The sequence below is a fragment of the Sorex araneus genome, chromosome 10 (assembly GCF_027595985.1).
Source record: "Sorex araneus isolate mSorAra2 chromosome 10, mSorAra2.pri, whole genome shotgun sequence".
Lineage (NCBI taxonomy): Eukaryota > Metazoa > Chordata > Mammalia > Eulipotyphla > Soricidae > Sorex > Sorex araneus.
In genome coordinates this window covers 30,186,779-30,330,957 of record NC_073311.1, presented here as the reverse complement: position 1 = coordinate 30,330,957, position 144,179 = coordinate 30,186,779, and the positions used below count along the sequence as shown (strand labels likewise).

At 38.0% G+C, this 144,179-nt stretch overlaps 1 protein-coding gene across 2 annotated transcripts; it reads left to right on the top strand.

The window, feature by feature from the left end:
- The first annotated feature begins 35,415 nt into the window (after positions 1–35,415).
- On the top strand, positions 35,416–122,127 carry KITLG (KIT ligand). 2 transcript variants are annotated; one of them, XM_004602721.2, is made up of 10 exons: positions 35,417–35,849; positions 73,604–73,717; positions 84,523–84,585; positions 97,557–97,727; positions 100,203–100,362; positions 101,083–101,166; positions 109,561–109,670; positions 110,508–110,575; positions 111,797–111,873; positions 119,733–122,127. In XM_004602721.2, exons 1-9 carry the CDS (start codon positions 35,835–35,837, stop codon positions 111,834–111,836), a joined length of 825 nt encoding a protein of 274 aa, XP_004602778.1. In that variant the 5' UTR covers positions 35,417–35,834; the 3' UTR covers positions 111,837–111,873; positions 119,733–122,127. The 2 variants fall into 2 exon arrangements, with proteins under 2 accessions (XP_004602781.1, XP_004602778.1); XM_004602724.2 differs by lacking the exon at positions 101,083–101,166 and having other exon boundaries at positions 35,416–35,849.
- The last annotated feature ends 22,052 nt before the right edge of the window (positions 122,128–144,179 follow it).

Sequence of the window (144,179 nt, the reverse complement as noted above, 5' to 3'; positions counted from 1 at the left end):
CACTGCAACTGAGAGTGGCTTTTTAGTTTTTTTAATCTGAAGAGAATTTTGAATAACAAAGCAGTGACTAAGAAAAAATGGCTTTGCAAAGCAGGCATTGTATCAATAGGAGAATTTCAGGAACAATTCACTAAGACTGACTACAAAGTTAGACTATTTTTTCATCATAATTCCCTTTAATTGGCTTGCTTGGCAGTCCCTGTTCTCCCTTGAATCAGTATCTTTATGTCTCTTTGCTTTCTCTCAAAAAACCCACATTCTATCATGAACAAACACATACCCTTTCTCTCCCCTCACATATTTCTAAATAAGGTTCAATAAAAACTATCTTGCTTCACACACCCACACCCACACCCACACCTAAAGATACACACAAAATCCTTTATTATTCATCCATCAATCGAACTCCACTTATTTCAAATAATCTTCAATAAGTGTTTAAGCTCTTATCCAAATAGTGGTCTTCTATATATGAATAAAATTTAACCCCCATACATTACACATGGTATAATTATAATGTTACATGAAATATCTTTTAATAGAATTTCTCTGCACTGAGGATATTTTAAACATGCTATCATGAGGAATATGCAAGTATGACATAAAATGGTCAATCTTAAAGCATTTTTTTAAAAAAACCAAATAGAACTAATCTGAGAGCTCCCAAGTTTTCAAGATTTGGTGATCCAGTTCCTTTAATATTCAAGTGAAAATAATTGCTTTTGTTTATCTTGCATGATTATAGACATCCATATTCCACTTAAATTCTCCCTTTTTAATTTTATGAAGAAACCTAGTGAATACTTGCAGTTTCCCAACCAATTTTGGGTGTTAGTAGTCTGTTTCTTTTCTCTCTTTCCAAAACCACTTTCTTTGTTGCTGTAAAATTAATAAAATTTGGACTCAGACTTCCCTTAGAAGGACTTTACTTCACATTGATTTCAGAAGAAAAAGCAGCTACACTTTGATAAGCCAAATATATTCATCAAATTACCCACTTTGGAATTTTTTGCTCTAAATTTTGATGCAGGTTTCAGTAATGTCTGAGCTTAATTAAACATTTAAGTATAAATGAATCAGAATGATAAAAAATTAAAATCATATAATATTACCATTTGTACAGTTTATAAAGCTCCAAGGCTGATGATACCCAGAGTTGATTTTTAGGCTTGAAAAGTCAGGACCATTAACTTTGCATCTTATCATGCTCCAAGAACCATTGTCTCCGATTCCTATCATCACCACCCAGAACAAGCAAAGATCCAGTTAGCCTAACCATGTCTCAAAATTGCCTTGCTTATTTAAAAAACTGTCTTTTGCATATTTATTTATGCTTTATACAAGCCCCTTCCATCATACTTACTCTGGATTTTGCCTTTTCACAACAAAGTCATATTAAGATAATTTTTCCAAATAAAAGGAGAATTATTGCTCAAACCAAATCCTCTTTTATTCCATCTTCCCATTATTCCACCACTGAATCAATAAATAATTGCTGAATTTTGCCTTTATCCAGTCACTTATCCTATATCCAGTCATGCTGGGTCTAGGGGATACATGTAGCTCCATGGATGAACTCAGGGTCTTGCACATGAGAGGCATGTGCTCTACACTTGTGTCACATACATAGCCCAGTAGCTGTTGTTTGTAAAATATTGTCTCTGCATATGTATGAAATAACCAGTCTGTGCAAAAGTGTTACTGGGACTCAAACATGTTATAAATGGTCCATAAAGAAAGGAAGTAAGGAAGGAAAATATAGCTAGAAGGAGAGAGAAGGGAGAAGCAATAATTTTAGGACTGGTAAACAAAACAAAACATTCCAAAGAAGGGACACCATGTCTTTCAAAATACAACTGGAATTGATATCCTATATACCATTAGGAAATATCATGGTCGTCTGTGTGTGTTTATTTTCATTGTGGTTATGATATATCAAATTATGCTTAATTCTGAAGAACATTATGTATAACAGTGAAACCACATTTTTACATGCCTACTAACTATAAACAAATGTGAAGATTTCTCATGAATTTCTGTATAGTGAAATTCCAAAGTACAACAAATTTCCTTTTTTTTTTCTTTCTGAGGTTAAAGCAGAGAAAAGGTCAACCAAGGAAAGTGTCCCTCCCCTGATACTTCTAATAACTTGCTTTAAATTTCTCAGATCAGAGTGTACCTCCAAGGCCCTTTCACTAGGTTCACCCTTGACCACTGTGCTAACAGATAACAAATGTGGTCCAAAGTGCTACAAGAAAGCCAGACTATATGAGCCCCAACTGTCCAGTTACTCAATGGAAAAAGGAGTTGAGAGTAAAGTATCACCCTCACCCATAGGAAACACAATTTAGCATTTCAATGACTTCCACGGTTAGGAACTGAACTTTATGTTTACACATCCTCTCTCTAATCCCCTTTCCTCCTCCACCAACCCCATGTCTTGTCCAGCCCTTGACAGAAACTTTACATATAAATATTTACAAATTGGGGGAAACGGGAGTAATTTTAATGATTACTGGATTATCACACTGTCAAGGGATGACTGACACCAGTGACCATTAGAGCAGGAAATCCTGTCAGAGATAAGCACCTGAGGAGTTAACAAACTCAGATTTTAAAAGTCTGAAAAGATAAACATGATTTCGTCATTAAATGCTTCTTCTTTACTTGTTAGGACTAGATGCAAATATAAACATGAAAACAAATTTATGTGAAGAAGAATTTTTTTATCACAGTGCTATATCACATTTATTGTATATAAATCACAGAATCCCAGACCTGCAAGGGAGGAGTACTCCCTTTTCATATGAGAAATGATGCTTGGAGATATTCAGCCAATCTGCATAATGCCACACAGTCAGTGTGAAGGTCTAGACCCTAGGCTCTCAGATTCCCACGTTAACATACTTTAAGCTTCTCTGAAAAAAAAACATCTTTCTTGATTTTTTATTTTTGTTAATTATGAAAACAAAAATTACGCCCAAAGCAGTGATGATGAGTAATTTTGCACAACTATCAGTCATCTGTATGTTCTCTTCAGAGAAGTATGTATTTAACTATGACCCACTCTAATTGGCTTTTGTTGTTGTCTTTGCTAAGTTGGATGATGCTGTATATGCCTTTGATATTAACCCTTATTAGATTTACGAGGTGTAATTGTTGTCATCCATTCAGTAGGCTGCTTTTTGATTCTGTTTTTATTTTCTTCTGCTGTACCTGTTCCAATTGAATATAGTCCCAATTGTTTATCTTCGAGTTTATTTTCCGTATTGTGGTGCTAGAGTCTCCAGAAGTATGTCCAATGCTGTCTCATGCTAACGTCATAGAAAAGTATCACCTATGGGATTTACTAAACATTTTGGGGTCTTTAATCCACTCGAAATGCAAGTTTTGTGATGGGGTTAAAGAGTGGTTCAGTCTCATTCTTTTGCATATGCTGTCCAGTTTTTCCAAAGCCATATGTTGAACAGATTAGTCCTTCCGTAATGTATGCCTGAGATCCTTTAGTTTTATAGACTACTATGCCTTAACCGTAAATTAAGTACTGATAAGTGTGTGAGATTATTTCTGAACTTTTTATTATATTTCACTGATTGGTATTTCTATTTTCATTGTGATACCATACTATTTCTATTGCATTTCTTTGCAGTGCAGTTTTAAGTCAGTAAACATGATGTCTACATTTTAATTTTTCTCCCCCAAGACAATCATACTCAAGGTTTTATTATTTTGTACAATCGATATTAGTTTTTTGTTCTGTTTACTTTTTTGTCACTCTGATTTTTATTAGGACTACATTAAATCTGTGTATTGATTTTGGTACAATAAATATTTTCACTATATTAATATTAATAATTTCTCCTGCTCTATATACAGGGGTTGTCTTCCCATTCCTTAACGTCTGATCTTGTTATATCTTTTAACAAAGTCATATAGCTTTTATTATACAATTCTTTCATCTTCTATGTTATACTTATCTCTAGGTATTTCATTCCTCTGTATGCAATTGTAAATGGTATTGCATCCGTAATTTTTCTTTTCATTCATTAACTGCAAAGAGGAGTGCAAGAGATTTTTCTGTATTGTATTATAATCATCTACTTTGCTATATTGTTTCTAATAGTGTCTTAATAGAGTGTTTGGTGTTTTCTATGTATATTTTTAAACTTCAAATAGGGAGGATTCATTTTTTTGTGGTGCAATTCCTTTTATTCCGTGTCAAATTTTTCTAAGATTTTAAGTATTAAATTAAATAAAAGTAGTGATAAAACACTGCCTATGTAGTTACTGAGTTTAAAGAAAAGCTTTTTAGTTTTTTACCTTTGAGTATTAACTGTAGGTTTTAAAACACGAACTTTGTTATGCTGAGATGTATTCTATAAAACTCCTTAGTTTCATTCACTGAGTCCTTTTTGGTAGATTAAAAGAGAAATTTGGGAATATATTTCTACTGAGTGCTGCCTGGTGATTCAAATACAAGTGGACAATATTAGACTTAGGAACGTGTATTATAGTAAGTGACACTAAAGAGAGAAACAAATTTTGCTCACAATATTTGTACACATTTTTGTTCTATCTTTATTTAGCCTGTCTCACACATTTATTCTTTTGCCAAAAGGCTCAAAATGAAAACTAACTTGTCAACAAGTAGAAATTATTTAAAATTGAATACATTATAAACTCTGTAATATTTGGAGGGGGGAGCTGTTTTAAGTAAAAATGATCATCTCCTTCATAGAAAGATACTACAGCTTTTAAATCATTATAAAAACAATGGAAGAACACATGCACCTTAAAAAACTTTTAGCATTGTAGAAAAACATAAATAAAAAGTGAAGTTGTATCTTTATCATTCCCCTGATCTAACATCTAACATCTAACTCCTCTTCATAAAGATATTCATTGCTGACTGTTGTTTATTTATCTTTCAGAATTTTCCACTTATATTTACAGATGTATAGAAGGGTGTGTGTGTGTGTGTGTGTGTGTGTGTGTGTGTGTGTGTACGTGCGTGCACACGCGCTTGTATGCACAGTGCACACACATATTGTTCTTTTGCTTTGAAAATTTTTGTTGATAAAATAACATTGGCTATTTTTTTTTTCATCATATAGGTCACACAGTATACTGCCACCAGCACAGTAGCTATCAGATTTAAATCAGGAGCATCGCAGGATGTGTGACTGCTACTTGTAATTACGGCATCAGCTCTTGATCTTTTTAGAAATGAGGACTTCCTGGACCTCACTCACCTCCTCAAATACATTTTGATCATTAAATGGTGTTCCGCAGTCATATAAAAAAGAGCTGTGAGGCTGCTAAAGGAAGAGGAAAGGGCTGGCGGTCACAACGTGTAAACGTGTGAACACTATTATAGAATTCTCACGAGAACACAAGGTGCTAAATTAATTCAACTCATAAGCCCTGCATGACTGAGAATCTGTTACTGTGAGCAGGGTGGCAGAGAGGGAGAGCTGAGGAGCAACAGGGGGTGCCGCTCTGCATTCACATAAAATGGACCTCATTCATTCCATTTTCTCACCTACCCAACCTCACAATCTGGCTGTCACCTGCAACACACAATCAAAATGGCTCCAGTTAAGGTCACCCAAGAGTCTCAATTGCTGCACTTTATCTTCTCGACTTATGCAGAATTTTCTGGTGGACATTTCCTCCTCTAAAGATTTGCCCTCATTTATCTCTCCTTTGTTTCTGATGAAACTGAGTATTCATGTCTCATCTGTGCCAGATTCTCTTAAGTAATCATATACTACTGGATTTCACTTTGGGAGATCTTCCAATTCTTTCTCTCTAGCGGTATCCTTCTTCCTATACAACTCATCAAATTTGAAAACCTCAGGGCTGGAGAGATAATACAGTGGGCAGGGTGCTTCCTTACACACACCTGATCCAGGTTTAATTCCTAAGACCATTATGATCCCATGAGCCTGGCCAGTAGTGATCTTTAAGTGCAGAGCCCAGAGTAATTCCTGGGCACCACCAGATATGTCCCCACCCCACTCCACCCCACCTACCCGCTGCCAATAACAGATACCATCAGCAATGATACCCAAATCTTTTTCTACAAACCATTCCACACTGAACACCAAATTCACCTTCTGAACATCTAACTACTCAAACACAGGAGACACAAACCGGATTACAAAGCAAGTTCGCATGTAAAGGAAGATGGCTAGAAGGATGGGAGCACATTCTTTGCATGCTGAAGCCCCAAATATGATCCCCAGCTCTGGATGGTACCCCAAGGACTGTGCCAAGAGTAGCACCTTAGCACCATCAGGTGTGGCCCCAAACCAAAGATTTTAAATAAAAAAGAGGCAGCTGGTGGCCAGCTGTAAATGTAGCTCAGTGACACATGTTTGAGGCCCTCTGGTCTATCCCAACATTGCAAACTAATATATATGTATATATATTTATATATATAAATATATGTACATACATATTTATTATGCATATGTATATACTTATACATATACATATATGTATAAATATGTATATTTACACATATGTATATGTATGTGTAAGATTGAGGGTGACATATTTCTTACTGATACCTCAGAGAGAGATTCTTACAAAATCCAGGGGATTTAGGGTTCTAAACCTGTTTTCCCCATACCCACTCAGAAAAAGAAAATGCAGGCGTAAATAAACAGTACATGATGTTGTAAGTCTCAAGCTGACAGAGGTATCACCACCACATTCTATGGAAGGAGCAGGACAGAAATGTCAGCCAGTATTACATTCACTATTCTCTTGAGAGAGGCTCTGGACTTTATAGAAAGAGAAAGCTTGAAGCCCTAGAGGCTTAGGGGCAACTTAGGAAAAGAGGCTTGGGTATGTTCTAAGACAGGCTTGAACCTGAACTCTGCAGTCAGGTCGAGGCAGGTGTGGTAGCATGAAAAAAAAAGGAACAGTGAGGAGTTATGCAAAGAGAAATTGAAATGGCAGTGAGTTTGCTCAAAGCTGGCTTTTAAGTTTCCATTTATCTTTTCTTGTTTGTCTCCTTTTCGTCTTCACAGGATGCACAAAACCAAACTACAAATCATTTTCATTTCCAGGATGCTGATGCTTTGACATAATTAATTTTATAGGTTCCATCTTTGAAAAGTCTGCCAACGATTTCCATGGTGTAAGGTTGATGGGTATCTTTAGAAAAACATTATTTGCAGACAATTTGGATTACTGCATTTGATTCAATGATTGACAGAAATAATTTGAAGGGAAAGGGAAGAGCTTAATAAAATGTATTTTTATTCTCTACCAAAATTTGGATTTTTTAAATATTTATTTGTTGTTTATCTGTCAGAATTAATTGTTCGTATGGATATTCTGGGCTTCTTTTAGCATGTGATTAATTGAAAAATCTTTCATAAAAGTATCAAACCATTACTGAAGTAATGTTCAAAGGATAGACCCAAAATAGAATTTCCATTGTCAGGGTAATCATTATCAAAGATGTGTTCTGGAAATAAAGTTATATAAAATCACATATGTAAACATGGAAACATCCAGACCTATAGGAACTGTAGAATATTCCTTTAGTATCATATTTGTAAATGAAATCATTAAGAATGATTGATTGCTTTCATCAAAGCAGAAAATATATAAAGGAAAAAGGGTGGGGAGATTTTTTCCCCCATAAATTATCTCATTCCTAAAGCTACTTAGAGTAGAAGACTCACTACCATACCGATAGATAAACACTCTTCTTCAAAGATAACTTGACTCATTCTTATGCCTGCAGCTTGTCAATCAAGCTGCAGGCATAAGAATGAAGCAACTAATCAAAGCAGGGGTGCCAAGTTCCAACCAATGACTCTAAACTAAGTTTATTGAAAAAGAAAAAAGACAAGAACTACCAAAAATTAAAAAAAGAACTGCTACGTGATGCTTCTTAAGTCTTGTGCTCCTTACTCTGACAAATACTCCAGTTTGTCAATGCTTCTGACCTACTGCTCCAGAGAGAAATAGAGGGAGGCCTCGGTTCAGATAATTTGCAACAACTTGGATAACCTTTCCTTATTGATGGTACTTGTATAACACCCAGTTGTTTTGCTTGGAGTCAAACTACTTCTACCCTTGCCAAAGTTCTTGATCCATGTTCATTATCCCATTCTGAGTGCTAAGTATCCAGAGAAATCTGGTAAGTGGGTAAAGGGACCTAACTGGCTCATAGGAATGGATTGCTAAAATTTTTTAAACAAACAAACAAATGCATTTATATCACTTTGGTATCTTGAAATTAAACATGGTAGGAGTATTTACCCTAGGGAAATTAATGCACCATAGAAATTAATGGTTTCTTCTTTTTTTCCCCAATGCCTTGCTTTCTCTTACTACCACTGCTTCTAACCCATATCTTGGTTTAATTTGGAGACCTTCCATGTTGATCTCTCTGCCTTAGCTAAGTTCCACTGGTGAATTATAATGCCTACCTATCTTTCTGTTTGCCAACATTTTAGTCCTGCTTCGTTGAATTTTCCCTATCGCCCTATCCATGTCTTAGAATAGTAGTTTATAACCCAAGAGTAACCAAAGCAGGAAATATAAATAAACCTCAGGTTCAGAGTAAATTCTGCTGTTGAAGTATATGTAAACATGGGTTTACAGGAGACAGTACAGTCACTTTCTCTTCAAACACCCATCTCATTTTTGACAGCTCATGTTAATCTTGACACCCCAATAAAAACAATATGTTCTCTGCCAAAGAAAAAGTATCCTCTTACCGCATCTGTGTCAAAACACATCAAAGAGAAAATCCTATTTGGGAATTAAAATATATGTATGTACTCATATATGTATATATTATACAAGTGTATGCAAATATAGAATATATTGAATATATAATATGGAGTTTATATTATAATATATACGATTTTTGTTTTGATTTCTTCTATATCCTGCTTCCACTTATAGTTTCAAAAAACACAGACGTTATCATAATGTGAGTGTGATATTTATGCTCAATTTCTTCGATGTCCTCGCCATAGCATATGAACTCAAGTCTAACACAATAAAAACTATTTCAGATCAACTATGATTCCAATTTACCTTTCCAATTATATTTCAAATACTGGTTTTTATAGCATAATATTCAAGATGGACTGAAGCGATAGCAAAGCAGGTAGAGCATTTGCCTTGCATGCGGCCGACCCGGGTTCAATTTCTCCATCCCTCTTGGAGAGCCTGGAAAGCTACCGAAAGTTTCCCACCCACACAGCAGAGCCTGGCAAGCTACCCGTGGCATATTTGATGTATAGGGATGGGGCAGGTGGAATGATAGGGTGGGGATGGTGGAAGGGATACTGGGATTTTTACTGCTGGAAAATGGACACTGGTGGAGGGATGGGTACTCAATCATTGTGTGAATGAAACACAAGCACAAAAGTTTAAAACTCTGTAATTGTACCTCACGGTGATCCACTAATAATAATAATAAAAAAATTTAAAAATCTTGACTACTGTTAAGTGTGCTACACTCAGTAATACTCAGAATTTATAGTGCCAAGGATTATAAAAAGGGGTCCCTTGCACTTAAACCAAATTTATACCCCTAAAATAATTATTTTGGGAGAATTTCAAAAACTATCTTATGGTTTATGCTAAGAAATTAATAGGATACCTTCCTCATACTGTACAGTTTCTTAAAAGTCATAAAGATTTGGGCACTGGAGTAATAGTAGAGTGGGTAGGGCATTTTCCTTCTAGGAGTCCAACCCAGATTTGATCCTCGGCATCCCATGTGGTTCTTTGAGCACACCAGGAGTGATTCCTGAGTGCTCAGGGGTAATCCCTGAGTACCTCCAGATATGGTCCACCTCCCACCCCATATTTATTAATATGTGCACATATTCAGGAATCCATTAGATTCTCAAGGTATTGAACATTATTTATCATGCCTAAATTCCCATATACCTTAGTATTTCTCTGTCTCTTCCCTATGTCCTCAAGCAAAAAGTGACATGGTTTTCTGACTACAAATTATTTTTCATTTGCTAGAACTTTGAATAAATTAAATCATAAAGCATATACTCTTTTGTCTGACAGGTTTCATTCCACATATTTTTATATTTATTCATGGTTGTATATTTATCTTTAGTTGGTATCAATTGCTCATTTTGATCATTGAATAGCAATCCATTATATAATCCATTCTATAAAATTTATATAAAAATTTAGTGCTTTATGTATCCATGTATCTTGGGGTTGTTTAATTTTGGGGCTGCAGCAAATAAAGAATCTGTGATCATTTGTGTACAAGCCTTTTGTACTAAGAGAAAAGACTTCAATTATTGAAGTACAAACTCTGTCCTTCATTTAGTATTGATAGATCATTGAATAGCAATCCATTATAGATTCCATTATATGAAATTAATATAAAAATTTAGTTCTTTTTGTGGCAGAGTCTCTTGCCCCTGTGTCTGCCTGTCTTCACTGGGGCCCCTCAGAGGGAGTGGGTTGAATTTCCCTCCCTGCCCTGAGCAGAGCCCCAGCAGCTGAATACCTCCACAACCCAGCCACAGCCGTGCTCAAGGCCCCTCTCCACATGTTCGGAGGACCCTCATGCATGAAGGAACCAGCAGAGGAACCCAGGTGTTCAGGACACAGGGCTGAGATCTCCAAGCCTGCTCGATCAGGACTGGGCCTCTTCCGCCCAGATCCTCCATCTTCCAGTAGCTAGGCAGTCACACCCAGAAACTGCCCCCCGCGCTGTGTGATCCCATCAATGGCCAACATCCAGAGACTATAAAACCAAGCTCCTGGAAGTGCACAGCTCTTATAGCCTAGTTCTCCCTTTCGGAGAACCTGGCAAGCTACCAAGAATTTTCTGCCCGCATGGGAGAGCCTGACAGGCTCCCCGGGGCGTATTCATATGCCAAAACCAGTAACAATGATGGGTCTCATTCCCCTGACCCTGAAAGAGCCTCCAATGCGGCACTGTTAAGAAGGACAAGTAAAGTGAGGCTTCTAAAATCTCAGGGCTAGAATGAATGGAGACGTTTCTGAGACCGCTCAATTAAATCAACGATCAACGGGATGATGATGATGAGTTCTTTTTGTATCCATTTATCTTGTAGTTTTGGGTTGTTTTATTTTGGAGCTGTGGCAAATAAAGAAGCTGTGATCATTTGTGAACAAGGCTTTTGTATTAAGAGAGGAGAAGACTTCAATTACTGAAGTACATGCTCTACATACAGAAGTCATTTGACTTTTGGAACTATATGTTTCTCAGCACCACTAGAGGAGACCCCTGAGTATCATGGTAGAAAAAGTCCCATACCACAGCCAGATATAGGTACAAAAGCAAACTGCAGCAAAAATAAATCTTTGTGTGGATGTGTGCCTTCAAATTTTTGAAAAGCGATGATTAATCATATGAAAGTGTATACTTGCATTTGATACTAAATTGCATATCTCAGGAGTAAATGCAAAACTCATTTGGAATCCCAAAGTACAAAAGCTGGGAATTATTCACACCTCTGAATTATTAACATCCTGCTCTCATTATTGATGATGATTAAGAATTAAATGTAATTCTACTTAGTTTTAAATGGCCCTGTATTAAAGAATTACACAACTACAAATTATACTAAAACTTGCTTAACCATAAGAGTCATAATAGAGTCTTGTTAAAAAAAAATGGTTCAGGAACACTCTTCCACACCTACTACATCTTCACAAAAATTTAATTAAAACTCACTTTTTAATAAATGAGGAAAATTATGAATTAGAACAGTAAGACCATGAAAACTAATGACAACCAACATACTACTGGTGAACTTTTCCTATGTTATGTTGTTTTATATAAGAGTTGAAAATAAAAAATAATTCAAAATATGTAAGGTATTGTCACAACAAATAGATGACTATGTTTTAATAAATGGCAAATTCACTACAAAAATATTGCAAAATCACTTTAAGATAAAGTAAAAATTTTAACTATTTGACACATAATAACATTTGAAGAACATGTCGATAAAGGGTTAACTAAGGAAATGAAAATAACAAAATATTTTCTTGTCAATAAGTTCATCTTTGAAGTTATCATGCAATATACTACTGTAATAAGGCTATCTAATGAGGTTAATTATAAGTAGTAAATGTTTTTTATCCTCATATAACTATATTGGCACCCACATCAACTACCTATTGCTTCCACACCAAAAGACTTAGAGGTCCATCATGCAATAGAAACATCTATTCATTTTACTCAGTATACTTATTCCTGGTTCACATAACTTCTCTTTATTTAGATCAGCTTTTACTCTAGGATGGTTCCACACTGACTCCTCTACTGAAAGAATTGTATAACACTGATTTATTTCTCTGATTATTTTTCTTTTAATTCTCTTAAATATTAAGTTCACGTTTGTTCTAAAATACTTAAAAGAAAAAAGATGCTTCTTTTAGGAGACAATAAAATGATGATTTTTAAAAAATTCTCCTAGGAACCAAAGAGATATTACAGGGGGTGAAGGCATTTGCCTTACATGCAGTTGATCCTTGTTTAATTCCTGCACTTCATGTGGTTCCCTGAGCCCCAGCAGGACTGATCCCTGCTCACAGAACTAGGACCTGAGTACTGCTGAGTGTGGCCCCAAACACAAGCTTTCCAATTCTCCTAAATGGCTAGAAATTTTAAGAAGAATGAAGGGTTGAAACAGCAATTAGCTGGACCAGAGAGATTGTACAGCAGGTAGGGCATTTGCCTTTCACTCATAGAGCCTGGGCTGTATGCCTGGCACTCCATATGGTTCCTCAAGCCAGCCAGGAGTGATCCCTGAGTGCAGAGCTAAGAGTAAACCCTGAGCACTTTCAAGTATGGCCCAAGAACTAGGGGGAGAAAAGCAAGTATTAGATTGAGAAGCAATTATATTTGTTTATCAAGATCTATAGGATTTCACCAAAGCAGAACATGGAGGTAAATTCATAGTGACCATATTTTGTCATAAAGAAACCATAGAAAAGAAAGTGTAAAAAAGGAAAGAAAGAAAGAAAGAAAGAAAGAAAGAAAGAAAGAAAGAAAGAAAGAAAGAAAGAAAGAAAGAAAGAAAGAAAGAAAGAAAGAAAGAAAGAAGGAAGGAAAGAAGGAAAGAAAGAGGGAGAGACAGAGGGAAAGAGAAAGAGAGAAAGAGAATGAGAGAAAGAGAGAAAGAGAATGAGAGAAAGAGAATGAGAAGAAATAGGAAGGGTCCTGGGATAGCTTGGTAGTAGAGCCTTCCTGATAGTCAAGAATGTGCAACTTCAAAGCATGAATCTAGAAGCCAAGTGGGATACAGATACAGCAATGCCATCTGTAGGACCCAATGCCAAAACAAAGTACAAGATTGCTGAATATGAGCAGTGCAACTTAAGATGTAAACCTCAATATCACAACACTAACAAAGGAAAAGGGGGATAAATAGTTCAAATAAGTGAATTAACTATCATAAGACAATCAAGTAAAAATTACTGTTTAAACAAAATAATTTATTAAAAGATGAAATTAGGATAATATTGCTAAGATAACGTTCTATCATTAGGTAAAAAAAACTGAAAAGTAAATTTTTGGAAAATGAAAGTATAAAAAGTAATAGAAGAGAAAAAGTGACAAAAAATTTAACATAAATTGGATATGTATATATAAGGATGTTGAAAAGGTTATATAACTAAGGGCCAGGGAGACCATTCAAAGGGTTGAAGTAGGAGAACCTGGATTTGATCGCTGTCACCATATGACATAGCCCCTGTATTAATTGTCCTTAGCCTCTAAGCACTGCTGGAGAAATCAATAAAACAACGCTTTATGAATTGCACAATAAACTACTAACACACATGAATATCCATTTTAAAATAGTTAGTTTGGGGGATTACTTTCAAGTTGTGTATTCCTTTGAGCACATGTCTCAACTGCTTGTCTCTGCATCTCTTTGCTTCTCTACTTCCACTCTGGAGAACTATGTGTACTCTTTTGAACACATTCTTCTTTCTTTCTCTCCCCTCACATCTTTCTCAACCAGTTTCAATAAAAAGTATCTTGCTTATCTAAAAAAAATTTAAAGAATTAAAAATAGTTGATTTTTATGAAATAATTTTAATTAGAAAAAAAGGAAGAAGGAAAAACTAAAACTCACAACAAGATAAAACAAGAAAATAATATTAATGAATTTTTTAGAAAGTGTAAGCTAGATGGCTTTAATAGGTCATCTGCTTTACAATATAAAGGACTGAAAACATGTAATTCCTTTTGTGAAACTATCATTACCTCATAGAGGAACCTTGAAGAAACTGCAACAAAGACAAAAAAAGAACCAAACTATAGTTTAGTTGGTGAAGGGATGCACTTTGGGTGGTAGGAGCTTGAATTCTGAAATTACTTGTGTACAATTCCATGCTTAACTGGATTAGTCACTTGACCTTAGGAAAGGTATGTAATCTAATCTAAATCTTGATTTCTTTAGCTATGATAGAGTGAAAATAGTACACCAGAGTGCTATTGTGAAGTTAAAATAATTGAGAATGGCTATTTTATATTCATGAAAAGCACAATTTGCCATAAAGTACCAAAAGCATAGTGTCAAAAAAATATGGAAACAATCCAAATGTTTATCAACTTGTAGATGGATAGAAAATAAAACTGTGGCACATCAATATAATGGAATATCATTGGACAATTTAAATGAATTCATTACTGGTGCAGGAAGTAACTTAAATAAATCTAGACATTATGCAAAATGAAGACAGGTACATCATACTGTATAGTAGTAACACTGTAGCACTGTCCTTCCATTATTCATTGATTTGCTTGAGCGGGCACCAGTGACGTCTCCATTGTGAGACTTGTTACTATTTTTGGCATGTTGAATATGCCACGGGGAGCTTGCCAGACTCTACTGTGTGGGTGGGATACTCTCGGAAGCTTGCCAGGTTCTCCGAGAGGGACAGAGGAATCGAACCCAGGTTGGCTGCATACAAGGCAAATGCCCTACTCTCTGTGCTATCACTCCAGTCCATATTATACATACTGTATGGTATATGGCTTTATTTATATGAAACTCTAGATAAGCAGTAACCACTGGAAGTCATGCCTCCTAGAAGAAGGCATGCATTTGGTTAGTGGGGATTCAGGAGAAGGAATGCACCAGAGACAGCAACAAATTTCAGCATGGCTGAATTGCTGGGATTCCTAGAGGAACTGACATTGACTTCAGCCAGTTTAATTTATGCATGGCAAAAACAGTACCAAGTTTTCCCAAATGCTTTTACAAAGTTTCCTTCAGATCTTGGTGTACATGCTATTCCTTCCCTCCTTTTGCAGATAGTTTGTGTTTCATTTGGAATTCAAGATTCCAATCTCAAGGAATTTGAGGACACTCTTGGAATGTGAGGACAATCTCTTCCATTTGTAGGACATCAAAGGTTCTGGACATTATGAACATTTCCCTTTAACTTACTCTGGATGGTCACTCTTAGGTAGCATGAGAGGGCAGGGATATTTTTTTAATCAAGAAAATCATTATATTTGCAAATGAGCCTATGGATCATTTATGCACAGTTGAATTTTGAAGAAAATAAATGACATTCTAAATCTGAAAGGTCTCATGTGTTGGCAATTAAGGGCTGAATTATGTTTTCTGAAAAATTGTACACCGAGGCTCATTTCCCCAGTACTTTGAATGTTACTGAATTTGGAAAGAGAACCTTTGGTGAGGTAATTACGTTACTATGCAGTCAGTAAGGAAGCCCTAATGCTATCTGACCACTTTTCTCTATAAGGATTTTTTTTAACACACAAAGGTATGTGAGCATTAAAATGACCATGTGAGGATGCAGGAAGAAGGCAACAAGAAGGGAAGCCTCAGAAGAAACTAACCTGCTCACACTATGATCTTGGACTCCAGCCTTTAGAACTGTGAGGACTTATTTCTATTGTTAAAAATATCAGTAGTGGTAGGGCTGGAGAGATAGTATGGAGTTTAAGATATTTTCCTAAACTGCAGCAGTGGCCGTGACAAAGGTTCAAATCCCAGCACCACCAAGAGTGATGGTGAGTTCTGAACTAAAAATGGCCTCTGAGCACTACGGAATATGTCCACAACACACACACACACACACACACACACACACACACACACACACACGCACACGCACACGCACACGCACACGATGATTTTTTATGGCAACCTTGTTATAAACTAATTCAGTCACTCAATCTACCACTTCAATGCATAAATGAAGGAATAAAGGACAGGAAGGTGTAACTCAGCAAAAACGCCTTATTGCCTTATTGCCTTGAATGTGGCGGGTTCTACCTCGCATTACAGAAATAGCTAGAAAGATAAATACGTGAATAGAATTAGATATCTCTGATATTTTTCAAAATATTTAATCAAGAATTTTTAATTCCAAATTTTAAAACATTGTTTTGTTTGTTTGTTGTTGCTGTTGTTGGTTTTAACCCTCATGTTTCCTGAATTTCCCTCATATACATAAACATTTAAGGGGCCCATAAATGTTTAAGGCCACAAGCATTGAGCATTGTAAAATTGGGATTTTTTTTATAAATTACAATTTTGAGTATATCCAAAGAGTATTTCTCTTGGGTGGGCAGGAAGGTAATGGACCACATTCAATATGTTTAGGACGTACTCAGGGTTCTATGCTCAGTGATCATTCCTGGAAATACTCAGATTATCATATGAGGTACTGGGAATAGAAACCATGTTGGCCACAAGCGAAGGCTAAGCACATTAACCTTTAAACTATCTAACCACTCCCTTAAAGAAAATTTTTATCACAATCAACTAGAAAAACACAAATATAGTTTAAAGTCAGGAGACTTTATGAAATAAAACTAACTTTAATACTATTTGGCTATAATTTATATTTTAAAGAATAAGCTAAATAGAATGTTAGGGTCAGAGCATTTTAGATTTGAGCCAAAAAAATATTGCACTTTGATTATAATACTTTGCCTTTTCTGTACAAAAAATAGATAATTCAACCACATTCTCATTGTTCGATCATAAATTGGCAGGAACAAAAATATTTCAAATACCTTTGTTTTAGTTAAAGAAGTAAGTATATTTATGTCTGGAAACAAAGCTTCAACTATAGTTTTACATGTTGGGTTTTATGTTTATATTTGTGGTAGTTTATCGAGTAAAAGAACCTATTAAACCATTTATAAGCTCTCTGTCTCTGGATAAATTCCTTAATCTAAGCATTATTCCCTCATCTATAAAGAGGGACTAATAAAATGCTAATTTCAAAGGATTTAGATGGTGCAAAATAGAAAAACATACACAAAACTCTTGGCAGAGTAGTCTATACATAACCAGAGATCAATTAATGCTAGCAACTATAAACTTTTATTACTGTGAAACTCAAACACTGAATTTTTCTGAGTGAGACATCTTAGTCATTTCAGGGCCAGCATCATACCCTAATGCCCAAGGAAGAAAGAACCCTATAAGTATTGTAGATCAAATTAAATTGCACTGAATGTTATGTAACATGATGCTTTCTTTATGTCTATTACTTTCTATACATACTCGAATCTTGCAAAGAAACAAATTAGCAAATATTAAAGTATAATATACCAGAACCTAAGTCAATCTGGTTTGATTCTTACATTCATATTTATAAAAATACATGTTCAGTGACGTAATAATTTTATGGCTATTCCAATTTGGGTTCTTGATCAAAATATCTGTTCCTAGGGCTATAGACAGAACAGTGGGTAAGGCGTGTGTCTTGCACATAGCTGACCTGGCAGTAACACAATAATTTTATGGCTATTTTAATTTGGGTTCTTGATCAAAATATTTGTTCCTAGGATGTAGCCAGACAGTGGTAGGGCACTTGTCTTGCATGCTGCTGTCCTCGGTTAGATCCCTGGTGCTCCATATAGTCCCTCAAGTCCAGCCAGGAAAGTACCTTGAGCATAGAGACAGGAGTAAGCCTGACAACTGGACGTGACCCCAAAACAAAAAGAAACATATTTGCTCCTTAGCTATTCAGTTGATGGTTTGATTTGTGATCTTAAAAACTTCCATTTTAGGGGTTGGAGTGATAGCTCAGTGGGTAGGGCGTTTGCCTTGACCCAGTCAACCCGTGTTCGATTTCCAGCATCCTATATGGTCCCCTGAGCACTGCCAGGAGTAACTCCTGAGTGCAGAGCCAGAAGTAACCCCTGTGCACTGTCAGGTGTGACCCAAGAAAGCAAAAAAATGAAAAACAAAAAAAAACTTCCATTTTGTTTTTGAAACAATGGTAAAGTGTTCAGCTGTGTTTCAGCTTTCGGGAGTCTGAAATCAGTAGAAAGCTAGAAACTGATAATGGCACGAGTCCACTTAAAAAATAAGATAAGTGTGTTCTCTGTGTTCCTCTCTAAATGTTACAGAGAATTCATTATCTTATTTTTTACACTTGGAAAAGCTGAAACAATAAGCCAAGGATATTAAAACACTGGAAAAGCATCAGAGGAAAGTCTAACTTGATTGCTTATTTCTTGCACTTACAGTTTGCCTCACATGGATTTTCAGAAAGGTGTGATAGAATCATAACGCAGGGGAAAAGTGTTGTAATGAAGAGATCATTAGGATAGCATTCAGGAATCCAGATTATATCCATGATTCCCTGCTAAAAGTTATATTATTTCTGCTAAATATCACTAAATTTCTCTGACTCTGAGACTTCTTTACTAGGAAATAGAGAATTTGATAGAAGTGTATCCTTTATGAGATAAATATATGCATGCTTGGAATGTGGAGATCACAATTTAAGTTTGTGAGACATCTTTATTTCACATAATGTCTCTTATACCATGTTTTTCTCTATAAAAGAATTTATTGAATAAGCCAATACCACCAAGAGACAGTGTGTAAATTTAATTATATCTTTTAATATTCACTGCATGTCTACTGTGTATGCTTATTATAATCTGTCAATTATAAACTAGGGACCTGAAATACATTAATTACTATTTTTTTAAATGCCACTATGGGGTAGCTATTATTGTACTGGTTTGATAAAATTAAAACACTATGCACATGGTCCTGCATGTTTTGTTGAGTTTACAGGAGAAAAGCTGTAAATATTATTATTATTCCCAGTTTACAGATGGGAGTTTCTGAAGCCAGAGGAGTTCAGTGACCAAAGTTAAACACAGCATTAGTGATAGATAAAGGCCCCGACTGACAGAGATAGAATGACTGCACTCATTTGTGGAATAAAAAGTAACATAACGGGAGACTAATACCCAAGGATAATAAAGATAAGGGCCAGAAAGATCGCTCCACGACTTGGAAGATGGCCTCACATGCTGGGGAAAACGGTAGCTGGGCAAGAGAAGGGACCACTAAGTGAATAATACTTGGAGGGCTGGCTCTGAATGAGAGATGCAAGCTGAAGGTAGACTATGGACCAAACATGATGGACACTTAGTACCTGTATTGCAAACCATGACATCCAAAAGGAGAGAGAGAGAGTTAAAGGGAATGTTCCCACTACAGAAACAGAGAGGATGGTGTGAGGGTGGCGGGAGGGATACTGGGAACATTAGTGGTAGAGAATGGGCACTGGTGGAGAGATGGGTACTCGATCACTATATGACTGAAACGTAATCATGAAAATTCATAAGTCTGTAACTGAATCTCAGAGTGATTCATTAAAAGAAAAAAGATACAGGTCTCAACATTTTTGAGAGACAGAAAATGGGATCATTTCATTCTAGAAAACTGAGGTTTAGTGAGTTTAAAGAACCTAGCCTAGGGGCTGGAGTGATGGCACAGTGGGTAGGGGATTTGCCTTGCACGAGGCCAACCTGGGTTTGATTCTCAGCATCCCATATTGTTCCCTGAGCACTGCCAGAGCCAGGAGTAACCCCTGTTCATTGTCAACTGTGACCTCCCCCTGAAAAAAAAAAAGAACCTACCTTAAATTGCTCAGAACAAAAAGAACGTTGAAACAGGATTTAAACCTGTGGCCTACAAAGATAATATTCTTCTCACTTCAACACAGTGCAAAAGAAATACTGTTAGATAAGAGAAATGTACCTCTGACTTTCATTCAATAAACAGTTGTAAAATAAATCATTTTGTGTTTATAACTTCCTTATTTACTTTTTCCTATCTCCCTTTCTAGGTATCCTCTTTCTTTTTTTCCCACCTGATTTAACTGATTTCAGAAGACAGATCTGTTATATTTTTCTTCACAGAAGGTTTATGTACATTACACATTTTTAAAAAAATTTTTTTAGTCAGCTCTGCTTATATTGCTAAGAGTTCAAGGATTATCGTCCTTAACAATAACAGAACTTTGATGCATTACATTTAGGGGACCAGCTTCAGCATAAGGATAAATTGACAAAACCTCTTTATTGAAGTTCAAATAGGAAACTTTCTACCACTGCAAATAATCAAGATTTTAGCCAACCCTCTTTGTTCACAACGTCCCATGGTGTCGATATTCTTTGGTGAACCATCTCACTAGGAAGCCTTCCTTCTTCAAATACCTTCTTTAGGTTCACCGTCGGTGCTTTAATACCTTGACTATTTTATTTCTGCTCAATGCAAACTTTTTAGTTTCTCTTTTTCTAGTTAGCACCATTGGAAACCAGATGAAAGGCAGCCTCTCACTTTGCACTGATAGTTGATCATGATAAACCGACCAACACAAAGGTTACAGAGATGATATTGTACAAGCTATACTAAGGTCGGGTAACCAGAAACCCAATAACGGGGATTAGGGAGAAAATCAGCTCAGATAATCTTCAGCTTCCAATGTTTGCCTTGAAAAGGCTCAGTGCTAGCCTAACTATTTCCTTCGCTCTACATAAAAGAACCTTGTTCCGCTTTAGAACTTCATTGTCACAAAATCACTCATTTGAATCAAAGTCTTTAAGGACTTTTTCCACACTGAGAGCACTGCTTTGAAAGGTGTCTAATTATCCTATATTCCTGTTAGCCACAGAGCATGCTCAAGGACTTGACAAGTTATTTTCTACCCTTTGACCACATGAGAAACCTGCAATTCAAATACCATATATTATTGGAAATATTTAACTAAGTCGCAGCCCACAAAAACTTTCACTTATCCAAGGAATGTGGTAAAACACTAAAGTTGGAAGGATGGTATTTTATAGTCACTCATACATAAGTTAAATCCAAGAGTGGCCATTTTTTAGCTCTGTCACATATATGTTCTGGCTTATTTTTATCTGTCAAACAGGTATATATCTCATAGGTGAATTTGATTCTCTGTTTTTCTCTAAATTATCATTAGCATTAAGATGTGCAGAGATAATTCACAGCAAGCAAAGAAGTTGCAGTTGTGTTAGAAGCATTAGGTAAATTGTTATATAAAGTAGAAGGAAGATAAATGAATATTATGTTAAAACTCCTTAGGACTGGTAAGTCTCCATGAACAACTACAAACTGGCTTCAGGACCATTTATCTTGTGAGACTCTTAGATCCCGTGCAAGGCAAACTCCCTACCCGCTGTGCTATCACTCCAGCCCCTATAGACTCTTAGATTCTTTATGGTAGTATAGGTGCTCACCAGGTAATAATAAAGTGAAATCATTAACAAATTCTGTCAAATACAGAGGCCTATATATTAATAAGACACAACTAGGTGCCACACAATATTGTTTAAAGCTTGAAAGAATCCAAGTACTTAGTACAGCTAAGGGCTACTACAAATATCTTGCATGAAATATTCATTCAAGGCAAACATAGAATTAGAACTCTCCCTAAAATAAATCTGGAAACAGGGCTTGAGTCTTAAGATCATTTTTGTTGCTTTGCTAAAAGAATTTAAATATCCTGGAATTCTTTTCTTCTACTCATGTCTCTGTCTCAAAAATAATTTTAGGTGGTCCATATAGCCTAAGAGATTTAGGTTTACAGAGAGAGCTATCTTATTAGATATTGAACACTAATATAGCATTTTTACCTCTGAAAAATTATGTTGTCATCTACTATATTATTGTGAATATTATTGAATATTCTTGTGTTAACATGTCTTCTTTATGAATATAAGCTATTTTTGGATAGTATAGATTGAATAATAGAAATGCTAGCAACAGCATACTACACAGTATAAAACTTCTATGAAAAAAAAATCTCACCAACCAATAAACTGGAATTGTCGAATAGAATGCTTACAATACAAGATGTACCTTCAATTAAACATCATATACCAAATACACAATACCACAGTATATACTTTAAGATAAATGAAAGTGATCACGATTTTAATCAATCCAATTTAAGCATTTACTTTAAATAGAAAATATATCTTCAAAAAAATTAATGGCTATGACAATGGTCCTTTTATTTTCACTGAATATCTCACTTGGAGTCGAAAAAGAAATCTGGTATGTGACATTTTGGGTGGGAGTCTCCACAGAGTGAAATAATGGCTTTGAATGGAAACAGAACAAAGAAATGAAGGTGGTGACAGTTGATTATGTGGCCAATGCACTATAGCACTGTCATCCCCTTGTTCATCATTCTCTTGAGGGGGCACTGGTAATGTCTCCACTGTGAGACTTGTTGTTACTGTTTTTGGCATACACCATGGGTAGCTTGCCAGGATCTGCCATGCGGGTGGGATACTCTAGGTAGCCTGCCAGGCTCTTCGAGAGGTATGTGGCCAACAATAATGTATAATTTAGACAATAATTTACAAACTATTTGAATTTGGATCTTTAAATTACAAAAGCCATCTCACTTCTCAAATTCTCTGGAGAATAGTTGGAAAACTGGTCAAGATCCTTGTAGCCTTTAAAATAGGGATCACTGCAAATTTTCTGTTTCTAGCTGAGGGAAAACACAGACAATGAGGTATATTGTTAACAAATTGTATTTTATCCAAATTTGATGACACCTAAGGGAGACAAATAAAATCTGGTACTTGTCTAAGCAAGTTGCACATAGCTAAACAATAGAAAACAAACAACAACTTTATATATGTATGTATATATATATACATACATATATAAAGTTGTTTGTGTGTATACATATGTGTACATAAAATACATATATGTATACACACAGAGCATCTTTCAGACTGTGGAACCCACAATCATAAAAGTTATCTGTTACCTAGCTTCCTTTATGTCAAATTTACTGTATTACCCATCATCTCCCTAAAGACAAAAAACAGAAGACAGTCGCAAATATATAACTTCTCTGCTTTTTAATCTATAATTTTGAGAGAGAGGGAGAGAGATAAAGAGAATAACCAAAGGAATTACTTAGTCTTGTGATAGAGTTTCTCAAAATAGTATGACTGCCTATAGCCCTACAGGTTTTATTAACTTTTCCATTCAAGATTCACACAGAATAAACTTGTCAATTAGGAAACAAGTCGTGCTCTAGAAACTTCACATTTAAACAATTCATTAGTAAACACACATTTCAAAAGTAGAATCTAAAAAACAACACTGCCAAAGTTGGAGCCACACAAATCTCTTTTTAAAATCAGGTGAGTGGGGGACTGGAGGGACAGTACAGCACTTACCTGGCCTGAGTTCAATCCCTGGCACCCCATAACGGTTCCTTGAGCCCCTCCAGGAGGAAACCCTGAAAGCAGAATCAGGAGTAAGCAGGTATGCTTACTCATCAGCAGGTACGCTCCCTCACAAAAAAAGTTGGGTAAATAAAGAGGATAACATTATTGCCGAAAAACACCAAGCTAAAACCAATGTATAAACTAATACATGCTTACTAAATGTAGAAGTATGATACATACATAAAATTATAACCACAAAATAATGCACAAAAGAATAATTAGATGGCATCATTAATGTCACCAAGAAGGAACCATGGCTCACAAGAATGCTTCCCACCTAGGGATCAGAGAGATCCCTTCCCATCCACCCCCTCTGTCCCCACACTGTGGGGAAAAATAAGTAGAAATGCAAATGGGGACTATAACATGAGACCAGGGGGCCTAACACAAGACAAAGGAGGTTAAGAAAGAAAACAAGGTCAGAAAGAGGCCACAGTGGAAAAAATTTAGGAAACCCTGATTTAGAGCATATATAGACAATGGTTCCCTGTACACTGGAAATATATAAAATAGAAAAGTCTACTTTAATAATAGCATGTCATTTAGAAAACCAATTATACTTTTTCTATAGAAAGTATATGAAGGATTATGATATTGTCACCTTATAGACAGTAAGTCATCCTTTCCTATAAACTAGAATGAAATGTTTACTCTTGGATCTTGATTCTCTGGAAGGAGTGGTGCTGAAATAGCAGAAAAGTGTCTCAAATTAAAGTTCTGTTTTTTTTTTGTTTGTTTGTTTGTTTGTTTTTGCTTTTTGGGTCACACCTGGCGATGCACAGGGGTTACTCCTGGCTCTGCACTCAGGAATTACTCCTGGCGGTGCTCAGGGTACCATATGGGATGCTGGGAATCAAACCCGGGTCGGCCGCATGCAAGGCAAACACCCTACCCGCTGTGCTATCACTCCAGCCCCACAGAATTTAAGTTCTGGATTATGGGGTTCAAATCCCTTTTTCAAGTCAGGCCCTTTATGGCTATTTTATTGATTGGTCGATTAACTTTGTAAACTACACTTAACCAAACTCTCTTCTAGTTTTCAAAACAACATTGTCATGAAATAACTTCATTTCTAAAATCTGTACAGATTGGAAAGCACATAAACTACAATGCTTTTATAAACTAAATAAAATAATTGTACTGGTTAAAAATAAAATTTGAGTCAGAACACCTAAGTACAAAAGAATATGAAAATAAAGATATATTTTACAAAACCTACATGCATATGCCTTCTCTAAAATATTTCCATCATGTGACTGGAACTCATTTTAGTTCTTCACACACATATTGTGAGAAACATCTTCCTCCCCTCCTTCAGCCGAGGACTCAGGTACCAAAATTAATTTTCCCATTACTTATAAACCTAATTAAGTTTGGTAAGGAATAAGTAACCACTGTGCTCCTAAGAGGAAGTGTTATTTGAACCAGGATTTAAATGATGAAAAGGAGATTTCAGGCAGAAAATAGAAGAGAAGAAAGGCTACTCATTGCTGAAGAACAATGTGAGCATGGGAACAAAGGTGTCGCGGAGAAAATGCTGAGTAGTCCAATATGGCCAGGTAAAAGGAAGCAGTGAGTGCGACAGGTGATTACAACGAACTATAAAAATTCTGGCAAACTTGTAAATAGATCTGGACTTTAATCCTAAATAAAAAATACATTTTGGTAGTTAAAATTAACTTATGGACAAGGAAATAGTCTGACCTAGATTTTAGCAAATGCTCCTGTGACATTGGCAGTGATGCTTAACTGGAGTGAAGGGGAAAGGTCAGAGACAGGACCTTGATAAGTCTGTGGAGACAGTACAGGTGATAGTCGAAACTCTGAATTAGGGCAGCGATAAAAGATATTCACATGTTTGAGATTAATATATGAAAGTCATGAAGAATGGTAAGATATTTACTAGACAAGAAGGTTTAGCACATTGATCAAAGCAGAGGAAGAAGGAGATGTATATGCAAAAGTTCTGAAACTGGAGGGAGTAATGAGAAACTGGAAGTTCTCTGCCTCTAAAGAGTAGAGGAGTCCAATATAAGTTCACCTGGGGGAACTTAATAGGAGATCATGAAGTCCTTACTAAGGCATTTGCTTCTTTATCCTCAAAAGAAATGACAAGCCATCAGAGTTTTTGTGAGAGGAAATTCCACTATCAAAGAGTGCTTCTTAGACTTCTTTTGGATCCTCTTCCCCAAATATAGGAATAATGAGCATCCCAATGATCTGACCTTGTCAGACAACATCTGTTTCAATTTGGGGCATTGGGTTTTGTTTAATATTATTATTATAATTTGGGGCACAGTAGAGCCTGGCAAGCTACCTATGGCATATTGAATATGCCAAATATAGTAACAAGTCTCACAATGAAGACGTTACTGGTGCCCGCTCGAGCAAATCGATGCACAGTGGGACAACAGTGCTACAGTGCTATAATTTGGGGTCACACCTGGCAGTATTCTGGGTTGCTCAGGGGACGCTGTAGTGTGGATCAAACCCTGGTATAAGCCCAGCCTTTGCATGATCTTTGCCATCCTTGTTTTCTTCAACATGTTGATACCATTAAACCACATTCAAGTGTGAGCTACTGGCTGTAGGTGCTGGCATCAGTGGTTCAAGAAGGGCACTGTAAACAATGTGCGGTCTATCAGAGGGCATCCACAAAATCTTATAAGGAAAAGAAGTCACAAAACAGTAAGAAACAACTTACCAAGTAAGTCTCTGTCTCAATGTGCAGAAATAGCCTTTTATAAACAGCCTTTTGATAAATAAATTAATCAAAACCAAGATAGAATCAAGTAGCATTGAGAGAGTTATTTCTTCTCAATGATCACATGTTGAACTCACTGCAGCCTATAATAAGAGCCTAATATTTCTTCGGGGAAAAATGCTTCCCTTGTATTTTCAACTTGGGCTTTAGTCCTGCCTCTTATTCCTGATTTTCTTCTCTAAGGGTCTAATTGCTTATTTGTGTCTTGTCTCAAAATCTACTCTAGAGGGAGAGAGTTCAAGATTTCTGATTCATGCTTGATTGCTTATAATCTCTGAATTTTATACTATCTTCCAAATCTTTGGCATATGTTTTTATATTCTCTTGATTTGATTTCAAGTAACATAATTGTACAGCAAAACTAGGTTAGAAGTAGGAAGGAAACAAGATACACATAGAGACAAGAAAGCTATGATATTAATATATATGGAGCCATTGAACTGTGGGGGTGGGGAAGGAGGGATAGAGAACTGGAAAGGCAGGGAGGAAGGGATGGGAGAAGGAAAGGAGAGAAGGGACTTCATCATGAGAGATAACTACATTAAACTTTGAGATAAATGAACTTAAATGAAGAGAAATGGAACTGAATTTCTAACAAGCACAACCCCTGATTTCTTTAAATTTGGTATACCTTTATGAAGCTATTCCTTGTTAATGATTTTACAAAAATTAGCATGGATAAATTATTGTTTACCCAACTGGTAATTCTACCAATTTTATTATTTTTATTAGTTGAATCTATTTGTTACTATGAATTATTTATGACCCACCCTACCAGCACCAGATAAATAACTCATCGGCCAACCTCGACTACCTCCACTGCCCAGCCACCGCCACATTCCAGGCCACTTTCTGGACCGTGCAGCCGCAAAGCATAAGACACTTAATACCCATTTTCCATAATTATGGCACCATATTTGATGGGGTTCAAATTATGGTGTGAACCATGGGAAAACCTGGAAGGGAGATTAGAGTCCGCCCTAAAAGCTTCCATCCCTCTCTGAGAGCCTGGCAAGCTACCAAGAGTATGCTGCCTGCACGGCAGTGCCTGACAAGCTACCCATAGTATATTCAATATGCCAAAAACAGTAAGAACAATGGGCCTAATTCCTCTGACACTGAAAGAGCCCTCAATACAAAAGCGTTAAGAAAGATGAGCAAGGAGAGGCTGATAAAACCTCAGGGACAAACTAGAGTACCAAAATGAAGGACTAAAATGACTGTCTGTACTTTCAATGCACATATACTGGCATTGGAAGCATCCATTGAGAACCTCATAGTGCAAGCACAGAAGATCAAGTACGACATCATTGGTCTGACCAAGATGAGAAGGCATCAATCACATCATGCCATTTTCAACACGGAAGAAGAACTGTTCCTCAGAACATGCGGCAATAGAGGCATTGGTTGTGTTGGTGTCCTTGTCAACAAGAACTTGGCCATGAGCAGTGGTTCATTCAAATGCCTAACAACCCAAATCAGATGATTATGCTTAAATAGATGAGGCTCACCGCTGCCAGTTTCTATCTTCATTGTCTATGCACCAATATCCAACTACCATGAAGAAGAAATTGAGAAGCTCTACATGGAGCTGGAGAAGTTCTATAAAGAAGACCACACCTTTTACAAGATTATTTTCAGTAATTTTAATGCCAAGATAGGACCGAGAAGGTAGCCCAAAGAACTCCACATCGGGACCCATGGCTTAGAATGGAACGGACAGGGTGAGAGACTGTCTGAGTTCATCATATCGACCAAGACCATCCATGGTAACTCACAGTTCCAGAAGGCCAAATCTAAACATAGGACATGGGAGTATCCTAGTGCACACTTCCACAATGAAATCGACCACATCATATTCAATAGACGCTTTTGCCTGACCAATGTCACTGTTGTCCCAAAATTCCAAACAGGATCAGACTACCATCTCCTTCGTGCAAATTTCTACTTCACAGAACGGGGAGAAAGGACTGCAAAGTTTAAGTTTAAGAAGAAATCTCCCAGAATGACCACCAACTGGGAACTCTTTGGCACTATTGTGGCAATGTGTGAAGATGCAGTCATTGACAACATGGAGAAGGAATATGATTGACTGGTTAAGCACCTCCATGACTGCTCGAGGAATGCCGAGAGTTGGAAAGCCACAAGCAGACACTTGTCTTCAGAAACCCTGAACTCATTCACCAACGTGGTTTGGCACAAGCCTCAGGCAATCACAAGCTAACATCCGAGCACGCAAAGTTGTGCAGAGAAGTGATAAAGGAAGACCTCAAAGAGAGAAGAGCAGCAGTGTTGGCCAATGCGGCAGAAGCTAGGAAAAGTATTCACAACTCCCACCTGTCCTTCGCCAACTACAAGACCAAGATGACTGCCCTCCGATGTCCTGATGGATCTATCACATCTTCCAGAAGGGCGATGGAGAGGATTATTCACAACTTCTACTTGGATCTCTATGATAACAACATCCATCTGCTCATATACCAAATTCTGCAGAATGGATATATCATTCCCAAAGTCCTCCTTCAGAAATCCAACATGCCATTTCGTTGGTAAAGACGCGTACATTACCTGGTTCAAACAAGGTCAGACCCGAACACCTGAAGAATCTGCCGCCAGTACTTGTCAATACACTGGCTCGGCTCTTTGCACACTACCTGTCCAAATGCAAGGTTCTGTCCCAATGGAAAACCAGCAGGACCTTTCTATTGTACAAGAAGGGAGACATCCACGACATTGGCAACTATCGCCCAATCTGCCTATTGTCCACCGTCTACAAGTTGTTCACTTGAATCATCCTGAATAGAATAGGCATAACACTAGATAAAGGACAACCATGTGAGCAAGCCAGGTTCCGAAAAGGATTCAGAATGAAGGACCATATTCACACAGTGACCAACCTCATTGAAGTTTCTCGACATAAAGAGAGGGGTTCGACAGGGTGATACCATTTCACCAAAACACTTCAGTGCCACCCTCAAGAACATCATGCAATGACTGGAATAAAAAGGAATGGGAGTGAAGATAGACAGTCGGCAACTACACCACCTTCACTTTTCTGATGACATCGTTCTAACAACACCAAACATTAGCAAAGCGGCACAAATGCTGGCCAACCTCGACCATGAGTGTGGAAGGTTGGACTGCAGCTGAATCTCACCAAGATAATGTTCATTAAAAAAGAACTAGTCCCTGACATTCCATTTGCTCTCAATGAAATGAACATCTCTGAATGTAGCAGCTTTGTGTACCTGGGTCAAGAACTCAACATGAGGAACAACTTGGCATCAGAACTGAACAAGAGGAAGAGAGCAGTGTAGAATCCCTTCAAGGGCATCGAAGAAGATGTTAAGAGGATGAAGAACCTCCAGCTCTGGGCACATCTTTTAGACTCCACCGTTCTTCCTGCACTAACATATTCCTTAGAGACCTGGGCCCTATGGAAACAGGATGAGAACGCTATTCGGGTATCCCAAAGAGGAACTGAAAGAGCTATGCTTGGAATATCACATTTCACTCAAGTGAGAGAAAGAATTCTTAGTTCCAAATTCCGTCGATGATCAAGAATCAGGGACGATGCTGTCTCATTTGTCAGACATAGAAAATCAGATGGGCCGGACACATAATGTGATTTAGTAAGGACCACTAGACTATAGCTGTTACCAACTGGATTCCATGGGACGTCAAAAGACCACGTGGCTGCCCACCTGCAAGATGGTCAGACTTCTTTGTCAAAACCCTGAAGGAACAGTTTGAGGCTCTTCGTGTTCCTGAACTGAGCAGATACCATTGGGCTACACTGGCATGCAACAGGGACGAATGGAGACGTTACTGGTGCTGGCTCGAGCAAATCAAAGATCAAAAGGATGACAAGTGATACAAGTGAATATTTATTTAAGTTATACACTAAATTGATTTTAACTTCATGCTTTATACTGTTACCTCAATAATCAACTCAGATTCATCAATTTGCTATGAAATATGCTATATATACCATACATTTTAAATATATATCATCATCATCATCATCATACTATTTATCGTCGATTTTCTCAAGCGGTCTTTGTAATGTCTCCATTCATCCTAGCCCTGAGATTTTAGAAGCCTCTCTTTACTTGTCCTTCCCAATGGTGCCACATTGGAGGCTCTTTCAGGGTCAGGGGAATGAGACCCATCAATGTTAATGGTTTTGGCATATGAATATGCCCCAGGGAGCTTGCCAAGGTCTCCCATGCAGGCAGGAAACTCTTGGTAGGTTTCCAGGTTCTCCGAGAGGGAGAACTAGGCTATAAGATGTTGCTTCTGGGAACTTGGTTTTATAGTCTCTGGATGTTGGCCATTGATGGAATTACATGACGCCAGAGGCAGTTTCTGGGTGTGACACCGCCTAGCTATATATAGATATATATCTATATCTATCTATATATATATTAGAACCTGCAAATAATGATACCTTTACCTCTTTCCCAATATGGATCCTTTTATTTATTTTTGGTTCTAATTGTTCCAAGACCTCTAGTACTAAGTTACATAGAGTGTTAAAAGTAGACTTCTTTGTTTTCTTCCCGAATTTAAAGTAAAGGGCATCAGATTGTGTATGGTATTAGGTGTGGATTAATATTAACTGTACATGGCCTCTATTGTATTAAATTATAGTCTTCTATCTCCATTTTATTGAGTTCCTATCATAAATATATGCTGAATCTTATCAAATACTTTCTTGGAAGCTCCTGATATTATCATTATAATTTTGTCCCTCTGATGTAGTATAGTACATTAACTAATTTGCATTTGTAAAGCACCCTTAAATCCCTGTAATAAACCTACATATCCTAGAGTGGTCTCTGCAGCACGCAGTTTGAGCCTGACTGTTCTTCAGACTGTGATCCCAGCACCATTGTAATTTCAGCACATGGCAGCAACGTGATCAGATGCGAGCATATTTAAGTTAATATATACATCAAATATACACATTAGTTCATCAATCTATATTCATTTGATAAAATTAAAATATGGATGTATCACTAAAACATCCTTGGGCACCTCTACCCAAGGTAGGTTGCCAGGTTCTCTGAGAGGGAGAACTAGCAAATATAGCATAATGCTAAGCACTTGGTGTGAAGTAAGATGATAGAACCTGTAGTAGAGTCTGCAACAAAAGTCATCTTCTGAAAACTTCTGCAAAATTTAGAGCCTACAATGCTACATCTTAAAAGTGTATCTCCTTGTGAATACTATAGTTGCAACTTATTTGAAAAATTTGGGGGAACAAAATTACAAAAGAGCTCCAATTTACAATGACTAACTTAGAATTTTCCAACTTTATATTTGTGTCAATTGATATACATTCCATAGAAGCAATACTTTGGATTTGACCTGTTGATCTAGCTATAGAAGTATGATACTCTCTCAGGTATGATATTTTCTCAGTAATAAAGAACTGAAACTTCTATACTCCAGGTTAAGCAATTGATATTCTACACAATACCACTAATATATTTTCAACTTATGATATTTTCAACGTATCATTGGATTTATCAGGATATAGACCCATCATAAATCTCAGAAGATTTTCATACTCTTAATGCACTCTTAAATGTGTTAAGTATGAGATTACCAAGAAGAAATGAAAACTTTCTAAATTGTTATACTTTTGTTTAAAGACTACTTTCCACCTCTATTTAAAAATGGCTTCTACTGACTCTGCCTAATACCAGGCACAAAAGTCAGATCAAAGTGAATCAAAGATCTCAATATCAGACCTGAGTCCATAAGATAGGTGGAAGAAAACATAGGAGAACTCTTCATGACATTGAAGCTAAAAGCATCTTTAAGGATGAAACACCACTAACCAAGCAAGTGAAAACAAACATAAACTAATGACACTACATTAAACTAAGAAGCTTCTCCACCTCAAAAGAAACAGTGACCAAGATACAGACAGATCCCACTGAATGGGAAAGAATATTTACTCAATACCCATCTGATAAGGGGTTAATATCCAGGATATACAAGACACTAGTAGAATTGTACAAGAAAAAAACCCTACAACCCTCAAAAAATGGGGAGAATAAATGAAAAATGCTTCCTCAAAAAAGAAATGCAAATGGCCAAAAGGCATATGAAAAAATGCTCTACATTGCTAATCATCACGGAGATACAAATCAAAACAACAATGATATATCATCTCACACCACAGAGACAAGCACACATCAAAATGAAGAATAACCAGTGCTGGTATGGATGTGGGGAGAAAGGGATTCTCACTGTTGGTGGAAATGCCTACCAGTCCAGCCTTTTTGGAACTCAATATGGGCATTCCTTAAAAACTAGAGATTGAGCTTCCATTTGACCCAGCAATACCACTTCTGGGAATATATCCTGAGGGTGCAAAAAAAAAAAACACAGTAGAAATGACATCTGCACCAGTATGTTCATTGCAGCACTGTTCACAATAGCCAAAATCTGGAATGTCCGAGAACAGACAACTGGCTAAAGAAACTTTGGTACATCTACACAATGGAATGCTATGCAGCTACTAGGAAAGATGAAGTCATGAAATTTGCTTATAAATGGATGGTCATGGAGAGCATAATGCAAAGTGAAGTGAGTCAGAAAGAGAGCAACAGACATAGAATGACTGCACTCATTCATAGAATATAAGATATTATAATGTGAGACTAATACCCAAGGACAGTAGAGACAGGATAAGGAATATTGGTCCATAGCTGGAAGCCTGCCTCATGAGCCGGGGTAGAGGGCAACTGGGATAGAAAAGGAATCACTAATTCGATGATGGTTGGAGGGATTGCTTGGGATGGCAGATGTGTGCTAAAAGTAGTTCAAGGACGAAACACGATGGCCTCTCATTATCTGTATTGCAAACCATAATGCCTATAAGAGAGAGAGAGAAAGAGGTAAATTGTCTGCCATAGAGGCAAGGGGAAGGGTAGGATGTGGGGTGGGGTGGGAAAGGGATACTGGGGACTTTGGTGGTGGAAAATGTACACTGGTGGAGGGATGAGTGTTCGATTATTGTATGACTGAAACTCAAACATGAAAGCTTTGTAAGTGTTGCTCACGGCGATTCAATAAAAAAAAATTAGAATGGCTTCCAGCACTATTGTGATTGAAAATACAAGCAATTATTTAATACTTTAAACTTTCTTTATTGTCACTGCATATTTGTTCTTATGACTATGGAGGGGTGGCAATCTTCTCATGGGAGGTCCAAAGATTTTTGGAAAAAAACAAGGATGAAGAATACACAATGAGGGCTGGGGAGATAGACCAGAGGGTAGGATGCTTGCCTTGCGCACAGCCAACAGAAATTCACTCCCCAGCACCCCATATGATCCTGCAAGCCCACCAGTTGTGACACCTGCGCACAGAGCCAGGATTAAGTACTGAGTACAACAGGATGTGGCCTAACCCACCCATGCCCCAAACCAAAACAATGCACAGTGACATACCAAGTCTGCATTTTCAGTCCATGTTCTCTCTACACTTGTTGACTATTTAGTGAAGGTGGTAGATAGCATGGTTGTCAAAGGTGTCATTGTCCTAATGCCCAGAACCAGAGACAACGTTATGTTATTTGGCAAAGGGGAATTAAGCTTGCAGATGTAGTTAGTAGTTTATCAGTTCACTTTGAACCATGATGGCTAAACTAGATTATCCAAGTGGGCAATAGTGTAATTATTAGAACTATTCTTAGAACAGAAGAGGGAGGCAGAAGGGGTGGTTTCACGTTTAGATGTGAGTGCTCAACTCCCCATTACTGTGAATGATACAGGCTAAGAGTCAAAGAAGGTAGACCGCTGCCAGAGGTGGGAGAGGCTTGACAAGGCATTTTCCCCTGGTATTTCTAACAGGAAGGCTGCCTTGCAAGTCCTTAGTTCAGCAAGGTTCACTTTAGGCTACTGACCTCCAAACCGTTAGATAATAAATTTGTGCTGTTTTCAGCTAACGTCTGCAGTTGCTTATTACTGCAAGATTAGAAACTGAACAGAATGGAGCTTCGTATTTTCCCTTGTTTCTTGTTCTCTGTACTTGTAAATTTGGCATATCTATTTTTACAAAGGCACACTGAACTAATTAAGGTAAATTTGGAATTCTTTTCTTTTATTATAATACTGAATTCCTTAATTTGCACATTATCTTGTTACAAAAGATTATTATGTTAATGTGTAGTTAATGTGCTCTTAAAAATTAATTTTATGCTTTTTAATCAGAAGTGGGTTTATGAAGCCACTCTTGGTTTTAAAAGGTGGTATGACCAGGGTTCTGGATTCAGATTCAGCGTTTCCATTTACTACCTGCGGTTTGGGAAAATGTATCGTTCGAAGGCTGTGTTTCATCATCTGTAAAATGGGATTAAGATGATAGGACCTATACAATATAGGTTTGTGGAAAGGCCTCAATGAGATAATCTATGAAAATCTAGGAACAGCGTCTGGCATTGGATTAAGTGCACTACATGATGGTATTAGCTATTATTACTATCCTTGCATTGTTTGCAATTTCCAAACCCTTAAGAAAAAAAAAAAAGAATTACAGCTTTCAAAACCCTTGATGTGCTTTGGGAGACCTGCACGTTGAGTAGTGTCTCCTTTCTGTTTCAATCTTAATTTCTAAAGAAGCGGCAATCAACCATTCTGTTAATAGCATCTCTCCGAACAATAGTTAACCCCAGCGTTAGCAATTCTTTTCAGTGATCAACTATTCATTCACAAAGTAATTGTTAAAAAGATAAATAAATAGGGGAGTGGTGGTGGTGGTGATGGGGGTGTAAGACAACGGCCTACCGCGGATCCTAATTAAGCTTTTCCTATTTCCCTAAGGCGGGGCGGTGTGAATTCTTTTGCCCGGCTGCCAGCGAACTCCCCTCGCGCACGGCCGCCTTTTAAAGGAGGGAGCTGCGGGGCCCCGGCCCGCGCGCGGGGGTTTCTTCCCGGTGCCAGGTGAGCCCGGGAGAAGCGCAGGGGCCGCGCGGGTCCCGCCGATCGCCAACCGAGCCAGGCTGCAGGTGGTGCCCAGGCTCGGCTCGGGGCTGCCCGGCACCCGCTGGGCCCTCCCGCCCGTGCGCACCCGGGGATCCCCGGCCGGGCCACGCACGCGGGGGGCCGGATCGGCGCAACTTCCCAGGCGTCTGCCGCGCTCTCCCCGCCCTGCGGCGTCTCCCCCCCGCGCCCCGGCCCCGTCTCGCTTCCCCGGGGCTCCGGAAGGGAAGGAGGCGTGTCCGGAGCCGGCGGGAGGGAGCTATATAAAAGTGCTGGCGGCGCGCCGGCCCGGGCTTCACTCGCCGCCTCGCGCCAGGGACTGGGAGAGCCGCGGGCTGCACCAGCCGTGGGACGGGGCGCTGCGCTCGGGCTACCCAATGCGTGGACTATCCGCAGCCGCTGCTCGTGCAATATGCTGGAGCTCCAGAGCAGCTAAACGGAGTCGCCTCACCGCTGCCTGGGCTGGATCACAGCGCTGCCTTTCCTTATGAAGAAGACACAAGTGAGTAGGACGTGCCCCGGAGCTCTCCAAGAAAAATGGGGGGGGGGAATGAGGGGGGCGGAAAGCATCATGCCCAGAGCCCGGGGGAGGCCGGAGCGTGTCGGGTCCCCGGTTGCCCGGGCTTGCGGGGCTGTGCCTGGCCGATGAGCCCGGAGGGGGGTGAGGGGGAGGCCCCCGGGCGTGGCGTGCCAGCCCCGAGCCGCCGAGAACTGGAGCGGCAGGGAGGGAAGCGAGCCGGTGTCAAGTTTGGAAGCGCCGCCGCCAAGTTTGGCGCTGTCAGCGGCTCCCGGGAGATGCAGCGATCGGGGCCCGGGGCCGACAGTTGGGAGAACTGCGTTGGCGGCCAGGCGCGTCGGCGTCCCGGAGACGCGTCCCGGGGCCGGTCCGCGAAGCCACCCCCGAAGCAGCCCGCGCGCCCCGCTCGCTCCCGCTGCGACATTCGTGGGCAGCCCGCGGGTGGACGGGCGGGCTCCGGTGCAGCGGCGGGAACGCGGCCAAGCCCGAGCAGCCTTAGAAGAGGCCGCGTTCGGCGGAGTGGAGAACCTGCCCGGCCCGCCTTGGGAAACTTGGCTCCCCGCGCCAGTGGCCGGCTTTACAGCTCCGGGGGAGCTTCCCAGAGCTCGAGATGGGCGATTCCTCCTCTGTGCACCCACCTTCTTGCATTACTGAAGTTTTTTTCCCCCCCTTCTTAAATGGGCACCTCTAATGATAGTTATTGAGATAATTCCCAGCACTGCTAAATTGTGCATTATATATAACCACCGTGGGGAAAGCACCGCCCAGGGGTGCAATTAGATTCCCCCCCTCCTCCCCTGAAGCTAGCATTTGGATCTTCGGTTTAAAGAGTCTCGCTATCATACTCCAGGACAGTTCATCTTGCGTTTTTTACTTCGCCTTACTTCTCCCCTAACGAATTTCCCCCCTCCTGTGCATCTGGGGCGGGTTGAGCAAAACTGCCCTCTCACCCTCCCCGACTCCTTCCCCCTTCCCCGCTCCAGGTTCCCAGAGAAGATTGCAATTCCTACCTAGAAGGAATGCTAACGGTGGCCTCAGGGTGCGGAGGAAATTGGAGGGCGCTCGGGGTTGGGGTTCTGCACCAATCTTCAGTTTAGAGCGAAGGCATCCGTGCAAGGCAAAGACTTTATAAAATGACAAGTGCGTTTGTGATAGAGGCCTAGACCTGGGGAATGAACCTAATCAGAAAGCAGCAGGAATAATCGAGTCCACTGCATGGATGGGGAAAGGCGGACAGGGAAGGACCTTGGCTGGCAGAAGGGTTTGTGCAGTTTCCGAAACCCAAAGGAACGAGTTTAGATCTCTCTTTGCAAGCAGGTTAGTTAATAGCAAAGCATGGAACCCCACACCTGAGTTCCCCGCCGTGTGCGGCTGGAATGCAAATGTTGAAGATTCTGGCACCAGTAGAAAAGTTTTCATGGAATGACTTGCTTTGGAAGAGCTTTCACTGTGTGAAATATTAATAAGCCAAGGCTGCTTGCAGGCATTCCGTTTTACAGGAGCATCTGCTTCCTTGAATGGGAGCAGTGGGATCTGGGTGGAGAAACACCTACCTTTTAGTTGAGAAAAAGAGCCCGAACCTTCCTATTTAAACAAGAGCAGGAGACAGTTCAGGTTAATGTCCAACACTCCAAAGGGGGCGATGTACTATCAAGTCACTGAGAGTCACTAGGATTGATGATCCTTGCACCTTTGCTTTGCAAAACAAATGTGAGCTCTGTAATCCCCTTTCTCACTTTGATAAAATGGCTGTGTAAATCGGATTACATGGAATAATTCCATTGAAAACTAGAAAGAGGTCGATGGAGTCTAAAACGCAGTGGCCAAGGCGCGAGTGACTTGATGGTGCCTACGACGGACATTTGAGACCGCTAAGTATTTTAGAAATGTGACCTGCTCCCACCAAGTTAAAGTGCAGGCCCTTGGGGGGAACTGGCTGATGTTTAAGGGCTTGCAGGGAAAGAGGGCAGCGCCCTAGTTGAATGAAGGCATTCATTGCCTGAGATCTAATGACCTTCAAGGTTTCCTTTAAGGATACTTCTAACAGTTCACATTCCTACCGCTGAGAAAGGGGACACTGGAAATAGCACAACGTCTGTTAAATAATCTGTGGAAATGGGGGAGGGGGGTTACATCCTCTTCCATATTGTTAAAGTTTCTAACGCAAAAGTTACAAAGAAATTGTGTGTGCGACTGCTTGTTCATGCAAGTAAGAAAATTAGAACACTAGTACGATCAATTATGTTGAATAGAATGTTATCCTTGTCTGGGAGGAATATCTATTACGATTCAACAGTTAAAGTCGTCATTTGTAAATATGGCATCAATACCAGATTTCGTTACAAGGCAGATGCTGATGTACTCTCCCTTTATCCTGGCTATCAAGTGAGCACTGAATAGTAGCAGTAACAACCATAACAATAAGCTTCGACTTGAATTGTGCTGCTCTCCAAGAATCTCAGGGATACCAGGCAAGCTGGCCTTTCAGTCAAATTAAATAAGTGTGAAAATTCCATCACAACCACTTGGACTTTGACAAATGGTTGTTTCATTTATTTAGCACATGTGAGAGCTTCAGTATTTGGAAAATAATTATAAGGGCAATTCTCATGGGGCACAATTGTACCAATACATTTAAGTACAACTTCAGATACGAATGTTATTTTGCAGTATTCATTTTCAGATTGTATTTTACTCATACTGTATGGTTTTGCAGTTTCTGAAGGGATTTGTGCCTTTGGCTTAGAAAGAGCATCTCTTTCAATGTATTTTTTTAATATTTTTACATAATCCTGTGGTACACTGGTATGCTAATTAACTATTGGGCACCCATATTGTGCAATGCCATCAGAACATCCTTATCAGTTTAGTGGGCTAGGTGCCATGTTTTTCCATGTTGTCCTTACATTTTAGTTTTGAGATAATTTGTGAGATTTTTCATGGCTGTTGTCAGATTTAGAAATGCTAAGATGCGAGATTCTTCTCACAGAGCATAGAAAAGGCCATTTTAGAAACACATTCGTCCCCAGAGAAGAAGCAAACAAATGATTGTTCTAGTCTTGTGAAAGAAAAGACATTTTTGACCATATGAAGTGTGTCATCTGGGTGGCGATTCAAGTTTACTTTATAGAAGTAAATTAGCATTTTGAAAAGAGCATTTTTAAATCTTGTCCTTAAAAAAAAATCACTCAATTTGGAATGTGTGCTTTGAATAATTACAATTTTTGTAGTTTTTAATTAAAACATTCTGCCAAGATTTTAAAACCCAAGTGCTAAGTCGATTACTTTTAACATAAAACAAGAAAACCATATGGAAACCTGAAGATCATAGCCAAACCAATTAAAATTGCTAAATTTTATTTATGTTTAAACTACTGATTTGAAGATAGCAACTGGTGAGTCACATTTGTTCTTTAATGATAGGTGAAGAAAACCTTTCATTATCATCAGTACTACATAAAATATACATATATTTTAAAAATCAACTCAAATTATTAGTCTTGAGTATTGGAGGATTTTTTAAAATTATTTATTTATTTATTTATTTGCTTTTTGGGTCACACCCAGCAATGCACAGGGGTTACTCCTGGCTTTGCACTCAGGAATTACTCCTGGCGGTGCTTGGGGGACCATATGGGATGCCGGGGATCGAACCCAGGTCGGCAGCGTGCAAGGCAAACGCCCTACCCGCTGTGCTATCACTCCGGCCCCAGATTTTTTTTTAATGTTTTCATTGAATCACTGTAAGATAGACCATTACAAAGTTGTTTATGGTTGGATTTCAGTCATATAGTATTCCAACACCCATCCCTCCACTGGTGTACATTTCCCAATACCAGTGTCCCCAGATTCCCTCCCATTACCCCCTAGCCCCCCCCTCACCTGACTCTATAACAGGCACTTTTCTTCCAGTATTGGAGAATTCTTCTTGGTCCCTTGGTCTCCATAGGGGGCATGTCCTTCCTTGTCCATGCCTGGGGACCATCTACAGTACTGTAGGAAGAACCTAGATTCTAGCTTTTATACGTTTAGATTTTAAATGCTTTACCCTAGCAAGACAGGACTTTAGACCTTATGCTAATTAGGATTTCCATTTTGTAACCTGAGTGATGATTATAAAACAGTTCAAAAGATTTTTTTTTCACACAGTGGGTGTAAAGACTACATGAGATTTTATGATGTCTGTATCCTGATAGTGGCTGACTAAGTTATTACAATCTGAATTTATTGCTCCTGATAATTCCTTTCATAAACCAGGAAAATACTGTCCCAGGTAAATGAGAACCTCTTAAAGCACAGAGACAGAGCTTTCAGAAAAGCTTTGGATTGAGCATTTGGATTGAGCATTTTCCATTTTAGGTTGACCACTGTTGATGGATTAATGATACCATATTAAACCCAGCATGTGAAAAATCGAAAACTCTCTGTACTATGAGTGATGTCAAACTCTTTAAAATTTCTCTTTTTAAAGGAGCGTGCACAAGAGAATTAGAATGGAAAATAGACAATGGAAAGATCACTGTTTCTGAGTCACTTTCCGATTCCCACACTCTTGCTTTCTCTTGGATTCCAAAGGTTCATTTGATTTCAGACTAAAGACTTGGTCAGTTTCCTCTCCCTGGTGTTCTTGTACTCGGGCTTCTGAGTGAGGAGACTCATTCATTACCATGGGGCGTCTTTATTTTTCTACCAGGCAACATGCACTGACTTTTCTTTTTGTCGTGATGCAAGTTTGGGAGACTTTTTTTTTTCTTTTCTCGATTACCTGAATGTTCTCCTTTGTAAATTAGGTTTAGGCAGAGTGATATAAATCTTGAAGGAATGATCTTTTATCTTTGTTTTCTAGTACATGATTCACCAGCAGCTGCAAGAGTCTGTGTTTTTGGTGTTAGTCACCTATGTAGTCAGAACAATTTATAAAACAATTTGAGGGAACAGCAAGATGCTTTTATGTAATATCGGCTGTTTTCAAGGTTGTTTTGTATAGACTCTGGTCTCATAGAAACCATGGAGAGTAGTGGCCCTGATTTATAGATGCTGCAAGATGCTTTTGCTGTTTCACTTAATTACAGCATTCTGAAAACTGTTTACATAACTTGGGACTTTGAGAGAATTGTCATTATCTCATTTCTACTTTCCTCATGTCCAAAAAAAGAAAAAAAAGAAAGAAAAAGAAGCAGCAGGTGACTTTCCAGAATTAGCCTTGCAAGTTCTTTTCAGAAATCATAATATATATCATCTGAAGGAAGTCTATGGTTTTTCTTTCTTTGGGTTTTAACTTGAATTTTTGCCTCTTTCTCTAGGCTGCCACATTGACTGAGATATTAAGGGGCAGAGTTCCTTTTTCAATTGGGACCCTCAGTCCTATAGCTTTGGGAAGGTATTTAAATCTCCCAGAACTTCTCTTTCCTCAACTTCTATTTCCTCGACTGTTTCCTCAACTAGGAAAAGTAAGATGGGGTGATTTCTAAGTTTCCAGTTTGCAAGTCTTTATTTCTAAGACTGCTAAAACAGAGATTCCTACTAGGTTGAATTCAGCTAACTTTGGGCCTGAGGTTTAGGTTGCCATTTGCTGTTGTGTGAATACATCGATAATCAATTTTATGAACCCCTTTCCCCCACCAGGGGAGGGAATAGGGACTTAAATATAAACTGTTTAACTTTAAGCCATTTCACCCATTTCTTGATATTTTTCTGTAACAAGGATGGTATATTTACATGTTTCTATTTTATCCAGATCTGTTATTGAGGAGAATCTTACGTTTCCTCCTCCCATCTTAAAATTTCAGAGTGGGGAGTCCTGAAAGATAGTATAGTGGATAAGGAACTTACCTTGCATGCAGCCTACCCAGGATTGGTCCATGGCACCCCATACGGTACTCCAAATCCACCAGGTGGTCCCTGAGTGCAGAGCCAGGAGTAATCCTTGAAAACTGTTGGATGTGGTCCAAAAACAAAAACAAAAAAAAAAAGAAGGAAAGAAAAAAGAAAAATAAAGTTTTCAAAAAGTCTCTGAGTGGTGAGAACTCAAAAGGCCAATTCAAATAGTCAAGGAAGAGCAGGCCGAAGGTAATGAATGAGCCCTTTCCTGGCTGCTTGAGCCTTTTTCCTGCTCCCTGAGTCTCCAGTATTTATGTGCTTGAGTAGAAAGTGAGAGATGCTGATCTTGTGGCAGAAACAGCATTAAAAGGAAGAAGCAGAGAAAGGGAACCTATGCTGGGCTCTGGTCCAGGTGTGTGACCTTGGGCAAGTCACTGAGCCTTACTAGTATCTAGACTCTCACCCAAGATACAATCCTGAGGAGATAGTGTAGAGGAGGGGCCTGGAGCTAGAGATAAGGTGGAAAAGGAGGGAGTGGTGCCCTCATGCCTTGGGGGAAAGACAGCCCTGTGAATGATTCTTGCAGGCACCTCTCCTGACCCTGACTTTGTGCATATGCAGCACTATGTACAGATCACCCGCTGGACCAGCACCTGAGCACTAGAAAAATCTTGTTGCAAGAGGCAGGTTTTCCTTAGAAGTCAGAAACCTGTGCTCCTGTACTGCCCCACCCCCCTCTCCACACACCACCACCCTTATTGGCCAGCAATTGGCCCTCTTCTGAAAAACCCAGCAGTGTTTTCACAAGGAGGGCATAGAGGGGCCCCAAATATATAGAACATTCAATGCAGTGGGATTCCAATAGGCGGCAGAAGGTGCCTCCTCAGCAAAGAGAAAGGAGGCAGAGACTTGCTTTATCAAGTGAGCTCCAAAGAGGGGTTTGCTCTGGCTGTTTTTGTGCCCTTCGTGAGGCCACCCTAGCAAGCACAAGCAATCTCCCAAGGCAACGGACAGATTTTATTATTATTATTTTTTGAGCAGTTATCTGTGCACTGGGAACTCAATAAAAGGCACCCCAACTGCCAGTCTTATCCCCCCACCCCCAGGGTCACATTTTAATCAGCGCAGAAAGCCCCTAGGTAGGTAAAAGCCACACCTGAAAGCAAAGTGCTTATCAGTTCCTGCATCCAGATATCGCAGTGGTCTTTGGAGCGGGATTCTCTGTTTTAGTGGCATGATTGCTGGACTCACTTAGAGAAGAAAAATGTGAGGGTCACTGTCATTGCTCCATTCTCAGAGGGATCCTTAATGACTTCAAGAATAGGGCCAGCTGACCAGAGGAGGGCTGTGTGACCAAGGCCTTCGCTTCTCTCCAGGGTTTTATTTGTCTATATGAGTGGATATTGACATGTTATAGTCTGCAGATTGTGAGATGGGAAGAAGATTGGAAAAGCAAAGATTTTCATATATAATGGGTAGTGCCATCTAGGAATTTCAGCGATTGTAGAAGAAACCTCATCAGTCACATAATGTTTCTGGTTTTGTGTAAATGTGCAATTTAATGTACTTGGACTATCAACACATTAGGGATTTCCATTTTTGATGACCAATTCTGATTGCTCCAGTTAAGCGCCTGGAGAGTTTAGAAAGCTGGCCTATTCGGCCTGCCTTATCCAGAGATCATTGATATGTTCTTTTGGAAGGAAAACTGATCTCACATGCCATTCTGTTGCTTGTTAGATAAATTTTCATAGTGCAGAGGTGTGGCTGGTGATGTTGGCCTCCAGGCAGTCTGAAATGAGGGCTAAAATGCCAGGAATACAAAGGAGTTAGAAGAAATTCTAGAAAAATTAAAAGGAGATCTTAAGACACAAATTTAATGTTTGGATAAAGTCCAGAATACAAAATACGGTTTATATATTCTTTTGTTTTTGCTACAATTGTGACGTTTTTTTAAAAAAAATCCCTATTTAGGAGTGTTTTAAAACTTTTATGGATGCTGGGTTGTAGTGAATCAATCATCCATTTTAACAAAACTTGGAAAATGCATACTTTTCCTAGCTAGAGCCTGGATTTTTAAAATGTTCTTAATCATTTCGATAGATTCAACCCAGAACTAACGGAACTGTTCACTCTGCTTGCACTTCAGTAGGGAGAATACAGCAGAAATAATTAGGCTGGAGGAAAAGAAGTGTACATAGTATGTGTCAAATGCTTAACTATATATGTCCATTTTAAATGGCTTCAGACATTGTTTCATAAAAACCAATCACTCTGATAATAAATCATTCCAAAATGACATTTGATAGAAGTTCTCCAGATTAGTTTGTAGAAACTTTCTTCTGAGAGACAAGGCTGCTACTATATTTTAGATCCCATTTCACAGATGAGGAATGAAGAGAAAGTCTTTTTCTTGCCAACTTCAGTCTTTCTTGCCAGGATGAACACCCAGAGAGACTTGGCTGGCACACACAGTGCAGTATTGTAGCTTGATTAGAACCTCAATGCTACACATTCTGTTTACAGGAACACTGACTCAAAAACAAATGTGATTTGGGTATTAAAAACAGCTGCTGGGAATATCATTTGGAGAAGAATTTCATAATTTCAGTTGCCTAGCAGAACGGCTCATCCATGTCAAAAATGCATATTGAATGTTTGGAATAAATGAATGTTTGATTCAGGCTGTTTGGTGCTGGTACATTTTTTGCTTGTTTTACTTTGGTTGCCGGGGATGGAACTTGGGGCCTATGTGCTATTTTTTTTAGCAAGTTGATGAAAAGCAAATTTTTAACAACAGCACAGAGTATTGCAGAGTATTGCATACAAAAATGTGTACTGGATGACTGAGAATTGTACTGATGTTTGCTATTCAAAGTGTGAACTTTCCAATACTACCCACTAGTGAAAAATAAAAGCAGTGGATTGAGTTGCAGATCAAATGTAGTAGGTCTCTGCCACTTGCTGGCTGTGTGGTCTCCGTTTATCTTGTCTCTCTGATCTTTACTCTCGAAGTTCTTTCAAATAGGGGCAGAAATAACTGCCGGGCAGTAGTATGGATGTGATGATTACATGAGAAAGACTGGAAAATGACATTGGGCTTAGACTTTGTAATTAATCACTTCTTTCATACTAAGATAGCAAATCAAAGGACATTGCAGTAAGTCCACATGCTGTAGAAAATAAATTCATTTTTGGTAATTTCTAATTGATAGGGCTTGCATGAATAAATTAGCCAAAATAATCCTAAAGATGAGTGCCTTACCTCCCTTTTTTTATACACTATCTACCACCGTTAATACTCACAAGCATGCTTAGAAATAAAAAAAAACCCTCAATATTATCTCCTTTACCTTTTCTCTGAAAACAGACTGTTTTATAAAATTGTCTTAAATGCAGACTGCTTAAAAAGAGAGTGCAATTTATTGAATAAAGAAATAGTAAAACTAATTAATAAGTTAATATCTGCTGATGGCTTACAAGCGATGGGACACTGTGCCTCAAACATAGTGGTATATCTCTGTACATATGTATTAGAATGAAGTAGTAGAATCAAGAGAGACATACCTCATTATTTTGTTATGATGTATGGTATGAATTATCATATTAAGTAGATATTAATGGTATATTGAATATACATACTACAAATAATGAAAGTGGTATCCAGGTATTAAGGAAAAAATGTCCACTTTTTTTTTTTTAAATGCAAGTGGAGAAGCTTGCACTTAAAGCCTAGTTCACGTTTGTTTGTTTTTCTTTGGGAGCCATCCCCAGAGGTACTCAGGGCTTGCTCCTGGCTCTGCACTCAGGGGTCACTCCTTGCAGAGCTTGGGGTACCCTGTGTGGTGTGGAGGCTCAAACTCAGCCATGTGTTAAACAAGTACCATACCCAATGCACCTTTGTTTTGTCCCCTAAAGTCTAGTACTTTGAATTCTAAAGCTGAGACTGCCCTCGCCAGCACAGTGAAATATGCCCATATCTAGATAGACTATATATATATATATATATGCATATATTTCGTGCAATTCATAACACCTTTTCTTGCATGTGGAGAGGATGAAGACTGAGCCTAGATAAATCCGAGTTTCATCATTCTGTGAGTGATGGGTTGCTTCTGCGCTTATGCTGGTGAGGATATGGTTATCACTTGGCACCTTCACTCCCCAAGGTCAGAATTCCTGGGATTCAGCACCAGCCTCTCCTGCCTTTGTCTCCTTAGCCCTCATGTGTCACAGGAGAACACCAGGCTTCTCTCCTCTGATTGCTATTTGGAAGACCCCTCTGGGACTGTAAAAATGTCACTTTACTCCAGGGAATTACAAATAACTGCCAAAACTTTGACGCCTTTCAAATAAAAGGGTTCTGTTGTCAGCCAAGGGCAGAACTGAAAATATTTTAAAAGTGCATTTCCAAATAAATTCTTGGAAAAACAGATGCTTCAGAGATTGCTTTGATCAGTTCACTCTGACCCTACTTAAACACATTGTTTTTGAAGAGTGTTTTAATGAGTGGGATGCGTATTAGTGCAGGATTTCAGCATGGTGTCTGCATCCTCATGGCTGGATTGTGAAAACACTGGCTTTTAAATGGTGACCTTTCTTTGTAATTTGTTGGCACTCTGTCCACATCAATAGTAAAAACTTCATTTTGGACATGGATATTAAGATCTTTGAAACAGGTGATGGTCAGTGCACCCTTTGTTATGGTTTACTGTCCATTTGCTCAGCAGCAGTTGGGTGGAAATGAAAGCGTCAGCGGCACAGCCCCAACGTCATCTGGAGGCAGGTGAAATCAGATGATAATCTACCATCTGGCAGACTTCAGGTTGGAAGCGTGCTTTGCTGGACTAAGCATGTCATGCTTTGAGCCTCAACTTCCCCATCTGCCCAACAGAGAAGCCATTGCATATCTAAAGGTAATAACGATTATATGAAATTGTGATGGTAAAATGAAGTAATAGCCAGAAAAACAAAAAGTCTTTCATCCAGTGCCTGGAATCCATTCTGATCATCCTGCTTATCATTGGTGATGAATCATTTTTTGAGGTGGCTTTAGTGCAAAGCCTCCCCTGCCAGAAGTGGAAGTAATTTAAATAATGCAGTTTTCATTTTTTTACATTCCTTACAAAAGTTGAGAAAGCTTTTGGATAATTTGGATAATGCATATATTTACAAGATAGTTTACAGAGAATAAAGTTACTTCTGTAGGGGGCTGGGAGGTTGGACCACACCCATGTGTACTCATGGGTTACTTTTGGTTCTGTGCTAAGGGATCACTCCTGGCAGTGCACAGAGCACCATATGTGATATAGGAAATGAACCCAGGTTGGTCACATGCAGAACAAGCATCTTTCCCAGAGTACTCTCTCTCTCTCTCTCTCTCTCTCTCTCTCTCTCTCTCTGTTTTCTGTTTCTTTGTCCCTCTGTCTGCCTCTGTCTCTCTGTCTCTATCTGTCTCTCTGTCTGTCTCTCTCCTCCCTCCCACCCCCCTTGTTATTTCTCTCCTTCTTGTGCCCTAGGTCATAGAACTCATAGGGATGAAGCTAGTTTATGAACCAACTGCCTGGAATCAGACCTTGCACCCCCAAGTTAGGGTATTTTACCTAGAATTGAAGGGCCAGTACATGCATTCTTCCAAGGAATTGGTGAATCATTTCCTACTTTTTCCCTATCTGGGAGGTCATTTTCAACATCCATAGAAATACAGGCCTGCTCAAGAGAAATTGAGAAGGGCCAGATTTGTGGGTCGGAAGCCATGAGGTTTTCCTTCTGGTTTCTGACTCTAGCCTGCCAAGAGATCTCAGGCAAGTACTTTAACTTCGCTAGTAGTTTTCTGATGTTGACTTTCCTTTACTGTAAAATGCTTTTATTTCTCTGTTTTCCTATTTGTTTATTTTTTTATTAATTTATTCTTTTATTGAATCACCATGACTAGCAACAATAATATGTCATGTACTTCCTTCGTAGAGGTTAATCCCAGAATTATACCATCAGAAAGAAGTTTTCATTTTATAAATTTTCATGCCATAATGTTTATGCAAAGTACACAGTAATGGACTCATTGGCCAAGGAGTGTCTATGGACTATTGGACTCGGACACTCAAAGAAGCAAGAACTAGTTAGTTAGGAGGGTTAGATCTTAGCTCTATTATTCACCTTAGCAAGCATGCTACAACTTTCATTTTGTAGCTCTTGATGTCCTCATGTAAACATGTTAATATGTTTATAGTACTTAGAACGTTAATAGCTAGAATGTTAATAGTATATAATGTAATAGTGCATAGTTGGAATAACACATGGATTAAATGAGACAGTACAGAGACATTGGTTTATCCTAAACTGATGTTTAGTAAAGAGTCTGATTCTTGGGAATTGGCTTATGGTTGCCAACAGATTGATACGCTTCAGATTAGTTTATTCTTGTCTGTTTGCTCCTTTTAGGGGATGACTATAATCATTTGCAATCTGTTATTGGAAGCATAGTGGCTTTATCAGAGTGTGTAGTGTACTAGATGGAGATTGAGATTAGCAAAGCCCTGGATGGGCGCGGGCAGCATTCCCCTTTATATATAGGTAAGGGTGCTGACACATGGCCCGGCTACTTCACACCCTGTGAAAGTCTACTTCACACACATGAATGGAGCAGTGCTTTACAGGCCAGGTCATCTATTCAGAAGCATAGGGTTATGTTAGCAGTTGAAGCACGGACTGACATCAAATTCAGTGTTTCAAAATCAAAAGTTCATGTTTATTATTTTCTTCTGGACTGAGCACCCACCTGCTTTATGCACAGGAGATCTCAATAGCTTTGGAAGTTTATGTAACTGGAGTCATCTCTTCATGGTGGGTGGTGGTCACCTAATTTTGCGAACATTCTTCTTTTCTCGTTTGTAAAATGTGGTTATAATGCATCTTAAGTTGGTTGTAAGGATTAAGTGAGCTCATCCTTAAGATGGGCTAATACTGAGTCAACTAGGAAATCCTAGATAAGTGCTAGTGGCTTTCAAGTAAAATGCATTTTGCAATCAACGCTTTTGGGCAGGTGTTTACTTGAGTGAGAGTGTAGGAGCAACAGTTTGGAAATGTTTTCTCTCTGAAATCTAACTTCATTTGCTTGTGGCTGACTGGAGTTAGAGTTAGGAATGTGGCTGCTTTGGTTAATCTGCGATTAAATTTTGTACCAATCAAAGCAGATGCCAAGTTTCTTTTTATCTCTTCATTACTTCAGGTGAATTAGCATTCCATTTTTTCCACAAAACATTAAACTGTTTTGCTCTTCTTGATAGAGTGTTGGCTTAGTCAAAGCATTTGTGAAAGGCAGAAAACAGCTCCTGCTTGCTAACACTGTAAAATCCAATGTTTAAAGCCTCTTTCTAGAGGTTTCTTGATCGAATTTTTGTCCATCACTACTTCACCATTTATTATCAACCCAGAGGAAGAAATTTTGTGTTCAGTTTAGAGTAGGCTTAAACATCAAATTTGAACTGAGCCTCAAGAAGGGAGCTCTCTTTTAAATGCTGAAAGAGAAAAAGGAATGTTTGAGTCTGTTTTTAAGGTGCCAGGGTGAAGGAGATGGCAAAATCAAAATGTGTTTATTATATTAAGCTGTTTGAAAGAACTGGATGCAAATGGGGATGAGTTTCACATCTTTCTTGACATATTTGTCCTGTTTGAAATGTGATACAAGTAAGTTGAAATAAGACCTTTTAAAAGGAGACCAGCGCTTAATTCAGTTACCTCTCTCTGCTTGGATGTCCATTTCATTATTCAACAGAGCAGTGGCAGATGCTGTTACTTTTTTTTAATAAAGTATTTTTTTGTGGGGGGGGCAGTGGGTAGGACATTTACCTTTCATGTACCAAAGACTATTTCAATCTCAAGCAACTTATATGTTCCCCTCAAGCCCTGCCAGGAGTGATTGGTGAGCATAGAGCCAGAAGTAAGTCCTGAGCATTGCTAGGGTGGCCCCCAATTTTCTTTGGAAAAAGCCTTTTAAAGTGTGCTTTTATTGCTAGTATATACAGTCTAGATTTACTAATAGAAGTCTGATGACATAAGTATGCTGGTTAGAATCCTATCCCAATGACTAGGAGGTAACTCATGGCAAGCATGAAGTTGAAAGTTTGAACTTAGCATACGTTGACCCACGTATGCTAAATGTGATCCTGGCAACACTGTTTTTTGTGGTGCCCGGTGCCACCACAAAGTGTGCAATCTCTGAAGTGCCACAACAAAAAGGGTGATTCCTGAGGAGCACCAAAACACAGCAAATAATGTACCCCAAACCTCGATCATAGCCTCCACTGCCCCACAAACACACACACACACACACACACACACACACACACACACACACACACACACCTCAAAAGCAAAAACATAATCCCGGAAAATTCATGGAATTCAACAACAATCTTCTACTGACTTTGTGTTACTTGCAGGTTAAAGTCCAAGTCCTCATCACACTATACAAGTTCTCTGTAATTTGGTTGTTGTTTATCTTTGCTACCACTTCCTGGGTGGTAAGTGCCAAGACTGCTGCCTGCAGTTTTATAGCCACCACAGAGCACTCCTGAAGACCGTCAGCCTCTCCTCCTTTGCCACCTTCCTCACTACTCTCAGAAACCCTCTGAGACAGCTCTCTGCCCTTCTTCCTTGCCTCTGTTTCCATCATATGTTATTAATCTTAGCCTGTACTTCTGTAGTATTAAACACACACACACAAACAATTTGAAAAAAATAGCACATTTATATTGTTTCTTTATTTACTTATTTGTCTGCCTAAATTGCCTCATGTTGGTATCCCCAGCGAGTGCCAATTCCAAAATATTGGTAAAGATTATTTTGAATCAGACTATGAGCAACTGAATCATGCCAACTATAACTTTGAAGGGAAATACCTGCCTATTATTACTTGAAGCATGAATGTGCATGAATCTGGATCTTTATTAATTTTATGCCTGTTGGCCTTTGGCCTCTACTGGTACCTGGGAAGATGCCAGAAAGGTGATTTGGAAGGTAGGAAGAACTTGAACATAATGCACTGATGTTTTTAAGGACATAGAGGGCGGGGATTGTGACTGGGCAATCAACTGTGTCCCTCGCATGTGTGAGATCCTGAGTTTGATCTTGATGGGGCATGCAACACACACACACACACACACACACACACACACACAAGGGTTTGCCTAAACATATAGATGTTGCTCAATCATAATGCTCTTTGGAGGGAAAACTTTAAATTGGGCCTCCTGGGGTCATGGAATAGAATGGGAACTGGATTCGAAAAAAAAAAAAAAAAAAGAAAGGGTAGGGCAAGTTGCTTGCCATCTTTAAGGAAATGATCTAATAGGTTGAATAGTAAGTGCCAATTGGTACTTGTTAATTCAAAATGTATAGTGGGTTTAAGAGCCAGAAAGGCTTTTAGACATAGTACTGTTGATGATGATGAAAAGTGGGTTTTGATGCACATTCTTTGTGCCAAGTCCAGAATTAAGTATATTGCATTGTCTCCCAGGATGGGAATCTTATTCTTCCATTTTTCAGAAGAGGAATTTGCACTTAAGAGAGGTTGGACAACCATTGGTCAGCATTAAGCCCGATTTTGTTAGCTACATAGTCTTTATTTGGTCTAAGTACTGCTATCATGGTTTTACATTTGTTTGTTTCCCTAGAGAAGTTGTTTATCTAATAATAATAAATAAGACTGTTACAATAAATGAATTCTCCCTCCCCAGCTCACCCACATTCAAGATGCTTTCTTTCCTTTCATATTTTCGTTTTGCAGATTGTGTTGGTTAATATTTAGTGCAGAAGACAAGGAGAGGCAAGGTGTTGTTTAGTTTCAGATACCGATATGTATAATCTCTCCTTAGAAAGTGATGCAAAGAAGAAATACAGGTTTTCCCTGCTATACAGAAGTAAAATGTTCCTGTTTAATACAGTGGGGTGAAGGCTAGTTATAATTAATTAATATGGGAAAAACTTACAAGTTTTCAATACTCATTCTTCCATAAAGCTCAAATTCCTGCCTCAGTTTACCAACAAAAACTCCAAAAAGTACCATTCATGGGGAGACAAGATAGCATATAAAAGGTTGAACAATGAGAAAGTTGCGCAAAACTGTGCAGAATTTGGCACTTAACTATTACAGAAGCTAAAACATATTTCCAAATTTCATTCAGGTGATTGACTGCGCTTTGCATTTTTTGAGAGAGTAGATTCCTTTTCTCACCCATATAAGCAGAGAATCTCTTTGCCATTCAAGCCATCTCACTAGTTAATGATTTCCTCCATCCTCTTTTGATTCCTCAGCAGAGCAGCTACATCAGGAAAGAAGCTCAAGGGATTATGTTGAGATGGTTGCCCATTCTCCCTCTTTCCCAGCCCTTCCTTTGATTTCCAGCATTAGTTAGAGAGCAGAAGGCTAAAATAAATGTTCTAAACTTTCAACATGTTCTGTATTTAAATAAAAAAGCTTAAGTTGGAAGCTTCCTTGGTTATCTTCCCAATTTTTAAGTGAAGACGAATGTCAGAACACACATTGTTTACATTTGCTTTGAAGATTTCTAACTCAGAAGCTTTTAGTTTATTTTTGGTTGGGAGTCTACACCTGTCTGTGTTTAGGAGCTGCTCCCAACTCTGTGCTCCTGACAGCTCCCAGCAGTGCTTAGGGAACTATATGGTTCTGGGAATGGAACCCAGGGTCTGGCATGTACAAGGCAACTGTTGTACCACTGAACCATATCCCTGGACCTTCACAACTTTGTTAAAAATAATGGCAAAATGTATGATGCCAGCTTTTATACCCTGACCCATTGTGGAACTTGTTTTACACAGCCTTTCTCTATTGAAATTATAGTGTCCAACAGAATGGTGCTTCACTGAATATTAATTTTTACTTTATGGCTCTCTTGGTGAAAAATTGGAATGAAAGAATTTTCCATTATTCCTGCTTCTTAGCATGAAAGTGCAATAATAAAGTGTGTGTAAATGTGTGTGTGTGTGTGTGTGTGTGTGTGTGTGTGTTTGTGTTCTCACGTGCGCTTGGATTCCACTAATGAGTTTGTTTGGCATGCAATTTGTATCTTGCAGAGGAGTCTGAAGTCAAGGTAACTAATATTTTTTTAGGCAAACTGAGAATAAGTCTTAGCAGCATAAAAATTCAGTTTTAGGAGCAGCTTTTTCTTTTTACTTGTTTGGTGACTGCTTTAGTTAGGATGACAGGAAGTGTCAGCCAATGTTTATTAAAGAGATAAGATTAGCATCTAAATGTTTAACCTATGTCATCACTTCTGAATGTGTCTGTTCCTAAGTGAAGTCATATTCCTGCTGGTGATTTCCCCGTGCAGAACCATCAGAACTAAATTTCAAATCAAAGGCTACTTTAGATGTTTTGGTGGATGGCAATTCATTGGAAAGAAAGAGACATTTTTCACTGCACATTTCACTGAATCCTAAAATGCTCAAAATTGTGGACTGTACAGAAACTTTTTCTAAACTTTTTATAGGAAAGTATCTGCCTTCCAGATCAGTCTTTGTTTTGTTTAGTGTTTGTTTTTTTTTGTTTGTTTGTTAGTTTTACTGGTCCCCTGTTGGGTCAATAAAGGACAACGGCTGGTTCCTTTAGGAAAGGTGTTCGAGGGATATTTTCTGGTCAGGTCTGGTCTTTGGCAGTAATAACACTTTAGCCACATCGGCTAGGAGAAACATTTTTTAGTGATGGTTCCATTGAAATTATTCAGCATTTACTACAACCAAGACACCGTGCTTAGTAGCTAGTGATACAAGAGTGAGATGAATTGTTACCTTGCTCCTGTTCTTCATGAGGTTTACTGTCTATCCCTGGTTTATACCTCACTTTCTCTGTTTTCATGGAGTCATAGAAGTAATGAAAGGTACTGAGAAAATAAATAAAAATTAAGCTCATGATTTTTATGTTTGATGTAATCAAATGTGATGAATGTGAAATGTGACTTTCAGTCAGTGTCATATTTTATATTCATCACATTTGATTAACAACATCCTAATTTAGCAATTACTGAATCCAAGAGGAGTAAGAAAATAGTTTATAGCCAACTAATAGGCAAAGTTGGCTCTTCAGCTTACTCTTAAAGCTCTTCAGCTTACTCTTCATTTCTTTGCTAAAACCTGTTAATGAGACGTTTCTCTGTGCTCAGCGATGCTGCACCAAGTCTGAACAAAATAATAAGTGCCTGAAAGTACCTGCTTTATGATGCTCAAATCCAAGCACAAGGAGAAAAGGAAAGGATAAACAGCCAGACTGGTGGGTGATGATGCAATTCCTTTGTGTGAATCTGGACACCATCTGCTGAAGTCCAAATGAATACACATGATCCAGAACTCACCCAGGGCTTAGTTTGTGTATCTCAGCTTGTTCACCATTCAACTGATTTGGGTATTGCTGCCTCTACTGTGTAAATGAGAATTTGATTGTAGGAACATTTCCCCACCCCCGTGGTGCTTTAGTCACATTTAGAAATGCAGGAAAACCACAAATGGAATAGAGTGCATTCCTAGGAGTGAGGGGCAGTTCATAGCCCCAATGAAAATGAAGAAGAATGTAATGCTTATTTATGCTCACACCATTTACATGATAGTTGTAAGGGTCAGGTGATATTAGAATAAACTCCTTGGGTTACCAAGCACCAAGCTATTTTCTGAAAGTGGAAATGAAAGGATGGCAGGAGTATGAGGAGTATGTTGGAGTGACTTAAGACAGGATGCCCTGGAAGGATACTCTGAGAAGACGATGCCCAAAGTATATCCTTTTTTTTTTTTTTTTTTTTTTTTGCTTTTTGGGTCACACCCAGCGATGCTGAGCGGTGTGCAAGGCAAACGCCCTACCCGCTGTGCTATCGCTCCGGCCCCCCAAAGTATATCCTTAATGGTGGGAAGAACTTGCATAATGCAGAGAGAGAGAGAGAGAGAGAGAGAGAGAGAGAGAGAGAGAGAGAGAGAGAGAGAGGAGCAGGAAGGGGACTGACATGGTTGGAGTGGGGCGGGGAGAGAGGCAGAAGGAGCTTAAAGACAAGCAATTCTGCTGCTGATAGTGCTGTGCCGCTGGGTCAGGAGTTTCGATTTTTATTGTACACATTGTGGCAGGGCATCTTTTTTTTTTTTTCCGTTTTGGGTCACACCCGGCAATGCACAGGGGCTACTCCTGGCTTTACACTCAGGAATTACTCCTGGCGGTGCTTGGGGTACCATATGGGATGCTGGGAATCGAACCCTGGTTGACCGCGTGCAAGGCAAATGCCCTACTCGCTGTACTATTGCTCCAGCTCCAGGCAGGGCATCATTTATGAAGCAGGCGGTGATGTCTTATACTCAGACCCACACTGATGGGAGCTGTGAGCGAGAACAAAGAAAGCTATTTTGAGGGTTCTTGCCATCTTCCAGGCAGGATCTTGACACAAGTTGTAAGAATATCAGGGACAGGACGAACATGAGTTGTTCAAGGTTGATTTTGCTGGTAGAATTACTAGGGCCTGACAAACTAGATGTGGGGGAATAGGAAGAATCCAGATCTGACATTCTTTGGCTTAAATAACTGTCTTTCAGGTTTTGCAGGGACCATGGGTTGTTTTGGGGGTTGGTAGAAAGAAAAGCCATGAAAATCACCATAATGGACATTTGTGAGGGTGTGTAGTTGTTGAGGTCTTAGATTAAATATCTTCATAGAGAACTCTTTCTGTTCTCTATAAATATCTTCATAGAGAACCCTTTCGGTCTTAGATTAAATATCTTCATAGAGAACTCTTTCCCATGCCTAAGGTAGGTTCTATCATTATGTCCTGTTTATAGATCAGGGAACTAAAAACCAGAAAGAGGGGATGAGTTTCCAAAAGCCACAAAGGTGGAAAGTGAACAACCTAATTTAAAAAACAGTTCCTGCCATTTCTCCAGTTATACCAACTGCTTAGCTGTGCATGAGTAAACACTCTTGTCTTCTAAAGCCATGCTGGATATTATGGAAGCTAAAATTGACTTTTGTAACTCTGCTTTGGGCCAGGGAGATAGCACAGGGAGATAGCAAGGCTGTATGGTTTCGCCCATGGTTCCTTCCTTTTATGGCCTCCTGGGTCCAGTGAGAAGTGATCCCTGAGCACAGAACCAGGAATAAGCCTTAGCAGTTTGTGGGCTCCCTCCAAAAAAATGTTTAAAGAAAAAAATAACAACTCTTTTTAGGTTAACATTCACCTATTCCCCAAACAATTTTGCACCAGGAATAGATGAGTCTGACTGCCTGGAGAGTACTGATCCCTTTCCAAGCCCAAGGGGGAAGTTTCGCAAGCAGTTTCTCTCTCTCTCTCTCTCTCTCTCTCTCTCTCTCTCTCTCTCTCTCTCTCTCTCTCACTCACTCTCTCTCTCTCTCTCTCTCCCTTTCTCTCTCTCTCTCTCTCTCTCTCTCTCTCTCTCACACACACACACGCACACACACATACCTTTCTCTGATGATCTCTAGAAGGAGGCTGAACATAAGCTGGATTGTGACATACGTGTTCTTTCATTCTGCATCCAACATTTAAAGGATTAGGATTAATGATAAAATAATTACTATGGCATTTACTATCATGTCATGGTCTTTTCTGTGCCAGTTCTCCCAGGTCTTTATATAACCTTGTCCTATTTAACCTTTTTCAAACTCTCAAACAGTGCTATTCCCATGGGCGAATCAGGAAGGTTCTGAACTTGTTCAGTTATTCCATGTGAGTGACAGAACGAAGGTTTGAATTCCCATCTTTCTTGATGTTGATGTTCTTCTAAACATTGTATTCATAAACAGTGACTTTGCCATTGACTATGGCTATGTTGTATGCCAAAGATTGTCATATGCCAGGCTTTAGGGGATAGAATGAATAATATATGAAGCTTCTCCTGGATTGCCAAACACTGCCCTTATTAAAAAAATATAATATTCAATGATTTTATAACTTTAATTTTAAAATACTTATGGGAGAAAAAGGACAAAGGAAGGTTTAGGCTAACATCTAAGAGATTTCAATGCCTTATAGCTTGACTTTTCATCTAGTATTGTTTGACGTTTAGCTTGCACACCATGAAATCCATGCTAGCTAGTTTGTGCAGGGAGCATGGCTGATGGTATGTAAAAGTCATGGGAAGGGCAGTTAGGCTTCCAGACACTCTGATCAGCCCAAAACCAGAAAGCTGGGGCATCAAATGCTATACATGGTGTGGGCCCAAATCCTCACTGCCTCCCCCAAGTTAGAAAAACGCATGCCCAGCATCCTTCTCAGCGCAACGATTTCCTTCTCATATCAAATCTTACAGAGTTGTGCCTGCTTGCAACTGTATCTAATTGCAAAGGAGTTATGAGAAATAGAGGAGGTGGTTTTTTGTTTTTTGTTTTTTTTTTTGCTTGTTTTCTAGCTACTCCAGTTAGGGATACTATGCTAGGATGCTAGGAGAGAAGATTCTGGAAGAAGAATTGGAAAAGGTAGTTCACAGTGTCCTCACTGCATTTAACTTTCCTTTTTACCCCCAAACTTACTCTAAATAGGGAGCATCTAATAATATGGAGCCCTTGAGCCAAATGGGACCTTTTTAGACATGCTGGTTTTCCCTGATGATACAGTGCCCATTAGGGATACAGTGGTTTTCCCTAATGATACAGTACCTATGCAGATCTCGTACCGCCTAAAGTATTGTGTCTCAAACCTTAGAAGGCACCTGAGGGTCACAGCCATGGCTTATAAAAGGACACGTGCCTGGGCCTCCCCCTCCCACCCCAGACATTTAGATTGCACAGGACACCCAGGAATCCGCATCCTAAGTAAATAGTCTTGTTTCCGCTGGGGCAGGTTCAGTGCAAGGGGCTACATTTCAACAGTTGGTTCAGTTTAAGCAAAGGTGGTTGGTGTACCCAGCACACATTGCATAACCAGGAGAGCTCTTGCTGTGACCTTTGCAAATGAGGTTTGTCATTTGATGGGATGGAGAAAATGAGCAGGATGGGAAGTGTTCTTTGAGCTTCTGCCTTTTACCCCACTGGTTTTGATGCTCAATACCATCAATGGATGCAGTAAAGGTAGAGAATACAGTTTATTTCAGTGCAGTTAAAAACAGGTGGGAGGGGGGATTTGGGTTTTCAAATTTTCTGTGCTGCTTCCTCAGATTAGGCTCTTTTAAAAAGAAAAAAAGAAAGAAAAGGGGGGGGCAATAACAAAAATCTAAAAGGCCCAGTGAGACCAAACTTGTCAGACTCCCAGTAACTGATCTGACAAGACATCTGAGCACATTTAATGGCAAAGTTAGGAAGGAAAAAACAAAGGGAGTTCTAGGAAGTTCAGGCATTGAGTCCCGATTTGGCACAAGGATCGGGTGCCACTGGAACCCACGCTCACTTTCCATCTCAATTGTTTAAAGTTCCAAAGACTTTATAGATTTTGTCAACGTGCCTGAGCTTTTGATTAATGTGAGATCACTCTCAGAAGTGAGTCACATAGCTGGAAGACCATAAATTATGCTTAAGGGTTTTGCAGCTCTTTGGGGAAAGCTGCAAGCCTCAGATTACATGCAGTGATGGTTCAATTTCATAACAATTTTGTCAGACGGAGAATAGTGCCATCCAGAAGAACCAGCATTTTGGGCATCTTGGAGAAGTGAGGTGTGTAGATTACAAAAGCAGCATGATTTTCTTTCTTTTTCGCTCTGTCTCTATACTTTGGTGATTCTTGGCAACCTGTTTCTTTGGCTTCTTTGAAAAGAAAGCAGAAAGAACTGGCAACAGATTTAAATCTAGGTTCAACATTGAATTAGCACCCACCAGTTTTCTAAAGTAGTTTGTTATGTAACACAACATTGATTACAGTTAGTCATCCACAAGCAGTTCCCTAAAATAGTAGATTATATAGTTTGGGGAATTCCTTCTTTCTGCTTCTATATATAACCACTAAAGACCTATGTCTATGAATAGTTAGTGCCCTGCATATTACCTCTGTTTCTAGTGAAACAATCTATACTGCTGTCACAAATGTTTATTGCATTATGCTATAAATATTATAAATCACAGTGACTCTTAAATATCTTGAAATTCCTTCACACACCTTTGCCCTTTTGTTTCATTCTCCATGACCAATTTTGAGTTGTCACTCCATGGAAAGTGTCCTCATTCTGGTAGGTACTCATCCGGTGTAGGTACTCTTCATCAACCTTCAGGTTTGACATCTTTCAGTACTTGTCATAGTGATCAAATATTCGTATTTTTTCCCCCATTCACCACACTACCCCTTATTCTCTTCTCCTGGATCTCTCTCTCCACCACCCTTCTTCCTGTCCCCCGACTCTCCCTCTCATTCTCGTTGGATCATTTCAGGTAGTGCTCAGGGGATACTTCTGACTTGGAGCTTAGGGTTTGCTCCCACCTGGTGCCAGAGGACCATGTGATACCAGGAATGAAACCCAGAGCTCCTACGTGCAGTAATGCACTACAACCCTTTAAGCACACGTTAGTCCCCATAGGTAGCATTTTCTCCTCCTCTGATTATAGAGGAGGAGCTATACGGGGATTAATTACAGGGCTGGAGCGATAGCACAGTGGGTAGGACATTTGCTTTGCACACGGCTGACCCAGGTTCGATTCCTCCGTCCCTATCAGAGAGCCTGGCAAGTTAGTGAGAGTATCCCTCCCGCACAGCAGAGCCTGGCAAGCTACCTGTGGGGTATTCAATATGCCAAAATCAGTAACAAGTTTCTTAATGAAGATGTTACTGGAGCCCACTCAAGCAAATTGATCAACAACAGGACAACAATGACAATGCTACAGTGCTGATTACATTTTCTAGGGTTTGACATGATCACTTCTGATCTCCAGCTGCCACTTGTCATCCATATTCTGGCTCAGCTAATGGGTATCACATGTAACTTCCCTTTCACTCTGACCATTCCTGTCACTTTGGTTCTCCTTCTGCATCCTCTTGAACTTGTTCTTTCTATCCCTGTCACCACCACACCTCTGGGTGCCTTCTGTGACCTGTTCACTGACTTCTTGTTCCACACCCCACCTCCTAATCTGTCCTTCATCCTGAAGCCTGATAATCCTGTCAGATATAAATTAGACTTGATATTCTCCTTGAAGCCCTCAGGAGCTTCTAGAAGTCTTCAAGGTAAAACCCAAATCAACTAGCACAGTTGCTAGGGCTCCTCTCCATATCTCTGTAGCCTAAATTGCTTATTCCTTGAGACACTCATTTTTTCAGTCTGACCTTGAACACAGACTGGAGCGATAGCACAGTGGGTAGGGTGTTTGCCTTGCACGCAGCTGGCCCAGGCTTGATTCCTCCGTCCTCTCAGAGAGCCCAGTAAGCTACCAAGAGTATTTGCCTGCACGGGAGAGCCTGGCAAGCTACCCCTGGCATATTTGATATGCCAAAAACAGTAACAAGTCTCACAATGGAGACGTTACTGGTGCCCCCTTGAGCAAATTGATGAACAATGGGATGACAGTGACAGTGGCCTTGAACACATAGCTCTGTGCAAGTGCCTTGCTATTCTTGCCTTTGTGGGTAGTTGTTGCTGTTATTGTTGGGGTCTTCCACCAGTTCCCTCTTATCTGGTTGCCTCCTTACCTTTGAAGAATGTGACATCCCAGAAGCTAAAGTCTTTTTTTTTTTTCAAGCTTCCTTCTCCCCTTTCCAGAATCCAGTTTGACGCTCCTAAGCCTCTCTACTCTTTTAACTTCCTACATCCCCGGAAGCTTGCTCTTTCCAGCGCCTTCTGTGACTTATATTTACCAGGTTTAATAAACATTAAATTTAATAATTTAATAAACATTAAATAAACATGTTTATTTAATGCATTGGTATATTTTGTGAGAGGTTTGAAAGTTCTTTTTTTTAAAAAAAACTGCAGTTTTATTCTTAGGAGAAGAACTCATTTATCACTTTGGTTTTGGAGTTTCTCCTTTCCCTCTAGCTAGGTGATTTCTTTTAAGCCTTAGGGAAGTGTAACTTAATTTACCTGCACTACTTGTTTGCCCAGCCCAGTAATAACTTGACATTGTGGTTTCAATTAGAAACCCGATGCAGTTCAAGGGGCCTCGATGCCTGCTTTCCACAGCATTTTAGTCTATTTCATTGTATTTGCTTCTTTATTTTTTTGTTAATTGTGGGGGTCACACTTGGCAGTGCTGGGGGTCTCATGTGATGCCAAGGATCAAACTGAGGCCTTTTCACACATGCAAAACATGTTGTACCACTTGAAGCCCATACAGCTAATGAATGAATATTTCAAATAAGTGTATTTCAAATAAGTCTATTCATTTATTATCTATATGAGAAATATTTTCTGTAAGTCTAAGTTTAACCTGTTCCAGGGATATGGCAGAATATGACCATAAAGAATGTGACTTAGTCACATGTGGTTTACTCGTCTGTAAAACAATAATAATATCCACCTGGTGGATGGGAAGATTATATGAAATAATACCTGCTGACCTCTTATCTATGTATAGTCTCTAGTAGGAATATATATGAGTCATTTCCCTTTTAACAGCATTTATAAATTTAGGGTAAGGACTGTCTTCAAGGGATTAGTTCCTCTCCCTTTTCCCCTTTTTTCCTCCCCCATGGATTATATACCTTGTAATCGTTAAATTCTCCTTTTATAGAAATTTCCTTTTCTGCCAGTTTGTATTAGGTAACTATTTTTGAGGATGTTCACTTTTGGCTAGAGGACATGTTTACCCTGTTTTAAAAATATCTTAATTTCACTTTACAAGAGAAAGGTAGAAGACTATGTCTCCAAGATGTGAATGTCCCCGATTGGAATTCAAACTGTTTTGAAATAATCTTTGTTAACATCTGTTTTACTGATAACAGTCAAGTTCGAAAGACAACAAATCTGCTAAGTGCTTCTTTTGCCTCTCTGAGATGGCTGGACAGTCACTAGAGATGAATTTAAGTGTGTTCCAGAGGGTTTGGTAGTTTACGTTTACTGACATATTTGGTCAGCAGTAAAAACTCTGCAACAAGGAGTCCCTTCAAATTAGTTGGTTAGTCATAAAACAAGAATCTGTAGATTTGCTTTAAATTTTTTTTCTTGAAGGATCTGGTTCCTAGGACCTCAGAAGACCTGAACTTACAACTAATTTTGATGCCTCGGTAGTGTGCTGTCCTGGCTCTGGGATGCTGAGCTAGCTGGCCGTCTTTCAAAGCACATTTGGGCGATAGGGGAACTGCCTGCATTATTTGCTGGCATTTGAGATTAAAGGGAAGATGAATGTTAGTTTTTGGCGGCAGCTGTTGTTTTGTGCAGGGTAGTCCTACTCTCACTGTGTAGGTCACTGCATCAAGAGAGTGAGCTACACAGACAGACACTCTGCTACCATTGAGACAGTGAGAAGATGATGCGAATTCTGGCAAAGCACATTTGAATATCTCCTCTCACATTCTAGACAACTTTGATTTTTTTTTCAGTTTGAGGTGACTGGAATCATTTTTGAATAACATCCCCCACCCCCTCTCTCAGTGTCTGGCACCATGTGACATTAATTTCAATGGGAGAAAAGGGGTTCATGTTTGAAACCTGACTTCTATGTTCTGACTCATGTTAAGTCAAGTCTTCTGTGTGCTTGATGGGGAGTTTGCAGCTTCTTTTTTCTGACGTGTGGCTTGTGACTTTGAGGAAAGTGCTTAGGTTCAGGAATTACAAACCCCAGATGAATATTTCACTGAGGTGTGTGGAGAAGGATTCTCCACAAAGTTGAGATGGGTTAAATCATCACTGCCCTCAGTGTTCATGACCTTGTCTCCCAAGACTGCTTACAGCATCTTCATAGTCTTCCTAAAACTCTTTACTCCTCCTTTTGAGTAATTTTTCCCTACTTCTGTGCATTGTTAAAGCACACTCTCAGTGACAGACCTGTTCACATTCACAACTATATGACTTTAAATCCTGACTCAACCAGAACTGTTTTTGTTGTCCAGATTGAATCTAGCCACAGCTAGAGCTTTCTCACTTGCCTTTTGAATAATAAATAATGTGAAGGAAACTTTCAGCAATGAAAGGGTTATTGAAATTTTATGTGTACTGGGCAGTATGTGGGGGGGGACACATTGACGCATGCCTCTAAATAAAAAATCTAGAAACTGTTGACAATAAGATTAGTTTAATGTGTCTGTGCAGTGCGAGGTTATCAAGAGTGGGAGGTTATCACACAATGAGCGTGACCTAGAGAGAAAAGTTGTACTCTGCTAAAACAAAGTTGCCAAAGAAAAATGTCATACACAGAAGCAGAGAATATTTCAGGAGCCATTGGGGAGATTATCCGACTGAAATGATACATTTTATAGCAGGCGTCACAAAGCCAGGGACAGCCTGCTTCTGCATTGTATCTCCATTGGGGTTGTGATCCTGTGCACCCCACACAGAGGGCACCCTTATACCCGGGTTGGAGTTTCCTGATGTTAGAAAAAGAGGAAGAGAGAGAAAATAGCGATAAATACCTGGTTGACATAGAGAACATGTCACTCAATTGGGAGTTCATTGCCTATTATCTGACCAAGCTTAGAACTCAACACAGTTGTGTGAGGGTTTGGCCAGGGTTTCTGGACATATTTTGTGCTCTTCATCAAGCCATTTTCCAAGGCATGGGAGAAGCAATATGTGTGTATGTGCACATGTGTCGCTTTTGCTGTCTTGCTCTTGGAAACCTTCGTTCAAACAGACTCCTCCAAGAAGCATGAGCAGGTACAAAAGAAAAAGTTGTTGCTTCAGCTTCAGCAGGGTGGAGGCCCAGAACAGTCATGTGGGCAGTTTATTTTCCTTATCAAGGAAAATACCCCATGGAAACAGTGTATAGACTATTCAACAATTCCTTCAGAAAGTAACTTTCTTGAGCTCTGATTTATTATTCTATTACTGCTATTCCCAATTGCCACAAATTTAGTGCCTTAAGAGAATTCACATTCATTCCAGTGTCAGTGATTCAGAAATCCAATAGGTGGCTTGAGCTAAAAGTGAAATGCTATTGGAATTGTGCTCCTTTCCCACTGCTCGAAGGCAGGCCTCTCTCTATCTCTTCACTGCTGGCCCTTTGCTCCTTCTTTGCTGCCTGCTGTGTCAAGCCAAGCACTTTGCAAGCTCTCTGACCTGATCTGGCAAAGGTTTCTTTCTGTCAAGACCCCTAACATCAGATTGGGTTCAGAGAGTCCTGGACAATCTCTTCATTTCAAGGTCCTTCACGATGGACACAACGTTCATTTTTTTTTTTTTTTGCCCTTGGAGGTGATATATTCATGAGTTCCATGTATTTGGAAATTTTTATCATTGTGGAGGCATTATTCTCCTACCTCCCCTTCATAAGTACCAGTGGGCCATGTCTGTGTTTGCTCTAAATCAGCATGTTAGGTGGTAAAACTAAATGACAAAGAATGACCTGACTGGAAGAAACAGTCAAAGTGAGAAAAGTGTTAAAAAAAAAAAAAAGAAATTAAAACTATTCATTCCAGCAAGCACAGGAATTTGAAGTTATCAGTCACCAATATATAAGATGTTTTGTATAATGAGATTCCATTTCAGATTTAGAGAGCTACAGGTGCCAAACTTTGTATATATTAAGGTTTCATTTTTATTATTTCTCATATAAATCAGGTATTTATATTTATTTAACAACTTGATATTTCAATATGCATATATTAAGGTGATCACCGTCTTCAAATGAACATTTCATTTCATGATGTTACCCCAGTGTTGGGATTGGGATCGAATGAAAACACAAGCACTATTCTTAGACAATTTAAAGCATACAATATAGTGTACTGTATTACACACTATTCTGTAGAGTAGGTCTCAAAAACTGTCCTAATTATACAAGTGAATGTTCGTACCCTTTAATTCAGAAGTCCCAAATGGGGATGTGTTATCTCTCCCTTCAGACCCTGCTAACTACCAGTCTATACGTCTATGTTCCTATGAGTTTCACTTATGTACTTTTTAGATTCCCCACAGAAGTGAGATCATGGAATATTTGTCTTTCTATGTCTGGCTTACTTCACTTTGTCTCCCCTTTTATTTGATGAACCTGAATCATCAAAGAAAAGCAAAGTTTAATATAGCTGCCCACTGTTTAAGAGACCAGAGCTTGTATGTATACTAGAAAATTAGAAATATTTCTGTAGAGAATCATTCATACTGAAAACCTACTTTTCCATATAAAGAAGTACTCTCTACATTTAGCCCTCCCGCAGAAATACTGACGGGGTTCGGCCCGCTCACCCACTTAGTGCTGCCAGAGCCAACTGCTAAATTTTGCAAAAGGCAGATTCCTTACCAAGGAGCAATGTATGGACAAAGTTCAGTTACAGTGAGTTTCTTTAATGACTTGAGTGCGTTTGAAGAAGTAAAGAATAATTTAATAATATTTCATAATAATTTGATAAGAGAACAATAATTTCAAATAACTTGGGATATTTACTTGACAGATTTTATTTTGACTCTGATCAAACAGTGATACAAGATTCCTATAAAATGAGTAAAATCCTCTCTTCGGAGATGTTTGTAAATATCTGATGCCCAGGTGAAATTGCTTTGCCCATAGCACGTAGCTTGCAGTAGTGAGTTTTAAGAAACCATCAAAGAACGTATGTTAAAAATCATGATTATCAGAAAAGTTTAGAATAGTCAGTTGTGACGTGGAATGTGGGATAGATTTCTTTCTAATATGCTTTGCATTTGCAAATTTATCACTGAAAATTTAAAGAAGATTTCACCCATGCTCTATCAGCTTTCTTGCAATCCTAGATAGCGCTGGGTGGTGAAGTGGGAAGGATTTAGAACTGGACAGCCCTGAGCTATTAATCCTGATTTCATCACAGGGAAATCGCTGAATCGAACAAAAGGAGGGGGAGGACCCTGAATCTCTCTGTTTCTCAATTTCCTCATCTTAAAATGAGAATAGATGAAAACTGAGTTTTGTTTGTGATAAGACAGACAGAATGCCTGGAAGGCGGTGAATGCTTAATGTGTCTGTGAGTCATTATCTTGTTTAAAAACACCAGCCTTTGCCATCACATGCTCAGACGCCTGGACTGACACTCTCTGAGCTAGACATTCTCATCTTTAATGTAAAGACGTTTTACTTGAGGTAGATCTCACCCCTGCTTCTCTTTTCAGGAATATGGCTAAAAAGGCACTGTAGCACTGTAGTTCAGTCCTGTTGTTCATTGATTTGCTCGAGCGGGCACCAGTAACATCTCCATTGTGAGACTTCTTGTTACTGTTCTTGGCATATCGAATATGCCACTGGTAGCTTGCCTCTGCCATGAGGGTGTGATACTCTTGGTAGCTTGGCAGACTCTCTGAGAGGGATAGAGGAATCGAACCCAGGTCAGCCACATGAAGGCAAATGCCCTACCCATGGTGCTAAAAATTACTGGAGATAAAATAGAGCAGGATGGACGCTTGCTTCGCATGCAGCTGGCCCAAGTTTGATCCCCAGCACACCATGTGGTTCCCCAAGTATGCCTGGAGTGGTCCCTGAGCAGTGAGCCAGTAGTAAGCCCTGAGCAATTCCAATTGTGGTACCCCAAAACAACAATAGAAACCACAAAATGGAGAAGAATTGTTCTTCAGCAGGAAGTCTACCATGGAAGTGTGAGAGCATGGGGGATGGGTGGGTGAGGGGGACACCGGAACACTGGTAGGGGGAAGTGAACACTCTAGTAGAGGGTGTGTACTGGAATGTGTCCTGTATGTAACCCTACCTTCATAAGTTTTGTAAACCGCATTACTAAGATATAAAACAAAAATTAAAGTAATAAAAATTAAAAGAACCAGTTCTCTGTCTTGAGCCATTATTGATTTTTTTGCCCCTTACTATTGGATCATTCCCATCCAGTAGGAACATCCTGAAATTTCTACCTGCTTACAAATAGACCTCTCTCACCCTTCTAGTTCCTTGGCAACTACCACCAATTTTTTTTTAAATGTGTTTATTTGCTCCTCTTTGAAGGCTAACTTGTTTAAAGAGCTCTTTATACTCACTTAGTGTTTCTAATTAATCTTCCTTCTCCATACTCTCCTCTTTAAGCCCACTCTCATTTGGCTTTCATATCTGCTCTCATTAAAACAAAACAAAACAAAAACACACCTTGACAGTCACCACTAGCCTCCCTACGTACCCTCATCTTGCTAAATACAGTGGCCAGTGCTCAGTCCTCACCTTGACTTATTATTGGCATCTGACATAGCTTGACCTCTTTCTCTTTAAGGTGCTTTAAAAACAAATAAACATAAAAATCCACTTGGCTTCCTCTTATTCCTTTGGCTTCTCTCTCAGGCTCCTTTGTGAATTTTAGATCTTTTGCCAGACTACTGAAGGTTAGAACACCATAGGACCCAATCTTCTGTTCTTTTATTTATTTGTACTCACTCCCATGGTGGTCCAATGCACTCCTTTGCTCAAATTCCATTTATATATCAAAGGCTGTCGTCAGAAATTCAGCTCGAACTGCTTTCCTAAATCCAGATTCAAATATCCTGACAGTATCTTGAAAACATTGCTAATTTAACATACCCAGAACTTAACTCCTGATCTGCCCTTAGCCTTGCCTATATCAGCTGATGCAACCATCCTTGCCGTTTCTTAAACCAACATCCTGGGAGTTATCTTGACTTTTTTTCAAATCAGACTCCATCTAATGGGAAGAAAATGGGAAAGCCTATTGATTCTGCTTCCAGTAGACGTCCAGAATCTAACCACTGCTAATCAATGCATTATTACAACCTTTCTTATTACTTGGATTACAGTAATAATTCTAACAGATCAGTTTGCATCACCTTCATATACACTAAAATCTGTTATCACCACAATGAGTTTTTTTTAAATTAATTTATGACTTTTAAAAAAGTTTATAGAGAAGGGACCACCTAGTAAAGGGTGCTAGGAGGGCCTGCGCCGGATGGGAGATGCCGGCTGAAAGTAGACTATAGACCGAACATGATGGCCACTTAATACCTCGACTGCAAACCACAACACCCAAAAGGAGAGAGAGAGAGAAAGGGAATGCCCTGCCACAGAGGCCGGGTGGGGAGAAGAGGAAGGGGTGAGGATGGTGGGAGGGATGCTGGAACCATTGGTGGTGGAAAATGGGCATTGGTGGAGGGATTGGTGTTTGACCATTGTATGACTGAAACACAAGCACTGTACCTCACAGTGATTCACTAATTAAAAAATTTTTAAAAAAAGTTTCACTGCAAAATTGAAAGTAAGGCACAGAAATTTCCCATAGATCTCCTTATCCCACATAAACATATAAAACCTCCTGTATTATCATCCCCACCACAATGGAATATTTGGTAAACGTTGATAAATCTACATTAGTACATCTTAATCATCCAAAGTGCATCATTTATGTTAGGATTCACTCTTTTTGTTTTGTACAATTCTTTGGATATTGTTGTGTTTCCACCACTATAGAATCAATTATTCAGACTATTTTGCTGACTCTCTTTTCTGCTCTGCTTACTCATGACTCTCCTTTCTGCCCGTGGCAACCTCTTAACCCCCCACGACCCTCCCACATTTTATAGTTTGACATCTTTCTTTTGTGTCTACTCAAAATCAAATACGATGCAGTCTTTTCAGATTTCCTTCTTTCACTTAATATGTCTTGAAAACTCTTTCATAACTTTTTATAGTTTGATAGCTCACTCTTCTTAGTTTTAAAGAATATCAGCACTTTCCAAGTCTACTAGAGTCTATCCATTCACCTGCCAAAAATTTTCAAGTTTTGGCAGCTAGGGTTTGGCTGCACTGAAAATCAGAATGGAAGCTTTTGTATCAACATGTCTGCAATTGCTTTGGGTAAACATCAAGGAGCGTTATAGTATGGGCACTAGGCGTTCTGTGAGAAACTGCCGAATTGTCTTGCATGTGTGGTTCTGAGGATCAAACGCAATGGCTCACACATGTAAAGCATGTGTGACACACCCCCAGTCTTGCATGGAATCTTTTAAAACTGTTTTTAAAATATGCTTATATCCCACCTCTGCTTAGAATCCTAGAAGTAGGGATATAAACATTTTTATAGCTTATTAGAGTAAAAGTCAAAAGTCCAGAGCATAAAACTATAAAGCCTACATGAAGGACAAGAGTGATCATACAGTAGGCATGGTACTTACCTTTCATGAAGCAGACACAGGTTTGATCCCTGTGTCTTTGACACCCCTTATGGTCTCCTGAGTCCTGCCAGTGGAGAGGAAGGAGTAAGAGCGGGGCACACTGGGTGGACCCCCAACAAAGCAAAATTTTACATGAACCAGTCTCTATTTTTTTTTCTCACACATCATTATCTTCTAGTACCCTGAGCTACTTTTATTATTCTTTTAAATCAAACAGATGCCTAAATGAACATGGGGACTTTGCAGCAGCGCTTCTGTCTGCAGTATGCTTTTTACAAGCATCTACTTGGATCACTGCCTTAGTTCTATTTTTTGTTTGCTGAAATGACTGCTTGCTTAATGAGACTGCATCCAACACGTTTCGTTGAAAATTTCAAGCTGCACCTACTCCCACATCCTACAGTAAAGAAAGGGTATTACACCCAGTTCTGTAGTCCAGTCTCCACACTCAGAAAGGCCTGGAGATTTGAGCCTCTCTGTAACCCTCTTTGCAATTGGAAGTCAAAGAACTTTTGCAGGAGAATCCTGCTACTTTGCTGAAAATGTAATTTAGCAGAACAGAATGTATCAGGGTTCTAAATTCTAGAATAAATATACAATTTAGCAGGATTATCCTGCTAAAATTACTAGGACCTAGAATAAAGAATTTAGCAGGATTCTCCTGCAGAAAGTTACTAGGTAGCAGAACTTGCACTTGGATACACTTTAATATTGAGACAGCTAACTAGTGGGAGGTGACTTTGTTAGAGATGAATGGAAGCTTATCAGTGCCTGAAGTTGCTATAGAACCAGTTGACAGATTCATAGAACCAAGAAGTGGTCCAAAACCATTAGCCAGCATCACCTCTCATTGCCACACATCCTAAATGGAGACTACTTGGTTTTGGCTCTTTCAGATTCCTCCTGTCCTGCTAAAGTGCATCTTCTTTGTTTTCCTGCCCCAGGTTGTTCCAAAAAGCTCAGCACTGTCTCGATTCGCAGTGAAGACTCTGATGCCTTCTAAGTGTAACAGTTCACCTGAACAATATCACTGCTATTCTTAGATCAGAGTAGACATATAGCCCCAAACCCCTTAACTCCATCTCATTTTTCTTTCCATGTTAACGTATTTAAAAAGACTGTAGAATCAAGGCACTTTTGTTTGTAGGTGAGAATCTACCTTTGCTCATTCGAAAGAAGGTCATCTTCACAAGAGCAGGGATCTGTGCCTTTGAAAAAGCCAGCATATTCTTAACATCTACTTCAATGCTTAGCACATACCGGCAGCTCAATAGATTTTCTTTTATTCTCTCCTCTGCCCCATTTCCCTTTGTTTTTGATGTTATGATGACCCAGCATGGCACATAAACCTGGTTGTAGTGCTTACTGCATGCCACATATTCTATTACAATGCCGCATGCTTGCAGTGCTCACCAAGGTTTGAGCTCCTTTAGTTGTAGTGCTGCACACACATAATCGCTGGAAATCAAACTCTTTTCATTTTCCTTCCTTTCTTTCTTTCTTTCTTTCTTTCTTTCTTTCTTTCTTTCTTTCTTTCTTTCTTTCTTTCTTTCTTTCTTTCTTTCTTTCTTTCTTTCTCTCTTTCTTTCTCTCTCTCTCTTTCTTTCTCTCTTTCTTTCTTTCTTTCTTTCTTTCTTTCTTTCTTTCTTTCTTTCTTTCTTTCTTTCTTTCTTTCTTTCTTTCTTTCTTTTATTCCATACTTATTTCTTTCTTTTCTTTTTTTTTTTTTTTAGGTTTGTAGACCACACCTGGTGAGGCTCAGGAGTTACTCCTGGATCTGCACTCAGAACTTACTCCTGGAGAGTTCAGGGGACTAAATGGGGTGCCAGGGATCCAACCTGGGTTGGCTGTGTGCAAGGCAGGTGCCTTATCAGCTGTGCTACCACTCAGCCCCCTGGTCATCATAATCTTTATTGAGGCACAATAACCATAGTTTTGGTGCTTGCAAGGCCAATGGTTACACTTCTTGGCATTGGCACTTACATTGTTTTAGTTGAGGTGCTTGCCAGGACTCACGCACCTGTTTGTAGTGCTTACAGGCTGTGGTACTGCTGGAAATCACTTGTGACACTGGGGATGACGGACAGCAGAGTTACCAAGTTCAAACAGCAGAACTGCCATGATTGAACTCAGTGCATGTGGCAACACTGGGCGTGTGAACTCATGACGAGGTTCTGTCAAGGCAGATATGCTAAGACACTGGTATTGCTTCAGGTACAGCTCAATAAAGTTTTGTTGACACACGAGTGAACAAATATTTGTTTAATGTTTCTTCATTAGTATACATAAGATATTATTAAGAAAAGTCACAGAACTCCTTCCACAATATTTCGTAAATCCTAGAATGTAAAAATGCTTGTTAATGAGATTGTCTGCTTACAAAAGAATTAAGGAAACTTCCTGAGTCAAACCAATGGAGAAATTTATTTCAAGAGGGCTTATGTCTTTGTAATTATTATGTGAAAGGAAGTTTGGGTTTAACAAATCATATTTTTTATACCTGAAGGAAAACTTGTATTAGTGGATGTTTTATATGCTGGGGTTGTTCAAAATTAGAGTCCTCAAAATACTAAGTATTTATGTACTTTATTTTGGTACTGTGAAGAATCCAACTCCACTGTGTTAGAAGTACTCTAAATAAAATTAAGCAGGATCACAGTTAAAAGATGACAATAGAAAAACAGTTTAAAGGGGTTTAATTTTAAACATGCTATATCTCTGTGGGTTGCAGTGTAACCTTAACAAATTGCAGCAAATGATAATTATCATTTGATACCATTTAATATCAATTTAACTTCCAAATATGAATTAAAAATAATAATTCAGGGCCTCAAGCAATACTACAGTGGGGAGGGTACTCACCTTGTACATAGCCAACCCAGGTTCAATCCCCAGCATCCCATATGGTTCTCTGGGCACCTCCAGGAGTGACCACTGAGTACAGAGCCAGGAGTAAGTCTGAGCACATTTGTATAGCCCCCAAATAGAAACAAACAGCCAACAGAAAATAATAATACAATTTTTGGGAGGTGGGTGCATGCAAGGCAGTGTTCAGGGCTTACTTCTGGCTCTGGCGGGCTCAGGAGACCATTTGGTATGCCAGAGATTGAACCCAGGTAGGCCACAATACAAGGCCTTACCCACTGCACTGTTGTTCTAGCACTTAAGACAGTGTTTTCAGTACATGGCTATGTACAGAAATAAGATGGCTTTCTAGTCGTGCAGAAGATATTTACTGTAGTATCCACAAATGTTAGTCCATAAAAGAAATCTCACCCACTTGACATTTGTGAAGATTATCTTCACATCCCTACAACTTTGCTCCTGATGTTTATTTTTCCTGAAATGTTTGTTGCTGTTTTGCTCCAGCCAACTCTTTCCTGTCCTCCAAAATCCAGCTGAAGTCACATTTTCTCTCTGTTTTTTCCTTGGCACACTCTCTTCCTGCCACAATTTCTGTGTCTAAGTTTCATCAATATATTGCTTCCTCCTTTATGTTCCCAAAGCATTCATCAAGGGTCTGGTTGTTATTGATGGGTGGTCGGCTCCTGAGTTTCAAGGGCAACTTCATCATCTTTGTTTCTTTAGTGATTGGCTCAGTCCCTGTCTCAGAAAATGTGCTCAGTCAATCGATATTGAATTGTAAGCATTAGACTATTTTTGCATCCAATAAATGTGTATTGAAGGATTTGGGTTTTGTTACTTTGAAGTTTTTTTTCATATTTGTGCTACATTTGTGCTTGGGGCTATTTCCTGTGTACTGCTCAGGGGTCCTCTGGGAACTTGCTAGCCCCAGGAATAAAACCCAGGCTTCTGTCCTATAAGTATGCCCACAAACCCTTCAAACTGTCTAAGCAGCTGGGAATTTTTTTTTATATGAAGTTCTCTAGTTAACACTTATAAAAAAGAACAAAAACAACAACAAAAACTCAGACATTTCTTTAAAATCTAAAGTACAACATAATAAAAATCAGTCATGTGTAAAAGTAATTAATGGATGATTTATTGTGTCATATTTGAAGAAAGGGTTGTTTGCCTCTGTGTGTGTGTGTGTTGTGTGTGTGTGTGTGTGTGTGTGTGTGTGTGTGTGTGTGTGTGTGTGCATGGATATATGGCATGACTTCTGCTAGGGTTCAGAAAGGAATGTCTTCCCTTTGGCGAAGGAAATAGCTTTCCTTATTAAATGGCTAAAAAGCTCTGACTCAAAGTATTGATTCTTTTGATGTTTCACAAATTAGTTTACATTCTCTCTTGGATCTTAGAGCCTCCTTTCCTCTTCACTTGGTGGGATACTCTGAGGGGCCGTGGGTTAAAGCATTGCTGAGGGTTATGCTGCCACTTGCAGAGAGTCCACGGTTAAGGTAGAGAAACTTTCTTTTTGTGCCTTGAGGTATGACTTTTACGCATTTTCTAGGTTTTAGAAAACAGTCTCCGTGATAAATCCTCTACGTGTTGCTACAAGTTCACTCAAAATTACCCTTAGGAAATTGACTGTAGACAGCTTTTGACCAGAATTAACAATAATGTCATTGAAGTGAAAAATCAGAACTACAGTTGAATTGAGAGTTAAAATAGAAAAACAACAACAAAAAATTTGGATCAGCATAGTTTGAATGCTTATCTCTTGCTTAGGTTTTGGCAAGTAAGAAACTTGAACACAGTAATGGTCGATCGCCATTTCCATACTAAGGCTGAGGGTGTGAATTGTTTGATTACAGATTGGAACTGATGAACAATTTTCTGTTTTCATTTAGACTTGGATTATCACTTGCATTTATCTTCAACTGCTCCTATTTAATCTTCTTGTCAAAACTAAAGGGATCTGCGAGAACCTCGTGACTGATGATGTGAAAGACGTCAAAAAATTGGTAAGTCCGCTTTCTGCGGCTCTGCGGAGATCCCGCCGGCCGAGGACGTCGGTTTCCGCCCCTCCCCAGAAGACACCCCCTCCCCCCCCCGCTCCACACGCCCCCGGTGAATAAAAAGCTTTGATCCCCAAAAAAAAAAAAAATTGGTAAGTCCACAATGCTCCAAAGGGGAGGGGGGGAGGGGAGAGAGAGACAGAGAGAGAGAGACAGAGACAGACAGACAGACAGACAGACAGACAGACAGTCAGACAGACACATGCACAGACACACAGACACACAGACAGAAAAAGAGAGAGAGACAGAGACAGAGACAGAGAACCTGCAATAGAGGCAGAGGCAGGGGTGGGTGGGTGAGAGGGATGGTGGGAGAGAACCTGGGGACCCTGGTACTGGGAAGTATACTCTGGAGGAGGGATAAGTATCGGAAACTGTATGACTGAAATTCAACCATGAACAGCTTTGTAATGGTCTATCTCACAATGATTCAATTTTTAAAAATTTTTAAAAAATTGGTAAGTCATGAACCACCCAAGCGTCTCTCTGGTGCTCCTGGGCCACTCCTGTAATTCTTAGCTGATTGGTCTGGAATGTTCAGTGCTGAGACCCAGTGTTTCCAAGGTCACCCCAGCAGTGCTGGGTGAGGTAGGGAAAGATGATGGGATTCAGGGCCTCCTGCATATCAAGCATGTAACCCTCACCCCTAAACTATATTCCCAATGCTCTGTTGTACTTTTTGATAAAATGATTTTTACTTTATCATGTCCTCAATCAGTGTTTTAAGTCTATTTTTCAAAAAGGAAATTGTTGGTATTCCTCTATATTCTATTTCTAGACACCAAGTAGAGAGGCATGTGAGTTACCGGTGAATTTGCTGGTGAGACTGACCCAGAGCGCATAAGTATGGTGACGGCTGGAATGCTTTCTGGGTTTATTACCCATGGTCTTCCTAGGGGGTTCCTCAGCATGTCTCATCTCCCACCCCCCATGCTCCCGGACTCTTTTCTAAGGGGCCTAAGACAAAGTTAGGAGATGGTTGTACTGCCCCTTCCGAAAGCTGTTGGATATTTTTTGACGCAGTTGGGGGAGTCATTTGTTATTGAACAGACTCAGCACCTGCATTGGCCAGGTTGAAACTCCTCCCTCAGCAAAAGCTGTTTACACTGGTCCCTGCGCTCACAGCCAGTTCCATGCAGTTTCCCTTAGCAGTGCATGCCACAGAGAGGGGAAGGGCGAATGCACCATCGGAGTATTTTCTGACCATTTCGCATAATCTTGGAGACACTGACAGGCTCATTGACAGCAACAGCCTTGATCTCAGGATCAGTTTGAGAAGCATCCGTGTAAGTGACATGGAGTCAGCTGAGTATTGGTTAGAGAATGGAGGTGACATGATAATAGGAAAGAAATGAAGACTGTCTATAAATAAAATGAAAAATAATGTATATTTGTAGAGATAATAGCATGTTGAAGAGGATGGGTTTTGTTCATCTCCTTGACTCATAATACACATTTCCTGGTTTTTAGGTGGTTTTTCTGTTAGATTCTTTGCGACATAAACATTAGAATTTTAATGTTAGGGCTGAGGGACCAGGGAAGAGGAGTTAGACAGAGTATGTCTTAGTATGTCTCAGTATGACGAGGCAAATCATCTTCACTGAAAGAACATAACACTTGTAAAACATATCCAAATAACATGCTATTGAAGAAAAAATTACTAGCAAGCTCTATCTGATGCTTGAGAAATGCTACTCAGTGAGCACAACTTCCCGTGGACCGTCAGACTACTCTGTTGAAGGGGTAGAACTAAATCTTATAAGGATTTTCCGTTATCTCTAACCATCTGCTTATTTTCCATTTTTTACCTGTCAATTGATATGAGAGATGGCCAGAAGCATTAATGTGAAAGAAGTTCCTGGAAAGGGATACTTATTAATATTGACATCAAACTATAATTCTTCACCCCAAGGGCAAATGTGAAATCATTGAAGCAGTTTAATTTTTTTCCCCTCTTCCAGCAACTGACCCGGAGGAACTTTGAAATCTCAATAGTTGATTTAATAAAATTAGTATGTATTTTGTGGATTACTGTAAAAGTTTTTTTTTTTTTCCAATTACCCAGACAATCACTTCTAACTGAACGGAGTCCTGCATAGTTCTCAGATTGTTTTTCAGAGTAGGAAGTAGAAAATTAGAAAATAATCCCTGATGTGGGTGTGTTTCTAGTTTCAGAGACAAACCATCTGTGTAAATTAATACTTGTGTATCACTAACACCATAATAGCAACACACGAATGAGTGCCATTTAAAGATTTCATGGTATAACACGAAACCCAGCCTGGGTTGCCAGTTTGGTAAAAAGAATGGATTTGAGGATCTTCAGAGCTGAATTTAAATCCAGCTCTTTGACCTTGGATAATTCATTCCCTTTCTAAATATTAAGTTCTTTTTAATTTGTGTCACAGATGAAAAATATATGTATGAATGTGCATCTCTCTCTATATATTGGTAGATATATATATGAACGTATTTACAATTTACTGTCTTCATAACTTCTTTGTGCCAAAGTTCCTTTATCAGCCTATTGACTAATAGTACCTCATTTCATAATGTGATTATAAGAATTAAGTAAATTAATGGAACAGCGTCAAGAACAAAGTAAGTGCCTGTTAAAATATTCTGGAGCTGAAAGGGAATTCAGAGACAATCTAGACAAACTATTTTATAAATAAGGAATTTAAGTCCTAAGAACAGTGAAGCCCAGCTCCTTATCTCCTAGAACTCTGAATTTTTCTCAAACTAGCTACTAAAGTCCAACCAGCTGTTTGACTTTTGTTTATGTATCTGGGTTTCCAAAGAAGATTTGGCTTGAAAGCAGAATAAAGGTTAGGGGAAAAAAATGTTTGAAAGATATTGCTTTTAAACAACATTCGTGGCTCATTATTTGAATGTTATCCAATCACAGTCTCTCAGGTTGTTTCTTAAGAGTATATCTATCAGTGGCCTTTTGCAGAAATACTAATTCTCAGTCTATAGAGGGGGTTTTAGAAACTGCCCAGAGGTAGTAGAACCTCTTAATCCTTAGTGCTTATTATATTTTTACTTATTGAAAATGAAGCTAAATATTTTTCTTCTTACCCTAATATTCATTTCACAAATTCAAACATGAGTGACTTGATTATATCAATGTGGGAAAAAGCAGCCCAATTCAAGTCAGGAATACATATAGTGAGGGTTGTTTGAAGATTAGTGCTGCTAGAAGCAGGCTGTGTGACCTTGGATAAATAATCCCTGAACCTTCCTGGGATTCAGTTTCTGGTTTTAAAAATGAGGACCAAGGACATGATCAATAGTTCTGAATCTAGGATTCACAAACTTCAAACCTTTCTAAATGGAACTCCAAATTGTGTTTATGTGTGTCGTATGTGCATTTCTGAGAAGGTCTACAGCTCATCTGCTTCCCAGAAAAGTCTGTGACTCCCACCCCTCCCCACCAAAATATGATAAGAGCTACTAAATTAGATACATTTGAAGGCTCTTTTTTAGCTCTTAAGTCTCTTTCTCTCTCTCTCTCTAATTCTATATTGATATTTCTTCAAGCTACTCCTTTTCAAAAATTCAGAAATGCCTGGACTAAAGGAGTGTCTATAGAACAAGAGGAATTTGCTTTGCAGGAGTGATCTTGATACAGTTTATTTGAGAGAAAGAAAGTTGGTTGACACTGCGTATTTGCCTTGTCCCCACAGTCATTTCTTCCATCATTTCTTTGCAGTTTCTCGCTATGTCGTACTTGCATTAGGGGGTAATGTGAACTATGTCCACAAACCCAAAGTTTGTTTGCTTGAGTGTGATTCTCATGTCATGAAGGCAAATGATTTATAACTGTGCTGTCATTAAAAAAAAAAAATCTCCTTGCACACTTTGTACTGCCATCTCGTCCCCATGGTTTTCATTTGAAATCATTCTGGCGTGTTTGCTCAGCATAATGGTTCATCTATTTCCAGAACATTCTGCTTTGTTTCTAAAAAATGTTGCAAGACTTGTTTTAAATAGTAAGCCTTACCTACCTAAAGAAAGGATCTAGTAGCTGAGGAGAGGGTGAATTAAACTTTAAAAACTAGTATTCAGAGGACAGCGAGGCTGCGCCTTTTCATGAGTGTGTTAATATAAAGAAGAATCCACATATTGAAGCCATGCAAATCAGTTCCTCCTTTTGTGCCCTATTTTACTCTTCATTTGCCATGCTTTTCCTTCATTTGAGGAATCAATTAAATGTGACTTTGTGGCTTTTAACAATCTCTTTTAATCTTTAAATATCCACTTGTAATTTTTTTCCCTCAAAATGCTTAAGGCAGGTCGCCAACCAGCATAGTGTTGCAAGAGTAAAATTGCTCTGTTTTTTCAAATTCAGTCTGCAAATCAGTAGAATAGAATTAAAGCTAAAACAAGATTTTTGGTTTTGTGGTAGACTCATATTTTAAGTAGGCTATGAGTGCTGTTACACAACTCTTAGAGTTTATCATGGTGAGAGATTATACAACATATTTCCAACGACAATTTTTCATACTTTAGTCAGATGCTTTTGTGTAAATTTTGTCTTTTTTTAAAAAAAATCATAAACACTGTGGTTTTGATGATTCACTATGATATCAAAATGAAATTTTGGAGCCTCTAAGTCATTCCATTTTTAGATATCTCTGCATTTCTAAATGCATCTTTTTAAAATTTTTTATTAGTAAATCACCATGAGGTACAGTTACAGATTTACAAACTTTCGTGCTTGTGTTTCAGTCATACAATGCTCAAGTACCCATCCCTCCACCAGTGTCCATTCTCCACCACTATTTTCTTTTGAAGCATAGATACTACTTATTTTTCTCTTCTTGGATGAACAATAATTTGATAGTTGGAGTATTCTTTTTTGTGTGTTTTGGGTTGTTTTTCACCACATCCGGTAGTGCTCAGAATTTGCTCCTGGTTCTATACTCAGGGATCATTCCTGGTGGACTATAGGCATCATATATGGTGCTGGGGATTTAACCCACGTGGACCAAGTTCAAGGCAAGTGCCCTACCCACTGTACTATTGCTCCAGCACTATTTGGAGTATTTTTTAACAACTTTATTATTGTTTGTTTGATATTGACTTATTTGGAGGTGACTTGGGGCCACTTCCAGTTCTGCCCTGAGGTCGGAGGTGGGCTCTCTCAGGGCTCAACTCTAGAGACCAGACAGTGTTGGGGATTTAACTGGGCTTGTTGGATGCAAAGCATGCACTCTACCTGTTAAGTTCTCTCTCCAGCACCAACAGTTTTGGTGTTCACTACCTTCAGCTCTGTGCTGGAGGATGCTGGGGTCACTCCTGGCAGCACTCAGGAGACTAGGCTGTCGGGGGTGGAAATCAAGTCTAGGACACCTGAATTCAAAGTATGTGCACAGCCACTTGAGCTCTCTAGTTGTAATTTTTGTTTCCAATATTTAGCATTTTAATTTCTAGTCCAGACATGACAGTCCAGATGTTTTTATTCTCTGCGTGAACTTAAACGCTGAACTTTCAGTATTAGAAGGACAGACAGTTAATATATTTAACAATAGTATTTATAAAAATTGACAGATAGATGATTTGCTATGTTGTCAAGCACATAAATCATATAAAGAAAAAGTTGTTCTTCCCTTCTGGTATATATCTGGAGTATCACATGTACTCCTTGACTTTGGGTCATTGTGTGAATATCCATATGCCATGCAATGCACTTTGTTTGAATTCTCCTTTAATCATCATAACCCCTACAAGGAGGCAGTTATTTTCATTTTTGTTAGGAAATTAGGATCTAGTGCTAAAAAGATCATCTTAGCCTAGCAACAGAAGCTAAATGAGTTTGAACGTCTACCTCTCTTTAGAGTATGAGAATCTCTCATAGGGGCTAGAGCGATAGTACAGCAGCTAGGGCGTTTGCCTTGCACACGGCTGACTCGATTTGATTCCCAGAATTCCATACGGCCTCTTCAGCACTGCCAGGAGTAATTCCAGAGTGAAAAAGCAGGAGTAACCCCTTTGCATCGCCGAATGTAACCCAAAAAGAAAAAAAAATGAAAAGAATCTACTGCGTAATTTATGTACTCTTCATGTAAAATGTAAATATCAATTGCAATTTAAGAGTAATGTTGATGAACTCTTGAATGTTATTTCCTAGGGATTAGTAACAAACTAATAATGCTGTAGAATTTCAGTTAGTAGCATTAGTTGGGATCTTCATCATAAGGTTGTCTATGAAATAGGAAAATGTTTTAAATTTATTCTATTTTGAAAGAGACCAGAGTCATATAACATTATGTCGGTACTCTTCACTGACAGAAGATAACCTAGCAAGGTCTTAGGGAAGACTAATATAACTGACCTGTTTAGTATCATCGTTCTTACCAGGAAGCAACTTGGACGAAATCAAAAAGTGTTTTCTGTGTTCCTTCTAAATATTGAATGCCACCCTTACACTAAGCAGTTACACAAATGTCAATCATGATATTTGAATACAGATACTTATGGTTATTTATTACCATATAACAATGATTCTTAAACTTCTCTGAATATTATAAGATTCTGAAAATGGTGGACTATTTGTAAACATTTCCCAGAAGGGTTCGCAAATATGCAACCTCTTATGAACCAGTGTAAGGGACTCATGAATCACTACTACATTGTGATTTTTACTTTCCTTTCATATCTAGAACTTAAGAGAAAGAGCAGACAAATGCTGACCAAGGATGTCCAAGCAACCTCTGATCTCCTAAGATTTAGAGATATTAGTGGCATTGATGTGATCCTAGTTTTAGATCAATGGCTTAGAGGAACAGGATTTCATATTCAGAGTTCTTTTTCTCCTCAGTCCAAATTCCTATAGGATATGGTTTGTAGCCAGAGCCTGTTTGGCTTGCAAAAGCCTTTCTTCACCATTTCTTCAAGCTGTTCCTTTATTTGAGCTGGAGCCATAGCACAGTGGGTAGGGCGTTTGCCTTGCACTTGGCCAACCCGGGTTTGATTCCCAGCATCCCATACGGTCCCCTGAGCACTGCCAGGTGTAATTCCTGAGTGCAGAGCCAGGAATAACCCCTGTGCATCATCGGGTATGACCCAAAAAGAAAAAAAAAAAGAGCTGTTCCTTTATTCATTCTTTCTAGTGTCACTGAATATGGTCAATCTTTAATCTACAACAAAGAGCAAATGGAACCCATCAATAAAGTTAGTCCATTATCAGATAACTTGCTTTTTAGCTTTATACATTTTTCAGGCATTATATCCAAATTTTCATACTCCAAACCAAACATTTGTTGGAATACATTGGCTTCTGGTAAAACACTTCTTTTTTGGGGGTGCGGGGGTGTGTGAGGGAACTAATTTCTACTTTTACTAATATTGATCTACTTTCAAAATTTTTATCACCTGGGATTAGAGAGATTGTGCAGCAGGTAATGAATTTGTTTTGCTTGCAGTGGACCTTGGTTCAATCCCTGAGACTATATATATGGTACTTAAGATCTCTTGGGTTAGTGTTTGGCAGAGACGGGATGTAATCTGAACAATCTATTCCTGTAACCTAAACTGATTACTCCATCAGACTAACTTGCCCTTGAGGAACATATTCCAGTTCCAGGACAAAGACTTCCTCTCCTCAGTCAACCTTTGCACGGTGACCACTATACATCAGAGAGGTGACCATAATATTCCATGTCTTGACTTCCTAATTGGAAAGGGACAAATGCAAGCTAAGAAACCAATAATGGGGGCCAGTGCCGTTGTACAGTGACTAGGGGGTTTGCCTTGCAAGCTGCTGACCATAGTTTGTTATCTGGCATCCCTTAGGGTCTCCTGAGCCCTCCCAGGAGTGACTCCTGAGTGCAGTGCCAGAAGTCAGCCCTGAGCAACATTGCATGTAAATACAAATAATTAAAAACAATATAAAAACAATAAAGGGGATATTGGTTTGTAGATAACTGTGTTGAGATTAGTCACAATTTACATCTTAACTTCCACCCAGGAAGGGCTTCTGAAGTTTGTGAAGTCAAGGTCATCTTTGAGCTTTTTTGTCTTCGTTTACAAAATAAACATAAGGTTGTGGCAGACATTATGAAAGTTTATGAAATGTAGAGCACTTTAAGGCCCTGGGTTTGATCCCCAACATAAAAAATAATTAAAAATAATACCTTAGGGGCTGAAGCGGTAGCACAGCAGGTAGGGCGTTTGCCTTGCATGCGGCTGACCCGGGTTCGAATCCCAGCATCTCATATGGTCCCCTGAGCACCACCAGGGGTAATTCCTGAGTGCAGAGCCAGGAGTAACCCTTGTGCATTGCCGGGTATGACTCAAAAAGCAATAATAATAATAATAATAATAACAACAAATACTTTATTAGTTCGCTCATAACAAACTAGATAGTTGTCAGTCTGTCTTAGATGTTAAATTGCTTAATTTTTTTGGTTGTTGTTTGGGGCATAGGGTGGTGTGGGGGGTCTTGAGCCAGAAGAGTTCAGGCGCTGTTCCTGATTGTGCTCAGCAGTGAACCTTGGTCATGTTCAGGTGAACATGTGTGGTATCAAGATTCCACAACCGGAGTTGGCTGAATGCAAGGCAAGCACCATACTTCTTAGCTCTAGAGCCCACAGATACTAAGTTTTATACCTGCAAAGGTGTCAGCAATGTCCACCAGGGCTTATGTACAATGGTCAGGTCATTGCTTCTCAAAGAAAGGGATAAAGAACCAAAAGACAAAACTTGGAACATTCTGGGAAGTTATTGAGGAAGAAAGGTGTTCAGAGTGAGAGAGAGAGAGTGATCCTTAAATTAAATTTTTTTAAATGCTACCTAATGTGTATCCCAGATACTTTCATTGGTAAGGAAGAATTCTATCTTATTGGGCATGGTTTAATGTGGGATCATGATGAACCTCACAAGTGAGAAACATGTAAAATAAGAGTCTGGAGAGTTAATGGACATGTGTAGCAGAGTTAAGAGCGTGGATGGCTCTGTTGTCAGACTGGTTATACAGATTAGGACTTTTATGAGCATAGCACTTGGCACATAGTAAATACAGTAAATTTTGGGTGCAATGCCTAGTATTTTGTATGTGGGTGAAGTAGAATAGCAGTAAGCACAATGCAAGAGGTTACTACTTTGCTCCTCTCTGATCACTTAATGTCTTTTATATGGATTCTTTCCCCCACTTGCTCCTAGACTCTAGAACGTATTTCCAAGGCTAAAAGTAAATGTATGGGTTGTATAATGGAAAATTTATGTGTCATCAGGGATGACGTAATGCAGCAAACAAGCACAAGACCTCAGCTTACTATGGAAAATAGGAAGGATTTAAAGATAGCATGAAGAGGAAAATAAATCTGCAAAAGATTGGTGGACCCACTAAAGATAAAACAGTATAAAACCACATGTTCACATAGTGTTTTATTTTAAGAGCTAATGGACTAAAACAATCCTAGGCTGTATTACTCAGGTAGAATTTTTAACAATACTAGCAAGCTACCCGTGGCATATTCGATATGCCAAAAACAGTAACAACAAGTCTCACAATGGAGACGTTACTGGTGCCCACTCAAGCAAATCGATGAACAACCGGACGACAGTGTTATACAGTGCTACACTAGAAGGGTAGAATAATGGCTGGTGCTACATGTTGGAAAAGAGATGAACTTAGAATTCTATAACTTAAAAGGTCTGGAAATCAGTCGTTATTATAGCTCTTAGTAGAGTATAGAATGAGTACTTACAATGAATTGGACACATTCACTTATATACTAAATAACTGGGATGGGTATTTTTAATTTTTCATAGACAGGAGAACAATATACAGAATTTAGAGTTGTTTCACAATCCTATTTCCAAATCAGTCACAATATTCAACTTATGTCACAATAACTGATGAAAACATTAGAGTTTTTTTATGCTTTAAGAAGTGAAACAAACATCTCAGGTATTTCAGATATTTAGACTTGGGCCAGAAGAGGTTGTACATCATGTAAAGCATTGCCTTGAATGCAGTTGACCTGAGTTCAATCTCTAGCACCACATATGACCCCCACAGCACTACCAGGAGTGATCACTGTCCCCTACCACCACTACCAAAAAAAAATAATAAGGTTCAGTCTTAATTAATTGTACTAAGTAATAGTAAGAAACCAAATATAATCTATTCATGTGAGAAAACATTTTTATTCCAAATCCAGAGTTGTCCTTTTGATATTTCACTACATCCTTTACCCCCCTCCAGAACCAACATTCAACATTAAGTCCCCAAATATGAACATGCATTGGAATTACCTCTAGGATTTGTTAAGAAGTTTTAGTAGGTCTGTTGTGGCATTTCAGATGGTGGTTCCCTAGTGATATTAAGACTTTAAGAACTATTAATAAGAAGAGTGCTTCATATCACTTATTCTCAAGAGGAACAGGTAGGAAGATAGTCCGAGAAAGGAATTCCGTGACCACAGAAGAAAATTGAAATTCAGATTGTCTTTCTAAAACTAAGTAGATTATACGTAGCCACTCATAACTGAATTTGGAATCCATAACGTGTATGCTCATATACTTTATTTTTAGAGAAGGCTTTGGATTACAAAAGAAATCAAGAAGGATAAATCTCTATGTATGTATTGAAATTCAGTGACAATTAAAAAACAACAGGTTATATGCTTTTTCTAAATCACTAAAAACAATATGATTATTTTATGTGTATGCACTTTCCTAAATATATGAGTTTTTTTTTTTTCACTTATTTATTTATTTATTTATTTTGGTCTCCACAGGTTGCAAATCTTCCGAAAGACTACATGATAACTCTCAAATATGTCCCCGGGATGGAGGTTTTGGTATGTATATTTTTTTGACCTCATTATAATAGTTTACAAAAGAAATGATATTATTCTACTTGGATGTGAAATTATCAATTTATAAAGAGAATATCTTTGAGAATTGAACTCTGTCTATTTATTTTGAGTATACTGCTAACTTTTAATTATTGGTGAGCATTTCAGTGTATGTGTCTTAGTATTCCTCAACATCATAAGGTCATCTCTAGAGCTAACCACAAGTTTCCTTTTACTTTATCCCCCAAAAAAGTCTTAATACAAAAGTAGCACTGTAGCACTGTTGCCCCATTGTTCATCGATTTGCTTGAGGCACAGTAATGTCTCCATTGTGAGACTTGTTATTACTGTTTTTGGCATATCAAATACGCCACGGGTAGCTTGCCGGGCTCTGCTGTGCTGGCAGGATATTCTCGGTAGCTTGCTGGGCCCTCTGAGAAGGACAGAAGAATCAAACCTTGGTCTGCTGAATGCAAGGCAAATGCCCTTAGTGCTGTGCTATTGCTCCATTTCAATACAAAAGTATGCATTTATTTTTTATATCTGAAATTGTGATACACATTTCCTTTTATTTAGTTTGGGAACACAAAGTGATTCATTTCTGAATTTCTTAGCAGTATATTGCTTCTTAAGATCTTATAAAAATATTTGGCTATATTGGTGGCCCTCTGTGATATCTTATACTTTTACTGCAAATTATGCGTATGTACATAAGATTATAAAGATTTTTTATCTTTGTATTTTTTGTAACCATTGTATTTTATATACCACTTTGTGACTTACTTGTATTGTATAATATGTCTTTGGCATAAAATGGTAGTAATGATTATTTTAGGCCTATAAAGTGTTTCATGCTGCTTGAATTAAAGCCATTTGAAGTAGTCTCTGCCCTGCAAACCCACATCATTCCATAATTTACTAAATAGTTATTTCACATCTACCTTGTGCATATTTTTAAACTTTCAGTAATTTCTGTGAATTAACAAATTGTAATATTTTCCAAATAAAGTTTATTAGGAATACCAACAAATTACTGTACTTTAAAATGTCTTTAGATGAGGGGCTGGAGCAATAGCACAGCAGTTAGGGTGTTTGCCTTGCATATGGCTGACCTGGGTCCTATTCCCCGCATCCCATAGGTCCCCTGAGCTCCTCCAGGAGTAATTCCTGAGTGCAGAACCAGGAGTAACCTCTGTGCATTGCCAGATGTGACCCAAAAGGCAAAAAGTAAAAAAAGCATCTTTACATGATATAAACATTATGTATAAAGATATAAGGGTTATCATCATTTCAAGAAAATGGTACAGGTGTATTTCTTTTATTCATTACAAAGCACTTTAGTATGAGCTCTCTAAAGTTCTTTAAAATTCCTTAGAACATGTATATTCATGTTGAATTAATTATCCTCAAGTTTGGGTCACTGTCTACCCTCTAGAAGTTTAGGAGAGAAAATAGGAATGTAAAACTATAGCTGAGGGCTGGAGAGATGGTACAGCAAGTAAGGTGCTTGCCTTGAATGTGTCTGATTTGGGGTCAGTCTTTGGCATCCTATATAGCATACTGTCCCCAGTTATTGCCAGGAGCGATCCCTGAACACCATAATGTGTGCCCCCTAACATATATATATATATACATATATATATATATATATATATATACATATCACTGTATCACTGTCATCCCGTTGCTCATTGATTTGCTCAAGCAAGCACCAGTAACATCTCCATTGTGAAACTTGTTACTGTTTTTGGCATATTGAATATGCCATGGGGAGCCTGCCAGGCTCTGCCGTGTGGGCGAGATACTCTCGGTAGCTTGCCAGGCTTACATATATATATATACATATACACAGACACACATATTTATGTTCATTTATATAAAAATAATCAAACACATACAGCAACTTGAAAAGTGATTAATATGATCAATCACCTCATCAGCAAGTATTTGTTCTGAAAAAATTAGCAAACCAGCCTAAGGCTTTTTGATCATAGGCTAACGGATGTGTGCTTGTTCCTTAAATTTAGCAAAAACCAGGAAATTATGTTTGCCCTTTTAATAACACTTTCCCATTTTCAAAATCATTGTATACAGCTATCCTTTGGGTGACAGGAAAGTCTTACGAGAAGGAGGCTAGCTACCGAGTTCCTTCTATAGAAATCACATGCTGCACTTTACAACCCAGAAGTATTTGGCCCAAGGTTATACAACTAGAAAGTGACAGTCTTAAAAAGAAATCCTTAAATCATCTGGCTCTTAACCTGGGTCACAGATTGTGGGTGTATCTAAGCAATGACAATAGTAAGAGAAAGTAATAAAGATCCATCCCACTTGAAGAAGGTTTTATATTTAAGGTGGCCAAATCTAGTTGACAAAATAAATAAATAAATATGCTGCTCTTAAAAAAAAAAAAAGGTGTTCCTTTGAATCTAACAAAACAGATGATTTTGTGCTGGTATAATCATAGATAGTGCTAAGTCATAAATGTCAGTATTGGCTGGTGAGAGAAAGAGCCAAACTTGTGAAAAAGAACACTAAGTCATTGCCACATAGTTTTGCTTTGTAATTGAGAAAAGTCCACGTTTTTTTTTTCTCTTTAATCTTGGCACACTGTCCTGGCACAACTGGAGAAATTGTTCTTGGCTACCATGGTTGGCAATAAAAACAAAGCCTGTGCACTGTGCTCTAGGCAGACCGGGGTCTTAAGCTTTGTTTCACCTCATTTTGAAATGTTAGCTTCTGCCAAAACCACTGGAGTTTCCCAGTGGAGAGGCCCCTTATTATTTGTCCCTGGTCACAGTCCCAGCAGCCTTATCTTTTGTCTGGAAACAATAGAGGGTGGAGTGGGAGTCAGGGTGGGTACCAGAAAGCTTCTCTGGGGCCAAAGCAATAAAATTGTGCCTGAGGCATTGGGCAGAAGTAAGCTCTTGAATAGAATGCACTAGATTTTTTTTTTTCATTTTGGTATTAAAATGCAGCAAAATACTCCTGAAAAGTGAAAGCTGCTTTTCTAAAGGTTTTCTTTACCCTGCAGATTTCTCTCTCACAAATAGGTGGGTGAGATAACCGGTTAAAGCAAGGGGTAGTTACAATTCTATTTTCAACTCTAGCAAACGATGGTACTGCCACTATTAGGCTTTCCTTTAAGGTTTCTAACCTTAAGCATCCAATTCTTTCCACTTAACTAGTTACCTATATAATGCTGTTATATAGATGACAAGGTTTGAGTTGCTGATTTGTTACACTTCTTTAACCATTCTAACCTTTATAAAATCATATACACAATGACTACCTTGTATCTGATGAAATACTATCAGTTTTTAATGAAAGTAAGTTACATATTATGAGTTTCACTGTATATTATATATCAAGTTATTAATGTATAACTTTTAATTTGGAAATATTTTCAGGTTTGCAGTAAAGTTGTAAGAATATTCACAAAACACCCATAGATCCTTTAATACAGATTCATCTATTTTTTATCATTTGACCTGACCTTATTAGCCTTATTAATACTTGTATTCTGTGCATGTATGTGTCTGTTATTTTTCTAAATCTGTTAAATAAGTTGTATAAATCATGGCTGCTTAGTTTACACCTAAATATTTCAGTGTGCGTTTCCTAAAATTTTCTCTTACATAACCATAGTATTGTTGCCAGCTTCAATAAATTTAGTAATGACTAAAATACTTCAATTTATTGGCTGTCTTTCAATTTTTTTTTAAATTCTTTATTTCTTTTCCTCTAGTACAAGATTCCATCTAGGATCATGATTTGCATTTACATATCATGTGTAGCTGGCAGGATAATGGTTCCTCAAAGATGTCTCAAGCTGTGAATCTAAAACCTCACAAGGCACAAGGGATTCTGTCTGTGTAATTAAGGGTATGAGGAGGGAGAAATTAACCTGAATTATCCAGGTGGGATCAGTGTAATCATATGAATCCTGTTAAGAGTCAGAACTGTCAGAGGCAAAGAGAGGGATTTGAAAATGTTACATGTGACTTTGAAGATGAAAGAAGAGGTTATAAGCCAAGGAATGTAAGTAGCCTCTAGAATCTAGAAAACCCAGGTATAGATCCTCCTATAGATAACACATTTTTTTTAATTACCTAGTAAGAAGTATTTTGGATTTTGGATTTTTAATAACTGAAAAATGACAAATTTTTACTTTTTTTTACAGTTACGGTACAGCCAATAAATTCAGGGTCTCTTCAACTTTAAAACTTCTTTAGTCTTAATATCACTAACAGTTTTTAACAATAGCCCTCTCCTTAAGTGATATAAGGACATATCATTATTTATTTATTAAAATGATATCTCTGCCAGAAGCAATTTGATTGATGTTTGTTATGATTCTACCCAGATTATGCATTCTAAGCAATGATGCTATCTAAATGATGTAGCCTCAGATGATCACATTCAGTGGAACACAGTTTCCTTTGCTCCCTCGTTGGATCATTGTGGGTTTTTTTTTGTCATTGACTAAAGGGTGCAACTATTTCTTTGTACATATCATTAGGCAACTAAGTTGTAATATTTGGGGAGACACCATAAGATCATGGCATCCTCTAGCTCCTTCTCAGAGATTCTACCACTGATTTAGCATCTTAACCAATAGGTCTTCACAGTCATGTCAGTTTTCAATTATTATTTTTTAAAGCAAGGAGGTCAGACTGGATGTGTACTGTTACTCCCAAAATGTGCCTCTGCAAATTGTGATGCACCCACAACACAATTTCTCTTCAGGGCCTTTCTATCTGCATGTGTCTGATCCATTCCAAGTTTTCTAATTTGAGGAGTTGACTCTTCTTGAGTAGATCATGTTTTTTTTAAAACACATACATCTGATTATTTTGTTCTTTATGTATATGTGTTGGAGAATAGAGGACACAGGAAATGTATCTCCTTATACAAGGCCTCCAAGATTTTTGCCGTGGACTCTCCAAATCCTTTTAGCCTTTATGTTTCCTGCTGCATTTCTTTCTCTGCACATGACCTTCTCTGTATCTGGAATGCTGCTTATTCCTTTTTATTTAGATAATGCTTGATTTTCAGAACTTTAAGGAAATCTTCCCTTTCCTCCCTGATGAAGCCAATATTAAAACTCCTCTCACAATGCTTCTCAATGGAGCAGTTTTGCGTTTATTTGTAGAATGATTTAATTGATAATGTTTTACTAATCTGTACACTTTGTGAGAGTGGGAGTTGTGTATTTTGGCTCTGACTTTTATTCTAGTGCCTAATGGATGATAGGCACTTAACAATGATCTGTTGAAAAGAAGGAAGGAAGGAAGGAAGGAGAAAGCTCATCCACATGTGAACACTTACAATTTCCTTGAGGCACAAATTTAACTTGAATAGAGTCCACAAATTTCTTGTAATTAAGTTATTGCCTATAACCTGTCATATAAAAGCTGCACCTCATATTATTTTTTTCTTTTGAAGATGTCATACATTTTATGAAAATTCAATTCTAAGAATATCATACAATTTTGAAGAAACATGCTTTCCTTGAGACTTCTGTCTCATTAACTTGTATCGAGTCATTTCCATATCTAAGAACCTTGTCATTATTCCTGAGACTGAAGGCTTTAAGTGAAGTTCCGGGTTTTTAAGGTCACTGGTGTTCCATCATCTCACCCCATTATATCCATCTCATACACTAGTCATATCTTCTTTTTTGCTTTTTTTGCCTTTTTTGAGGGGTCCACACCCAGTGATGCTTAGGGATTACTCCTGGCGCACTCAGGAATTACTCCTGGCGGTTCTTGTGGCTTCATATGGGTTGCCAGGGATCAAACCCAGGTCAGCCATATGCAAGGCAAATGCTCTACTTGATGTACTATGGCTCCACCCCACGTTAGCCGTATCTTCAGCAATAATTAAAACTGTAGGAAGCTGGGGGCTGGAGTGATAGCACAGCGGGTAGGGCGTTTGCCTTGCACACGGCCAACCCGGGTTCTAATCCCAGCATCCCATATTGTCCCCTGAGCACTGCCAAGGGTAATTTCTGAGTGCAGAGCCAGGAGTAACCCCTGTGCATCGCCGGGTGTGACCCAAAAAGAAAAAAAAAACTGTAGGAAGCTGACATCCTCATTGACCATCACAGATTGAACAAACCCCTTTAGAGAGAGAGAGAAAAAAAAATATGTAGTTCTAAATAGATTAAGTAGTTTGTCTGAAGTCAGAAATTGTGCCAGTAGAAGTGGAACTATACACTGAGCCTATAGCTCATCCCTCTACCTATGCTGATTCTATGTACTGTTTTTTCCGTACTATTCTGGTGTATGGCTCAGGGTATCTTTCAAGTATACCCTGAAAGTAAGGTCATAGAAAAGTATTTCTGTAGTTTGTGCTAATTACTCTTACCATCCGATTGAGGCTCTTCCTCACTTTAATTCAAGCAAAAATAAGTTTGCAAAGTTAGGTGTCTAAACCCAACACCGAGAAACCAAATGATTTAGGAACCAAAATAAAATATCTCATTACAAAATATGAATTATACCAAAGGGACTTAATTTTGGAGTTCTGTGCTGCTCATAGAAGAACACAGTAATTTTCAGAATGGCTTGCTAAGACTGTTTTAAACTTCTCTGTCCATGGAAAATTTGGCCAAAGGAATGTTAACTTTTTAGTGCTAAGAGCAAAAACCAGGAGAGTAAGAAAGTCCAGTCAAGGGCTTAATAGTTCCAGGATGAAATACAACAATCTTCACACAGTTTCCTCTAAGAAAACTTTATTGGACCATTTTTGTTTTTCTTCTTTTTTTTTTAAATTATTTTATTGTGGTATTTACAGTTAAACTACAGACATTTTAATTTTTTTTTTTTGCCTTTTGGGTCACACCCAGCAATGCACAGGGGTCACTCCTGGCTCATGCACTCAGGAATCACCCCTGGCTGTGCTCAGGGGACCATATGGGATGCTGGGATTTGAACCCGGGTCAGCCGCGTGCAAGGCAAACGCCCTACCCGCTGTGCTATCGCTCCAGCCCCAGTGTTTTTCTTCTTGAGTCACACCTAGTGATACACATTCCTGGCTCTGCATTCAGGAATTACCCCTGCCAGTGCTCAGGGGACCATATGGGATGCTGGGAATCGAACCTGGGTCGGCCGCGTGCAAAGCAAATGCCTTACCCGCTGTGCTATCACGCCAGCCCCTATTGGACCATTTTTAGCAGATTATTCATAACAAGCAATATAGAATTAATTATTTCAGCTCTGCTTTGGGGGACATGGTTTGGGATTTAGGATGGAAACATTTGAAATATGTTTATTTCAAATAAACATTTGAAATATGGAGAGTGCAGTGGTAGCACAATTGGTGTTTGAATATTAAATGTAATGAATTGTTGTGAACAACTATAAAAAATTAAATTAGAATTAAATTAAATTAAAAATAAAGAAAGCCCACTAATAGCAATTGACACCTGCTATAATACTTCCATTAGCCTGGTTCTGGACTTACTGAAATGAAGCAGAAAGAGTCATTTATTCCACCCCCCTTAAATCTCTTAATTATCTGAAGGACCAGGGTGTGTGGTTCAGAATGAGACCACATGAGTCATGGTGAGCCTTTAGAAAAAAAAAAATCTTTAGCTCTTGGATTTAAAGAGAGAGAGAGAGAGAGAGAGAGAGAGAGAGAGAGAGAGAGAGAGAGAGAGAGAGAGAGAGAGAGAGAGAGAGACGGACTTGGAAAACCTAACTTCTAATGTGTCTGTTTTAAATGTGTTCTGGGATAAGCTACCTCATTCTTCTAGGCCTTGGTTTTCCCATTTATGAAATTGGTGGGTCTGGACCAGATGGCCCTTTGAGTATTCCTTCCAGACCTGAACTATTGTGATGAATGACATTGATTGCTCAGCCAGGAGATAGATAGGAGAGCACAGCGGAAATAAAGGAATGCTTTGTGCCCTGGGCATTCATACCTCTAATTTTGGCAAGACTGAGGATTGAGACACATTAAAGGAAACAAAACAAAAGCAATCAAGCTGGGCGGTATTGCTGGTAATTAGATTAGTTGGATTAGAAAACAAAGTAAATCACTCCCTGTGAATATCCCTCAGTGGTCTCACAGGGAATGAGCCAGTTTTTCTCCCTGATAATCCTTAATGGATAATTTACTCCAGCAACCCTGCAGATTTCTATCTGAAGGTCTGTACTATAGGGCCACCAAAGGAGCATACCTATATATCTCTGTCAGTGCTACCACAATAGTAGTAGTAGTAGTAGTAGTAGTAGTAGTAGTTAGTAGTAGTAGTAGTAGTAGTAGTGGTGGTAATAGTAGTGCTAAGCACACCTATAAAAAATGGTTATGGTCTATTTAAACAACTTTAGCGTCTAATTCTGTAGCGCTAATGGTGACTGCTTTTGACTCTAGCCAAAGTGGTGTGATGTGTTAAATTCTTTCAAACAATAAATCAGAACAGTTTTTAGAATGACACATGGTATCAGAGAAGAGAAAACAAGACCACCTTGCCAGTTGCACCAATGTTTATAAAATACACAATTGATTTCAGCCAGTGTCTTAAGTGTACATTGCCAATTCTGGAAGGATAGGAGTGTTATCTCACACATTCTATGAAATTAATGTCTCATTTATCTTTTCATCTTAGAGCTTAGATATTTTTATCTTTGGAAGCAGTCATATTCCTGGTTATGTTTAGAATGCTTTGAATTAGTTTCATTTTTATCCTTAACCGTTCAGATGAATCATTAATTTGATGGGTATGATACTTTCAAATACCTAATGCTCTTCAGAGTTGAAGTTTATGATGTTGACACTGGTTTAATTCCTGGCACCCCAGTGGGTTCCTAGACCACCACAAGAAATGACCTCTGAGCTTATAGTCAGAACAAGTCCTGAGCATAGCCATGTGTGGCCCAATAATCAAAAATCAAACAGAAGCTTCCAAGAAAGAATGTAAGAAATTGGAAGTACGGAGCTAAGCAAAGTTCAGGCAAGGCATCCTTGTCAAAGCAAGGACTGTATTGTTTTATGAAGTGTGTCCCTAAAACATGCCCAGGTATCTAAAGACACTCTCTGTTATATATTGCCTCTTTGACATCCTTCAAGGTTTGGTCAACTTGCTTGATCTTTTTGCATTCTTTTAGTAGCAAAACAGAGAACATTATTTATATCTTACATTCTTTAATGAGTGTTGTAAGTTAATATTTACAGAGAGCCACTTAAATTTGAAATGGGCTCTGAAAGATAAGAAATAGCAACAATATTATTAAGAAACTACAATAACATAATAACTACACAAAGAAAGAAATTGCACTTTCTAATTTCATGACCGTTAATCATCCATTTTGAATTGTAATCTTGAAGACCTGAAAAACAGAAACACCTATTATCCCAGAAATGAAATATTTCAGTTCAGTGTTTTTTGTTCTCTTTGCAAATCATTGACTAAATTTAATTAAAAGAAAATACAAAACTGCTGGATGTTCTTGCCAAAACTGGTTCCCTTTCTTGCAGGCAGACAAGTCAGAACTGGCTGATATTTAATATTATTCACTTCAGTTTTATCTTTCAAAAAAATCCAAGAAGGATTTAGGGCTTAGGGGATGTGGCTCGCTGGTAGAGCACATGCCTCGCATGGTCGAAGCTCTAACTTCAATCCCTGGCACCAAAAAATCCATCAATTAATCCCAGGATCTTCAAAAGCAAACATTTGTTTTAACAAAATAATGGGAAAAAAAACTTTGAATCAAAAATACAGTTATTCCCAAGGAAATATGGGAAGAATGACTAATGAATGAAATACAATTCCAAGACTTTCAGAAGTATATTTTTCATCAAGGTCATCCAGAAGTTTGTATCAACTATCAACAATTACCCTGACTTTCAAAAGACAGCTTTTGGGTGGGAGATTCTGGGATTTCCTTGTTTTAACTGTAAGAAATGCTGGGCTTAAGGTTGGGGTTAAAAACTGGACTGGAAAAAGCTGAGTACCGGGGCTGTGGATTTCACTGATGTAAACAAGAGTGTATATGGCCATGCAGAACAGTTATTGTTAAGAACTTGAATGAAGAATGCAAGTATAGAATTATGTTGAAAGCAGAGATAAACAGAAGTGGCAGTTTAAAGAGGCACATAAACAAAATATTTTCTATTTGAATGACAAAAACAAAAAAGGAACCCATTCATTTGAGGCAAAACCCACAGAAACAAAAAGATTGACTTCATTCGAACAAAAGCATTTTATTTGGGTTCTTACAGTACAGTCAGAAAAGTCAAGAGAAAACTAATGAATGAAATACAATTCCAAGACTTTCAGAAGTATATATAGGCAAGGTATTTATATAATAGAGCAATACAAGAGTTTAAAGATGTTAATGGGAATTTGCATGCCACCAAGAAATTTTCACAGTAGGGCATGAACTAATTGGTGGAGACTGTTCTACCTCATAAGTATGATTCAAACTGTATTTACAGTATGTGGTTATACCCCATAGCCTAGGAAACCTGCCTTTGCTGATAGGACTATCTGAAGGGAATTATCACTGCCTAAAAAGAGGGAAACTTGGAGTAGATTAGCCCAGAGGAAAGACTGACAGTTTGGAAAGAGCCTTGTTAATGATGCAAATATATGAACTGAAGATAAGCATTGATTTAACAAAACAAAGAATCCATTCTGAACAGACTTTGGAAACAGTACCCTTTGAGAACTTTGTTGAGGGTTGAATTAAATTGCTTAATTGAACTAATTCCAATTGAGATTTTGTTTATTCTCCTTATCTAAAGTCATAGCCAACAATCCTAACAGTTTTGAATGGCATTCCATGATTCCAGGAATTGGGGTTTACCTATTTACAGATTAACCAGTTTCCTTTGGGGCAGTATTATATTAAGACTGTTCTATTAAATAAATTCAAAACTGCACTTTTATCATTTAGAGTAAACAAATTAGTTGGCCATGCCGTACAATAATATTCTGCTGGTGAGTAGAGACTTGGAGCTCAGTGATTTGATTGGTTTTTCCTGTCATTAGTTATTCCTTATGATTATATCTTTATCATAATAGGAGTTATATTGAAAAATTTATTTGAATGAGTCGTCTATTTTTATTTCCTGTCCTTAATATTATCTTTCTTTTTCTCACTGTAACCTTTTAGCATTAAAAGAAATCCAGCTTCATTTAATATTAAAAATACAATGTACATGAATTTAAGACTACAAATAATAGTTTATGTAATATCATGTTAATCTTGAAAATAATTAAATTTCATCTGAATATAATAAGATTTTTTTCCTAATCATCTAAAATTTATTGAACCCAGACATTTAGAGTATGTCTGCAAACCACACCCTTTTAAAGCCAAATTCAGTCTTTGCTTCATTTTGTATGGACTGCCAGCCAGCTGGGATTGGCTTTTTATCAATGAACATTTGCAGTCTATTTGTTTGATGGAGAGTGGTGATTTTGAACCAAGCAAAGCAAAGGTTTACTCACAATAAACCTTACTGGCAGGTCCATATGACAAAGGAAATTATATTCAAACACTATGCTAAAAATTACATTCAGGTGTTACATTTTGTAGTGGAAATTTTCTTGCTCTTTTATAAATATATCCATGTCATATTTTTGCTTGACTCTTGGCAAGCTAAATTTAGATTATTTACTACCTGGGCATTCACAGAAAGAATGTGGATCCCTGATAAAGAGTATTCTTTTTCTCATTTATTCATTGTTTTATTCACTTGTACTTTAGTCAGTCAACAAATAGGTTTTGAGTAACTTCATATATTAGACACTAGAGATAAGGTGGGGAACAAGATTTTATAAAAAGACTTTTTAAAAAACTAAGGATATTTGGATTATGTACATTATTCCCTCATAATAAGGGACAAACTTCACTTTCTAATTCCCATGCTGTAGCTAGAAAAAGTGATATCCTGGGGCTGGAGTGATAGTACAGTGGGTAGGGCGTTTGCATTGCACGCGGCCGACCTAGGTTCGATTCCCAGCATCCCATATGGTCCCCCGAGCACCGCCAGGAGTAATTCCTGAACGCCTGAGCCAGGAGTAAGCCCTGTGCATTGCCGGGTGTGATCCACAATGCAAAAATAAAAATCAAAAAAGTGATATCCAGAGAATTTATAAGATTTTTCTTGAGTCTCTTGGTCCAGAATTAAACTCATTTCTGCTCCCGGGTTTGAGCTTCTAACCAGGGATCAATACTATTTTCAGGGACCACATTTCACTATGTCTTGAAGTTTTTAACCAGTGTTCGAAAAAAATTCTAAACAGTATGTACATTTTCACTTGCCCTTTTCCACTCCCCATTGGACAGTTTCCCCCTCTCCACTCCCCCTCCCACCCCCATGCCAACAAATTGCATAGATTATGCTGTCACTAAGGGAGGAAAAATGTTGCTCTTTAAGACAATATTTCTGATTGAACGAGGAGTATTTTTTCTATTTTGTGTTGTTATGCACTCATGAATTCACCTCCAAATAAGTCTTGAAATCTGTCAAGCATTTTAGGACAAATAAGCTGATTTAAATCTGCTGTTTCCATTGGTAATCCAGTTCATCCAACTACTGCAAATTCTCCCTTGAGGAGAAGGACTCCATGCTCATTAAATTTTTGTAACCCTCTCTGTTTACAGCTCCTTTAAGTACACAGTGAGTAAAAAATAAACAACCTGCTATAGAATTACATTCCAAGAATACTTGGACATTGTCAAGGGTAAGAGTGTCTCTTTCTTCTCTTGATTTACGTCCATGGAAGAGCTAAATCTTTACCATCAGTGAGTGCTTCCTTCTGATCTTTATGTAGTCATATCTTTTGAAACAGGATGTGAGATTTTTTGTTAAAACACAAGAACTGACCTGTTTAGACATAAGGAAATCCATTGTCCAGCAGTCAATGCCTGAGTCACAGATGACTTTGAAGGGTGCTCTGAGTTTATTGTACTTAAAATAGAAGCTTTATTGTCCTTTCTTTCGATTTCTTGCAGCCTAGTCATTGTTGGATAAGCGAGATGGTGGAACAGTTGTCAACCAGTTTGACTGATCTTCTGGACAAGTTTTCAGCTATTTCTGAAGGCTTGAGTAATTATTCTATCATAAACAAACTTGTGAAAATAGTGGATGACCTTGTGATGTGCGTGGAAGACACTTCACTTAAGGTAATATTTATTGGGATTTACTAGATGTTTGGTGGGTATGGGGTGAAGGCATCTTGTGTGATTCATATTTTTTCAAACCTATATTCATATCATTTTAAAATGTTCTTTAGGACTGGAGAGACAGCTTAGCAGCAAAGTGTGTGCCTTATATGTATGAAAACTGGGTTCAATCATTGAATCTCTAGCACCACCACAAAAAAGAAGAAAGAAAGGAAAAAGAAAAGATTAAGAGGAAGACAGAAAATAGGTGTTTGCAATTTGAAATGTATATTAGGACCTAAATGTCATTATTTCATATGGAAATCAAGTTTATTCACACCATGAGTAAAAACTTCCCTGGTGATATCTTTAATTTGCTAAGTGACACTTTCATAACCTTCTTATTAGTTTTCAGATGTTTCTCTTTAAATGAAGAATTGTGTATGATGAGCACTTTCACTGAACCCATTATCTATAGCAACCGTATCACAAAAAAGAAGGGCATTTTGGTGTCTCCAAGTAATTTGATGAGTATGTATCACCAACTTCAGGATATTGATGAAGCAGTTCTTTAGGTTGGAAGCATACTGAAGAAGCAGTGTGCCTCTGAGCCCAAGAGAAAATCCTTGAAGTTCGATTCTGTCACTAGTTAGCCTGTCAACATAACCCTTCTCTGCTCATTTTCTTTAAGCCTAAAATGGGAATAAGTGAAAAACTCCATCACATGAGGTTATGGTAAATAATTCACAATGAAAGCACACTTCTGACTAAGAATCTTATTAACTTATTTTGTCTGTTTAGTTATTGTTTTATAACACTGCATTTTAGGAAACAGGCTTTGCATAGAGTTTACAAGTTAAAGTTTAGCTTGTGGTCTTCTCGAAGTTTAAACCTCAAGGTTTTAGACATAAGTCAGTAATGTTGTCCCCAACCCCTTTATCCTTGTCCAAATTCCAGCTACTCTTTTAAGATCCAGCTTCTGTCCCTTTTGTGTTCTCCAAATCTAGGAGTCTTATCATGCTAATTAACTTAATTGCTCTATATTATCACATCTCTTGTTTTACTTTTTAATTTCTGAATCAGAAATATATAATTAATAACTCTTTTATGGTTAACATCTCTTCTGATATCATATTCATACATATACTATGCTGAGGACATTGGGTAAGGAGAAGTCACAAAAAAAGTAGGTTATTTCAGTTAAGGAATGTGTCAGCAAACAGCAGTGTGTTCACTACTTACAGGACATAGTATGCTCAGTAAATGAGGATGTTAGGACAAATATTTCAAATACCAAAGAATATTCATTTACAAGTTATATCACTTTGCTTGGTACCCAGTAATTAATATAATGTAGTATTGATTTCTCAATTGTATTAGAGATTGAGTTATATACAGATATATATCATGATGTTATCTATAAAGTATAATGTAATATAGAGAACTACATGACAAGTGTTACCTAGGGTTTTAACATTTATTAGCTGCTTTTAAAGGTAACTGTGATCTATGAATTCCTTAAGTATAGCTTTGATTCATTTGTGAGACTTTATAAAAATGAATCATACTTCCAATTTGTTAATTTAGTTATTTCACTCAACAATATGCTTATAAACATATTGTGTACACTGCTCTCCAAGTTTCACCACTTACAGAATATTCTTTTGGTTGAATATGCTACTATTTATTGTCATTCTCCTGTTGATTATTTGTTTTATAAACACCACTGCTAAGAGCTGAAGACATAACTCAGCAATAGGGCACTTACCATGCATGTGTGAGGCCCTAGTTTCAATCCTTGGCACAGCTAAAGTAAATAAGAAATACTGTTTTTAAGAGATGTGCCTGTGGTATTTAAATGCAAGGATTTCACATACTCCTTACGTTGGTGTGATATTTCTGGGTTATAGGATGGTTATACGTCCAGCTTAACTATATAATAACAAATATTTCACTTTACATTATTCTATCAATATATACAAGTCCCCATAGCTGTGTGCTAACCAATATTTAGTATCACCATTTTTATTATTTTAATTATTATAAGCCTTTGGTTTATTAAAATGAATATCATTTTCTTGATAACCTATAAGGAACTATGTCTCTAGCTGATGATGTAGCTCCATCATAGAGCACTACCTTGCATGTGTGAGGCCCTTCCTTAGACATCTCACTGAGCAAGGGAGGAGGGAGGGAAGGAGGTAAAGAGGAAGGGAAGGAAGGAAGGGAGGATGAAATTGTTAATGTGATTGTTATGCCAGTCACTTTACTTTATCCCCATGGCCATTACCATTCCTTTCCTTTTATTAATTATTGAAGCTTAGACTGAATTAGGTAAGATCATTGTTTGTAGAATCAATAGAATCAATTTGAATTATGTGTGTTAGGAGAATTATTGTTAGTTTTATTTCAATCATTGAAGGACACATTTATAGTCTAATACATTGTGAGCAGTGAAGTTTGTAGATTGAAAAGTATAACCTTATTTTCTTCTAGATTATAAAAAAGTCATTGAAGAGCCGAGAAACCAGGAAGTTTACTCCTGCAGAATTCTTTAGAATTTTTAATAAATCCATTGATGCCTTCAAGGACTTGGAGATGGTGACATCTAAAACTAGTGAATGTGTGTTTTCTTCAACATCGAGTCCTGAAAAAGGTAATAATAGTCATTTATAATTAAAATATAAAAAGCAAGCATGAATCATTTATGTGTAGGTAAGACTCTATCTGACGCAAACATATGTGTAGGTAGAGAAAGAGGTATGTCTGTTTGCATGTCTAACATGAAAGCAAATGTCAATGACATGAAAGAAATAATGGTAATAGAGTTACTGATTTTGAAATCTAATCAACATTTATTATTTTCAAATTAAGGAATTGTGTGAGTAAATAATAATGGGATAATTGCTCTTTTTTTCTTAATTTGATATTTGCTTATGATGAACAAATTATATTATCTTTACTTTCAGTCTTCTTAATGTCCCCTTCTCAAGTCTTTTCCTTCAGGGTCTAACACTAACCATGAATTCTCATCCTCACTGATTACTCTATCTTTAGAATCTTCTTCCCCTCACCGGGTCTTTATAACACAAAGTCTAAATTTCATGATTTTTTTTTAATGATTGATTGCCAATGCTTTGTATTATTTGTGACTATTAATAATTCCAGGCAAAGAATCTTTGTCCTCCAAGGTTACTGTGGTGAAGTTTTTAGTAAAAAATAGAATAGGGACCAGGATGAAATAAATAGGAACTGAGTAACCTAGATCTGGGAGGAGACCTGGAGCATGCTCTGATATTGCACTTCGCCTTTTGGGAACTCTGTAATTTATGTAACTCGACAATGCAACACTGACACATTATTGCTTTCTATTTAGATTCCAGAGTCAGTGTCACAAAACCATTTATGTTACCCCCTGTTGCAGCCAGCTCTCTTAGGAATGACAGCAGTAGCAGTAATAGTAAGTACATGTATCTGATTTAATGCATGCATGGCTCCAATTAGCATCTATAGGAGTATTGCATGGGCTTTAAAGGCAACTTTTTAAATGATTATTATTAATATGATTCTGTTATAGTTCTTCCTGGTATGATCTTTTGGGAAATTAAATATTAGGGATCTAGAAATGGGTTTCCCTGCAGCTTGAGATAATGTTTAGAGAATTAAGTCAATACATGTTCTGCTAAGATTATTTTAAATAAGGCATGGAATTACTTTTAGAAATATGATTTGATTCTTTGTAGCATTAAAATATAGTTCATGTAAAATTTGCTTGACAAAAACATGAAGCTTTCAGATGGAAAAGACAAATGTTAGTTGCATCAAATTCCAAGGAATTTTTTTCAGTTTGGTAATAATTCTTTATTTACTGTCATTTGTTTGAAAATATATTGTTATTTTACTACATTACATATTGCAGGAAAAAAGTTTCTTTGCTCAAAAACTAAATTTTTAGGAATCTTTTATTCCTCTTTTCAAGTCCAGGCAAAGTGCTTTAAGAAGTTATTGGATTTCCATATATTCTGAACCTTGAGTCTCATGACAGCTAGAATTTAAAATTCCTAATAACATAACACATCAGATCTATAAAGTTTTGAAAAGGGACTTTAAATGTGTTATTCAATTAAGGTTTTTTCCTTGCTAACGAGTTTATTGATATTATCAAAGAAGCATTTTACAGCCTCTTATTTATATTTATATTTGATTGATTTTTACTCTTAATTTTCTTTCTTCTACTTTTGGTTTAATTTGCTCTACTTTTCTTGCTTCCAATGTTATTAATGTAGGAAAAATAGATCACAGGTTTTAAAGCACTCTTTTTCTGATAGAATTTAAAGGAGGGGAGGGGTAGTGCTGGAGCAATAGTAGATTGGGTAGGGAATTTGCCTTGCATGCTTTTGACCTGGGATGGATCCCGAACACTTCTTATCATCTGTGATCCCCTGAATCCCACCAGGGGTGATCCCTGAATGAAGAGCCAGGAGTGAGTCCTAAGAATTCCTGGTGTAGCCCACAAATAAAAGAAGAAAGAAGAGAAAAGGAGGAGGAGGAGGAGGAGGAAGAGGAAGAAAGAACAAGAAGGAGAAAAGAAGGAGAGGAAGAAGAGGAAGAAGAAGAAGAAGAAGAAGAAGAAGAAGAAGAAGAAGAAGAAGAAGAAGAAGAAGAAGAAGAAGAAGAAGAAGAAGAAGAAGAAGAAGAAGAAGAAGAAGAAGAAAAAGAAGAAGAAAAGGGGGAGGATGAAGAAGAAAAGAAGGGAGGATGAGGAGGGAGGATGAAAAGGAGGAAGAGAAAGAGCAAGGGGAAGAAGAGGAGGAGGAGGAAGAGGAGGAGAAAGAGGCGGAAGAGGAGGAAAAGGAGGAGGAGGAGGATTTAAAGGTTTTAATTGGACTATCTCACACATCTTGACTGTTGTATTTTTCTTACCATTTCTTTAAAGCTATTTTAAATTTTTCCTTGCAATTTCTTAAACTCATGAGTAAAAGTAGACTGATGCGATGCAATGTGGTTTTTCTAGATATCATGTTTCTAAACTTTTTGTCAAAGAGCATACAGTCTCTCTTTTGGCATGTTTTGAGACTCATTATATAGCATTGATCAAAATGGTTGAGCTTTGCATTTTTTTTAAACTTGTCATTGTCTTCAGTCTAGTTGGTACTTTTACTGGATATGTCTTTCTGGGTTAACAAACTTTCTTCTTTCAGTCATTGTCTACCTTCTGATGTTTCTGAACGAAGGGCAGCTAACATTTGCATTGTGTTTTTCTGTGTATGTGCTGGTTCATTTTTCTCCTGCCTTCTTTCAAAACTTTTTTCTGCTAAACAATTTAATTAAGATATGCTTAAGAGGGTTTTTGTTTGTTTGTTTTTCTTTTTGGGTTACACCCGGCGATGCTCAGGGGTTACTCCTGGCTCTGAACTCAGGATTTACACCTGGCAGTGCTCGGGGGACCATATGGGATGCTGGGAATTGAACCCAGGTTGGCCACATGCAAGGCAAACGCTCTACCTGCCGTGCTATCGCTCCAGCTCCAAGAGGGGGTTTTGTTTGCGTTTATCTTTCTTGTCACTTGTCATCCCTCTTAGTTCTTTCAGTTTAACTTTCTGCAAAATTTGGAAATATTTCAGCCATATCTTTTTCATTTTTTTTAATTTGAATTAAGTTCCCCCTCCGTCTGTGACACTAATCACTTTGGATGTTTCATAGTGTATCACACTTCACAGTGGTTATGTTCAGCGTTTTTGCTGTTGCTGTTTGTTTGGGGCCATACCCAGCATTGCTTATGTAACCCAGGTTACTCTTGACTCTACATTCAGCAATTACTCCTGGCGGTGCTTGGGGAGCTATATGGGATCTTGAATATCGAACCCAGGCTGGCCACGTGGAAGGCATGTTCTTTACCCACTCTATCTCTTTCAGCCTCTATGTTCAGTTTTTTTAAATCTCTTTTATCTATTCCTCAAAATGAAAAACATAAGTGCTTATGTTTTCCCTTAATTCTTTATTTTGTTTTATGTTTCTGGACCATACTTCATGGTGCTTAAGGAGCATTAATGACATTGTGGGGCACATATGCAATGCCTGAGATCAATCCAGAGCTAGCCATATGAAAGAGTCTTAACCCCTGTGCTAGCTTGCTGGCTCTAAATTCCTTTCTTCTGCCTTCTCTAACTCATATTTTTCATCCAGTAAGTTTTTCTAAACATTGAAATATTTTAAATTAAGCCTTTTAAAGAGCAGCTTAAGGGTCACAGCAAGATTGAAAGGAAGCTACAGAAATTTCCCACAAAAAATTTCTCTCTCCCTCTACATGTGTGGCCTCCTGTGTGACCAACTTCCCACACCAGGGTAGCTAATTTCATACAACTAATAAATCTACAAGGACACAAAAGTATTACCTAAATCCCATAGAGTATCTCATATTTGTTCACGATATTATACATTTTATGTGTTGGATTCTATGCATTGTCAGATTTCCATTTGATTCTTTGTATATTTTTCTGCTGAGATTTTCTATCCACATACTCTTTATGAAATTACTTTCTTTTTGATCTTTGGATAGAGATATTATAGCTATCCTAAAGATCTTATTTCCTAATATCAATATGCATTTCATCTCAGGGTTGGCTTTACTGTCTGATTTTGTCTCATTTTTATTATGAACTGTTTCCCTTCTGATGACTAATAATTTTAAAATATATGCTAGATAGCATGAGTAGTATGTTGTCAAGTATGAAGATTTTGTATGTTGAATTTGGTTCTTATAAGCAATTTGGCTATTCGTGGATCAGTACCTTCAGTACCTTCTTTCACAGGTTTGTTATTAAACGTTCTTGGATTAGGAAGAATATTTTTCGTCTTTTAAAAATTTTTCATGATCTCCTTTCTAAGGTGGATATCATATGACATAATCTCTCAAATGCTAAGGAAGTCCCTTCATTCTTATGTGTGTGTATGTCTGGAGTGAGGCTGGGGGTGCCAGGGATTTAGTCAGAACCTAATGCATACAGAGCATGAACTTTTTCACTGAAGCTCTATCCCTAACCTTAGTTCCTCCATTTTTGCTTGTCTCTGAATGACAAACAAGGTCTCTGTTCAAATCATTCTTAATGGCTATGTATTACAGTTTGTCCCTGTGCATGTGAACCTTATTCAACTACCAACTTAGGGAGATTCCCCCAGTGATTTCAGCTGCTTCTTCTCTACACAACAGTCCTCCACCCCTGAACACACACACACACACACACACACACACACACACACACAAAGAGATATAACCTTGTCCCATCTACACATCTTTGCAATGTCAAGAACCTTAAACTTCAATGTCTTATTCTAATTCCTTTCTTGCTGGGGTGGGGAAAAAATCATCCAAAGGTGCCCAGGGGCCACTTAACTCAGTGCTGTTAAGGTAGGGGCATATAGTGTCGCATCAAACCAGGACCTTGTGCATGCAATGCATGAGCTCCAGCCTGTGAAATATCTCCCCAAATTCCATTTCGGATTCTTTAAGTGAGAATGCTGAGCCCTAGTGATTCTCTCTTCCATGTCTCAGCCTGAAAGGACTTCTCAGTCAGAAAATCAAAACAGTCTTGACCTCCCTGTGTGCTGGTCCTCTCTCCTGATGATAGTCATATGTTGCCTGATGGGTAATCACTGAAAATAATTGCCACAAATAATGTGTCTAATAAGTATTTTAGTTGAAAAACTCATCTGTAAAGTTACTTCTCTGTGTTTTAAAATACAAACTGAATGTTCAACAGCTGTCTCGTCTGTATGCCTCTAAATCTGAAGGTACTTTGTTTAATTGCAAAGTCATTGACCAGTCTTGCTTTTACTTTTCTTCTATTCTTGGACAAGTGGTGTCACTCATGAATATGGCACACTGATACATATGCAGAAAACTACTTTTCATTGAGCTTTGTTCTCATGAGAGGCTAATTAAATACTAAAATACTCATAACATAGTACATTATATTCATGATAGTAGAAGCATGTACATATTTCATCTATAAAATAAAAGAGGGTTTTTTTTGAGAAGTAGAGTGAAGGAAATTAGGAGAAAACATGTAAAGCTATCAAAGATAAGAGTTTAAAAAGTAACTCTTCTGGATGAAAGACCATATGCAGAGAATATTTCAGAGATGGATTGTATATAGAAGAGTTATGGGATATTATAAAAATATACAAGTTGTCTACCGGAAATTATATTTTCAAAGTAACATCTTTTATACTATGCTAAAAGGACATTTTAAAAAATGTTTAAAGTTGATATTTTTGCAGATGGTATTTAAATCATATGGAAAGAAGACCTTACTTAGATATAACCTTACAGATCTTCTAAAATACAGTTTTAAAGGGCTGGAGTGATAGTCCAGCTGGTTGGGTGCTTGTCTTGCACATAGCTGACGTGGCTTTCATTCCTGATACCCCATGTAGTCCCCCAAGCTTACTAGGAGTGATCCCTGAGCACAGCCTGGCATAGTCCTAAAAACAGAACAAAAATACAGTCTTGAATTAAACTACCTGGATTCATATCCCCATTCTAGCAAGATCCAGGTTCATAGCTATGGTGTTCAGAAAAAGATTTGGTCTGAAAGGACCTCAAGAAATCACAACACAGCACAGTGTGTGTATGTGTGTGTGTGTGTGTGTGTGATGTGTTGTGAGCATTCTTTATTTATACAGATGTTGGGTATTAGTCAAAGTAAATAAGTCAGTTTCTACTAAAATTATTTTATAATAATAAGATACAATTAACAGAATAACAACTGAGGAATTTGGGATTAACTCAGATCTTGTCCAGATGAGCTCCCCCTGCCACACAAGGTTCCTGTGGGTAATATTTACATAAAAGCAAAGCTTTTTTTTTGGCTGACTTGGGCTTAGGTTTTAGGTAGTGCTCATATGATCTTCGAGGCATGCAATTAAAAATATATTGATCCCTCATGGGTGGCAGTGGTGTTAGGGGTCAGCCCCTGGTCCAAGCTGATGGCACCATTTTTCTCTCTTTATGAGAAGGATGGAAATAGCATTGGAGGCCTTTCTGGTAAACCTTTTGCATTGACAAGAGAGATTGGTAGCTGACCCATAGAAGAGGAGACATTTAGTTCCTGGGACCCATCTCTAGGCAGCCTTTACTAGGGCACTTTCCTGCTGAAGAGCATCGCCTGCAAGCTCGTCATCTACAGTTGTTAGTCCAGTTCCAGGACTTTCTATGCTAGGGTGGAACTTTTAAAGTTAAAATGTTAAAAAGGGAGAGTGAGGTGAACCATCCTTGGATCTCCCCTCCAGCATAACTTGAAGACGTTCTCTTGGGAACTGTCCCCATGGGAGAAAGATGTTGAGTTGGGGAATTCCAGAATGCCTCACTCTTTGGTCCAGTGGTTTTTGACCTTTTTACCCTAAGGACCAGTGTAGATCTAAGGACCTATGGTGAAAATCGCTGCTCTCGTAAGCTCCTTCTGCTTGTTGCTTGTGGTTGTAGTCTTTCCTCTGATCAGAACAACTCAAGATTTGGCTTCTGGAGAGAACAGAAAGAACAGGGTGCTGGGTGTTTTGAATCCTGGACACTTTTTACCAAAGTGTAATGGAATACTCCATAGCACTGTCCCAGCTTGTTAGCCTGCCAGTGGGATTTGGAGACAAATATAAATTGGTTTTGAATATTGTCTCTGTATGCTTTAGTGAGGGCCCATGATAGAGGTCATCTGGTTGAATCTTCAGTGAGTCAGCAATTTCAACAGACAGGATGGGAGTGACAAGGAGGAGAATTTAAACTTTAATAGTCAAAATATTTCTAGGAAATGTAATAAAGAGTCATAACATTATGGAAATTGCTAGTATCTCTGAGTTCCTATTCTCACAGTAGGTTATTCTATAAATGGTAGCTCCATAACAGACTACCACATATAATCTCATATAAACTCAAAATAGCTACTTTATTGTAATACTAGAATTATTTAATTGTGCCAAATCTAATTTTTAACTCAGTCTTATTTTGGTGTGAGAACATTTCACTGAGTTCCAACTTATGATGCCTAAAACATATTTCCTCTGTGAATGTAGGATGTGGAGTGGATCTTCAGGATTTAACTCAAGAGACAGTAGGTAGTGCGTTTGCATGAGGCCAACCTGGGCTCAATTCCTCCATCCCTCTGGGAGAGCCTGGCAAGCTACTGAGAGTATCCTGCCTACACAGCAGAGCCTGGCAAGCTACCTGTGGCGTACTTGATATGACAAAAACAGTAACAACAAGTCTCACAAAGGAGACATTACTGGTGCCCACTCAAGCAAATCACTAAACAACAGGACAACAGTGCTTCAGTGCTACAGTGTGCTACAGTGCTGTGTGAATAGAAAACTCCATTTAAAGACCTGGTTCCTCTGCCTTTATACTATGCATGCACCATTAACTGCTCCTGATCCAAAACAAAAACATACATACATATATATCAGCATATATAAACTATTACTAGAACTTTTTTTGAAACACAGGGATCATAGAATTAGTGAAATTCCTACTTTCCTATTATAAAACATGGGAAATGGGCAGTTCTTATCACTACTGTATATAGGGTTTGTTTTCTACCCCTCAGAATAAATCTGCTGCCTTATTTTTCCTGTGTGCATGTTTCTGCATAGACAGTGATGTGTTTTCATGTTTTGTACTTTATATATTTTACATGTTAAATAGGTGACTATTTAACCAACTGTTGACATGATAGCCCTAATATCATTGCAAAATATTGCCAAAGCAGTCATATTCCTCAATTTGCATTTTGACTACATAGTTGCCAAAATTGTGTAATTTCTAAATTTATTACTAAAGAAAGGAAACTAAAAATTTAGTTTTTACAAATTTTTGTACATGTGTGTTGATGTTTCCAAGTACCTAAGTTGTTCCTTGTATGAAAAAGAGGGGAAAAAACCTGTGCAAATGTTAAGCTTTCTGTTGGGAACAGAAACAGTGGTGGGGAGCTGTGTTTTAATTCTTGAATCATTCTGCTCAAGGAAGAGTAAAGCAGGACCAAAAGTGTTCAAAATATCCTTATACCTGCCTTATACCTTAACACCTGCCTTTACTAACATTGAAAGTGAAAAAAAATAATCAAACCTTTAGTTCGTATCACAGTACCAGGTACCAGCTGGCCTCCAGTAAGTATGTGCCAAAGATGTGATAAAGAAATAAATATCAGAGTTCTAAGCATGAGGCACCTATAAGTAACCTTACTATAATACAAGCAAGAAGGACTTCATATTTTGGCAGACGAAATATAACTTGAAAACATACATACGCTTGACTTGGGTTTTAAAATTTCTCATCAAGATATAGAGAAAATGAAAATATTCAAAGGAAAAGGCATAGCCAATGGATTTGCTTGATGTGGTATAATTAATTTTCCTCCCAGGAGTACATCAAGTCTCTGTTCATTGTGTCTGAACATTTCACCAAGTTCAATAACCTTCTATCTGTGGATTTTCTCTCTGTTCCTTTCTCTCCCTCCCTCCCTCCCTCCCTCCCTCCCTCCCTCCCTCCCTCCCTCCCTCCCTCCCTCCCTCCTTCCTTCCTTCCTTCCTTCCTTCCTTCCTTCCTTCCTTCCTTCCTTCCTTCCTTCCTTCCTTCCTTCCTTCCTCTTTCTCTTTCTTTGTTTTTTTTTTTTCCAACTTACTTATCTACTGTGGATTACATGAATTTGTGTCACCATCCCAAAACAGTTTTGAACAGAAAAATAGTATTTCACATACTTTATTCAGGCATAGATGAAGCACATTACGGAACAGTTGGGCACAACCACAGCATAAGAGCAACACCTTAAGTCTGGGTATACTATTCATCACTGTCTTTAAATTACAGGGAAGGGACCAAATTTCTCTGAAGATGCCAACCTTCAATGGGCAGCCATGGCCTTGCCAGCATTCTTTTCTCTTGCAATTGGGTTTGCTTTTGGAGCTTTATACTGGAAGGTACGTATTGCCTTTCCCCATTAATTGACCAAAAACTCTATGAGCTTTTATTGTTTATTTATACTTACATACATTTTCTGAGAAAGCATTTACCAAGAAAATTACAAGGTATTTTAAGTTCTACCATCGCTAAAATGTAGTTCTTCAAAAAGATATCTCTCTTTTCATTTCTCATTACACCCTGGAGTAAATTTCACTAGCTTAGAATGGAACTTAAGGCTTGAAAACTGGTTTTAATAGCATGAAGAAACACCTAAGCTAAAAGTCATATCCCATACTTAAAACCAAATGGAGTTGACATTTGTATTATCTGCTATTTCAGATTTCAACTTTTCTCTTCCTATTAAAAATTATGTAAAATTTTTAAATGTTCCAAGTTATTATGATGCAGGTTTTTAAAATGCCTTTTAAATTTGAGATTGATTACCAATTACATTTTTTAGTTTCTTACTTTCTCAGCTCTTATATCCCCCAAATGTCAAGTGTAAAACTGTATAGTCTTTGTATCATTTTTTTATTTCAAAAGTATTTAACATGATACCTACTAATTTTTTTTTTGGAGTTATTGGCCTAAAGATTAAAAGTTTATGGACCAAGAAATGGCTTAAAGGTCTGGAGTGCTGCTTTGCATGTGAAAATTCCTGGTTTCATGCCAGGTTTGTACCATATGGTCCTTCCAGCACCACTGGGAATGAAACCCTAGCACAGTGTGGCAATAGCCTCAGGCATTTCCAAATGTAGTCCAAAGCCAACAACAAAAAAGTGAAAATTAGATCTACTAAACATTGTACCTTCCATTGATATATTTACATATGCTATAATCGTTCTTTTTTCCAGAAGAAACAACCAAATCTTACAAGGACCGTTGAAAATATACAGATTAATGAAGAGGACAATGAGATAAGGTATTTTTGTCTTGCTAAATGTCTGCATCTATAAGCTTCACCTTGCCATTTCTCATCATGGACGGCTGCTCTGAATTGCACACTTCACACTTTCTTTTTTTTAAAATTTTTTTTTATTGAATCACCATGTGGAAAGTTACAAAGTTCTCAGGCTTATGTCTCAGTTATACAATATTCAAACATCCATCCCTTCACCAGTGCCCATATTCCACCACCAAAAACCCAAGTATACCTCCCACCCCTGCCCCCCAACCCCCAACTGTATAACTGATGAATTTCACTTCATTTTCTCTTTACCTTGATTACATTCCATATTTCAACACAAAACTCACTATTGTTGTTGGAGTTTCCCCCCAAGAAAGACAGCCCTACTACCAAGGAAGCATTTGATAATTAGTTTTCCATTGCTTAGAATGAAGAGATATGTAGCCCCACTGTTCCAAGTACATAACTCTTTTTTTTTCTTTTTCCTTTCCCTTTTTTTTTCCCCCTCATCCCCCTTCCCAAGCCTCGGACGCTATGCCAAGTTTCTCCCTGAAAATGGGAAACAACCGGGAAAGAGAGATATTTCCTCTTCTCGGCTGGCGTGGGGCTATTGCTTAGTTCACAGTCTAGAGAAATGGCAATTGCCCACTTTCTTAATAGCAGCTCCCAGTGCTTCCCAAGTATTTATCTAACTTTCTGAACTCTTACTCTTTCTTCAACCCCACATGTCTGTTTCCTTGCAGACTACCTTTACTTGCCTTTGTGACCCTTCCTAGATATTAAAATTGTCATCTCTTTTTTATGTTTTATTTCTATAGCAACAGAATCTTGCACAGATGCCTGGTAACAGAGCTTTGAAAAGGAGTGTTAGTTCATTTTCCTTCTTCCCCTTGTTGTTCCCAAGATATATTGACTTTCTTTCCAGGCTTGCCTCATTCTTTAGCAGTTGTAGTTATCTTCATCCCTGACCCTGTTGATTCTTAACTGAGTTGCTGCCACCTGTGTGCATACAGATTACACAAGTAAGAGGCATGTAAGAATTTAAGTATGTGTATATATGCATAGAGAATTTGTTTTTAATACTTGGGAAAACTCTTGAGGAAAGTAATTCCCACTTTCCTTATGAAAGCAAAGCCCTCTCTCAACTTTGGCTATTGTATTTACAATGAAGCTGCCTTTGACAATGCCCAGATCATTGTCCAAATCAAATGAGCCTTTTTTCCCCTTGTTTTTCAGTATGTTGCAAGAAAAAGAGAGAGAGTTTCAAGAAGTGTAGTTGTGGCTTTTATCAACACTGTTACTGTCGTGCATTGGTAAGTTTTCAGAATTCAAGCTGAACATTGTAGCAAGACAGCATGATAGGCACCAAAATTTAGAAACAGCATTTGTGAAGAATCCTAGTAGGCTGATGGCAGTGTGCTAACTGAACCTGTTACATAACGGGATTGTGCATATCTAATTCATTGTTTGTTCTCAAGTTTTGAAAGGCAAGCAGACCTATTTCTGACTAGTGGATTTATCTTCTATAAGAGAGACACAAAAATTAACCATTGAGTGTTAACTATTTTTGGAACCAGAAAACAAAGTGAGACAAGGGGAATAGAGAGATTTATGACGAAAATAAAATACTGATAAAGAATGAAATGTTAATTAGGCATGGCTGCTATAACATGCTAGAAAATACATGCCATTTGTTTTTATGTATAAATGAGTGATAACTAAAAATATCTATCTGCCTTTTTTTTTTTTGCTTTTTGGGTCACACCCTGCAATGCACAGGGGTTACCCTTGGCAGTGCTCAGGGGACCATATGGGATGCTGGGATTCGAACCCGGTTGGCTGTGTGCAAGGCAAACACCCTACCCACTGTGCTATCACTGCAGCCCCTGTCTTTTTTAATGAAAGAAAAAGGGAGCCAGAAAGATAGTAGAAAAGTTAAGGCACTTTCCTTGTCCTCTGTCAACCCCAGTTCAGTCGCCAGCACCATAGATGTTTCCTTGAGCACTGTCAGGAGTAACCCCAGAACACAGAAGCATCCCTGAGGACCACTAGGTGTGATCCAATAAACTAAAAGAATGATTTAAAATATTGTAACAAGAGCGATAACACAGAGGGTAGGGTGTTTGCCTTGCAAGCGGCCGACCAGCCAACCTGGGTTCGATCCCTCTGTCCTTCTCGAAGAGCCCAGCAAGCTACTGATAGTATCCTACCCACACGGCAGAGCCTGGCAAGCTCTTCATGGCATATTCAATATGTCAAAAACAGTAACAACAAGACTCACAATGGAGACGTTACTAGTGCCCGCTTGAGCAAATCGATGAACAACGGACGACAGTGCTACAGTGCTAGCAGGAGCTAGAGACATATGACAGTGGGGAAGGCACTTGCCTTGCATGTGGCCGGCCAGAGTTTCATCCCTATCACCACATATGGTTCCCAAGTATTACTAGGAATGATCCCTGAGCATAGAGCCAGCAATTCTGAGCACAGCTGGGTATGGCCCATAAATGGAAGAAAAGCAGGAAAAGAACCGTAACAACAACAAAATAAAAACCTGAGCAATCCAGGAGAGGAAAACTGTCAAGGTTGAATTGCCACTCCCCATGGGACAGGTAACAAATATGCATCATCACATTCTAGAGCCAGAGTCGCACTGGAGATAAAGTTGGGACAGATGCTTATTGGTATTAGGCAGGTCCAAGGAAGGAGAGTAAACAGTGTGGACCATAGTATTGATGTTCAAATCTCCTCATCTGTCACTTTCCCACTCCCGAATTGTAGGCACCGTTGGGAAAGCACCCCCAGTGATGCCAACTCCATCCAACATTGAAATATGCTCTTCTCACTTCTACTACAGGCTGTTACTTCTTTTACTCCTTTTGGAATAAAAGCACGTGTTTTGCAGTGAATGTTCTACTCTTCCACTCTTCACTTTTCTCTGACTTCCTACGTTTGCCACCACGCAAATCATTGACCCCTAGCTTGTTACACATGTGACCTGCACTGAACTTGCCATTCCTTTCTGATGCCATACTCCTACCCTACAATTTTGCCCTTTATTCAGAGATCTGATCTCTAGTTTGAACCTTCCCAGAAAAACTAGGTCATAGAATGTCTTACCTCCCCTCAGCAGCTATGGTTATTTGGGGCACACCATTTTCAACATCCCAAAGTAACATGTTATAGAAACAATGTCTCATATTTTTCTAATATTTTAACTCATAACTTTATCCTGCCCTTGGCCACTGTTTACAAAGCATGAATGTTTCTTTTTTCACCTCTACATCCTAGCCTTTAAGTTAATTTTTCCTACCCGAACAAACTAACAACAACAACAAAAAAACAACCCATAAAATAAAAAGACCTTTTGGGGCCAGAGTGATAGTACAGTGGGTAGGGCACTTGCATGCGGCTGACCCGGGCTCAATCCCCAGCATCCCATATGGTCCCCCAAGCACTGCCAGGAGTAATTCCTGAGTGCAGAGCCTGGAGCAACACCAGAGCATCCACTGGGTTTAACCCAAAAAAGAAAAAAAATTAAAAAATGAAAAGACCTTTTGCTCAACTCTTTATTAATCTGGAGCGACATTGCTCAAGATTAAATGTGTATTTTTTTTCCTAGAATCTTATTTCTATGTCTCTGCCTTTCTGCTGCAATACAAGCCTCACTGTTTCTTTGCTCTTGACCGTCTCAGTTCCCCTAAGCCAGATATCCACAAACCACACATAAAACGGTTAATTGAGTCTTTAAGGCTCATGTAATGTCCTCTAGTGTTTGGTTTTGGATTGCATGACTGGGTTCCTGTTTGGGCACACAGATCTTTAATTGTGTGGTTTTTCACTGTGGCATTTTAAGGCAGCCGCAGTCAAGTGGCTTACACTTACTATATACTAGTCAGGCAATAGTCAAGGACCAAACTCAAGCCCGCCTGGTCATAGGTTTATTGCTTATTTCTTATGTCTTGTAGGTAGTCAGTCAGTGTTAACTGAGTGAATAAATAGATCCTTAATGAAAAGTTAATCAAATGTAAGGGATAATTGCTTTGATTTTTTTCTCTCCAAGATGAATAGATGTCAAAGATCTACATATATCATGCATAGGTGATAATGCTAGATTATACACTTTAAAATGTGTCGAGGTAGAAGTAGGTGATAGCTCAAGATGCCCCGTCTTTTGCATGTAAGTGGCTGGAGATCAATCTGTGACGCTGTATGGTTGCCTGGGCACTACCAGGAGTGTTCCTTGACCACTGAGCCAGAAATCCCTGACTTCCTCTGGCTGTGTTCCCCTCAAAAAGCAAATTTTAAAAAAATGTGTTGAGGGTAGATTTCATGTTAAATGTTTTTATCACAATAAAGCAATCTTAGAATCTTTCTAAGAGTAGGATTCATTTTTTTCTTATTTTTGCTTGCTTAATTTGCATACTTGGATCAATTGGATAGGAAGGGGAAATATGGTCGTATGAGAAATAACAAGTTTATGTTTTTTAAATTTAAAGTATTTTATGCACAAAATGAGTGAATTCTATGATCTAGAAACCATGGTTTGCTTAGAAATAAATGCATCTATCATTGAGGAGTGGCACTGTGGCACTGTACCACTGTTCTCCCATTATTCAGCGATTTGCTCGAGTGGGCACCAGTAACATCTCCATCGTGAGACTTGTTGTTACTGTTTTGGGCATATCAAATATGCCATGGGTAGCTTTCCAGTTTCTGCTGTACGGATGGGATACTCTCGGTAGCTTGCCAGGCTCTCTGAGAGGGGCAGAGGAATCAAACCTGAGTCGGCTGCATGCAAGGCAAACACCCTACCCGCTGTGCTATAATTCCAATCCAATATGATCTTTGCTATTTATTTTAATATGAGAATAAGTTCTGCTCAATAATAAAAATATGGATGATAATAATAGTTGTTATTCCAACAAAAATTTGTAGTAGTATCTTGTTAAAACAAAGGAAATACTAGAAATGGGAAGTGTTGCATTGAGGAGTAGATGCAAATAAATGATAGAGCAAATGAAGAAGGAGTATTCTGTTTTCTGACTATATTTATCATCTTTGCAGAGTTTTCTCTCAGTTCAGTGATTCTTCTTCTACCATCATATTCCAAAAGCTAATTTCCCAAATGAAAGTAATCTCTTGCTGGCTCTCTACTTTTCATATGACTCAGTAGTACACAGTACACTTTCTAGCTTTCTTTAGACTGTAAGCTATTAGTGGGGAGAAGATGTGTTTCTCATATTTTTCATCCAAACAAATTGTTTAGGTTTTATCTTGGACCTGTAAGTTTAAATTTATGATTCTCTCAGAATTATAATAATGTGAGATCAAAATTTAAAAGAATTATTTAAAAGTTTCTTCCAAGATAAAACTGTTATTTAGCAGCAAATACGAAAATACCAATAATACTTTTTTATAAGGTTAAAAACTCAAGTAACTTAAGTATGTCGAGTAACCATTGTGTCACAACCAAACAGGCAAGTTAGTCAGGAAGTCGACCTTGCATGGGATTAACTCTGGTTCAGATACCCAACACCACCCACGTTCTCCCCACCGAGCACTTCCAGAGGCAAACCTTGAGCACAAAGTCAGGAATAATCTCTCTGATGAGGTCCACTCTCCACCAAATCTATCACTTATTGGTTTATATGTAGCACAGTTTTATAGAAATGGATTGAGTCTATTAAGTAGAAAATTTTTGCTTTCAATTCTTCTCATAAATGAGATTCCAGCAAACTGCAGTAAATGCACTGTTGGATGCAAAATGTATTATAACATAGTTCACTGTATCACTGTCATCCCGTTGTTCATCGATTTGCTCGAGCAGGCACCTGTAATGTTTCTATTCATCCCTGTTTCGTGCTAATGTAGCCCGATGGAGTATTGGGGGTTCTTTCAGGGTCAGGAGAATGAGGACTGTCATTTGTTACTGTTTTTGGCGTACCGAGTATGCCAGGGTAGCTTGCCAGGCTCTGCTGTGCGGGCGGGATACTCTCTGTAGCTTGCCAGGCTCTCCGAGAGGGACAAAGGAAATACTGCATAGTTTTGTTTCCAAATTGCTTTTAACCTACAAAAAGAAATAAGACATATGCCTAAGAATGTACTTTTAAAAGGAAACTTCATGTTTACAATGTCTATAAACCAACAAAAGAGGTATACAATCAAAGATCAAAGTAAGGCTACCATCTGTGGTTGAACAGGCGGTGCTTCCTCAGCTCCAGACACTGATACAGGCCATCCAGACTCATACGTTCTTGCCCTGTTGGAAGGAAGAGGGAAATCACTACAAACAACGAACTATGTAGTTTCCACACTTAACTACGTCTTTGATGATTGGTAAAATTTTATTGAAAATATCAGAGGGATAATGCAGTCATTTATACCTTTGAAGTCCAGAAGAATTTACATACAAGGGTTAAAATGATAAGGAAAGGTTGGTATCCATTTAGAAAATGGTTTGAATTCCAAGACTAGGGTTTGCATTTATTAATATAAGGAGTTCATGAAGGTTCAGAAAAATGTGAGTGATACAATGAACACAAAGGTTTAGGAAAATAATCAGATATTGGTGTGGTCAGTTTGGGGTGCGGGAGTGGTGAACTGGAGTCAGAGAGTCGACTTTGGAGGCCAATTTTCCAAGAGATGAGAAAAAATGATGACATGAATTAGGATTATGATCATATAAACAGGAAATCATATGCCATTTTGTAAACACTACATTAAAAGAAATCAGTAAACCTCATGGGATGTGAAGATTATCATAAAAGGCAGAAAACCTCATGGGATGTGAAGATTATCATAAAATGCAGAATTCAAAGATGATTTGGAACCTAGGGACAAATCAGTAACAGTGCCATAAAAGGTAGATAATAGGAGAAATATTGGTAGCCAAAGCCTATAACTTCATAAAATAATAAATTTGGATTTGGAAGTCATCTGCAAAGAATTTTGACTGAAACCTTAGAAGAGGGATGAGTTTGTCTCAGAGAAATCCTGTTTGGTTGACTGTTTGAATTTGTTGATACTTAATAGTGTTTATTGAATTACCCTAGAATGGCAGAAAATAATTCTTGTGTTTTTTATTTTGGGGGTCACAACCAGTGGTTCTCAAAGCTTATTTCTGGTGCTATGCTCAGGGATCACTCCTGGAAGGGTACTGAGGACATATGGGTTACCACAGATGAAAGTGAGGTCAGCCATGTGCAAGATATACTGTTTTGCCCACTGTACTGTATCTCCAGTCTCAAAAAAAATAATCCTTAATACAATTAGACAGGTAAAGAGATGTATGGAAGAAAAACATGTTTTGGCAATTTCTAATAGATCTGAGAGTAGAGAAACTAGACTGGAACCTGGATGAGCTCAAGTCAAGTTTGGTCATTTAGTACACAAGATGGGAGTGACTGGTTTCTAAGTGACAAGATCTGTGGTACTAACAAACATTTCCTAAGAATTTCTGGAACTTTGGAGGTTTTCTTTTTGGGTTCTCTTTTTGTAAATACATTATGAGCTACAGGATTAGAAGGGATTAGATTTGGGTTCAAACCTTGGTTTTACAAATTTAACTAGTTGCACGTTCATAGATGAGTCAACTTTCTTTAGGCCCTAATTTTTCAAGTATAATGTGAGAACAATAATACCCTGCTTTGTTCATGAAGTTGTAAGAATCCAGGTTATCATTATAAAAATTGCAGTTTTACTCTATGAGAAAACAGTGGTCAGCTTTTAAGTATATATTTTGCTGTTGTTAAATAACCCATGGAAAATAAAAAAAAGAATAACAATCCTACTTATCTATAATTAAGCTTATAACTTCAACTTATTCATAGCCTTTAATAAAAAAGTTAGATTTTTTGCATTTCTTTTCACATTTCTAACCAAGCTTAATTTTCAAACTATCTACCATGTATGTTGGTTTCCCTGAAACTTTCTTTTTACTTTTCTTGGAATATTTTATTCTGCTTTCTAAACACAGATTTTATAATTTCTAGAGGTCTCTGATAGATTGTCATATAATACAATTTTATTACATTATATTTATATCAATAAAATATTGTTGATCTTATACTATGGAATTTTATGTCATCTATAAAACAACCATAACTACTTTTTAACCAGTGATATGTGATTCTGGGATTTATTAATAAGGACAAAACTAGAGGAAAAGGACTGACTTGGACATAAAAACTAAATTTACACTTATTTAGGACTTGAGATTGAAGAGAGTGTGTAAAAGTACTATCAATGATTAAAAAAATGGAGATGGAAGTATTTCAACTTGAACATTGAACAATATAAAAGCTGAATCTAAAGTTCAATGGCTTAACTCCAGCAACAAAGAACTCAAACGAAGTCTGGCTTTCATGCTTCAACAAGTATAATAAGCTGTGTGGAGGCCAACTGAAGCTCCCAGAGGCTTTGTCAGGATGTCATGCCAGCGTTTGTCTTTCGTTTTTCTGGCTGACAGTAAAATGAGATCTTCCTGTTACTACTTCCTCAGTTGGGAGAAGTGATTGCTACCCCTTTGGTTAAACTGCCAAGATAGTAGTGATGCTCAGTGGTCAGAAGTTATTGGTGATCTCTGACCAGCTTCCCTACTGTTTCCAAATCCCACTCTTTCTTGAGTCTTCCAGCCCCAACTTTCCCTTCTTCACTCTCTAGAACTGCCCTTGACTTTGAACTTTCTCAAATATTTGTTAGGGAAATCCATGGCTAGGTAAGCGATAGAACCCTCTTACCACAAACAAATCAATGGCCATATGCCCAGAGGTATGAAAGCCACAATGCATTCATTCATTCATTCATTCATTCACTTAGGTTCCAAAAATATTGGTGTTGAGTGGGTATTTATTTTTGAGCCAGATCCCATTCTGAATGTTGGGCTATGACAGTACTTGGTAGGCAAAGTTTTAGGTCTTCATGGAGCTTACATTCTAACAGGAAGAAGCAAGCAATTAATAATAAAGTTATTTAGGATAATGGTGTAACCAGAGAGATCATAAAGAGATCACACATCTAGGAAAACATTTATCAAGTTCCTTTAAGCCAAATGATTCCTACATGGTAAGTCTATTACTCATACTCTAGTCTTATGAATCAGCTATTGAGAATGAAAAGGCAGGCAGAAAGTAGATATGCCTTAATCTCTCTTTTTTTTCCTCCTCTCTAGGCAGCAACAGTTCATGTTTGCTTCATAAATGAAGCCGCTTTAAACAAATTCATATTCTGTCTGGAGTGACAGACCGCATCTTTTTCTGTTCTTGCTACCCGTGACTGTATATGGATGATTCAGAAATTGGAACAACGTGTTTTACTGTGAAACTGGCACTGAATTAATCATCTATAAAGAAGAAATTGCATGGAGCAGGACTCTTATTTTAAGGACCTGGGGGACTTGTTTCATTTCAAATTTGCAACTGATGTTGGTGGAGAAAGCACGTGTCACAGACTGCACGCACCATTTCGCATGCCTCCAGAAATGTCTAATTGCTGAAAAAACACATAGCTTTATTTTCAGTTACAACCTGCAGTTTCTAGTTACTTTGGTCTCTGCAAAGTAGATGTAAGCCTGGATTGTGGGGATAATACATTTTTCTCAAAGGGATCTAGTGAAAAGAAAAAAAAAACTCAATAGCATCAGCCATTGTACATATAGTAAAGAGTGGAATCAAAGTGATTGGAATTGACTTGGCAGCCTTGTAGCAGCTGATTGATGAGCTGGATATGATCTTGGTCTCTTCTGGCTTAACCCATTTCCCACTAGACAAATGGGCATGATTGGCTGGATCTATCCATACAGGGGAGCCAGTAGAGAATTAGAACAGTGATGATTGCCATGGAGGAGACTCTTGAAAGAGTCATCACAGGAAGAAGCTATGGCCACTGAACAGCGAGACAGCCACTGAGGAGGACATGTGGCATCCATGGTGAAGTTGGTCTTTTCCCTTGACCTCTAGAGTATAGAAATTCTGCTTGCAAAATAATATTATGAAACATTTATATTCTAAAACTATTAAGAGTTAAGTAAAGGGACTTGGAAGAAATTGCTGAATATATGAAAGTCCCTTTTTCATTTCTGCCACGGGAGAAAGTAAACATAAATTATATTTAGTATCTAAGGTTAGTTAGCCACACCCATATGGTAATAGGGGTGTTGAAAACTAGGTTACTTGGCTTTTACAAGGATACAAAGAATCAGGAAACTTTATTTATAGTGTAATCACCATTACCTGTTTAAAGGATCCATTTATTTAAAATCAGGCACTCTATATTAATTAAGATTTATGAATTAATAAAAAGAGAGCTTTATGTAGTTGTGCATGTCAGTTTGCTATTTAAGATGTGTGACAGCGTTTATCTTATGAAGAGTTAACTTGGCAGGAATTCCCAAGATGGACATTGTGCTTTTGAAACTAGAACATGTAAGACATTATATGAGTTCCCCTTGCCAATTGTTTTAATGAGTCAAAGGAATATTTGACTAAATGCAGAGAATGATTTTTTTTTATGGTTTGTATTTTGATGACGGTTCTTTTACTATATCATCAATGTACATATACACATAAAGGAATTCAAATTCATTCTATCTTAATCCATGTGACAGCACTGTCGCCATGTATACTATCAGATGACCATTTCAATGTAGTGATACAAAAGGGCATGAAAAACTGTTACCTTTCCTTTGATTTCAAAAGTCCAAGAATTTCTAGTATAGTTAGCTTTTAGCTTATGCTCAAAGCTAATGCAAATACAACTCCCGTAAGTGGCCTTTGCTCTTTTTTGTACCAAAGAGCCCACGTGATTTCTACAACCCCTTCCTTCTCTGAAGTACTGTGATTTCTCAAATACTAGTCATTCTTCTAATATACAACCCAGGTGCACATTGGGAAGCTACATTAACTAGGCCCTTGGATAGTACATGGTACAATCAATTAGTAATAAAACTAAAGTCAGTTTAATTGTTGAAAGAACCTGTCTCAATGTGTAATACTGATTGTTGTGAGGGAAGTAGATATAGGTTAATTAATATAAGTTATGTGTGTAGGCTGTGTGGAGACTAAGAAGATTGGTACTTCTCAGTCTAATAGTTTGCTTTATTTAACTAGTGGTTTCAATTTTCTTAGGCATGTGGAAATTCTGTTTTAGGAGCTTGAATTGGAAGTACAATAAATGTACTTTTGTTCTCAAAGCTGAGTTTTAACACTCAAGGACATCGTCCTAATCAATAGACTCAAACAAATTCAGCAAGTTATGAAATCTGGCATGCTAGGTGAGGGGCAATTTGTTCAGCCTAACTAAATATATTAGTTTATTGAGAGTTACTTGGATTTCCAACTTTTAAAACACTGAATTTCAATTAAGTGCACAAACAATAGAAAAATACTGAATATTATTTTGGATGCTAGATGCTTGGGCATTAACGGTCATATCTGCTTTGAAATTAAATATATATATATATACATATATATCTTTGCTTATTTTATCTGATGTGTTCTGAATATGCTTTATAAATCATGAAAAACTCATAACTATATCATAAACCATGAAATCATCTTTGAAATTGGTTCCATGTATCTGATGATTCTGTTTTGCCTTTTAAAAAATTATTTTAATTATCTCAGAAGTCTTCAGATAATAAATTATATTCAGTTTTGCTTCTCTTTGGTAGAACTTAAGTCTTCAACTGGCTCTGTGATAACTTCAACTGGCACTGTGCTTGTATACACAGTGATAGCAAAATGTTCCTGGATTTTGTATAAATCACCTTCTGGATTATCACCACACTGCCACATTTTTGGGGTTTTTTTGTTCTCTTCTGGGACTTCACATGACATTGCTTAGGGACTGCTCCGGGTTCTGTGTCCAGCGGTGGTGCTTGGGGTACCATGAGTGTCAGGGATCAAACCCAGGACTCCCACATAAAAAAAGTATGTGCTCAGCCTGTAGGGCTATCTCTCTGGCCTCTAACACTGCCATTTTTTAATGAGTCTAAGACTAATTAATTTTTTACTGCCATGAAAGAATAGGTAAACCAACCTCTTACAAATGATTGAGTATATTAAAAATGAAAATGGGGGGCAAAAAGTGTCAATAATGAAGTGTTTGCTTTGGTTAGAATTAAACATGTTCATTGAAGTAGTTAAGAGAAATGGTAGCATGTTTTGGTTCTCTAAGTTAAATTAACAAAAATATTATTAAGAATGTGTAGATAATAACATTTTCCTATAGATTTTGGTGCAAAATATCATTCCCACACAGGGCTTTTACCCATTCCATATCCTTCTTAAACAAAGAACTCTATTTTCAAAGGGGCAATTTGGCATAGAGGAAATTAGACAAAAAGTATCAGAAGGCTCCATTCTGCCATTGAAAGTTCCTGTTAAATCACCAAACCCTTTTTGGATCTTCAGTTTTAATTTATGGTGAACTCAGAAGTCACACCTTAAGTATGAAACCTATTTCTAAATGATTGACTGAGAAGACAAAATAGAGCTAAAACTATTCAATGCAAAATAAACTCTTCTCATCTCTTTTTAAATAAAAAAGTCATTTCGGGTGTTGTTTCTAATGTAAATAGGGTCCATTAGTAAAAGTGAAATACAGTCATATAGAGTGAATTGGGTAACTATTGACACAGGAGATGATTTTTTTTCTTTGCTCTAGTAAATGTTTTGGATCACCTCCCAGGAATGAAAACTACAAGTACATTTTAGTCAGGAAGAGATACTGTAAGATGTGTGCAACATTTGGAAATGCACCAAATTAAGCATTTAAATGCTTTCATTGTATTAAAAGCTAAAAGCAGAAAATGTAAAATATGCAGAATATTTTTGAATGCCAAGAGATAATTTAGAATCCATTTGGAAAAAGGCTAATCCATAAATTATATTTTGAAATTGAAACGTACGACATGAGTTTTGAAGAAACTTTGAAACTTATTATAAAATTTACATTAAAATATAAATATTTGATTGAAACTCTTAACTATTTCATTTGTGGTGTTTGATCACACATTTTATGGTGTTACTGCTTCCTTTGACAAGTTGGAAATTCTTTGGTTTGTAAAGATAAGATAATGGTACTTTCCTTTTCTAACAAGATTTTGTTTTAGGAGTAATCTATATTAAAATGAACATCCATGATCCTAAAACTTTTGCTAAGCATTGTAATTTTATGACTGTCATCTCCAACTACATCCTTATGATACTGTTTTTAAAAATAAAGTTATTCCAACTAAAAACCATAGTATTTTCAGTTACTTGATTTCTGAGCTATAAGACTCACTTAAACCATTCCAATCAAAATACCTTATTCTCCTATATGCTAAGGATTAATGTGTGACAATAGTGTCCCTTGCCACTATTTTTTAAATCAGTGGACTTAAAAAGTATTCAGACATTTAGATGGATGCACAGATATATTGCTCGTTCAGTCATAGATCGGAGTTTGCATATTGTCATGTAAATGTATGTCAACACTATTCTAAATAGTTTTATTATGACTGAAGTTTAATTAAATAAAAAGGGTTGTAAAATGTGATGTGTATGTGTATATACTGTACGTGTACTTTTTAAAATAGGTATATGTCCTGACCCTTTTTTATACAGGTTTGAATTTGAAATTACATTATATATACATATACTTTATTGTTCTAAATAAAGAATTTTATGCACTCTCATAAGTTTGCCCTGTCATTTGATAACTCACATATGTCTACATGTTGATCATTTTCTTCACTAAAATAAAAATTTTCCTATGGAAACTTTGAATTTAAAAATTAAAATTATTTTAAATTTTATTGGAATCTAATTATAAGGGAATATGAAATCAGTTTAATTTCATGTATAACTATTAATCACTGAAATTGGTAAGGTAATTGAGAAATACAAAGCTAAATTAATATATTGTTTGCCCTCAAGAGGTTTCTACTTCAGAAGATACGGAAACCAATATAGTATGAATAGACCTGTGTAAAAAAGACACAAAAAAGAAAAAGAAAGAGGCGGCGAGCGCCTCACCGCACAGCGCCAGGCACTGGGCACAGGGCAGCAGCGCTGACTCTCCCGCAACCCGCGTTTGGTAGTCTCCAGCCGCTTCCCCCACCCCGGGGAGGTTGATGGCCATGATGAGGCAGGCGAAGGAAGGAATGGAGGCAAGATGGTTGGTCTCAATCACAGTTTATTCAAATCTCATCTCCATTCTCCTCTGATTCTCCTCCTGCTTCTTCCTACTTCATTCTCCTTCTTCTCTGGGTCTCGATCTCGATCTAGCTTCTCCAGATCTGGCTCTGGGACTGGCCCTGGGACTCGACAGCACTCGCCCCCAGCCCCCTCTCACAGCCACCTTAAATCCCCCTCCCAACAGGGGGCCATCGGGGGCGGGGCTTAAGCATAGGTGTGGTTACAATCAATAGGGGGTAAAGTTCTATCCCTTAGGGGATGCTTTCACTAGGACAGAATCTCTTTCAGCAGGACATCCGCCCAAGACCGGAATCCCCTGGTGTGTTTCCCCTCTCTTTGTCCAACTAACATATAAGTGTTCATATTATAAATCATTTTTGTATGGACATAGCAAGAGATGCATTAAGCTTATAGAATTGCCCTCTGGGGGTCACCTCGATCTCAGACTACAGTGCCCAGGCCAGATTAGTCTTTCCTAGCCCTAGGAGGGTCCTACTCTCGTTGTTGCTTTTGGATCATAACATGACATGTCCATGACCAAGCTCTTAACATATAGTAAAGCATTAGGTGCTTTGGCCAGGCCCATCTCGATGCCAGGGTAGCACATAACTCACCGCTTGCCCTGGATCCGTTCCCGTCCGCTTGCCCTGGATCCGTTCCCATCCCTCGTCGGGACCCTGCTTTTGGGGGTGCTAGGAAGTAAGGGCAGCTGAGGCTTAAGTCCAGAAAGCAGATGCCCGGGAGTGAATAATATTTGAAGCCAATTAAATCCCATGTTACCAAGCATATTAATAACTGTCTTTCTTTGTCCATACAAAAAGGATATTGTTTTAATGTAGACTATTCAAAAGACATAAGAGAGGAGAAAGACAATATTAACTTACAATACAAGTTCACTGTCCTAACAAGGTCTGACCTTACAGATTAACAGAGTTTGATTAGAGGAAGAGCAGATAAACTCGTAGAAGTGGTTACAGATAAACAAAGGAATGACAGTGACTCGGGAGCACTTTGATGAGTGTGACTGATATACCTAAGCTCTTAGTGGCAAGGGGATTAGGATATACCAGTGTAGTCTAGAATTATTTAGAGATTATTACCAGATAAGCCCAAACTCTGTTGCAAGGGAGAAAGGACAAACCAATGATATCCAACATAGACCCACTGAATTAAGTATCCAAATGCAAAACTGAGATCTAGTTAAATTTGCAAAAGGTATGCAGGAAGCAGAAATTGATACAGGCCAGGGAGGATGATGGAGGAGTAATACACTATAAACCTAGATAGAGAATTATATCATTTGTACAGCATTTCTCAAACCAAAAAGACTTAAAATATCTTTGTTTATTCCATTAAGTCAAACTGTAGTTGACTTGTGAACAGCCAGGGTTTGTAATAAGTTCACTTATGCACAGATTTTTCTCATAAAAGATGATGTAAAGTTATGATCCTAATAAAGTGTATTGCTATAAATGCATTCTCCTTGCAATTTTCTTAGCTTAACTAGCCTTATTTTTTATGAAATTGTGGGGCCTAAAGCATAAGAGTTAAGGCACTTGACTTGTATGCAGCCAAACCCAGTTGGATTCCTGGTAGCCCGCAGTACTGCCAGGTATAGATTAGCCCTCAAATCAATAAACAATTATATATAACACATAAAACAAATGAGTTTTAATAATTTTATGAATGTTAGCAGTAAATAGTTTATTTTTTTCTTTTTTAAAATTTTTTTTAAATTTTATTGAATCACTGTGAGATAGTTACAAGCTTTCATGTTTGGGTTACAATCACACAATGATCAAACACCCATCCCTCCACCAGTGCACATTCCCCACCACCAATATCCCCAATATGCCCCCCCATTCCCCCCCTCCCCCTACCTCTATGGCGACAATAGTCCCCATACTCTCTCTACTTTTGGGCAGTATATCTTGCAACACAGACACTGAGAGGTCATCATGTTTGGTCCATTATCTACTTTCGGCATGCATCTCCCATCCCAACTGGTTCCTCCAGCCATCGTTTTCTTAGTGATCCCTTCTCTCTTCTATTCCATCTTCCTTCTCCCCTCTGCTCATGAAGCAGTCTTCCAGCTATGGGGCAATCCCCCTGGCCCTTGTATCTACTGTCCTTGGGTGTCAGCCTCATGTCATGCTACCCTACACTCCACAAATGAGTGCAGTCCCTTTATATCTGTCAGTTAGCAGTAAATAATAGCCTATAGATGATTTATTGCAAATCATCTATAGGCTATTAGTAGTTAAGTTTGGGGTAGTCAAAAATTAGGTGCAGAAAATCAACTTCATGGGAGTTAGTGCTCCAATCCCTGCATTGTTCAAGGATCATATAGTTAGTGCGTCCTGAGTATATAATACATCAAATAATATACAGAAGTGAGTGTCTTAAATTCCACAATTAAGGAGTATAGGCATTCTTAAGATCCAGGGACAGCCATTGTGTGTTTCTGAGAAAAGAATGCCAAGATTAAGCATAGCTCGTGTCTTAGGCTGGGGCTTCTTAAGCTTTTCTGCACAGGCCCTTTTTTCACCAAAGAAGTGCCACATGATGAATACCACCAGACATACATCTAATTCATCATGAACTTGATTGTGAATTAATTTTTAGTGATTGCACATTCAGAAGCCTTTAACTATTGCCAATTTTGTTGTAGATTCCCACATTCAGCTATGCTACCACATATGAGGTAGAGATCCAAAGTACATAGATGTTTAAATCCTGATTGGTATTTGACTCTTCAGTCCATGCTCTCTGGCTTCTTGACATTATTTAGTTACTTGCCATTTGTTTTCAGTTTCTTTGCTGGATCTTTTTAGCCACACTTTTTACACAGTGCAAACTTCTACCAATATAAGCCTAGACAACAATAATAGCCTCCTAAATTAATTGCATACCAATGTTTACTCATTTTATTGTTGTTAAAGTAATAACATGGAAGAATACGATTAAAACATTTAGATGTCTTAGCATTTTCAGAATGAAGTCCAAAGCTTTACCCTGTTTACATGGCCCTCCTAATTCTATCTCCCAATCACCCATTTCCTCCATATTTGAGATTGCTATAGACAGCATGAGACTCAGACTATGAATATTTAAACCATTGCAAATAATTTATGGACTTAAAACTAAATTTGAGGGCTGGAGGGATACAGTGGATAGGGTGCTTGCCTTGCATGTAGCCGACCTGGGTTTAATACCCAACACCGAATATCCAACACTCCCAGAACCCCTCCAGGAGTGATTTCTGAGTTCAAAACCAGGGAATAAACTCTGAACACCTCCATCTGTGGCCCCCAAACCACACTAGACCAGACCAAAATAAAACAGACCAACTAAGTTAGATCTAAATAGTTATTAAATTCTGTAATGTTCTATACAATTTATTTCAGGGAGTATTTTATTGTGGGTAATTTAAAATATATGTGGTTGCATAACCAACAGCCTGATTCACAGTACCCAGTTTCAATCTTTTTCAATTCCATAGAATATTACTTTTTGTTTGCTTGGGGACCTAACCAGACTCAGGAAACAATTTTTAAGTTCCCAAGATTCAACCTGGATTGGTGCAGGCAAGACACTCACCTGCTCACTGTACTATCTCTCCAGCCCACAATTTTATCTAAGGTACCTTTTATCTACTTCCCCTCTTATATTATTTCCTAAAAAATATTTGATCTGTAAATGTGTTCTTCACATCTTGATGACAGTAGTACCTAGTTCATAGTTATTCTATCATATTCCTCTTAGCTCTTCAGATTAGGATAAACACATAAAAGATTATTCTTTGATGTCCTTGAACTTCTCTCTTTGTGACCCAGTCCTCAATACCACCCCAATCACCACGTCTAATAGTAACCTGGTAGAACAGATTGCCATTAAATGCCTCCCATCTATCCATTAAGTCCTTGCCACACTGTATCTTTCTAGTCAATTCCTTCATGGTCCCAATTCTAACAGTTCTTTGACCCAATGAGCTTTACAATTTATCACTCAAGCACTGTGACCCTCCGATGCCTTCTCTTCTCTACCTACAAAGGTTAAAATCCATGGTCCAGTGTGAAAATCATTCTCTTGTCAACATCTTTGTCTCCTTGATCCTTCTCACTTCCTAATATTTGCTCAATAAATGACATTCCTGTTCAAATTCAATTTCTACCCACTCTTTGTCTATACTTATTTGGCTGGACATAACTGGAGTAGAATATACCATTGAACCTACTGGTTTATTTATAATTCCTTCCCATGAGTTATAAGGAAGTCTTAAGGCATCTTAATAATAATTTTAACATTTTATTTAATAATTATTTAATTATTATTCAATAATATTTCCCTATTCTACTTGTTTTTTATTGTCATGGCTGGGTATCTTATACATGATTTTCTCTCTCAAACATAACAGTCCCCATTTTTATTCTTAGCCGATTATCTCAATTGCTATCTCACCTCTGAAGCACCAGGGTGAGAACAATGGTCCAAAGGTTAACATGTTACCTCCTTCCTCATACTAGGCTGACACTGGTTTGATCGCTGGTATCATTATCTAGTTTCCAGAGCACTAAACCGGGAAAAAAAACTCTGAGCATCACAGGATGTAGCCTAAATCCTGCCCTTTCCTCCCACCTTTCCTCCAAAATAGGAAAGAAAACTGAAATAAATAAAACAAAGTCATCTAGCACCCGGACTGATTTGCTGTGGCACTATATTTCACTTAAGCATCTGGGAACTTCATAAGCAGACATTCTCTGTTAGATTCAAGAGTGCTTTTTGCGATCTGATTGTAAAATAGGCAAACACTTCCATTTATCTTCATGGTATATAGATGTATATGGTATATAGATATATAGATATCCTGGTACAAAATGACTTCCAACAACACGCCTCCCCCACTATACTAATAAGAGCATCAAGACATGAGGTATATGTGTCATTATGTGAATATATCCTATGGATGTAGCACTCATCATGAAGGTAAAACAAGATTTGAAATAAAGCCAAAAGCCAGTCTTTGAAAAAAAATCTCACAATCATCAATCATCTAATGTGTGAAATTAGAAATGGAGACATTAGATTTTATTATTGTCTACCCCAAAGCATGGTTCTTCCCTGACCAGAAAATACTCAGTAATTCAGAGTATGCATTATAAGCCAATTATAACTTTTTCTTCTTAATAGTAGAAAAACAATAGATTTTTAAAATGCTGTTCCAGCAGCAAAATTCAGTGAGAACATGGTTTATGCTTCCCATAAATGACAAATGCAAAGTATAATATAGCCACCATTATACTTTCAGGATTGTTTTATTCCCTCAACATATAAAATTAAAAGCAGGCTACAGTAATAGTACAGTGAGTAGGGCACTTACCTTGCACAGAATTGACTCAGATTTGATTCCTTATACTTCTTATGGCCCCTCAAGCACCTCCAGGAGTGATCCCTGAGTGGTAGAACCAAGTGTTACCCCGGCACATCACTGGGTGTGTCCCACAAAATCAAAACCAAATCCAGCAAGTAAAAACAACACCTTGTGATTTACATACCATATATTCCTATTCAAGCCCATTTCTCTGAAAACTGCTAAATTGTGTTGCTTTTATCATTTTCACTTTATACAGAATGTTATATAATTAAAAGCCTCCAGTATGTTACCTTTCCAAACTGGCTGATTTCACTTAGCAATGTGCATTAAGATTCATCATTAAGACAAATGGGCAGATTAAGGTACTTGTCTTGCATCTGGCTGACCTTGGTTTGATTCTTAAAACTCATATAATTGCTCAAGTGGAGCTGGTGCAGCTTTGGAGGACCCTGGTATTGCAGGGCCAGAGCTGTGTTGGGCCACCTGAGCACCACCTGGGAAGACCCCCCACACCCCCCAAAATGAGTCACTTATACTTCTCCTGGTTTGATAATGTGATTCTTATAAAGTGATCATTTGATAACATTTATCACTGAGTAATATTCCACTATATGGATGTGTCAGTTTATCCACTCCATAAATATATTTTGTTTGTTTGCACATTTTTGGTAATTATGAAGAAAACTGCTATAAGCATTCTTGTGTGTGTATATGTGGACATGGGTTTTTCAAAATAATTGTGTAAATTCCCAAGCCTGTGACTACCAAACCATATGCTAAGGCTATGCTTATTACATCTGCAAGACACAGTGAGACCAACTTCTATACTGTCTCTACCATTCTGCGTTCCCAGAAACTCTGAGTAAGGAATCCTGTTATTCCAAATGGTTGACAGCAATTGTTATTGTCAGGTTTTTGGCCTTTAGCCAATCTAATAGGAGGGTAATAATATATCATTATTGCTTTGATTAGCAATTTTCTATGTCAAATGAAGTTGAAGATCTTTTCATATGCTTATTTGACATCTGCATATCTTTTTTTTGGTTAAGTACCCATTCAAATATTTTGTTTATTTTAAATTGGTTTATCTAATCTCTTATTGCTAAATTTTAAAAGTTCTTTGAATACTTTAGATATGAGTCCTCTGCTTTGCACATATATCTATCAGTCTAGAGTTTTTTCTCCTTATGGTAACTTTTACAGAGCAGCTGCAACCATTTAACAAAACTGCATATAAAGATATACACTACATATCTCACTTAATTTATTCCTGTTATCTCATCAGAGCAAGAGCAGTTTCCATAATTTCTGAAATTGCTGATTGTTTTCACATTTTTCCAGTTATTTTTCTTTTTAGCTTCCTTTTATTGATGTAATAATTTAAGTGCATTACAACTATTTACCTTCTAAAACAGTTTTTAGAAGGTAAAACAAACCTGTTTCAAAAGTTTTTGTTGGTTTCTCTAGTGCAAGACTATTGGGACATGAAGCCATTTTATTTTTTAATTTTTATTTGTTTATTTTTTTACTGGACTGGAGAGGTAGCACAGCAGGTAGGGCATTTGCCTTGCACTCAGCCAACCCAGGTTCGATTCCTGTACCCCTTTCGGAGAGCCTGGCAAGCTACTGAGAGTATCCGCCCACACAGCAGAGCCTGGCAAGCTACCCATGGCGTATTTGATATGCCAAAAACAGTAACAGCAAGTCGTTACTGGTGCACACTCGAGCAAATCAATGAGATGACAGTGCTACAGTGCTATTTTTTTTATCGAATCACCATGAGATACACTTGCAAAGCTTTCATGATTGAGTTTCAGTCATACAATGTTCCAACACCCATCACTCCACCAGTGTATATTTCCCATCACCCACTGATATCCCCTGAATCCCTCCTGTCAACCACCCCTCACACACACACACACACACACACACACACACACACACAAAACGTACACACACATCCTGCCTCTATGGCAGGCACTTTTTTCTCTCTCTCTCTTTCTCCTCTCCCCTCCCCTCCCCTCCCCTCCCCTCCCCTTCACTTCCCTCCCCTCCCCTCCCCTCCCCTCCCCTCCCCTCCCCTCCCCTCCCCTCCCCTCCCCTCCCCTTCACTTCCCTCCCCTCCCCTCTGCTCCCTTCTCTCTTTTCTCTCTTCTTTTGGGCAATATAGTTTGCAGTACAGAAACTGAGAAGTCGTCATGTTTGGTCCTTTGCCCACTTTCAGCTCACATCTCCCTTCCAGAGTAATCCCTTCCAACCAGAGTTGTCATGAGTTTCCCTTCTTCATCCCAGCTGCCCTCTCCCCCAACCGTGAGACAGAACGAAGCAATTTTAAAGACTTCTAACGTACACTGCTTAAAGATTTAAAATATAAAGTCAAAATACATAAAAAGAAAAACATTGGCAAAATGTATTATTATTTAACTCTGATATGCAAAGATATTTGGGTAATTCATAAAAAACAGCTTAGACACCAAAAACTCCTAATTCAAACACATAAAACGGATATAAAGAATCTTGTTCTGTCATCTTTGTAATCATTTAGTAAAGCATTGAAAGGCTATTTAAATAAAACATAAGGAGATATGATTGAGGAAATGAAATTTAAATTGATGCTGTGAATGAAAAAGGCAAAGAAAATATTCACAACAAAAGCAGCAACTTGTTAAAATTTTTAAAGTAGCTTTTTAGTAGAGTTTTAAATAACACATCAAATTTATTTATAGCAAAATTAATTTTGAAGGCAGATCTATAGAACACAATGTCAAATTACTTCCATTTTTAATATTTAATTTTGATACAAAATATATTGATGACAAAATGATAAAACCACAACAAGGATATGTTATAATCCAGCTATGAATTTACTAAGTATTTAAGATTAATCACAGTTTATAGACTATTAAGTATCCTTATTCTAAATGACAGCTCATAGAGAAAAATCAGACTTGGGCGAGGTTTTCTCAGGTTTGATAATTCTATAAATTTGTAGAGTACTACCAAAATGAACTGTGAAGATGAAAAATAACATTTGGACATAATAAGTAGTAATAACACAGCTGTTGATCAACCACACTAGTGTTAGTAAAACTGAATTATCATGTAATTCCTATAAATTACACTAAAAATCATTTTCATATGAAGTGGGGATAAAAGAATACACAGACAAAATAAAGGAAAGGCTTATATTTTATCACTAATAGAAAACTAAATTTCTTGATTATTGAAATATATTTTACTACTTACACAAATTTACTACAATTTATGATATATATGGTTTATTCTTTGAAACTATCTGAAATACTGTTTTTTTTTTATTTTTGCTTAAATAGCCCACCCAAAATTGATTATTTATGAGTCCCCAAACTCTTGAATCCAACCTTGTAGAAAAGGCTTCCATATCTATACAATGAACATTCTTACTATGCTTACTATTCTTGTGCAGCTAACAATATTATGATAAAAAAAATAATTGCTTCTGTTATTGGAACAACAGAGCTTCCTCCAAGACAAACTTGCCTAGGAAACTCCTTCAGTAATTCATATATTTCCACTATTGTATTTTTTCCTTCTTTTTCGTTCCAATATTCTATTTTTTTTCCTTTTATTTTTATTTCGGGCTATGCCTGCTAGTGATTAGGGCCTACTCTGGCTCTGCTCTCAGGGATCATTCCTAGCAAGCTCAGAGGAACATATGAGGTACAGACGATCAAACCCAGGTCACTCATGTGCAAGGGAAGCATCCTACCTTATGATACCATCACTCTGCTCCAACTATCTTGCTTTTTATCAGGTTATTGTTATTTTTTTCTAATTGGGTTAGAAAGTTTCCTTCTTCTGATTCTTAAGTGATTCTTTAAAAACCTGACCAGGGCTGGCTCAATGACAAAGTGTGCCCCAATTTGCAAGTATGAGACTACAGTCAGATCCCAGGGGTCCCTTCCACTTGTGCTGAGAGGGCCTTTGCAGTTCTGTTGACTTATATGGATATCATATAGTATTAACTTTCTAGCACACAGCTAACTTGGTACATGCACTATAAGCGTGTGAACTCCTAGCCAATCCTTTGTAAGTTTACTTTGTCATAGCAAACCAATTTGTCATTGGTTTGCTATTTAATACTATTGTTTCAGATTCTATATCCTTGGTAAATTTGATTTCATTGTCGGATTTCCAGTGTCTTTCAGGAAAGTTTATTTTGCTTGTGCAGTTTATCAGTTTATCAGTTTTTGTTATTTCAGGAAGTACAAGATTCACACAGAGAAATAAAACCAATCTATTGGGTGATATATCTCAAAGTCTCTACCATCTATCTACAGCTTATATGTGAAATATTATCGTCATATATTTATAACCTACTAAATATATTTAAGTATTGAGGCTGCTTAAAGAAATTCCATATCTGTAGGGCAGATGGTAGATAAGACAATGAGCAGGCCATGATCCACAATAAGGCTTATTAACATTTATTTCGCTCAGGAAATACCCCTTCCCTTAGGGAAATCCTAAATTTACTCTGTACAGAATCAGTAGATTCTGCCAGTCAGAATAGCGGTCCTTCTTGTTAATATCAACCAGCACATTAAGGATTTAAATACATTTGCAAAATCCCTCCAGACAGCACCTATGTTTGCATTTGATTCAACCCCTGGGAGAAGGTATACTTAGGCTTAAAAGTGACTGCAACCTGCTTTAGTCCTCCAACTCTGCAAGAGAATAACCCTTTTGAGAGAGAATTTTAAGACTAAATTATATTTCCCTACAACTGACACATCAAAAGATAGCATGGAAGTCAAATCTTGACCTTATTTTTCTAAAGTGGATGAAAGGGGAGCCTCATTTCTTGTGCTTTTTGTTTGTTACTGAATTTTTCAGCATTGATTTTTCATTTGGTAATATTTAATTTTTTTTTACTTTCTGTGATAATTCCCTGTCTTGCTTTTTAACTGAACTATTTTTTAAAACTTTTTTTTACTTAAATGCCATGTCTGATAAATAATTCAAATGTGTTTTAAATAGGGGTCTGGGTAGGCTGGAGAGATAGTACAAGTGTTAAGTTATTTACTTTGCACTTGAACTAGCTCAATTCAATACCTGGCACCATATATGGTCCCCTCAAAAAACATCAAGAGTATTCATTTGTATGCATTCATTTGTGATATAGAAAAAAATATATAGTAAAAAACTAATAGCCATAGAGGAAAACAGACATTAGGAGGACTGGTCGATGGTTGGATCTAACCACAAAATTGTGTGGGAGACTGAGGGTAAGTAATTAGAGAAGAGACCAGTATGACAATAATAGCTGGGAATGATCACGCTGGACAATAACTGAGTGTTAAAAGTAAGTAAAGGGATAGTCTTGATAACCTCTCAGTATCAATATTGCAAACCACAATGCCCAACAGGAGAGTGAGAGATGGGGGGGGAGAGGGAAGGAGGGAGTGAGGAGGAAGGGAGAGAGAGAGAGAGAGAGAGAGAGAGAGAGAGAGAGAGAGAGAGAGAGAGAGAGAGAGAGAGAGAGAGAGAACAAAAAGATACAGAGGCAGGCAGAAGGTAGGGGGTGATGGGAGACTGGTATTAGGAAATGTACACTGGTGGAGGGATGGGTGTTGTAATACTGCATGACTGAAATCCAATCATAAGCAGCATTGTAAGGGTCTATCTCACAGTGATTCAATTAAAAAGTTAAAAAATAAAAAAGAGCCCTGAGCACAGAGCCAGGAGTAAACCCTGAGCTCCAGCAAATGTGGCCCAACCTTCCCCCAGCCTCCCTAAAATGAAGGGCAACAACTAATAGAAAGAAAATGTAAAATAATAATTTATCAAAGAAATGGAAAAGTGTTACGAATATAAGTATGCGTCTTTGTTTATATTTGCTTACATTTATATTATATATTTATATTTGCTTATATTTAAAGTATGAATACTTTAAATTAGCAAATAATTCAGTTATTATTTAATCTGACAAAACGTTAAAGCCATTAAGCCATAACAGATGGAAGGGAACTATCAAGAAACTAAATTATGTATATATGTGTGTGTTTGTGTCTGTGTATTATATATGTCATATGTATAAGACATATATATATATATATCTTGTGGATTTGTCCACAGATTGAGAACAATCTTTCTGCCCTAATTTTCATAATCCAATCAGAAAGAGTTTAAAAGCAATTCAGAAAATAACAATTCTGGTTAATGTACACATTATATTAAATTATTTTTCTTGAGTAGTGATATTACTGTTATATGCAGATTTACCATAATCTTATAAAAAATACATGCTGTAATAAAATACCATGGACTGGGTGACTCAAACTATGGAAATTTATTTTTATATATTTCTGGAGGCAAATGTAAGACCAGTGTACCATTATGGTCAGGTTCTGGAATCACTTTTATAAGAGCACAAATTCTACCACTATCTTTCTGACCTCACCTTGTTTTAAATACTCACAAAGTTCTCTTAGGTTTCATCTTCAAATACTGTAACACTGGAATTTGGGGCCTTTTACATATGGATATTGAGGGATGAAAGACAAAATTTAGCACAGCGGGAAGGGTGTTTGCCTTGCATGCAACTGACCCAGGTTCGATTCCTCAGTCCCTCTTCAAGAGCCCAGCAAGCTACCGAGAGTATCTTGCCCGCACAGCAGAACCTAACAAGCTACCCGTGGCGTATCGGATATGCCAAAAACAGTAACAACAAGTCTCACAGTGGAGACGTTACTGGTGCCCACTCGAGCAAATCAATGAACAACGTGACAACAGTGCTACAGTGCTATAGATTTAAACAGTTTTTTATCATTTATAGAAACTTGCACAGTCTTATACATTGTAAAACTATCTTACTTCAGTGCAGGTGAAAGGAAATAAATAAAATGAGAGTGTTTATGAGTTCATGCTTACTATTATTGATGGGCAACATGGTGGATAGTCATAGTTCTTTCTATATTTCCCAACATTTTATATTTTGTGTATGTTTGAAGTGTTCCATAATGCAAAACTTCAAAAAATTGCATCATGAAATAAGCTCTTTGTGTATCTGCATATTTATTTTGATTTTAATCTGACTATTTGATGTGCCCAATTTTAATTTCTCATCAATGTATATATCCACTTATAGAAATCATTTAAATCCAGTAAATGTCTATCTTGACCTTAAGACTAATATACTACTTTCTAGAGAAGGCATTAGAAATCCCAGACTATTACATTCCAGAGTTTTGGGACCCCAGAAATATTATGGGGATTGTTGTGTCCATTTAGGATGTCCAGCAATGTTCCCGGTTTTTACATGGCAGTATTATCTCTCCTCCTGCGTATTAAAAAAATCACATATGAACAGATAGCCACCAAGAAATAAAAATCTACCACCTTCTATTAAATGCCGACCCCAACCATAAATTTAGGTCTCTTTCTAGGAGTTGGGAAGGTGGGCCACACCCAGTGATACTCAAGGGCTATTTCTGGCTTTGTGTGCAGGAGTGACCTGTTTGGGGGTCAAGGGACCATATATGGTGCCAGGACCAACATAGAGTTGTCACCAGTAAGGTGAGCGTCTAACCTCCATACTCTCTCTTCAGCCCCTAGAAATGCAGTTCTAGGGGCTGGAAGGTATACTTTAATTCTAGGAAAGATTCGTCTATTTTTATTCACACTAACAACTTCAGGTTTCCTACCCAGTTCAGGAGACTTAAAAACCAAACCAAAACAAAAAAAAGCAAATCCTGGGTTATATTATTTGTGTTCCTTGACTCCAAATTTCACCTCCAATCTGATAGTTGGTTGAGAGTTTCACTCAGCTTCTTAAATATTTTGAGGTTGGGACAATGGCTCAAAAATCTACAGCACATGGTTTACGTGTGGGAGTTCCAGATTCGATCTTCCCCAAGCAATGCAGGATACCTCAAGGCACTGCTATATATGTCATGTTTAAAATGGACAAAAAACACTTTTCCTGGCATCTTCATTGTCTGTAGATTTTGCTCTAGCGGGCACCAGTAACATTTCCATTGTGAGACTTGTTGTTACTGTTTTTGGCGTATTGAATATGCCACGGGTAGCTTGCCAGGCTCTCTGAGAGGGATGGAGGAATCGAACCTGGTCGGCCACGTCCAAGGCAAACATCCTACCCTTTGTGCTATCGCTTCAGTCCAAAAGAGTAATATACCTCTATAAAATAGTAGAATAGCTCCCTAAAATAGTAAGAGAGCAGTATGCACTGAGAAAATGCCAAATGCCATAAATTTTAATGTATATGTTTCTTGTCCTATCTGAATATGGAATACACTTAAAAACAGGGCAGAGAGATATACTGTGGGTAGGGTGCTTGCCTTGGATGCAGCAGACTCTGATTTAATCCTGAGTACCACATATGGTTCCCAAGCACCATCAGTGAGAGATCCATGAACACAGAATCAGAAGTAAGCCCTAAACAATTGCATTCTTTTTGTCTCCTCATATATATATATATACATATACATATATATGCATATATATGTATATATAAATATTTAGCAGTTGTTTATAATTAAATCTGTAGCACTAATTTTAAAGCCTCTATCACATCCCAAGATCAACTGATAAAATGCTAAGTATTTGGGAAAAAGTTAAAGAACATTATTGTTTATGGATATGTGCAAAACTATGTAAAACGTGGAATTTAGCATATCTGGAAATTTTATTTTTAAAATAATGTCTGCATAACAGGTGATTTACTACGATCTTCCATATCAACATGAATCCAAACATCCTTAAAATTGTTAAGATTTACTCCTTAGGGAAAAAAAGAACACCATTAAAATATTAGTATAAAAAACAATGAATATTCCGAAATGTTCATAAAGTGAATGGTTTAAACCTACCCCAAATTAAGAGGTTTTTATATAGTATAAGATAGTTTCTTTTAAAACAGGATAATAGTATAACCAGAATTCTTATAATAATAAGATAATAATTCTTTTTAAAAGAAATTATTATCAATAATGTCAGTAGATGTTTCTAAAAAATTAACATCTTTGAATGCTTTGCATGTGTTTGAGCTTTCTCTGTTTATTCCACGTTACTTTGTAAAAAACTTTTTGAAATTTCAATTCACTATTTCCTGGTATTTGGAGTCAAACCCACACTCTCAAACATAAAAAACGAGTACTCTACAACTGAACTATATTTCTGGCTACTGAAGTTTTGTTTCTTAACTCTTTGCTTACAGTAGCTTGTTTTACCCGACTGGAGGATTTATCCAATTTGTTTATAAGATCATTAAAGTGAAAATTTCCTTCCTCTTTCATTCTTAAACCCAATCAGATGCCTATTTCTATTTTTCTACTGAAAAATGCTTTTTATCAAGACATTTATGCTATAAAATTCAGTAATAAGTTCAAAGTCCTGGGGCTGGAGAGATAGCACAGCGGGTAGGGCGTTTGCCTTGCACGCGGCCGACCTGGGTTCGAATCCCAGCATCCCATATGGTCCCCTGAGCACGGCCAGGGGTAATTCCTGAGTGCAGAGCCAGGAGTAACCCCTGTGCATCGCCAGGTGTGACCCAAAAACCAAAAAAAAAAAAAAAAAGTTCAAAGTCCTTATTTACTATCCATCACCTGCTATACTTGTAAGTCTTCTGTCTTTCTAATTTGCTTCTTCTCTTCCTGTCTCATCTTCTTGTCCATCAATATTAGAGAATTCCATGTCTCGGCCTTTGATCTTCTGTCGGAAAACACTCATTTCAGGGGCCGAACCGTAAGTAGTACAGCAGGTAAGACACTTGCCTTGCACTTGGCTGACACAGGGTAGATCCCTCACACTCCATATGGTCCCCTGTACCCATCAAGAATGATCCCTATGCATATAGATCGAGGAGTAATCCCTGAGTATCACCAGGCACGAGCCCAAAACCAAAGTAATTTTTTTAACAGGAAAATACTCATTTCTTGGCTATTTCATTCAGTCCACTGGCTTAAAGAAATAGCTATAGTGAATGTACCTTATTAACTTATGAAGTCCAGATAACTGTCCTCTTAGGTGCTTGATGGCTGTCAGTTCAGAGGTAGAACACAAAACTGAACTTCTAAGCTTACACACACACAAAATGCTGTAAAGCCCCACTTAATTTGATTTTTTTTAATTTGAGGGGGCATATATGACTATGTTCGGAACTTCATCCTGCTCTGTGCTCAGGGATCACTCCTGGAATCATATGTAGTAATCAGGAGAAAATTCACACCTGCCACATGCAAAGCAACTGCCTTAATCTAACATTTCAAATCATACTATTTTTCTGACTCCTAACTTGATTTTTTAAAGAACAAAGTCTTTATTTGCTACTATGCAAATAAAGAAGTATTTCCAAGTAATGAAATGTTCATCATTTTGGATAATAGCAATCTTAGAAATGCCTTAGAAATATCAAAAGTTATATCCTAGTATTTTTACTTCTATTCATTGGAAATGTTCTATGATTAATTTTTTTGCTACCATTCAATATTTGTTTATTCAACAGAATACATTTTACATAAAAGTTTGGCTGTGAATTACATCTAAAAGCACATTCTGCTTATCAGAATATGAACATAATTTTACTTATCTTAATGAGAAAATAATAATATAAATTATTGTCATAATATTAGTACCAATTTGTCTATAAATTCCCTAACACCCATTCTAAGATTAATTCATTCAAAATGGTATTTATGTAGTGGCATAATCTCTAGGATTTTGATATAAAATAAAAGGAAATCATAAGAGTAATTAAGCATATTCATTTACTGCTCATAATATAAAGTGCTTCTCATAAAGTGCTTTTAACTTGAAAAAATTAATCATAAAAATTATATCATTTTAAATCATAAGAATTTAATCATAATACTCCTAGTGCTTTCAGAAAGTTATATAATCTTAAAGCTTATCATTTAATTCACTTACTATAACTCTAGTAATTGATGGTGAACACTATGGTAAAAGAATTATTACATACGTGATGCATAATTTGCATTTGTTTGAGGGGAGCCTCCCCACCTATGCTCAGTAGCTGAGGCCAACTACCAAACTCTATAGGGCTAATGATTGTGCCAGTTACGTGTTTCGGCTCGAGAGCCTGGTATTGCTCTACTGGCAGTACTCAGAAATTGAATTCTATGCATTATGTACAAGGCCTGTGCACTCTTCCTTTGAGTTATTTCCGTGGCTCCGGTGATTGTTTTTTGTGGAGAGCCTCCACTGGACCATGCTTTGTAGCGTTCTTCGTAATCAACACCTGTGTGCTTCGAAAACAACTCCTAATAAGGAAACAGGATGTCTTGCCACGCCCATAAGCTGTAACTAACCTATCAGCTGCAGACACGTGGGCGTAAGCAGGCAGCGAGAGGTATATAAGGGGGGAAGTCACCTAGCTAGTCGGTTCTCTCTCATGCGTCTTCCTTTCCTCCTCCTCATTCCCGTTTCTTCCCTAATGCATGAGAAAGTTCCTGAATAAATCGTAGCCAGAAGGATCTCCGAGTTGCGTGTTTCTTCACTGGTCGAAGCAGCGCGCGACAGTTTTTTATTTCAAGATTCTACAACTACTAGCAAGGTTTCTCTTGTGGCATGATATAGTGATTGAAGCACTTGGTTGTAGCTTCTTACTGGGAAAGGCAACTTCACATTCTAAGCAGTGATGACATTAAATGAGTTAGTTTGAAGGTAAAAGAGATGTGTTTTATTTTACAATGGCATTTATTTATTTAAAAACAGAAGAGTTTTAGATGATAAAGAACAGTAGTTTTAGAAAAGTCTGTCTATTAAAAAGATTATTTTAATAAGCAATGAATATCTCAAAGCAAAAGTCAAACTTCTTCGATAGCTGATGTGACTCACCTCTTGGATCCTTAAAATTTGACCTTTCCTCCTACCCCTTTTTAAATTATACTTACTGTGCTCTAGCTATACTCAGCTCCTTGGATGGTTCATTTACTCCCATCTAGCTACTTTGGAACAGTCTCCCTTCAGGCATGAATCTACTAGGTTCCCTGCCTCAGCGCTTAAAACTTCAAATTGAATGCCACCTTCTTAAATCCCAATCTTTACACCCCGTTTGGATAAACACACTGGCCTCTTCCTAAAATTAGCATTCTTACCAATTTAAAATATTTGCATTTTCATTTCTATTCGGGACATAGTTGGCAGTGGTCAGGGCTTACTCCTGGCTCTGCGCTCAGAGATCATTCTGGACAAATCTTGGGGGAATCATATGAAGTTCCAGGGATTGAGCCAGGTCAGCTGCCTACAAAACTGGCACCTGACCCACTGTAATATCTCTCTGTATGTGCTGTTCTTACAGTACTTATACCCCTCTCACACAAAGGTTTCTCGCTTAATCTGTTCATGGTGCCCTTAGTGTTACTTCAAAAAAATTAGCACTATTTTCTTCTTATCATCTCTGATCCAAGGAAATACTCAGCCATGCCAGTTAATAATTAAGTCCAAACAACTTAACATACATTTATGTCCAATAACTAGTTGTTTTTTAAATACTCATGAGTTGAAAAATTACATATTATGCTTAGTCAGATTTATCAGTGCTGTAAGTGTGCCTGTTGGACCTTGAATGACCTATCTATGCTTGGAATCATACTGGCACACTTGGCAGCATTTTGTATCATGTCTTGATACACAGTGATTTGCTTGTTATCACAGCAATTACTAAAAAGCTGACTTTGAAAAGGTACACCATGGAAAGAATACTAGCATGATCTCATCATGTACAAATGATGAGTACTCTTAGCTATTAATCTGGACGTTGTCTGACAGATGTTTCCTTTTCCCTCGAAAATATAGCTAACCTGCATAGAGTGTAATTTTCTAGCAGCATCTCAGGATGCTCCAGCACAATTTAGGAACTATGGCCCTAACAGATTACAAACGTTTACAGCCCATGTGTTATTTTTTGACTTTGCAACCACCAACCATGATATTTGTACTCAAGCACAGGAATTGGCTTCTGTTCTCTTCTCTGACAAGTCCCAATAAACTAAAGAATGCTAGAAAGAATGCTAGCAAGTGTAGATTTTCATCCCAATTATGGTTTATTATTGATCATTTATATTTCTCTATCTGTGAACTTGGTAAAATTTTTTTCAGTTTGTTTTCAAGTGTTAGTCACTAATTAGCATGTACTTATCTTTTATGTACCTAAAAAATTAGACTCTTCTATTAAATGTATAGCAAACTTTGTCTCAGCTTTTCTTTTTTATATTTTATGGCATTTTTGCTATATATTTTAAATTCTTGTAAAGCCAGTTTTTCATTTTTTTCTTTATATCAATACGTGATAGTCTATGTTTAAATAGACCTTATTTATTTCATAATGTTAAAGAAAACATGTATTTATAAGCTTTTTTACTATTTTAGGTTTACTATTAAAATACTAGTATTATTTTATCAACAATTTATTAGGGCTCCCATAGAGAGATCCAGCTTGATTTTCATCCAAATGGTTAGCCAGCTCTCTCAACACTGCCTATTAAATAATTGATCTTTCCACATTGCTTTGAAATAACAGCTTGCTACACACTAAATTCCCATGTGTATTTTGGCTCTATTTCTAGAACTGTCAATTTTGTTTAATTTGTCATTTTGTTCCTTGTTAAGTCCCAACCTCTTTGACTCACTGTGATCTTGAAATTTGTTTTTAGTTTTGTTTCACAAACTAATGGGTCTTTAATTTGGGGAGGCATAAAATATTACCCTTTGAAACTCTCGTTGAAAAGTTAATTTCAACAAAATAACTTGGCAAGAACTAGAAATCACAATTTAAAGAGGATCTACACAATCGTTTTTCAGGAAACTTCTATTTTCTCCATTCAACTATTTATCACAGTTCCGGACATAATGTGAACACAGAATTTCAATGAATCAAAAACCTCCTAACACTGGGGAAAAGGCAGCATGAGTGATCTTATACATTAAGTAAAGACTAGAAATGACTGCACTTTTCTGGAAAAATTACCAGCAACCCATTCAATCAAGCTGTTGTGAGTTTTAAACACCAGACAGTAATGTCAGGACTCTCATCTATTCTTTG

Coding starts and splice junctions, on each gene's coding strand:
- KITLG (XM_004602721.2), top strand. Junction 97,728..100,202: donor TGGAAGACACTTCACTTAAG/GTAATATTTATT, acceptor ATTTTCTTCTAG/ATTATAAAAAAGTCATTGAA. Junction 100,363..101,082: donor AACATCGAGTCCTGAAAAAG/GTAATAATAGTC, acceptor CTTTCTATTTAG/ATTCCAGAGTCAGTGTCACA.